Below are 144,179 nucleotides of genomic sequence, written 5' to 3' on the forward strand. Positions count from 1 at the left end.
TTAAGTACAAGGGATTACTTAATCTTACTCATCACAAACACAAGACACAGAGCTCACCTGCTTAGTTGTGCATAGAAATGCTCATCTAAGTTACAAAAGATACAAAATTTAGAAAATTTTGTTTCAATGGCCATCCAAGGTACACAAGTATCAATGTACACAAACACACACTATTTTTATATTTTTCTAATTTTTCAATTTTTTTTTACGTGAAAAACAAAATAAAATAAAATTGAAAAGTAAACAAACAAAAACATGTTAAACAAAGCAATGTATAAAACTAGACTGACTCAAAATATGAAAGCAAAACACACAAGTAATGTAAAAACAAAAACACATAGGGGAGAGAGAGAATAAGTGACAAAATCACTTGGAGTCCTTTTTCCTTCCACACCTTGGAAGAACCTTTCCGTTTAGCAAACCCTTGATCCGGTGGTGAGGGGGAAGAATTGAAACCGTTCAAGTTTGAAAGAAACAGGTGGGCTTTGAGAAGATCTCCAAGAGGAGCAAAAGAGGATGGAAATTGATTCTAGTCTCCTGATGCGATTATGCTATTGCTCTTTTGAGTGGCTAACCACTTGTAGCGATTAGGTCAAGTATGTCTAGCTATGCCATAGTGATGACAGAAATGCTGCTTTTTCTGTTTAGGCTTTTGAGTATTTCCCTTCTTAGCCCTAAAGTTCTTAATCTCTTTCTTATCAAACTTAAAAGGTGCTCTTAAGATAGATTTACCTTTGTCTACGTTCTCACTAGCTAATTCATTCTTAACATCATTGTTCTCAGTTTCAACATTATTAGGAGGAACAAAAACAATTGTACTAGAGAAGAAATACAAGGAGAAGAGAAATCATACCCTAAACCGGTTCGATCGAAAGAAGCTTTCTAAAGAATGAGCATCTCATCGAGCTTAGTACTTGAAGTTGTTTCCAACTGAGCTTTGACTTGGAATAGTTCTACCTCAAGCTTCTTAGTATTCTCAGCCAATAAATTATTCTCAAATTTCAGTGCTCCAATAGTCTAATTAGCTTCATCAAACTTTGTAGAGATTTCTTTTCACTCAAGCTTCACATCAGTAAGCTTCTTAGTGGCCAACCTATACAACTTCTCATGCTTTTCAAAGACCTTGCATAACTTAGCATAGGCTGTGTGGATGTCATCTTACTCATCCATCTTTTCAAACTTAGACTCCACCAATTCCTCTTCTTCATCCACATCTTCAACAATTCCTTCAGGAGGATTTACAATAGTAGTGAAGGCATTTAGGATTCCATCATCCTCATTATCAAAATCATCCTCAGGCTTGATGTCTCTTAAGGTAGCAATAAGTGCCTTGCTTTTTTCGATGGTCTTGAGATAAGTAGGGCAATCTTGTTTCATGTAACTGAAGCCTTGACACTCAAAGCACTTTGGTCTTAAGGGAATAGTGTACTGACTTCCATCCCTAGCATGTTTCTTCCCTTTATCTTAACTTTTAAACTAAGAAGAACTAGATTGTCTACTGTCCTTGTCGAAACCATTCCCATTGGCATTTTTCATAAACTTCTTATTCGTGACTGCACTGAATAGAGCTTTCAATGCTCTACTATTGAAGTTTTCCACCTTGATCTTAGCATTATCTCAGTCAACCGGTGCTTCATAGCTTGGTCCAGCCTATCTCCACAGCTTAGCACACTTCCTCATCTAAAGACTGCAAGAAAGCTCTTATGTGTACTTTCCAGTATGCATAGTTAGTGTTATCAAATAAAGGAGGTATAATAAAAGACTGTCTTCTATCCATGACAAACAGGGGTCAATGGATCACACAACAAAGATTAACCCTAATAAGAGTGTGCCTGCTCTGATGCCACTTGATAGGTCAAGAATGTGTTGATCCCTTATGATGAATTAATTGATTAATTAGCCAAGTTTATTGATTAATCAAATTAACATAAAAAATTCATGGTAGCACAAACAAATCACCAATTAAACTAAATATAGCAGAAATTAAATTGACACGATGATTTGTTTACGAACAGGGAAAACCTGCGCAGTAAAAACCCCACCGGGTGATTTTAAGGTCACCATTGAGAATCCACTATTATCAAAACAAGCGGTTACAAGTAAAGGAATCTCAATACCCAATTGAACTTGTTCTGTAGTGACAATCTCTCATTTTCAATGCACGACTCCCAATATGTGACTAACTAATAGATGTACGGATCCAATACGTGACTTGATCACCAATTTGAGAAGAATGTTGGCTGCAAAGTTCTTCAGTTCATCACACGATGAAGATCACCTAGCTCCTTGGTCACAAAACCCTATGGTATACAAACACAGTAGCTTCTGTAAGGTTGAATTTTATCAACCATCTTGTTAGCTTTATTCCGTGCCAAATTTTATTGTATTTTAGCAATTAGTAACCCTATATTTAGGTGAGAATCATGTAAGGGTAGTGTGTGAGAGAGTGAAGAAATGTTCAAGATTGTGCAAAGAAGTAGGGACTCGTGACTAGATCCCGTGGGTGGCTCGAGGCTTGCAAGTTGCTAGAAATCTGTACACGTGCCAAGCATGCCAGAAGCTGAAGAGCCGCGCCAGCTATTGTACTATAGGAAAAAAGTCTCAGACTGGTCAGGCTGTTAGCTTGCGGCTTGAACTCGCGACTCGACCTAGTCGCGAGGTCAAGTCGCCAGAACACCCTGTTTGGGAAAAACTAACTTTTCATATTCCTTCTCACCCTACTATATATATATCTTATACCCACGATATTTAGAGAGCTTCTAGAGAGAATTTTGAGAGAGAAACACTAGAGAAAAACAAGATTGATTCATCCATAATCTTCATATAGAGACTCTTCAAATTCCTCTACTTTTTTTCTCTCCATTGTCAAATCCTTCAGAGGTACATTACCAAAACCTTTTCTCGCCATACCCATATATGTGAGGAGGCCATTTGGTGTTTGGGAAGCAGTTAAGAAGGGGCCAATTTCATATTAGTAGATGTTATGGTCAAGTAGCAGAATCTGACAAGTTAAAGAAGAAATAGGTTCGGCGTAACCTTGTTGGAGTAGGAGCTTGCAGGGTTTAGATACATTAGGTAGATTAGGCTTAGAAGGTCTTCTGATGTTCATGTATCCTAACTACATTCTTTAGTGGATTGTTTACCGCTTCGAAGGCAGCGGAGAGGTTTTACGCCAAGGGCTTCAATTTCCTTTTCGTTAACACATCGAGTGTTGTCCTTGTATTTGCATCTCTCTTCCCTTAATCTTTTCCATGTAATTTCTACTGTGATTGTGATTTTATTTGGTTTAGATTGTTTATTAATTCTATATTAAGCTTATGTTCATTTTTTGCATATTAATTATTTGATATTAAGCTTGAATTGGTAATTTGTAAATTGGGGGTCTAAACATTGAAGGTGTTTCATACACCTATTGAACTTTCAATTTGTATTAGAGCAGGTACACTCTTATTGGTTTCATTACCATAGTATGATCCTTGACCCCATATTGAGATGGATCGGTCTCAATCTTTAAATGCTCCACCATATTTTGATGGTAGCAACTATGCATTTTGGAAGGTAAGGATGAGAGCATTTATGTGTTCTATGGATGATGTTGTTTAGGATGCTGTTAAAATAGGTTGGACAAAGCCAAAGGCAGCCAAATCCACTTGGGATAAGGCAGCCTTCACGATGTCAAATGCTAATAGTAAAGCACTTAACGCAATTTTTTGTGGTGTGTCCTCAGATGAATTCCATCGGATTTCTCATATCACCGAAGCATGGCAGATTTTGGAAACCACTTATAAGGGTACAAAGATAGTTAAGGACACAAAGCTACAGGTACTGACTACCCGGTTTGAGGAGCTCAGGATGAGCGAGGATGAGTCTTTTGACTCTTTCTATAATAAGCTAAATGAAGTGGTTATCGACAAGTTTAACTAGGGAGAGAAAACAGAGGACTCGAAAATTGTAAGAAAAATTCTTAGTTCATTGCCGGAGAGCTTCCGTGCAAAGGTGACAGCAATTGAGGAGAGCAAAGACCTTGATGAAATCAAAGTCCAAAAGCTAATCAATTCTCTCCAAACATATGAACTTTCATTACCAAATCAAAGAAAGAGAAAATCACTGGCTCTTAAGACAATAAATGAAAAGGTAGAAGGTTATGGTTCATTGGATGAGGATGCAGTAGAAAAGGATGTTGCCTACCTTGCAAAGAATTTCTGTAAATTTCTAAAGTTCAAAAACAGTGAGAAATTTGGTGATAAAGGGAAATTTATAAGTTCTGGAAAGGAGAAGAAAGACTTCAAAAAGAGAGAAGGGAATGAGTCCCAATCTACACAAGGAGTCACTTGTTTTGAGTGTAATGGATAGGGCCATTTCAAAAAGGAATGTCCTAATTATCTGAGATCGAAGGGCAGGGTGTATGCCACCACTCTTAGTGACTCAAATTCCTCCACCTCTGATTCGGAGGATAGCTGTGATGAAGAAGGGAATTTCTCAGCATTCATGATTGTTGCTCATGTTGAGTCTTCGGAGGACTTGGATTTGCTTGTGGAAGAACTTGGAGAGCATAGTGATAAGGAATTTATGGGAATAATGGAAGAATCAGATGCTGAAGAAGATGAAGATATAACTTGTCTTAAAGAGAACTACAATTCTCTACTAGAGAAGTCAGGAGAATATGCAAGGGTGGCCAAGGCAGCTATGAAAAAGATGAAGAAAGCTGAAGAAGACTATAAAAGTCTTCTAGTAAGATATAAGGAGGCCAAGTGTGAAATAGAGACGATAAATGGCGAGCTAACAAAAGCTTACACCAAGATAAAATTCCTTGAGTTTGAGGTGGTTCAAGCAAATGCCAAGGTAAAGCGAGTCTCTACAAAAAAGCTTGATGATGTTCTTTCTTCTCAAAAGACCTTCTCCGACAAAACTGGATTAGGATATACTGGAGAAAGTAGTTCAGCTATGAACATCTCCAAAGAAGTGAAGTTTGTGAAGGCCAAAGAGCCAGTTGTAGTTGCCTCTACTGTTGAAAAGGCAAATATTGAGAAGAAGAAGAATGAAACTGACCAGCGAGTATTGAACAAGCCCCATAATCAATCTGTGGTCAGGTTTGAAGGCAGATCAAAATCTCTTCCACGATTGCATAAAGGTCCTAGAACGAACCATATGTGCCATCACTACGGACTTTAAGGGCACATCCGACCCAATTGTCATAAGCTGAGAGCATTGAGGAATGCTAGTGACCAAAGGTCAAGAAGGCCAAGAAACGACAAGAGGACGTGGGTTGATGAGTCATCAAGAGATCAAAATGTTAATCCCGGAATGATGGACGTGATGAAGATGATTGGTACATTCACCAACTGCTTGGAAAGCTTCACTAGAAGGTTTGAAAGTCCTAACTCTCATACCCAATCCTATAAGGATATCACCCTAAATGCACGTGATGTGTGGGTGATGAAGGGTACTCATACATAAGCATTACCATATGACCATGCATTAATACTTCCTATGTTGTGTGACTGTTGGTTTGTTTATTGTTTATGAGATTTGAAAATTGTTTGTAAGTTTCATTTCTTTGTTGTTGTTGTTGTTGTTTTTTTTTTTTTTTTTCGTTTACATTGTTGCTTCTTATCAATCTTTTCCTTCTTGTGTGTCAAAAAATCCAAAAACTACATAAAAAGTAGAAAATCCAAAAAGATTGATCGACATTGTTAAGTTTTGTCTCAAAATATGTTTTACCTTGTACCTTTGTGCAAATGGCTTTGTGCATTTACGAGCATAGCTTGTTCCCTTTGCACTTATATCATTGTGGAAGAAATTTTGAAATCTTTTGTGACTGTTGTAAACAGATCTTCAACCTTGACATGAATAATTAGTGAATGGTTTTGTTGATCTTGAGACATGCATAGACTTGTATCTATATATCTTCTCACTCTTTATTTTATTGTTTTTGTTAAAAGAGCTCAACAAATGTAAATCTCCAAATGAAAAGAGATATTGAGTTGCAAAAGCCTATCGCACATGCTAGTATTTGACTAGGAAAAAGGGAAAACGACCAAAAATTAAAATTGCATGATGCCCAAAAAGCCAAAGGCTAACTCATCATATGAAATATCAAAAATTTCAGGCATCAATCTCAAAATGAGACATGTAAGGTTGAATTTATTCAACCATCTAATTGGCTTTATTCCGTGCCAAATTTGCTTGTAATTCAGCATTTAGTAACCCTGTATTTAGGTGGGATTGTTGTAAGGGTAGTGAGTGAGATAGAGTGAAGATTGCTCAAGAGTGTGCAAGAAAACAGAGTGTCGCGGCTGGGACTCGAGGGTGGACTCGCGGCTGCAAGCCGCTAGAAGCTGCACACGTGCCAAGCATGCTGGAAGATGAACAGTCATGCTAGCTGGAGCACTACAGGACAAAACAGGACAACTGGCCATACGGTTAACTCACGACTGGATCTCGCGACTTGGTCAAGCCGCGAGGTCAAGCCGCGAGCCACCCCTGTTTTGGAAAAACCTGACGTTTTACATTCCTCTTCACTCCAGTATAAATACCCTTTTAACCCACGATTGAAAGAGAGCTTCCAGAGAGAATTTTGAGAGAGAAACCCTAAAGAAAAACAAGATTGTTTCACACACAATCCCTACCTTAGAGTCTCATCAAATTCCCTCACTCTCTTCCTCTCCATTGTCAAATCCTTGAGAGGCATTATACCAAACCTGGTTCTCACCATCATCATCTCTGTGAGACAGTCGTTTGGAGTTCTGGGAAGCAGTTAGGAAGGAGCCAATCTTCATTGGTTGATGCTACGGTGTAGTAGTGGAATCCGGAAAGCTAGAAAAGAAAAAGGTTCGGCACAACCTCGTTGGAGCAAGAAGCTTGGAGGGCTTAGGTGCACTGGGTAGATTAGGCTTGGAGGGTCTATTGCTGTCCTTGTATCCCAACTGTATTTTCTAGTGGATTGATTACCGCTTGGAGGGCGGCGGAGAGGTTTTTCGCCGAGGTCTTCGGTTTCCTCTTCGATAACACATCGGGTGTTATCTTTGTGTTTGCATCTTCCTTCCTCTCTATCTCTGCCTTTACATTATCTGCTGTGGTTTATTTTGTTATGGCTTAGATAGTTGTTTAACCAATTTCATATTATAGCATATGTTAAGTTTCCGCACACTTGTTGTTTGACATATTGCTTGTGTTGGTTAAGTTGGTTTTTGGGGGGTCTAAACGTTCAAAAGTGTTTTTGTACACGTTTTTGAACTTTCAATTGGTATCAGAGCGGGTACACTGCTGTTGGTTTTATCACCTCAGTGTGATCCTAGACCCCTGAGTTGTGGTTGTTGTTTTCGTTTATACCAAGCTAAATTGTAGCTCAAGTGTTTGTGAAAATGTCTCTATGCATATGTCTGAAAGGTGTCTTACTGATGATCTTGTAGAGTTATTAATAACTAAGAAACATGCTAGAGTTTTTGTTCACATGCTGAAATATCTTGAGAATCAGAATCTTGTCTTACACAGTAGCATATCTGAATCAAAATCATTGATTAAGAAATATAAAAGAAAGAATAGAATGTTGTGTGAGATGATTGAGAATCTGAAAATGAAAAATCAATCTAAAAGTAGCATGAAACCTGATGATGAGTTTGTGTTTGAAGGTCAAGATTGTCTGTCACATGTGAACCTATTTGTGCATACCTCATTAAAGGTGTTTAATGCATGTTTGTGGTATCTTGATAGTGGGTGTTCTCGCCATATGACAGGGGATAAGTCACTGTTTAAGTCAGTCAAAGAAAAGGTGGGTGACTATGTGACCTTTGGGGATGGAAGTCATGCTCAAGTCCTAGGCAAAGGAACCATTGAGATACCCGGTTTGCCTCTGTTGAAAGATGTGCTGTTCATAAAAGGGCTGAAGGCAAATTTGCTGAGCATCACTCAAATTTGTGATGACGACTTCCTGGTACAATTCTCCAAGAAAGGATGTTTGATCATCAATAAAGAGGGGATTCAGGTTTTGGAAGGAAATCGGACTACGGATAATTGTTATGGAATAGTTCCCACGGCACCAATATCGTGTAGAAGTGCTCGGGTGGATATGTTGGAGCTGTGGCATCACAGATTTGGGCATGCCAACTTCAAACAAGTAGCAAAAGTCTCCAAACTTGAAGCAGTCAAGGGACTTCCTAAGTTTGGAAAAGTAAAGAAGACCATTTGTGGTGCATGTCAAATGGGGAAGCAAACTAAGGCAAGTCATCACAAGGTAAATGTGATAGCCACCTCTCGTTGTTTGGAGTTACTTCATGTTGATCTGATGGGGCCCACCAGAACTGAAAGCCTAGGGGGAAAAAGATATATTATGGTCATTGTGGACGACTACTCAAGATACACTTGGGTTGAATTCCTTAGAGAAAAATCAGAAGCTTGTGAGAGGCTGGAGATTCTGTGCAAGAAATTACAAAATGAAAAGGGGATTCCAATAGCCAAAGTTAGAAGTGATCATGGGAGAGAATTTGAGAATGCAAGATTCGAGTCCTTCTGTGAGAAGAATGGTATTAAAAGAGAGTTTTCAGCTCCCAAAACTCCACAACAAAATGGAGTGGTAGAGAGAAAAAATCGTGTAATTCAGGAGATGGCAAGAGTCATGTTGCTTAACAAGCAAATACCTCAAAAATTTTGGGGAGAAGCTGTCAACACCTCGTGTCACATTGGCAATAGGATTTTCTTTCGAGTTGGTACAAAGAAGACTGCATATGAGATATGGAATGAGAAGAAGCCTAAAGTGAAGTATTTCCGGGTATTTGGAAGTAAATGTTATATCTTAAATGATCGAGAGAATCTTGGGAAGTTTGATGCAAGAAGTGATGAGGGTATTTTTCTTGGCTACTCTACTACAAGTCGAGCATATAGAGTGTTTAACAAGAGAACAAAGACTGTGATGGAATCCATAAATGTCAAGATTGATGATGCCTTACCTAAGGTGGAAATGGTTGATGATGTAGAAGGGCCGAGCACCGAAGAGCCTGATGTTGAGGTAGAAGCTTTGGATATAGAAAGTGAAGAACCTATACCAGAAGTAGAATCGACTCCCATCAACCCAAGAAGGGAAACGAGATCGATGTCTAGAACTTCAAGCCCTCTTACTCCTCCAGAAGTTCATCCTCCTATCTCTCGTAGTGATGAAGTTTCCATTTCAAAAAGGTCATCCTCAAGAATTATCAAGAATCATTCGGAAAGTAATATCATAGGATCACTTGATGACGGTCTTCGCCTCAGGAAAGGAAATATTCTGCTAGCCAATCATGTAACATATCACTGTTATCTTGCACAGTTTGAACCAAAAAGGGTTGAAGAGGCTCTTCAAGATGAGAATTGGGTTGAGTCAATGCATGAAGAGCTGAATCAGTTTGTGAGGAATGACGTGTGGGAACTTGCTCCACGGCCTGAGAACGTTCATGTTATAGGCACAAAGTGGATTTTTAAAAACAAAACTGATGAAGATGGAGAGATAATTCGAAACAAGTCTCGGTTGGTGGCTCAAGGATACACACAAGTAGAAGGGGTGGATTTTGATGAATCATTTGCTCCGGTGGCAAGACTCGAATCCATTCGAATCCTCATGTCCATTGCGTGCACTTTGAAGTTCAAACTTTATCAAATGGATGTTAAGTGTGCTTTTCTGAATGGATATCTAAATGAAGAGGTTTTTGTTGAGCAACCAAAAGGATTTGAGGATCCTCATTTTCCAGATCATGTATTAAGATTGAAGAAAGCACTATATGGTTTAAAACAAGCGCCTAGAGCCTGGTACGATCGTCTTACACATTATCTTCTAGATAGAGGTTTCAAGAGAGGGTACGCCGATCGAACTCTATTTGTCAAAAATGATGAAGATTATCTCCTTGTGGCACAAGTCTATGTTGATGACATAGTGTTTGGAGCAACTATCGAAGATCGTGCTACTGAATTTTCTGAGGAGATGAAGAAGGAGTTTGAGATGAGCATGGTGGGGGAGCTCACATTCTTTTTGGGTCTTCAAGTCAAACAACGGAAGGAGGGTATATTCGTATCTCAAGAGAAGTATGCCAGAAATATTGTTAAGAAGTTTGGCCTAGACTCCAAAAAACATGCCTCCACTCCCATGAGCTCTTCCACTAAACTGAATGTGGATTCATCAGGAGTTGAAGTAAGTCCTACATTGTATAGGAGCATCATAGGAAGTTTGCTCTACCTTACAGCAAGTAGACCGGACATTGCTTTTAGTGTGGGCGTTTGTGCCAGGTACCAAGCTAATCCGAAGGAATCTCATCTGACTGCTGCTAAGCGAATCATTCGATATGTGAATGGTACTGCAAACTATGGTCTGTGGTATTCAAAAGACTCAAATGCGTGTCTTGCTGGGTATTCGGATGCTGACTGGGCTGGCAGTGTAGACGATCGGAAAAGCACTTCAGGCGGCTGTTTTTATCTTGGTAACAATCTTGTTTCGTGGATGAGCAAGAAGCAGAATTCAGTGTCTCTATCTACTGCAGAAGCAGAATACATCGCTGCTGGAAGTTGCTGCACTCAGCTTCTTTGGATGAAGAAATTACTTCATGACTATGGAATTCCTCAAGAAACGATGTGTGTCTTCTGTGACAACACCAGTGCCATCAATCTTTCCAAAAATCCTGTTCAGCATTCAAAATCCAAACACATAGAGATACGTTACCATTTCATTCGGGATTTGGTAGAGGAAAGAGTTGTGTGTCTTGAGTTCATACACACCGACAATCAAAAGGCGGATATCTTCACCAAGCCTCTCGATGGTCCACGGTTTGAATCACTCCGTAAGACCATTGGTGTCGGTACAATTCCTTGACTCTCTTGTGTGTTGTGTGCTTCACTTTTTTTTATAATTTGATGAATCTGTCTGTGTTGGGGCACACATTTTTTTTGCAACATGTTTCTTGTTTGTTTGTTCTTTTGTGTATACTGCTGGTTATTTTTGTGTTTATTCAATCATTTTTGTTTCTTGTGTCAAAAATCCAAAAATCACATAAAAAATTAGAAAATCAAAAAGCTTGATTGACTTTGTTGAGTTTTGTCTCAAAACTTGTTTTGCCTTGTACCTTTGTGCTAATGGCTTTGTGCATTTTCGAGCATTGCTTGTTTTCATGCACTCATATCACTGTGGGAAAAATCTTGAAATCTATGTGATTGTTGTAAATAGATTTTCAACCTTGTCATGAATGATTAGTGAATGGTTATGTTGATCTTGAGACATGCATAGACTTGTGTCTATATATCTTCCCACTTTTTATTTATGTTTTGCTAAAAAGAGCTCACCAAATGTAAATCTCCAAATGAAAAGAGATATTGAGCTGCAAAAGCCTGTCGCACATTCTAGTATTTGACTAGGAAAAAGGGTAAGCGACCTTATATTAAAAGTGAAATTTCATTCAAAAAGGCCAAAGGCCTGTTCTTCAAAGAAAAATGTTATCTATCCCTCTCACAATGAGAGATGATTGCCTCAATAGATCAAAAAGATCAAATGTTATGATTGATAGTGGAGTCAAATGAAAAGCTCCAAGTTATGTTATCAAGATGTGTGGGAGGTCATATATTCACATTTCTATAATTAAGATTGGTCACATGATCTAGTGCTAATTGTGTATGCCTTGGTTGAATTGATCATTGAAGCTTCACATTAGACAAAGGACTATCTCATTGATGATATCCACACACAACACACAAGTTTATGTTCAATAAATGCCATATTCATTTGTGTGATTGTACTTGATAAAATGTGTTTTCACATGCTCAATCTTTGTTAATTCAAGCACAAAAAGATTTTTGAGTGTTTTAGGTGTTTTTGGAAAGTATTTTTATTTGAAAATTCTGAAAATTTCAAAAATCCTGTTTTGTCCTATTTTGGTGGCTCAGTCGCGGGTATGTCAAGTCGCGAGACTCAGTCGCATCTTCGCTGGTCATTTTTGGCGACTTGTTCGCGAGTTGAAGGTCCAGTCGCGAGGTTCACTCAGAGATTTTCGCGGCTCAGCTCGCGACTCACTCGCGGGTAGACCTTCCAGTCGCGAAAAACACTTAGTAAATTTTTAAATTTTTTGTTCTTTAGTGTTTTGGCGGCTTACTCTGGCGACTTTTTGGCGACTCGTTCCAGTCGCGAAAATCGCGTGTTTTGGATAAACAGGGGCAGTTTTTAAACTTTTCATTTTTCCCTCGATCTTTTTGTGACTGTTCATTGTCTTTCTCATTTGCTCTTACCCTGTATCACCGTGCCTCCATTTTCGATCTCCCTTACTTGTCTCTTTTCAGCTCAAAATCGTCGCCTAACAGGTATGGTTTTCTGTCCTGCACTCTATTTTACTTGTTCTTTTGGTTTTCCCTCTGGCTATTTCACATTTGTTTGTGATTTTGTGATGGGTTTTTAGATCAACTATTATTCTTTGTTCTAGCTTCGCTTGAGTGCTTATGTTTCTGTGTTTGAGCTTATTCATGTTGGCGGTTGTGTTCTTTATCCTGTGCTTAGCTAGGGTTAGCTATCTTTGTCTGATCTGCTGTTGTTATCATGTTTCACTTTGATCCTGTGTGGTATCTTGTTGATGTGATGTTGATTTTGGTCCTTTTTCAGCTGATTATGTGGTTATATTTGATCTCTCTATACTGTGTAGTTCTAATTTGGGCCTTTGGTGTCCCTCATTGCTACTTTCTGACCTTACTCATCCAGCTGTTAGGGTTTCTTCATTGTTCCTAAATTTTCACTAACCCACTGCTGATATAGTCTGTTGGATTGTGTTCTGTCATTTCCCTTGTTTATAATACAGACTGGTCATGTCTCCATTCAAAAAGGCTGCTGTGAAAGGAGGTTCTTCCAAAGGGAAGGAACCCGTAATTGATGTTGATGAAGACACACCTCTCCCGAAAGTGACTCGCTCTTCATCACAGCGATTCGATCCCAATAAGTTCAGATCATATTTAGCCTATCAGTCATATGAGAATTTTTTTCTTCATGCCACACCATTACTAGAGAGAGCTGTGGATCTGCCCTCACTTCATAACACTGACATTCCGATATGTTTTCCTCACAAGGATTGGAATTACCTTCTCTCTGATCCGGATATCGTGTATGAAGAGTTGGTTAAAGAATTTTATGCTAACGCAATTGTGGAAGGAGATGAACTTAAGTGCTGGGTTCGGCAAAGGAGCTTTTCTGTCTCTCCTACATACCTAGCGGAAATTCTTCACATCAACAGACCCATTTTTCGTCATTCACCGGTCTATGATGATCTATGTCCTGATGAGGAGCTTCTCAAACAAAGTCTTGGTCAAGACTTGGAGTTCTCACCAAATGGCAAATCCATCAGTGTTTCCTCCCTTTCTCCGAAACTGCGAGTGCTTACAATTGTGATGTTTCACAATTTGTACCCTTTATCAAGTACTGGGTATATAAATCTCGGACGTGCTTTGTTTCTTCATGATCTAATCTCTGATGAAGAAATCGACATTTGTGCTCATATCTTTCATGTTCTGCGCAAAACGGTTCTTCGAAGTGAGTCTCGGATATGCATTCCTTTCTGCAGTCTCATTTCACGGATCTTGAAGCTCAAGGGAATTTATCCAACGGCTGATGAGTCTCCTATTCCCAAACCAAGTCCAATCAACATGCGTACATACAATGCAAGTGTTGGACATAGTCGGAAGAGAGCCAAACCAGAATCTTCTGCATCTCACAATGACTCTCAGTTCAGCACTCTCTCCCTCGATGAGAAACTTGATCGCATTGTCTCCTCTGTCTACGAGTTGAATACCAAGATGTCTGGACTCACTACTTCTCTACACCATCAAAGCAACCGCTGGGATATGAAGTTTACTTCTCTTCAAACTCAATTGGATCAAATTCAGAGGAAGCTAGAAGAGGATGACTAGCCTATTCCATGACAAAAAGGGGGAGTGATAGGCATAATCAGAGGGGGAGGATATTACCCTAAGGGGGAGTGTCACTATCTAAGGGGGAGTGTCTTTAATTTTTTTTTTTTTTTTGTTTCTTTCTTCTCTTTAAGTTGATATGTTGTGTTTTGTAAAACTGTTATTCAGGTATTTTGTTGGTTTGTACCCATGTGCTTTTGTAAGCTTTTAGGGTTAATGTTTTATGCATAGTTTGTAGGCTTTATGGTATGTACCTTGCTTAAGTGCAGCCTTTATGCTATGTTGAAATCAGTACTTTAATCTAAATGTTCTGCATTTTGGTTTATGTACTGTCACTCTTGTGCCCTTGTAGGATTGTTCCTAGATGCATATGCCATGTGTGCTATGCATTGGTTGAGTGTTGAGCATACAAGTGTCTTGCCTTGTGCTTGTTAACTTGTATGTCCTTGTGTTCATTCCAAGTGTGAATGAGCACTGTGATCACTACCTTGTGGTGTTCACTTGGTTGATCAAGCCATGGTTTGTTTATTAACTCCATCTTTGCTTGATCTCACATTGCCTGTTTCATATGCATTTATAATTTTCTGCTTACAATGATCATGGTGTTTTGTTGTGTTTCAGGACTTTATGTTCATATGATTCAAGTGCTTCACAGCTTCTAGAGTTAGGTGTGAGTGAGTTTTGTTCAACTGTTCCCAACTCACATGTTAAGTCTAGAGTCTGTTTTAGGGTTTTGTCACGGAATAGCCAAAGGGGGAGATTGTAAGGTTGAATTTATTCAACCATCTAATTGGCTTTATTCCGTGCCAAATTTGCTTGTAATTCAGCATTTAGTAACCCTGTATTTAGGTGGGATTGTTGTAAGGGTAGTGAGTGAGATAGAGTGAAGATTGCTCAAGAGTGTGCAAGAAAACAGAGTGTCGCGGCTGGGACTCGCGGGTGGACTCGCGGCTGCAAGCCGCCAGAAGCTGCACACGTGCCAAGCATGCTGGAAGATGAACAGTCATGCTAGCTGGAGCACTACAGGACAAAACAGGACAACTGGCCATACGGTTAACTCGCGACTGGATCTCGCGACTTGGTCAAGCCGCGAGGTCAAGTCGCGAGCCACCCCTGTTTTGGAAAAACCTGACGTTTCACATTCCTCTTCACTCCAGTATAAATACCCTTTTAACTCACGATTGAAAGAGAGCTTCCAGAGAGAATTTTCAGAGAGAAACCCTAAAAAAAAAACAAGATTGTTTCACACACAATCCCTACCTTAGAGTCTCATCAAATTCCCTCACTCTCTTCCTCTCCATTGTCAAATCCTTGAGAGGCATTATACCAAACCTGGTTCTCACCATCATCATCTCTGTGAGACAGTCGTTTGGAGTTCTGGGAAGCAGTTAGGAAGGAGCCAATCTTCATTGGTTGATGCTACGGTGTAGTAGCGGAATCCGGAAAGCTAGAAAAGAAAAAGGTTCGGCGCAACCTCGTTGGAGCAAGAAGCTTGGAGGGCTTAGGTGCACTGGGTAGATTAGGCTTGGAGGGTCTATTGCTGTCCTTGTATCCCAACTGTATTTTCTAGTGGATTGATTACCGCTTGGAGGGCGGCGGAGAGGTTTTTCGCCGAGGTCTTCGGTTTCCTCTTTGATAACACATCGGGTGTTATCTTTGTGTTTGCATCTTCCTTCCTCTCTATCTCTGCCTTTACATTATCTGCTGTGGTTTATTTTGTTATGGCTTAGATAGTTGTTTAACCAATTTCATATTATAGCATATGTTAAGTTTCCGCACACTTGTTGTTTGACATATTGCTTGTGTTGGTTAAGTTGGTTTTTGGGGGTCTAAACGTTCAAAAGTGTTTTTGTACACGTTTTTGAACTTTCAAGACATGTTGATTCAAATCGATCAATGATATGTCAAACATGGAGCCAAATGAAAAGCTTTAAACTTATTATACTCAAGCCTTTGTGGGAGGTCATATATGCATATTTCTATAATTGAGATAGATCACATTATCTAGTGCTACTTATGTATGTCTTGATTGAATTGATTATTGAAGCTTCACATTAGACTAAGGACTATCTCATCTTCGATATTCACACACAACACACATGTTTATGTTCAATGAATGTCATATTCATTTGTGTGATTGTACTTGATTAAATGTGTTTTCACATGCTCTATATTTGTTGATCTATGACAAAAAGATTTTTGAGTATTTTAGTTGTTTTTGGAAAATACTTTATTTTTGCAAAATGGTCCAAAAATTTTAAAAATTGTTTTGCCCTGTTCAGGTGACTCAGTCGCGGGTAGAACCAGTCGCATGCCCCAGTCGCAAGCCCCAGTTGCAAGTCTATCACAGAGATTTTTCGTGACTCATTGGGGACTCCTTGGCGGGTAAATGCTTCATTCGCGAAAAAGACTTAGAATATTTTTCAAAAATTTGATTTTCATGCTTTTCACAGCTCAGGTTGGTGACTTGTTTGCGGGTGGAAGGTCCAGTCGCAAGGGGTACACAGAGATTTTCGCGGCTCAGTTTGCGACTTTCTCGCTAGTGGAACTTCTAGTCACAAAAAAAACATAGAAATTTTTTTCAAAGTTTTCTTTTTAGTGTTCTGGCGGCTGGTCCTAGCGACTTGCATGCGACTTGTCTCAGTCGCGAAAATCACGTGTTTTGGGTAAACTTGGTCAATTTTTAAACCTTTTCAATTTTCCCTCAAACATTTCTGATTGTTCATCTTCTTCTTTTCTGAAAACTCTCAAACTCACTATGTCTCTCTCAAACGAACTTGCATTTTGCTTCACTTCTCTTTCAAATCTTCAAGAAAAAAGGTATGGGTTTTCTCTCTCTCACTACATATTTCATGTTTTGAGCTTTGTTTTCCTTGGATTGGTGTTTCGTTACTGAGTTTTGTGATATCTGTAGTTTCAACTATGGGATGGGTTCATGTTTGATGAGTTTGGGTGTTTGGGCTTGCTTGATCTTGTTTGGGCTAGGTTGCTAATTATGGGTACTTTCATGTTCCATTTCAATATTAGAGTTTATTATCTGATCTATGTTGTATGGTAAATCTCATACCCATATTTATTGGTCACATTGTCATATGATATTGTTTTTGTGAATTACTCTGTTTTTGAGCATTTTTGTTTCAGTTTGGTTAAGTTCTATTTGTTGGGTTATAATGTCTTTTCTGCTTGTTGCTGTAGTTTCTTGTTCTTATGAATGCTGCTATTGTCTTGAGGATACTGTTTGCTCTATGTTGGTTTAGTCATATCATAATCATTTAGATATGTCTCATAGACATATTTTTTGAATGTGGTATTCCTTGTTTCAATTCATCTGAGTAGTGGTGATACATTTTTTGTTTGGAATTGTGACCTAGAATGTTTGTGTTTGAGTTGTTGTGTAAATAGGTTGTTCTATTCCTCACTGCTTTGAACTTTCTCATCCTACACCTGTCTCTGAACTGTGTCCTGATTGAGTGCTTTGATGTTATATTTTTGACAATAACGTGTGACTAATGTTTTGAGTGTCCCTCTATTGTGCTCTGTATTGTGGTCTTTTCTGCTTGTTCACAGATGACACCTTCTCCTACAAAGAAGAAGACTCCTGCTAAGAAAGCTAACAAAAGGTTGAAAATGGACCATAACCTATTTAGGTTGGTTCAACGCTTTGATAGATATAGGGATTCTTTCTTGAGGGGTACCATCATTCAGGAAAGATTTGTTGACTTAGGGGATTTGAGGGACTCCTTCATTCCAAGTTGCTTTAAGGGTAGAGGATGGGATAAATTATTGAATGACCTGCTTGCTGTCTGTAAGCCTTTAATTAGAGAATTCTATGCAAATGCTATGATAAGGGAGGATGAGTTGAGTTGTTGGGTTAGAAGAAAGGAATTCACCATAGATGCCTATAATATTGATGAGGTGTTAGGGCTTGAAGGATTAGAGGACTCTGACTTCATCAACTACAAAGACAGGATGCTTTCTATAGAAACTGTCCAAACTCGCATATTGGTGGACAACGAGAAGGGAGATGCCTCAACACTACCGCATTTCCAGCTGACATGAGGTGCTTAACCACCATCATGATGTTCAATTTGTATCCTGTGAGGAAGCTGACTACAATCAACAATGCCAGAGCTATCTTCCTCATGGAACTTAAGGAGAAAACCTTCATTGACATCAGCTCTCACATCTTTGACACTATTGTAGATGAGCCTAAAACCACCTCTAGGCCTAAGCTGATCTTTCCTAGCCTTCTTATGAGGCTTTTCAAAGCAAAATGTGTTGAAATCCCTCAAGATATCAGTCCCATGCCTACACCTTCAGCTATCAACAAGCTAACCATCATCAGGATTCAAGTTCGTCTTCCAGGTGATGAAGAGGTAGGTGATCAAGATGAGGGTGACCAAATGGAGACTGAGACAGTGACTATAGGACAAGCTTCAACACCCAGAAGTCGAGACTAGAGGAGTAGAGCTTCAACCTCATCAAAGGTACCACCTGATGTATTCCAAATCATTCTGGAGAGGATTGATGGACTCAGAGAGATCCAAAATGAGCATACTGATAGTATGGCAGCTCTTCAGGATCAACTCAACATGCTTTTAGCCAAGTTTGATAGCTGCAGCACCTAGCAGTGACCCTTTGGCCATTCAGGTCAAAAAGGGAGAGAACTTTTGAGGGATAGCTCTTGAGGGGGAGTGTCAGTTTAAGGGGGAGCTGTTTATGCTTTGGTTTTACTTTATGTTTATTATAGTTTATTGTTTTGGTTTTAAACTCATGGATCTATTTTAATACAACTCATGTTACTTTGGTTTGTCAATGTTTAAAGTTGTTATTCAGGATGTTTATGGTAGTTTGTGCCCATGTTGCTTTTGTAAGCTTTTAGGGTTTGTTTCCATACTTTTGTAGGCTTTTATGGTTTGTACCCTGCTATGCAGCCTTTATGTTCTATTGCTATAATACTTCTAGCTAAATGTTATGCATTTTCTTTAAGTATTCTCACTCTTGTGCCCTAGTAGGATTTTGTTCCTAGATGCATATACTTTAAGTATTGTGCATTGGCTGAGTGTTGGGCATGCAAGTGATTTGCATTGAGTTTATTAACTTGTATGTCCGAATATTCATTCCAAGTGTGAATGAGCATTGTGGTCACTATTTTATAGTGATTGCCTGTTTGGTCAAGCCATGGTTTATTTCTTATTCCATTTTGCTTGATCACATTGTGCTTGCCTCATATGCCTTATAAGTTTTCTGCATACAATAATCAAATTGTGTTGTTGTGTTTCAACAATTACTTGTTCATATGATTCAAGAGCTTATCAGATTCTAGAGTTAGGTATGAGTGAGTTTTGTTCAACTATTCCCAACTCACATATTAAGTCTAGAGTTTTTTTTTTAGGGTTTTGTTACGGAATAGGCAAAGGAGGAGATTGTAAGGTTAAATTTTATCAACCATCTTGTTGGATTTATTCCATACCAAATTTGCTTGTATTTTAGCAATTGGTAACCCTGTATTTATGTGGGAATCATGTAAGGGTAGTGTATGAGAAAGTATGAAGAAATGTTCAAGATTATGCAAAGAAGCATGGACTCGCGACTTGCAAGCTGCCAGAAAGCTGCACACGTGTCAAGCATGCCAGAAGCTGAAGAGTCGCGCCAGCTGTTACACTATAGGACAAAAGTCTCAGACTGGCTAGGTCGTTAGCTCTCGGCTTGAACTCGCGACTTAACCCAGTCGCGAGGTCAAGTCGCTAGAACACCCTATTTGGGAAAAACTAACTTTTCACATTCCTTCTCATCCTACTATATATATACCCTTATACCCACGATATTTAGAGAGCTTCCAGAGAGAATTTTGAGAGAAAAACCCTAGAGAAAAATAAGATTAATTCATCCACAATCTTCATATAGAGACTCTTCAAATTCCTCTACTCTCTTTCTCTCCATTGTCAAATCCTAGAGAGGTACATTATCGAAACCTTTTCTCACCATACCCATATCTGTGAGGAGGCCATTTGGTGTTTAGGAAGCAGTTAAAAAGGGAACAATTTTATATTGGTAGATGCTATGGTCAAGTAGTGGAATTCGGCAAGCTAAAGAAGAAATAGGTTCGGTGTAACCTCGTTGGAGTAGGAGCTTGGAGGGTTTAGGTACATTGGGTAGATTAGGCTTGGAGGGTCTTCTGCTGTTCATGTATCCCAATTACATTCTTTAATGGATTGTTTATTGCTTGGAGGGCGGCGGAGAGGTTTTACGCTGAGGGTTTCGGTTTTCTCTTCGATAACACATCGAGTGTTGTCCTTGTGTTTGCATCTCTCTTCCCTTAATCTTTTCCATTTAATTTCTACTGTGAATGTGATTTTATTTGGTTTAGATTGTTTATCAATTTTGTATTAAGCTTATGTTCATTTTCCGCACATTAATTGTTTGATATTAAGTTTGAATTGGTAATTTGTAAATTTGGGGTCTAAACGTTCAAGGTGTTTCATACACTTATTTAACTTTTAGCTTCTTTAAGAGAAAGATGGTCTAGGGCAAGTTCTATCTCCGGTTACAATTTGCATGAACACAACTTTACTTCACACTCGTGCAACTATGCAACCTTTGACGACCCTTAAAATAATTCTTATATATGTTTAGGGTTGTGAGAAAAGAAGACCTAAACACATACTCACAGATTGAATGAAAAATAGCTCTGAAAAACTGAGTTTCATAAACCTCGATAGATAGCCATCTATCAAGCTAGCTGTCGAGCCACAAGCTGAAATAGCTTTTAAACCTCGATAGATGCTAGCTGTTAAGTTTTAAAATCCAACACTTCTTCACTTGTTTCTAGGATAGACTTGCATGGCTTTAACACTTGAACTTGAAACCTTGTTCCTTGAAGTATTAAACTCATCCTAGATATACCCAATTACAAGTAAAGTGCGTTTTGTCAAAGGATTAGGCAATTACATAAAATATTGACATATGTTCCTAACATTGAATCACATATGTCCTAACAATTTAGGCTCTTCCTCTCTTAATTTGTAAATTTCTTTTTCATTTGATTCCTCTCTCTCTCTCTCTCTCTCTCTCTCACAACAAAATTTTTGGTGTGCTGGAATCTCTAATCGGAGTTAGAAATATTCCAAAGAGCTAGGTCAGCAACACCGATGAGAATTGTAGTATCCTCTGTTATTTCCTCCGGTGAATCTTTTGATGGCATTTATGCAATGCAATTGTATTGTTTGAATATTGTGCATTGCTTTTGTTGTGTATTTGTTCTTATTGATTGAATGTGGAAATTAGGGTTTGATTTTGGTGTGTGATTTGGGGTTCAATTTTGGTGAATATAGGCTTTTGGTGTGTGATTTAATTTGCTCCTTCAAGCTTCGTTTAAACACTCATCTTATTTTTGGAAGATTTTACTGTGCTGGTTTATACTATTTGATCTTTCAGGAATTTCATATTCTTTTGGATGATTGCCTATAACTTCTGCTCCATTTTTTTAATTCAATACGAAATTCAAATAATTATTTAACTAGATCATCCAAACTTGGTTTAAATCTAGGAGATTTTGCTTAGTTTGTTTATTAGAATTTTATATTTTATAAATTTACTACATTTTTTGAAGCACTACCTATATGTACTTATACTGTTGTGATTGCGATTGCGGGTTTTTTTTTTTTTTTTGGGCGCGTAACTCCATTGGTTTATGCTTTTGATACTTTTATGTATTGTTATCTCTCTATTTATTTATTTTTTTAATATACATCGAATTTTTTTGTACCTATTGCTTTTGTATCACAGTGTGATCTTGTTGAGGTAAATTCTTATGAGGTGTGAAACAATTAGCGCATGTATCACTGAACTTTTTGAAGTTTATGCAGCATTGAGGAGGTATGCACTCTCTAAATTATTCAACCTTCAATTGGCAGAGTCCATAATTGTATGTGATGATAGAGTTTTGTTAGTACATTCAATTAGTATATCATGTTTTATAATTTTTTTTCACTTCAGATGTCGGCCGTATTATAGAGTCTATAAAATGGTAAAGAAACTATGTTTTTTATGACCTTAGTCAGGTTGGTACGACCTTTAATCTTTTTTTTTTTTTTTTTGGTGGTCCTGATATTAGGAGATTACAGTAGTTCTTTGATTGCATTTCTTCTTTACAACTATGCCTTACAAGTTTCGTTTTTCTGCTTTTTCACTCTTGAATTAGTAAACTACTTCACCTCAGATGACTCCTACTAGTGTTTGGACTAAGCAACCACAGTGTATCTATAAGAAGAATCAAAATATTGTACGATTCCTAGGATTACTGAAAACCTGAACTATTGTTTGTATTCCTTTTTTTTTTTTTTTTTTTTTTTTTGGATGGTAACTATTATTTGTAATTGTTGAAAAATTCACATAAGAGCACATGCTGTCGCTGGTACAGTTTACAAATTCTTTCCTGATCTCTGCAAGTCATTTACCTATAACTTAGTATCAAGTGAAGGACAGACTTCAAGTGATGGAATACTATTAAGAGTATGCTTTAGATGTCATTTATCATGATGACATTGTGTTTATTTATGTTTGTTTTTAGAGCCCTTAAAACACAACCAGATTAACTTAGTTATTTAGCCAAGTGATTAACTTAGGTAAATTAGCAAATCTAAGTTAACACACATATATCATATCAATGTAAAGTGCGAAAAATAAAGAACACAAAAATATGATGACCTAGGAAAACCAAACTGGTAAAAAATTTGGGGAGGATTTAACCTAGCTATCCTGAAGGCACAACTAGATTATTTTAGTTATTTAGCCAAGTGATTAACTTAGGTAAATTAACAAATCTAAGTTAACACACATATATCATATTAATGTAAAGTGCGAAAAATAAAGAACACAAAAATATGATGACCTAGGAAAACCAAACTGATAAAAAATTTGGGGAGGATTTAACTTAGCTATCCTGAAGACAAAATCGAATACACTATAAAAGAATTGAAGTTTACACAATAGCGACTTAGACTACTAACATCCTATTGCTAGCTCGAGTAGGAAACTTACTACTACGGCCACATGACAGCTCCAAGTCCATAAATTACTTCTTTCTTGAATTTCCAGCAAGTACAAGCACAATAGCATGTGTATCTTTAAGCTCTTAAATGTAGCAACTGAATGATCACCAAGTTCTTGACATAATCTTAAATTTTGGAAACCCTAAGTATGTGCGAAGGTATTCACCTCTGATCTCACAAAAGATTCACACACACAGCATCTAGAGCATCTCTAAAAACATGGCTAGGGTTTTCTCTTTTATACTTAAGACAAAACATAAAACCCTACCCGTCAAACGGGCTTGGGCTGAGTTGGAAAATTCTACAGAAAAACGTTCTGCTCAAGTTTCGATCGATCGAGCCAGACAGAATTGCATAATAAATTCTGCAATAACTTGATTCCAACTTTACATAAAACGCATACACTTTGAGCAGGTCTAAACAAGACTAAAAGCTGTTTTGATCATGGTTTGCCAACATTACAAGTCAAAGTTCTAATACATTATTTCCTAATCCTTAGAACCTAACAGTTTATATCTAGGAGATTTTGTTGTGTTTGATTATACGATTTAACATTTCACAAATTTCCTGCGTTTTTTGAAGCACTACGTATAAGTACTTATATTGTTGCAATTGCGATTGTAGTTTTTTTTTTTTTTGGCAGGTAACTCTACTAGTTTAATCATTTTAATTTTTTTGGGTAATCATTTGTAATCACCTTGTGGAGGTTAATTATGAAAAAATTTCAATACCTCTCTTGACTCTAAACTTCTTGTTTCTTTGATAGCTGGTTGTATTGAGGATGGTCTGTATTGAATTCTTTCTATGCAAGAGCTGGTTGTATTTAGCTGGTTATTTCTATGATAAGAATGTTGATTCCTCATTCTTAGGCCTTACGCTAATTTATGCAGAAACCGTGTATACATCATATCCATGCTCCACTTTTGGTTTTTGAAAATCCACTTTGGCAATTAGGAACATACAAATTAGCAGTAATTCTCAGTGGATTATTTTATGAACTTAACAAAGGCTTTAGAGAGGCCACTTAATTTTCCATATTTTCACTTTAGTAAATTAAAATTTTCCATGAGGTACAATTCAATAGTTTCTAGATTGCTGCTCTCACTGAACATATTCTAAAACTATCATGAAAAAAAAAAAAAAAAAAAAAAAAAAAAAAAAAAAAAGTGAATAGGCCTACTTGCTTAATAATACATTTTTAAATATTATTTGGCAAACCCTGAAACCTAGACTAGCTCCACCATCCAGATTTTTCTCAAGTTCAACCTCTTCTAGGCTTATAACGTTGCTAGATTTGAATCCAAGGACAAGAATCAAAGGCCAATATGCACTTATGATTGTAACCATGGCAACAATCATATAGTATCACATACATCTGTATAGCTGATCAAGTGCATGTACTCTGTTGCAATGATGGGGATCTTAATTTTATCCTAATTGTATAAAATAGTGACCTCAAGTTTGCGCATTATTGACTGCCTTTAGAAATAGTTTGTTTTTTAGTTGCACTAGAGTTCCACATACTTTGCATTTGGGTCTACTTGATGGGAAATAGGATGCCAAAAGCGTATTTAAATAGTGCTGGAAAAATGTACTTGAAGCCATATATATAGTTTTTTTGTTGTAATCATACTGGTGGTGGTGGCAGTGTTTAGTAGCTTAAGAGCTTGCCAAACTAGTTTGGGGTCCTTCACCCACCCAACCACCTATAATTAGGAACTAAAATTCTGCTGGGGCTTTATTTATAAGCCTTCAGCATTACCAATGCTTATAAATAAAGCCCCCATAGAGAAATCTTTTGCCCAATATGTTATGAATGATTTTCCTCCAAACAATTAAAGGTAAACTCTGTCCTAATATAGGTGGAATAAAGCCAATCATTGTCAGAGCAACAAACTCTCAGCCTTACCTTGTATATTCATTAAAAAAAGGGTGTGTGTGTGTGTGTGTGTGTGTGTGTGTGTGTGTGAGAGAGAGAGAGAGAGAGAGAGAGAGAGAGAGAGAGAGAGAGAGAGAGAGAGAGAAATATGGATGCTTGGGCAGCATTAGGCCAATCACTTGGCTTCATGTTTTCTCAACACATTGATGGCTCCTCATGCAAGATTAGTAATGCTCTTAAGGGCTCTTTCAGGGGGACAGGCTTGGTCTCCCTACTTGAGTTGGATCGATGAGCCCGATGAGGGGGCAGCATTTGGAGGCACCTTGCTCCACATGATGCCCCATGGCCATGGCAGAGGAGTGCCATAGTGGGAAGAGTTGGTTTTTATGATGGGCAGAAGTAGGTGGTGCTAACCTTATTTGGTGGTGCATGACATTGGTGGCTTGTTGGCTGATTGCTTGTTTGGTCTTAATGGCTTGTGTGCAAGACAGGGCTGGGCTGCTATGATGATCAAATGCTATGTACAAGGCATTGGGCTAGTGGGTGATGGCTAATGCATAGACAAATGCTAGAGGGTTGATGGGTGATGGCTAATGCATGAGCCAAGCCTTCCAAAACGTGGGGAAACATGTTGTGTGCACTACTGGAGGATAGGCAGAAGCCTAGGATTTGCTGAGACATGGGTTGTGCATGTGTAGTATATGCAGTGGCAGTTACAAGCAATTACCAAGTAGTTACTAGTTTCCAGATTATCAGACTTGCTGTGTAGGGGCTAAAAACGTGGAGAGCAAACCAAGACAACATCAGTTGAAGGTTTCCTAAGTCAAACCAAAGTAGTAGAACATAGTGTGTTTTGTATCTGTGGGAGTTCTTGTATAATCTATTCTAAGTGTTTCTTGTAGTGTGTGTGAGTGGTGTTGGATAAGACTAAGTCAGGAATTAAGGGCCATCATAGGCAGAAAATTGAGTGAAAAATTTAACCTTGTGACAATTGGTATCAAAGCCTAGCTACAATGTCTTCAGATACCAAGGCAAGATTGACTATCTTAGAGACCATACTTGAAGTTTGGGTAGAGGGAGAACAAACTTTCTATGTGTGACAGATTGGATGTACTTTCTGTAGAAACTTATGTGGTAAGGAATGAACATTGTTGGCTGCAGCATTGGATGCCTAGAGCAGTGCAACAAAAGAGACCCAAAGCCAACTTGAGATAGAAATTGCCTTGTTAAAGAAGGCAATGCTTGATCTTCCTAGGGCGGAGGAAGTTGCCACAAAAGTGAAGGTGCTTGAACCAAAGCCCTTTAATGGTGCTAGGAGTGCCAAGGATTTGGAAATTTTCATTTAGGACATAGAGCAGTATTTCAAGGCTACTAGAGTGCTTGATCAAGAGAAGGTGACTATTACTAGGATGTATCTTTCAGGGGATGCAAAGTTATGGTAGAGAACTCATGTGGAAAATGACGTAGATGCTGGTAGAGGGAAGACTGACTCGTGGGATACCTTAAAGAAAGAATTGAAGGACCAGTTCTTGCCTACCAATACTGCTTAGGGAGAGGAGTGCCCTGGTGGGCAGAGTTGGTTTTTATAATGCGCAGCAGCAGTTGGTGCTAACCCTATTTGGTGGTGTATGGCATTGGTGGCTTGTTAGCTTATTGCTTGTGTGTGGACTTGGTGGCTTGTGTGCAAGACAGGACTAAGCTGCTATGATGATCAAACGCTGTGTGCAAGGCATTTGGCTGATGGGTGCTGGCTAATGCATGGACAAATGCTACTGGGTTGATGGTAGTTACTTGACGTGTTGCATGTGGGCATGTTGTGTGGGTTGTGTTGCTGATGGGGGAGGGCTTGGGCATGGGCCAAGCCTCCCAAAATGTGGGGAAACATGTTGTGTGGGCTGCTAGAGGATTTGCAGAAGCCCCATGATCTACTGAGACATGGGTTGTGCATGTGTAGTATTTACAGTAGAAGTTTCAAGCAGTTCCTAGTTTCATGATGTTCAGACCTACTATGTAGGGGCTGAAAGGGTGGAGAGCAAACCAAAACAAATCAATTGAAGGTGTTCTAAGTCAGACCACAAGTGGCAGAATGTCCAAGACCCAAACAATAACTGCAACAGTAGTTATTTCTATGTATATAACCCTAATGTTGTTGGGGGTGTCAAAAGCAGAGTGCATTTTTCCTTGGAGAGAATTTTTTGTATTTCTTCAGGCTTATAAAGGGTTTCCTTTGTACTTGAGATTAAGTAATAAAGGCTGGGGGTGGGTTCCTTGTAAACATAGTATGTGTGCTATGTGTAGGAGTCCCTATATAATCTGTTCTAAGTGTTTTTCGCCGTACACGTAAGTGGTGTTGGCCGAGACTAAGTCAGGAACTTAAGGCTATCAAAATTGAGTGAAAAATTTGAACCTATGACACAAAAGGAAGTATGTACAGAAAAATCACACGTACTCTATATGTGAACATAATTGGTTCCCCCACATATGATTCACAATTTTAGGGATGTAGAATAATTGATTTTTCATTTTCATGGTTATATATTTTATAATTTGGGACAGGTACACTTGGACACTAGCAGTTTTCATCAACTGGCGTACAGGACGGGCACTAATTAACACATCACAGTCCTTGCATAAACACAAGTTCCTACAAGGCATCAATATCATAGACACCTCCCTTCCCTTGCATGCCCTGCAAGTTATGTGCTCCTTCAAGCCATGGCAATTCATAGAAATAGATGTGATGTGATGAAGACTACATAAAAGCTTGAGACCAATAAAAAGCCACAATTTCGTGGTTTGGTCATCTCATGTGGTTCTTCAGCAAAGTTAGAGCAATGTTTTCCCTCGGAAAAATATTTGTGATATGGTATTCCCTTGAACATATCCTTCTTATGTTCATTAAAGCTTTGTTGTATATCCTTATAGTGGAAGTATGATCAAGAGAGGTCATTTTATCACTTGTTGGTGTTCCATGTGTTGGAGTGATGCTATGTGCCATTTTGGGTCCACTCTACAGCTCTAGGAATTGTTTTCTCTCTTTTCTGTTTTGCTCTATGACTGTGTCTGTGGCAGTATAACTAGATCACTGGTGGATTTGGTGGCTAACTAGAGAGGGAGGTCTTGAAGTGTTAAGTAGTGGTAATGCCTGGAAAGCTGTTCCTTTGTAGTTGGTACGGTGTGTAAAGACGTAGAGGGAAAAGTTGGGCTTATTGAGGGTAGGGAGCTTCCTGTTTGCTATTTTGAGATGGTGCTATAAAGGTCCTATTTTAATGGCTTTAGTTTATGTTCTTTTTCCTTATTTTTATTTTTAATTTTTATTATTTATTTATTTTTAAATGGGTAAGTGATACATGACCCAATGTGTTTTGAAACCACAACTTCACCATGGTAATGAAACTTTCTAGAGAATAACCATGGTAATAGTTGGATCCAATTACTCAAACCAATAAAGAACACATTATGACAATATGATGATGCAAATGTTGAGTTATATCACCTCACAATCAGCTCAATCTAGTAGTGATCACTAAGGTATGAAGATCAGCTCAAGCTAGTCACTTGTGGGGTGTGTTTGAATTGGATTAATTTGTGAATGTTTGTGTTTTTGAAAAAAATTGGAACTTCCTCATGTGTTTGGCATTATGGAGAATGGCAAATTATGTGATGAATTTGGAGGTACTGGTATTTTAGACTGCCAATCTTGAATTTTGGGTCCACTAGTTTTGTTAATTTTGATAGTGAGGCTATGTGATTTGCTACAGAAGGAATTGGAGTTGCTTGTTTGTGTGACCAATTTTATTTGGGCTAACCCTGATAAGTTCACTAGGATCCATAGAGTTGACTTTGATTCGGATTAAATCTTGGTTTCATTAATGTTATGCATTTTACTAGTTCTTGCAGTTGGGAATGATGATTTGTTTCTTTCAATTGTGTATTCATTTTCATGTGTGCTGATACTGGTAATGGCATGTTATTCTGTTTATGTATTGATTTTTTTTTTTTTCTTTTTCTGATTGGAGAATTTTTATTCTTACTTCGGTTCTCTTGTTTCTTTCTATTGTCTAGGAGTGGTATGCTTATTTTATTAGATTTAGATATATGGCAATTAATACCACTGCACACCCTTGGTGCGGTAGTCACTCCACAAATATAAGTACTTGTGGGGTGTGGGGGGCAAGGGTCAGGGTTTAAGTTTCTAGGAGGGAGTTTCACACACATATGCATTTAGATTATGTATTTAAAAAAAAAAAAAGATATATGGCAATTAATGGTTTGTGGAGTGTTGTAATTTTTTTACCCTCAAATTTTACGTAAAAGTTGTAAAGATCAACATGGCTTGTTATCCCAAATGCTGGACTGATTTGTTGTCAAGGAGTTTGTTTTAATTGTTATCATTACATTGTAATGTGATTTGGACATCTACCATTCTGGTGTAGTGTGATGGCAGGGAAATTGGTTTTGATGTTTTTTGTTCATATAGTGATGAGTTTACACTATTGAGTTGTGTTTTCTTCATGACCATGCAACTGACATTGATCTGTAAAGTTACTGTCACATTACAATTATAGGATTTGTTTGTGAAGAACTAATTGTGGATAAAGATGTTTCTAGAAGTTAAGTGAAAATTGATTTTTCTGTTTAGGCTTTCTCCTGCACCCTTCCAAAGCAATGAAGTATTTATACTGTCTAAAATTCTAAATGGCTTTTTTTGTTTGTTTATAGACTCCTTAAAACACAACTAGATTAACGTAGATATGTAGCCAAGTGATTAACTGAGGTATATTATGCAGATCTAGGTTAACACATATAAATAATATCATTGAAAAGTGCAGAAAATATAGAACACAACGATATGATAATTCAGGAAAACCAAACCGGTAAAAAACTTAAGGAGAATTTGACTTAGCTATACTCAAGGTAAAACTGAATCCATTGAAAGAATTGAAGTTTATACAATAGCGACTTAGACTACGAACATTCTATTACTATCTCAAATAGAAAACTTACTACCACGACAATGTGACAGCTCTAAGTCTGCGGATTACTTTTTTCTTGGATTCACAGCAAGCACAAGCACACCCGTTTGTGTATCTTTAAGCTCTTAATGCAACAATTGAATTGATCACCAAGTTCTTAACATAATCTTGAATCATGGAAACCCTAAGTATGTGTGAAAGCAACCATCTCTTGATCTCACAAAAGATTCGCACACACAGCATAAGGAGCAACCTAAAACATGGCTGGGTTTTCCCTTTTATACTTAAGATAAAATATAAAACCTTACACATCAAATGGGCTTGGACTGAGTTGGAAAATTCTGCAAAAAAACAATCTGCATGAGCTTTAATCGATTGAATCTAATTCTTGATCGATCGAGCCAAGTAGATTTACATAGTAAATCTTACAGAACACTCGATTCCAACTTTACACATAAGCACACTTTGAGTAAGTCTAAAACAAAAACTAAAACATTTTGATCATAGTTTGCCAACATTACAAATTGAAATTCTAATACATTTAAACCTTAAGTCTTAGAACCCAACAGTTTTCACCTATAAAAAAATCTAAATGGTTTTGTTCTACCCTTCGATTTTTAGACTCGGGTTTTGTTCTAACTTTTTCCAATGTTTTGCATTGTTATCTTTGTACAGTTGCGTTTCTGGATTTGATACCTAGGGTTGCAAGAGAATCTCATTTAACTAGCATACTAGCAACTCCACTTCCTCCGCTACTTCAGTCCCTCCATTGATAATCAGGATTTTTATTGCTTGTTAGTTTTATGTTGGCATAAATCTGGTTTTACCTTGGTATTTCAGCTTGCTCTAGCTAATCAAGTTAAATCAGATTTTCAAATATATATTTTTAATGTTTACATTTCAAGATATTTCTCATGTTTCGATCTCTAATGTTTTTAGCTTTTGTACTGAATGTCTCTTTTTTTTTTTTAGGAGAAAACCAAATGTTTCATTAAACAAGAAAAGGAGTACAACAGAAGCCAAAAGCAAACACAGAGATCAACCTAGGTCTGATTGAATCAGATGAGCTACAAAGGGTGGAGAAACACCCTTCCCAAGTTTGGTTGGCATGATTACATTTGTCAAACTGGGCAAGCTCATGAGCAACCCTATTGTAGTCCCTTTTCAAGTGATGAAAGGAGCAACTATTAAAGGAAGCCTTTGCAAGCTGAATTCCCTGTATCAGGTGTCCCATTTCACTACCACTGAGGTCATGGGAGATGGCTTGAATGACCGAGAGAGCATCTGTTTCGAAGATGACATTGGAGAGTTCCATTTCCTGGGCCAAGAGAACCCCCTGTTCCATTGCAAAGAGTTCTGTCCGTTCAGCAAGGTAGTGCGAGGGCAGCATTTTACTGAGAGCTGCTACAACCCTTCCTTCCTCATCTCAAATGACCACACCAACTCCTGAGTTCCCAGCACCCCTTGTGGATGTCGCACCATCTACCTTTACCTTGAAAGAACCAGGAGGAGGTGCCGACCAGCCCCTATGGATTGGCTGCTTGGGGGGAAAGTCCATCACGATGGCCTCTTGGAAATCCTCGACAAGGCTCTTTGCCATCTCCCAGAGTGTCAGGGGGGATAGGCCATGCTCGTAATGTCTTATTTGTCATTTGCATTTGGAAATAGGAAACAGGTGAATTATAAGGTAGAAGTAATTGTTCCCCTAGATTGGCTTGCTTTTTATGGGTTTTGTTTGATATTTTGAAGTAGTTCCCTCGAAATTGGGAAATATTTAAGGTGAGACCTTTGTGCTGGAAAAGATTAGTTTCTACCATGATTGGTTTTGAGGGGGTTATAAGGTCTTCATACAGGTTGTTTGAGTTTGGTACAAGCTTTTGAATTGAATACCGAGTACAAAGAATATCTGATAGAGTTTAATGATATCTTAAAACATGTGAATAGGTTCGTGGAGATTTTGGAAAAGCAGACGAGTTTTGTGGAAGAGCAATTCTTTTCTCTTTATGCTGATTTGATATGGCAAACAAAGAAGGATGCTGATGAAGTTGTTAAAACTGCCCCAGATGACGGGTAAGAAGGCCAGTTTTGTATTTGGTTACAGTACATTGGACTTTTGATATATTTGGTTGTAGTATATTGGACTTTTGAAGTATTTGGTTGTACTACATTGGACTTCAATGTATGTGGTTGTAGTATGCAGTTTTTGTGCACGGTTGAATGTGTGTTTTTTTTTTTTTTTAAATCTTATTTTGAGGGTCAAAAGACCCTTAAATAACCTTATTTATCAAGGGATGTATATATAAATTTTTTAACCCTTGGTTATTTATAAGTTTTTCTCTGCAATGGCACCAAAAACTTGTTGCGATTAAAATAATGCAAACCAAAGTGCATATTTTTCACAAGTAATAACATCTTCGCGAGTCAGAGGGCAATCCGCGGGGAATGATTAACACTACTTGGAAAATGCAATAATAGAGTACTCAAATTACATGTAAAATAGACTGAACATGTGTGATTGAGCAAATAATTCAATTGACATGTTACAGGGAAGATTAAGCATTCAATATATTCTCAATTCATATCGAATCAAAGAGTTCAAGCATTCGATATATATAAAAATCATATTAAATCTTAAAAACTTGCTAACATGCAGTGATTCCAAATAGCAAATGAATCTCAAATTTGAAATTTCAATAATCTATGAAAAGCACATAGATAATCCTAAGAACACATAATAAAAGTATTTGGTTTCACCTCTAACCCTAGCTAGTTATCTAGACACACATAGTTGTGCAAAGGAAATCCATAGAAACAATGCAAAAAATATGAAAAAAAAAAAAAAAAAAAAAAAAAAAAAAAAGGTTCTAGGGTTTTTCCTCCTCTATAGCTTCAGTCTTCTCTAAATGAAATGAGAAAATTCCTTAAATACATAGGAAGTGAATCCCTTAATTTTTGGAGTTTTTTTCACTGACAGCTTCCAGCCTACGTTTGGCCTCCAAAACCATTATTTATGACTTTGTGGTAAACTAAACAGTTTTAGATCCTTAAGTCTTCTTTCTGTCGCTGAAAGATCAGGCTGATAGGACATCTATGCATGAATTTATGCCAAAAATACTGAGACAATGTAGGATGATTCCATATTAGGATTTTTCCTTTTTTGGTTTGAACGGATTTCTTTCTTCATTTTTTTACTCACAAGTTTTTAAATTATTTAATGGTTCAAAAACTAAGCCTTTACAGATCTTGACCCTTGGATTCTTTTGGCTTTATTTCTGTTTGAGTAGCTAACTAGTTTTAATCTCTTACAAGAGAAAAATACACGTAATGAGGGACAAAATGGGCTTCTGCCCTTTTCAGCTAAATTAATTAGCCTTTTGCCCTTCTTTCCAAACTAAATAGGGAAATGCCCCTCTTTTGAAACTCGACTTTCTTAAAATCGAGTTAAAAAAAAATAAAAAAAATTATGTAGCCCTATAGTGACGTTTTTAAGGACCTATAGTGACGTTTTGTAACTTGATGTCCAGGAAATCGAGTTATAGGCAATAAAATTGCTTTATTGCCTATAACTCGATTTCCTGGACATCAAGTTACAAAACGCCACTATAGGTCCTTAAAAACGTCACTATAAGTCCTTGAAAACGTCACTATAGGGCTTAACTCGATTTTGAAAAAGTCAAGTTTCAAAAGAGGGACATTTCCCTATTTAGTTTGAGAAGAAGGGCAAAAAGCTAATTAATTTGACTGAAAATGGCAGAAGCCCATTTTGTCCCACGTAATGAGTATATTTTAGTGAAATCTTTCAAATTTACATATTTACAAGTAATTAAACATAAACTTGATGTGATATTACCCATCAAAACTAAGATAGTAGTGTAAACTTAAGCAATTATCATAAGCTTTCTGACAAGAGAAGGAAAGGAACTCATGCAGGGGCTTTGGAGTTTATGCTTCCTCAAAGTGGTTTTAAATTCTTAAACCAAGAAGATGTATATGTTACAATTTAATGTTTTTGTAGAGTCCTATGTATTTTCAATTTATCATTTTTTGTCATTTTCTTCATGTAATTAGGTGCATGTAAATTTGTATTCAAACAAGTGTAAGTTTTCTCTAAAAAGATATTCATCTATTTGAAGATATCCACAGTCAATAAAGAAGAAAAAGAAGTGAAAAAAAGGGTTGCAACTCATATTGTTCAAAAATAGATGATGCCCCTCCAGAACAATTTGATCTTCGATGGTAAAATCTTAAAAAAGCTCATCAAAATCCGTATCCCCTCTTATTTTGAAGTCCACCACAGATAGCTAACTTGTGCTAATAACCACGTAGATGTTGAGTAACTACTTTACCCAAAATATGTCGAGCTTATCACTTAAATTTGTTCCTTAAAAAAAGCTAAAAATACACAACAAATTTTTTTCCTCTAATTAATGTAAACCTCACAAACCAACCCCTCTTATCCTCTCAATTCATACAAAAATAAAAAAGTTAAGGTGCTTTCCAGTCAAATACTTCGCTGTAGAAAAACAAAAAATCAATAATTTCCCATGGCTAAAGAAAAAAAAATTACCAAGAAAAGTTCTATAAATCACATAAATCACTTCTTTAAATCACCAAAAAAATTACATAAATCACTTCTTTCACTGAATCCCAGCAATAGAGAAAGCCTTGTTGTTATTAAAGCTAACAAAAACCATGGCTTTCAAGCACTACACCTTTTTCTCTCATGTCTTTTTAGCAATAGCCATCCTCCTCCTCGCTAGCCACGCTCATGGCGCTGGCCTATGCGACAATGCTAAAAATAAGCCCTACTGCAATGCAATTGTTCGTAATCGGACTGACGCTAATGATGCCTTGGTTACGTCCATTAAAAAATTGGTTTACGAGACCAAAGCGGCAAAGATGTTGGCTCAAAAGCAGGCCAAGTCCCCCGAAATTGATGACTGCATAACTGCCTTTGAGGGTTCCATTGACAACCTCAAAGATGCCTTGGGAAGCCTCCCGAGCCATGACTTGGATGGCCTGAATAGCTACATCTCGGCCGCCCAGACCAACTACGGGACATGCGATGACGGGTTCTCGGATTCTGGCAAGACCAATCCCATTGCCAAAACTACTGCGTTCTTAGGCGAAATGGCTAGCGTCAGTTTGTATCTATCAACTTTAATTACATGAAGAAGAGCTTGTGAGTTGTATATGTGAGAGTGGTCTGAAGAAATTGTCATAAAGTTTTCAGCTTTTTACTTTTTCTTTTCTCTTTGATATATATTTATGGGCTTGCTCAAAGAAAAAAAAGCGTTTATGGGAAGGCCATGTTTGTGATATTTGTGTCTTCTAGAGCACTTTCTTGTGCCATTGTGACGTATGAGAAAATATTTTATTATTAAATGTTTTTTTTATTATTTATAAATATATTGACATTTATCCTTATAGAATAATACAACATTAGATTGGATTAGCTTTTCGAAATATTCTTTTGCTACTCTTTTTGCCATGATTTCTTTCCATTACCTGTTTAATAATACAAGCACATACCTGTTACTAATAATTTTTTCTGAGGTTGACTGTAAGAAACCTAATTATACAAAATCTAATAAAATAGAATTTGAATATATCAACATAAAAAAAAAAAATACAAATATGTGAATTTAACAATTTATTTTTACTAATAAAATGAAAAAGTAAAAAATAACTAATTAATGAGAAATAAAGTGAGAATTGAAAATCCTATGCTAAGAGTAATAGTGTGATTGAGAGTCTAAAATGATGAGAGAGAGAGAGATGTAGAGAACAACAAATGATACTAGTTATGAGTGCGAGTCAAGCCATTGAGAAAAGTAGAGTTGTTGCTTTTGCAAAGTTAGGAACAGCAGAGTTGTCGGTGTCGTTAAGAAAAACTCATTGTCACAGTGTCTCTCTTAGTAGGAAAATGAAATTAGAGATTATTTTTATAGAATGAGTTGAATGACTTACGAATCTAAAATAATTGAGAGTTTTTCTTTTTTTGAATATTTTGTTCATTTGATGTTATTTGGTCTAATCTTCTTATTATTTGGGTTATTTTTTATGTTATTTGGACTAATTTTTGTTGTTATATATTGTTCAAAATTAGTTGATGCTACATTTGAAAACTGCAATAAATAGCTAACTTAGGTTAATAATCACATTGATGTTGAGAAACTATTTGGCCTAAAATATGTTGAGCATGTCAGGACTTCAAATTGTACCTTAAAAGAAGCTTTTAAAAAAAAATATACAAAAGTTTTGCTTCAAGGGTAATGACTAGTGCACAATGCAAACTACCTGTTACACCCAACAGACAATGTGTAACAAACACTAATCTCTCTCTCTCTCTCTCTCTCTCTCTCTCTCTCTCTATATATATATATATATATATATATATATCCACACACACTAAATTAACAAATTATTATCATCCCAATAAAAATGTTGAACAACCTCACTTGAGAATTACAAGAATTTAGGTTAAAAATAATAAAATAGTATTGTTACATCCACAACATTTTTATAATAGTTTCACAAAAAATATTTTGTGATAAGCTTTTACTGTGGGCGTAGTGGTTTCCTCCTTAGGAAAGGGGAATATGCCTTGGCCAAGTGGACCGGGGCGAAAAAAAGATGGAGTCGCCACCTAGATTAGGTTTAGGAACCATAAAATAGTGTCTTTACATGGAAGGACTAATCTTACTATCAGAGTATAAGTTTGCAGTTTAGGTAAACGGATGAGAAGGTGTTATGCACCCAACCCCACCTGCTCGCGGGTCGGCTTTTAGTCCTTGTATCTTATGTCTTAATCTCATTGAAGGCCTATTCAATATACCGTTATCTATACTCACACACACACTAGCATACATCTAGCAATCGACATGGCATCAATCATCCCAAAACCCTAACATACATCTATCATGGCAACTCATATCAAACTTAACATACATTCATCATGCATATTATATTATCTCGTCCAAGGCAGTAAACAAATAAAGATATCACATGGTCATGACAGCATTAGAGAATTATTGGAGAGCATCAAGAACATCAAGAACACAAACATATTCCAAGTTCTCATATCATATTCATCAAACCTAAAATCCCAATCAAATGCATGTACATATGAATGCATGCCTTACATCACTTACCTTATTGCATCACAGTACCTATATATCAATGCGTGATCATATCATATGCACGTTCATGGTAGAATAAAGGAAACATTGGAAGAGAACCCTAATCTAACATGTGAAGAAAAACAAGTAAACAGAGAGATAGAGACTCAAAAACATAAGAAAGGTTCAAAATAGAGGCATATTACATGAAAGAAATAAAGAGGCTGAAGTAGAAAACTCATATTAGGGTTTCTGAGCAAGAGTATGCATACACATACATAAGCCTGCGTACGTGGGTTAGTTGTATGCATATGCATACTTTGAGTATGCGTATGCATGCAGAAGCATGCGGCACACAGACACGCCTCAAACCCTAACCTAGAAACTAAAATGCAGAAAAACAAAGTAGAAACTTAAAACAAAGAACTATCAACCTAAGTATCCTTCTAATATAAAAATAAACAACCTAAACTAACAACAAAGATATCAAAAACAAAACAAAAATCTACTCCTAAATATGCATTGGATCTAACAACAAACAAGAACAACATTTAACACATCAAAACATGTTCATCAATATATCCAATCATTCAACTCTCCAATCAAAACATGATGAGACACAATAAAACGAAATTTAACGGAACAAAACATATTTCTAAGCATATATAACATGTAAATCAATTAAGAACAGCAAGAATGCAAGTTATAAAAACCTTAATCAAGGAAAACCCAAGAAGAGAGACTCACCTTACTTATGGAACACAACTTGGTTGATATTTAACCAGCCCCTCAGTGTTTACACAATAAGATTCAATGAGATATCAAAGCTAATAGAAGATTTCAATAGTTTATAGGTAATCAAAACTCAAAATAAAAGAATATTCTTGAAAAGATTGTTTGAAAAGGGTTTTGGAAAATTAGAAAATAGTTTCTGCCTTAAGAATAATAGAGAGAGGTTTTGAAGAACTCAAAAATGTGCACAATCTTGTGAGTGCAAAAAGTTTTGAGTTAGGAAAGAGTTTTGTAGAAGTTTATGTGGAAAATCAACTCTCTTTAGCTAGGGTTTGAGTTTGGAGGCATAAGGTTATATTTATATGTTTAAACTAGGATTTTCAAACTCATTTGGAGGGTTTTAGATGTCCCAAAAAGTCTAGGGGCCATAGTCCATCAAATAGGGAGGTTTTGGGCCCTAAAAAATGAATTTCTGGGCTTCTGGAATTTGGCCTGCATGCGTAGGTTTGGGGATGTGCACACATGCATGCCCCCTGTGCACGCGTGCATCCCAAAATCCCTAATTTTGATAGCTCTGATGGCCCAACTTCAGATAGCCATAACTCACTCAATATTAATCCAAATTAGGTAAAATATGTGTTCAAATTGAAGCTCGGGATTTCTACTTGCCAATGAATTAAACTTCACTAAGACCTTCTTTATGAATCAAAATTTATTATGAAAACAATGAGCAAAGGTCATTTTTTAGCATTGTTTTCAAAGCGATTTGAGCACTTTCGAATTGTGATTACTTCCAAACTATCAAAATAAATTCAATTACCTTTTGTAGACATACCAAGCTCATCATTGGGATTAGAGACTAAAATTTATTAATGGATAGAAAATGTGGTGTCTACAGTTACTAATTCTAATTTTGGGCCAATAGTTATATCATTTTTTCACCCACTAATAATAGATTGTCTTATAAGATTTGTTGTGAAAATGTTGTGCATATAGAATTACTCCAAAAATAATAATCATCTCTCAACCCTTTCCTCTCTCTTACTCTTTATCTCATAACTGTCGTACTAGTTCTACTCTTACCGCTTGTTTTCCCACTTTCTGTTAAGGCAAAGGCTTATCAAAACCACTCCAATGTAAAACATTTAGGATCTTCGCTCTCTCCCAATTCAAGCCATACTTCATGGCTCTCTCCTTTTGGACTTTTTGCATTTGGATTCTACTCATAAGGTGATGGCTTTGCTATCGGAATATGGCTGATTATTCAAGCTGAAAAAACAATAACTTGGACTACAAATCGAGATGACTTGCCAGTCTCCTCAAATGCTTCTTTTCACCTAACCAGAGACAGAGCAAGGGTGACAAAAAACATATCTAGTATGCCTTATCCTACAACTTCAGTTGCTTTGCTGGATTCTAGTAATTTAATGCTCTACAACAAGACTTCTAATATCATATGGGAAGGCTTTGATTTTCAAACTGACACCAAATTAGGAGGTTAGAATCTTTCTTCCATGAAGGACTTGGTTTCTAGTGTCTCTACATCAGGCCACTCAAGTGGACTATTTAGGCTTTCTACGCAGCAAGATGGAAACCTTGTTGCCTATCCTGTAAATAGCTCGACTGAACCAGTTGGTGCTTATTGGTTCTCTGGTACTTCAAATTAATATTTACAGCTGAGTCTTAATGATATCGGTATTCTATTTCTGAGCAATGATAATTTGCTTGTACAATTTTTGGCTAATAGCTTAAGAAGTCATGTTTTATGTTGGCTTTATTCAGTATCAAAACTTTATATGTAATGCATTTTATTGGTGATGTATTATTTTCTAGGATTTTGTGTAAGTTAGGGTAGTGTACTTGAGCCTCTTCCTAAAGAATGAAAGCTACATCAAGCTACATTTGTTTGAGAGCACAAATGTTCACCTCACGACCATCTTGTAGCCTTAAGAGGCGAATTGTCACGAGTTGCACGATCTCTATACTCTGCAAATTGCACCAACCATTGCTTTTTTGCTAGCACGCACACACACACATAGCTGTGAGGCGTGGCAAGGGCTTTAGATAAGTATTGCCCAACCCTAGAAACCCTAAGGGTGCCAAGAGAGTGAAGTAATTCCTATGTATGAAAGGAGAGAGCTTTATCCTTAGAGAAAAACCAAGTTCTTAATCTTCCTTTTCCATCTCTTTCATTTTATTGATAGAAATTCTATAAACACATTCCTCATCCACAAACACATACCTACGAGTGAGTGAATGTGTAAGGAAACTTGAGAAGCCATAACATAAATCCAATCTTTATTGGAGGTGATTCCATTGGTGCTTCATTGGAGGGTCTCCGATAAGCTAGGAAGAGAAAGGACTCGTTGAAGTCAGTTACTAGTTGGAGCTCGGAGGGCTCAAATACATGTAGGAGCTTAGGCTTAGAGGGTTCATTGTATGCCTTATGTACCGCAACTATCTTGCACAGTGGAGACTTCCGACAGGTCGTCGAGGGAGAAGTTTTTATGCCTGAGGCTCAAGCTCTCCTCTTCCATAATACTTGTGGTGTTATGTGTGGTTTGCTTGTCTTCCCCTTTATATTTCCTTTACCTTATGATATTGCCATGCTTGTGTAGTGTAGTTTGTGTGTTGGAAAATTTGTTAAGTCGCTTGTGATTCACATCACATTGTGTGGACCTTGAATCCTTGTTGTGTTAGCATTTTCCTATTTTGTGTGTTTTCCCCTTGTTTTTGTTGCGTTCCTTTTGGTCTTTACCCTTATGGAACGTGGCCAATCAATAGCTACTACCCTACTCTTTGATGAGAGCAACAATGCATTTTGGAAAAGGCACATATGTACTTTCCTCTATTCCATTAATGGCAGTGTTTGGACTTCCATTGAGGAAGGTTGGGTAGCACCTGATAAGCCTGAGGCTGAATGGGATAAGGTTGCCAAAGATAAGTTTAATGCTTACAACAAAGCCTTGAATGCTATATTCTATGTTGTCTCCTAAGGAAATTCATTGGATATCTCACATGGAAACCACCAAAAAGCATGGGACATCCTTCAAACAACCTACAAAGGAATGAAAAGGATCAAGGATACCAAGCTACAAATGCTCGCAATTCATTTCGAAGAGCTGAAGATGAGGGCTAAGGATGGGGGAAGATGAATCATTTGACTCATTCTACTCAAAGCTAAATGAGATTGTGACATCAAAGTTGAATCTCGAAGAGAGAATTCCAAATGAGAAAATAGTAAGGAATGTTTTGAGGTCCTTGCCCGAAGTGTTTCGTCCTAAAGTTGCTGCAATAGAGGAGAGCAATAATATTGATAAAACCAGAATTCAAGAGCTTTTGGGATCATTACAAACCTATGAGATGGGACTACCTTCACACAAGTCTGGAAAATCCATTACCTTAAAATTGATTGAAGAGTTGAAAATTTCAAATTCCAATGAGATTGACATTGAGAAGGAGGTGGCGTATCTTGCAAAGAATTTCAATAAATTTTTGAAATTCAAGAAAAACTCAAGAAGGCAAGATGGAAAGCCATTTATGAAGTCATTTGATTCAAGAAAAGAGTTCCAAAAGGACGATGGGAAATGGGACTTCAAGTGGAAGAAATCTAGTGAAGGATCTTCAAACTCCACACCTACATGCTATGAGTGCTATAAGTACTCGGTCATTTGAAAAGAGATTGCCCAAATTACCTAAGGGGAAAGGGAAACGTTATGAGTGCAACTCTTAGTGATTCAGAAAGCTTGTCACCTGAATTTTGATGATGAAGTGGACGAAGATGGAAATTACACTACTTTTATGGCCATCATTAATGGTGATGCTACAACTCATCTTGATGAGATAAATGAAGAGGATGGTGATGATCTGGAGACCATCCCCATAGAAAGCGAAGTTGTTCCTGAAACAAATTTCTCCCATTTTCAATTTCAAGATAATGAAGAAGAGTAAGGGAAAAAAGGGAGTTAGCAATTCTTCAGCAAAATTATGATGCTTTGCTCAAAATGAGTGGCAAGTATGCCAGGACAACTGAAAATGGCACCATACGAATGAAAAAAGCTAAAGAAGATAAGAAAGCTACATTGGAAGAATTGGAAATCTATGTGGCTACTGTTGTCTACAAGAAATTAAGGACGTCCAGACAGAAGTCTCATCCATAGAGATTGCCGCTCAACACTTTAGTAATTCTTAGTTAAATTCATCAGAATTGGGATTTATCACGCAAGTCCACTACTTTAAAATATGGGAGTAAATTCTCCAAAACTTGCTCGCACTCCACCCACTAAGTTAACATATCTGCCATGACGAGAGTGACATAAAAGAAGGAGGCCCACTCAAGATTCCTTATATAAAGACCAAACCTCATCAAATTCAACGTATATGAGAAATTTACTAACTCTTTTATTTCAAGAGTTCATGGAGATCTTGAGAGAGTTTCTAACTTAACCATATCAGGTCTATGGCAGGCACCATACTAGTGCACTTCAATAGTATTTTTCCTCTCTTTTCAAGTCTAATATACTTAACTTGATATATACATTCATAGAGATTTTAAAATCTAGCAATATAGTGATATACTTCTTAATTATGTAAAAGCTAACAATATACTCTTTAAGTATAAACATTTTGATTTTGGTGTGGCAAGAATTTTTTAGCAAATCAAACAAGAATTAAGTACTACTAGGGTTGTTGGGACATACATAGTAAACAAATATATATTGTTTCATTTTAAATGCTTGCATTACTTCTTCGACTTGATTATTAATGGAGTTATAAATTTAAAACTTGTTTTATATGTTGATGTAGTGGACATATGTATGCTCAATATGAAATGAAAGTGATTTTTTTTTTTTTTTTTTTTTTAATCTATAAATCCGATGTCTACCATTTCGGAGTTATGGTGAGACAGACTTATAAGATGTGCAAAAGCAATTAGTTCCTTACATAACAAAGTGGCACATCTTTTGGTATATATAGTGGTCTTACTCATTGTCGTGAAATGAGAAACCTCTATTTAATGAATGTTATTTTTTATTTTCTCTTGTTTAAAAAAAAAAATTTATTTAAGTTACAATGGAAGATAAGATTCGTCTCCATTTGAAACATCAGGAATTGTAGCAAGTTGGGTTATAAGGCTCTTGCCAAAACAACTTCTTTTTTTTTTTTTTTTTGGCAAAAGTGTTTGAATTGAAGTACCAAACAATATAATAACAAGAACGTATTTTCAGTCCTTAAGAAAGAGATAAGACATGGGATGCAATGGGTAGATGATAAAATGTACAACGTTTACTACTTTTTGTCTAAAATGTAGATTTATATTGCAAGTACAACGTAGATGGGTAAAGGTTCTTTACGTATTAAACCTAGGGAAAAAGAAAAGAAAAAGAAAGAAGCTAAATGATGGGTCTATTTCACAAAAGATTATAGGATTTAGCACTGCAATTATTTAGAAAACGAGAGTAAACTTGATGAGTTCCATTGTTGTCATGAAAATCCACAACATATCGAAATTATATATATATATATATATATCTAAAAGTTGAAACATGACATTTATTGTTGTTATATTCCAGTTGAGTCATATTAGCGACCACCTCACCCACTTATTTCCAACCATTTTTCTCTTATTTTTTGACTCTTCTTCTTTTTATTCATTTTTTACCTTAGTGTTACATTTTCTCCAACCATTACCCCCTCCCTTTTACCTTTTCATTTACCCATTTCTCTTAATCTTAATGTAACTCTTCCTTTATCCTCCTTATCCTCTTACTGTAAATTTCCAATTCTCTCATTCTACACATATTTTCCCAAAAGGTTATTACTCTCTCTTATGTTTTTTTTTTTTTTTTTGGTGGATTTTTCTTTTATTTTATATACCTCTACTTTATGTTGTTGAAATTTTGTGTTCTTTAGAATTATACTTTGGGCTGACGCAATTTGGTTTTTTTTTTTTAAGTTGTTATTTTTTTTTTCATTGTTAAATGTTATCCTATTGCATTATAAAGTATAATATATAAGAATATAGTTTTATTCTATTATATAGCATGACTTGGATAATTTGGTGTGACTATAATCACACCATCTTTCTACTTTTATCTTTCTATTTTCTCACTTACATGAATGGGCCGTTAATTTTAGTTTATATATATATATATATATATATATATATATTCTCAAAATTGATAGTATTAGTGGAACTTTCATTATTTTATTATGTTTAATATGGATTAGAATTGTATGGGCACTGAAAGTGTAAATGGAGGCACATACACCTTTATGTTTCTTTTTTTTTTGGGGGCTGGAAAATACTGTTCAGTAATGGTGTAGTAAATGTAAATGTAATAAATTCGAATACAAAGGTGCCTTTTTTGAGGTTTAGGGGCCGTTTGGATTGAGTTTTTTGATAACTCAATTCTCTGTTTCCATAACTCATAACTCAAAAATGGTGGGACCCATAGTAAAAAGGTTGTTTGGCCAAACGATAACTCTGTTTCCATAACTCTGTTTCCATCACTCAATTCTCTGATTTTTGAGTTATGAGTTATGGAAACTGAAAACAACAAAAGACTGTTTTCAGTTTCCATAACTCATAACTCAATGGCATTTCCGTAAATAAACACACATGAGGGACCCACAGCCGCAACTTTTGACTACCTTTTGACTTTTTTTTTTTTTTTTCCTGGGTTGGCGTTGGCTGTTTTTTTTTCTTTTTCTTTTTCTTTTTCTTTTCCTAGGTTGGCCGTTCCGGTTTTTTTTTTTTTTTTTTTTTTTTTTTTTTTTTTTTTTTTTTTTGGGTTGGCGTTGTTCTTTTTTTTTTTTTTTCTTTTTCTTTTCCTTTTTTTTTTCTTTTCTGGGTTGGCGTTGTTCTTTTTTTTTTTTTTTTTTCTTTTTCTTTTTCTTTTCCTGGGTTGGCTGTTCGGTTTTTTTTTTTTTTTTTTTTTTTTTATAAGCTTCGGTGAGTTGGGTATTAATAAATAAAAAAAATAAAAAAAAAAACTACTGTACTGGCTGACAGGTGTGGGACCCATGAATAGTGTGAAAAAATTGAGTGATGAAAATAAAAGTGATGTTGCCAAATGAGTGTGAAAAAATGAGTGATGAGTGATGAGTTATGAGTTATGAGTTACGAGTGATGAGTGATGAGTGATGGAAATTGAGTGACGGAAATTGAGTGATGAAAAAAGGTTACCCAAACAGGCCCTTACTTTTCCTCAAGGTGGAACAAAATGGACCAAAGTTCCTAGATATGCTGGAAGTGTTTCTCACTGTGTGGTCCAGGATGTTGGATTAACAAGCCTGCTCCCCTCCTCTGTTCAAGCAAGCTCAAAAAACATCCCAAAACACCCCTTCCTCTCCTAAACCCTCTAGAACAAACCTAAAGTAAGATTGATGATGTTTTGTTGTTGAAGGAGATCAAGAGCCATCAGAAGTTCATAGGACAATCCAAAAAGACAACCCAATAGGCATGGATTACATTAATCAGTTATGAAATTATTGTATGTCTAGTCATAATTAAACCACTATTTGACTTTCTTTTATGTCTTTTGGAGGCCATTCGGTACGGCGGAAGAGAGTGAAGCCCCCCCTTTTTTTTTTTTCCCACATATATGTTAAGTTGGGGTCAAGGCCAGTTTGTGCTCACCTAAAATATATTAACATATTATTTAGTATCAGAGCATGATTTCAAGCCAGATCGAAACACAAATACCCATTGCATCTTCTAATAAGAAATAGGAATGATTTGTTTGTCTCCCCACAATATAGCGCTTATATTTTTTTTTTCTTCACCTATACGTTTTTTTAAAAATCAAATCAAACTTTATTTAAATCTTCCTTTCTTTAGATCATGCCTTTTATTTTAATAAATCTTCATTTTTCATCACATGCCTTTTAGGTTAGTAAGGGAAAAAATTGTTGGGAAATATGAATAAAAATATTTATGAAGTAATTAAAGGAGCATAATATAGTGAATAATTATTAAAATGGTGGGAGAAATAGGAATGATTTGTTTGCCTCCTACAACGTAGCACTTTTATTTTATATTTTTCCTCACCTATACGTTTTTTTTTTTTTTTTTTTTTTTTTTGAGTAATGCTAGAGATACAATTTTTTTTACAAATTGTTGATGTGGTGAGTGGTTATTGGCAAATAAAAATGTGATATTAATGGTAGATTTAGATGAAAACCAATAAGGAGTTGATCACATCATCATTTTGTAAAAATGTTGTAAAATAATTTGTAACCGTAGAATTACTTTTCTTTTAAGAATAATGCCAGAGACAAAAACATTTTTATAAAAAATTTTACAAACTGCTAATATAATGAGTAGTTATTGATAAATGAAAAAGTGATGTTAGTGGTAGGCCTAAATAAAAACCAATCAAAAGTTTCCAACAACAATACTTTATAAAAATGTTGTAAAATAATTTGTGAATATATCATTACTTTATTATTTTTTTATTTTTTTTATATCAAATCAAACTTTACTTAAATCTTCCTTCTTCTTTTTTATTTTTCTTTTAAGATCATGCCACTATTGATGAACCATTATATTTTTTATAACACTATTTTGAGTTGATACGATTTGGTAGTGTGTATTTTGAGTTCTCCATCACAAGCTCTCTCTCTCTCTCTCTCTCTCTCTCTCTCTCTCTCTCTCTCTCTCTCTCTCTCTCTCTCTCTTATATAGCTTTTGTTTGTTTTTTGTTTGACATAATACTTAGTTATTTTGAAAGTTAGAAATTGAATTTATATCAAAATACAATCTTGCTATGTATTTGAATATGTATGTTAACTATTTGAGTAATATCAAGTGTAATTTTGTGATAAGTTTTTGATTATCATGATAATCCCCTTTAAAAGAATGAGAAAATTGAATAATATATTTGAAGCCTAAAGAGTTTAGTTGTAAAAGAAAAAAATATATAACGTACCATAACATAATTTAGAAACATATGGATCACCTCAAAAAAGAATAATATCAATCAAACACACCAAAAATATTAAAATTGTATATTTGTAAAGATGGATAGATGAAAAATAATTTTAGAAATTGTTTAATATACAGGGAGAACAAATTATCTTCCACAAAATTTAAATAACAATTTATACATTATACTACAATTACAAAATACTTATTTATTTTCACGCATTACATGGGTATGCAACTAGCTCTTTTTTAAAGAAAAAGCATTCAACTACGACCACATGCAAGTTCATGCAACCATACCCCGTCCATTAAAATCTATATCCACTTTCATTAGACCAATTAGTAAAGGTTTTTTCTCCTTTCGGCACTAACTCACTAAATATTGTCTATACATTTAAACATTAAAGTAATTCTACTACTATTGTCTCATAGAATCGCCCCATTCAAATAATGCATCTGACCTTACCAATATTTAAACACTTGCATTTCCATTTCAGCAACTAGAGAAATTCAGTGTTCAACCATGGCTACCAAATTACATATTCTCCAATTTATTTTCCTTCTTTTTATCTCATGCTTCTGTACTACACACGCTGCAAAAGGGAAATTAAAATTGTAAGGCGATAGTCTCAAACCAGGCGACATGCTCAACTCCTCAATTGACCTATAGGTTTCCGCAAAAAGGAAGTTCATTTCGAAGTTTTTCAACAAACACAAGAACTCCTTTTTGGGAGTAACGGACAAGGCAGACAAATTTGTTGTATATGTTGCTAATCCAGGCAAACCTATTGCCAACGATTCCGGCATGTTCACCTTGGATAATACAGGAACACTGAAAATTATGCACCTAGGTGGGGATCCTATAGTGTTATACTCTTCTGCTCAACCTTCAATGAACACTGTCGCTACTCTACTGGACTCCGGAAATTTTATCTTAAAAGAATTGTACTTTAATCATTTAATGGATTTACTATAATGGGGTCTTATGGCAAAGTTTTGATTATCCATTCAACACACTTTTGCCTGGTATGAAATTAGGGGTCAACCACAAAACGGGCCAGACATGGTCACTTACATGTGTGTTATCTGATGAAATCATAGCTCGAGGCCCTTTCACTTTGAATGTAGTGGCGAAGCCAGAATTTTGTCTTTGGGGGCCATGAATAATTTTCTTCTCTATATATAAACTATATATTTTTTTGGTTATATATAGTAATAAAAAATAGTACTATTAATGTAATTTAAGCACTTTATAAATCTTTTTCTTAATGGAAAGTACTTTATAAATCAATATGTACTATATTTGTATGATATATTTTATCCACTAAATTAGAATTCATAAAAATAATTGTAATAAGCTTAATACTTTTTGTGCTATTTATAAGTCAGATTTAGATTCAAAAGCACCAAGATTTAAACCCTGGATTTGAACCCTTTTAGTTAATTGAGTTACGACACTTAAACTAGACAAATACTATATTTTATAATATTTGTATACAAATGCTATATTTTGTAAAATTTACATATGATAAATAAATATTTGGATTATATTTTGTGATTGATGATTCATCATTTGTAAATTCTACATGTAATATTCCTAGTATCATCCTTTTATTAACTAGTCAAAAAGAAAAGAGAAATGTTATATTTACAATATTTTCACAACAAATTTTAAATGGCAATGTGTTATAAGTTGTTATTAGTGGGGTAAAAAGGTAATCTCAATAATAAATTCAAATTAGAATCAATAACAACTAACTACTTAGGATCTGTTGCGAAAGAGTTATAAAAAAGTTGTGGAGGTAGTACTTTTCAAAACAAAATCTAGGAATGCAACAAAGACTATAATGTTTTCACAACACATTTATTTTTGGTTGGGGTGGAATTGGATATAATATTTTATATTGACGGTCCATCATTGTAAAAATATTGCAAGATTTTGGTGTGTATTTGCACAATTCCTTGTGAGATAACAAATTAAATTTAATCTCTGTCTCTAAAAGTAGTTTTATAGTGTCAAGAAATATCATTGTTCAACTATCATAAAATTATTAACAAAATATGAAAACCACATATCTGTGGTGAAACAACCATATTTAACAGTACGTGTCAAAATTTGTTCCAGACAACATAACATAAAAATCAAGAGAATTTGAAAACAAAGAATATAGAGATAGAAGAAGGGGAGAAGAAGAACTCAGCTCCTTTGTGCTGATCTATCCAAAATCAAATGCCAATTTATCTGCTAGTAGAGTTGCTGTTGTGTGATTTTTTTTAAGGAGAGGAGTGCACTTTGCTGCCTCCACTGCTTGCCAACCATCAACCTCTAGCACGTAAGGGAAGTGTTTTTACTCGCTTTTCTTTTTATTTAAAAAAAAAAAAAAAAAAAAAAAAAAAAAAAAAAAAAAAAAAAAAAGTTCTTAAAATGAGGAACAAGCAAAAACTAAGAAGAACCCTTTCTATTAACTCAATTTCATTTTCAGGGATTCAGTTAATCCAATTTTTATAAACATATCAAAATTTTAATGGGTTTGGGGGGCCAATCAACCTACATACTCAAGAAAAAATTTTAATTTTTGTATGACTCATATATTTGAGTATATATACTTGAAAATTTGTGGGGGCGGGGGCCGGGAGGGAGGGGGGGGGGGGGGGGGGGGGGTGGCGCCAAGGCCCCCTTTGGCCTCTATGTGCCTCCGCCACTGTTTGAATGGGACCCCAAGGGACACCAATTGATCATTCAGCGACGAGAGGTTGTTTATTGGAGAAATGGAAACAGGTTTCAGATGTTACATGCAGAGACAAATACTACATACGATTTCATCGTCGTTTCAAATATGGATGAAGAATACTTCACTTATAATATATAATATAGATCAAAGTCAGCAGTCGAAATGGATGCTTGCTTCTTTGGGGGAATTAAAGGATCTCAATTATGGATCTAGTATTGCCCGAGCAAATAAGTATTATGGCAATAACACTAATGGAGGATGTCAGAGGTGGAAACAACTCGTATGTAGGCATCGTGGTGAAGCATTTGAACTTAGACCTCCTTATTACTACTCTGATCAATCAATTTTGTCAAATTCAAGTCTCGGCATCAGTGATTGCAGAGATGCTTGCTGGAAAAACTGTGCCTGTGTGGCCTTCCGTTCTCTATTTGATAATGGCACTGGATGTCAATTTTGGATAGAAACATCCATGTTTTTTCTTGGAACTGAAGGGAATGTTTATTTTCTTGCACAAACTTCTCGCAGTAGTAAGTTAATTTGTTCTTTGTACTACCATAATGTTGTGGAAGCCTGAAGAAAGTATACTCAATGCTCTCTTTGATGGATAGAAACTAAACTATTAGTTTTTGGGTAGTAAACCTCAAATCCACAAGAATAAATCCACCAGGTGATAAAAAACTAGAATCAACCAAAAAAGAAATTTGACAAAATGTTTGTGTTTATATTGATCATAGTCTAATTTGACTCCAATGGCTATAAAACATATAAATACTAAAAAGTAAAACCCTAGGACGACTACGAAACATCCAAAACTCTAATTCACACTAATTACGCAATTAGGTGACAAAATAGTAAAATTTACCAAAAATGGCAAAATTGAGCAAAATCATAAATTACTAACCTTAAGAGTCATCCCAAAATAAGCGAGACCTTATTTTGACTTTTGAGCAAAATATTACTATGGAACAAAATTTACTATAAACGGCAAAATCGCAATTTTTGGGACCTAAAAAATGGAATTCATCATTTTCAAGAGGTACCTCATAGCAAAGCAATGACTATTGCTCAGAAGGCCATTTTGCTTCAACCTACCAAATTTCATGCCAAATGCTTTCTACTAGTGTCTTTTTACCTTGCATGATTGCATGTTACATAGATCTCTTCAACTATTAGCTTAACTAAAATGGTGATCACTAAGACACTAACACGGGTAATTATTACCAAATGTAGGAACGACGAGAAGGATATGGACTGGCTCTATCATTGCCGTTGCTCTGCTTTTAATTTTTAATTTTTTTTTTTTTTTTTTTTTTTTTTTAAGAGTGTTACCTGTTAAGAAGGAGAAAATGTATACCTGAAGGTAGATTCTTAGCAAATAGAATCAACAAGTTAGATTGAATTAAGCAATTTTCTAATTAGTTGTTATTGTTAAAAATACACAGGGAATAATGAAACAAAGGCTGAAATAGAATTTCTTGTTTTGGTCACTTCAGAGAGATTTATCCACGACGATGATATTCCGAATGATGGAAAAAAGGGGCATTATTTAACTTTCTTTAGCTATGCATTTGTTATGGCTGCCACAAACAAAGGCCAATTTGAACCTGTTTATTTGGTATGGTATAAACAAATTCGTAAACAATGATGTTATAATAAACTAAATCTAACATTAACCTAAACCCTATTTTGTCATCACATCAGGGAAAATCGCAAACCGGAGAAAATATAGCCATTAAGAAGTTACCAAGATGCTGAGGACAAGGAGTACTTGAGTTCAAGAATGAGTTGATACTTGTTAGTGTATAGCTTAGACTAGATTAGCCCATTAGACTTAGCCTAGTATACTGTACTCGTAATTTACTCATATTATTTGTACTGCACACATACCTAGCCTATATAAGGCTCTCTATTGTACATTATTGTTTACACATAATATATAGACTATTCAGTCTTTCGCTCTCTCATTTTATATTGTTAACATGGTATCAGAGTCATTGCTCTGACCTAGTGCTATTTTTCGGCGTTCTTTTGCTGCCCTTGCCTTCACTGATAGCCACCGTCAAAAGCAAGTCACTGCCGTCACACCCAACCATTACCTCTCAGATCTAGTCTATTCATCAATCAAATCATCGAACCACAATTATGACATGATATAACAGACTTCTCCAATCAAAACCCAGCCAGAAATAGTCCCAAAGGAGCACCCACGCGCCCTCACGTGCCGCCCCAGGTTTCTGCTTGCCGCAAAATGCGCCTATGCGCCTACACGTGCCACCACCCAATCTTATGCACCACACGTGCCCACACGCCATTCACTGCCGCATTGCCACATTAGCCTTAGTGACGTCAACATCTGTTGACTTTGACCGCTGCCGTTGACCAAGGTCAAAATTTTTCGAAGGGGTAAATCCCACTTTTTGGTCATTTTCTTCATTATGGCTCAACAAAACAAACGAGATATCATTCGTCCTATCACCATTATGTTGGATGGTCCTACTAGCTATCATGCATGGTCTCAAAATATGACTGTCTTTCTCAAGGGTTGTACATTGTGGAGATTTGTGACTGATTCAATTCCTAAGCCAGTACCAAACCCTAAATCCAAAGCCACAGTTGCTAAATATGCCTCCAAGACTGCTGTTACAACGGATGATTATGAAGAATGCTTAGAGGAATGGGAGAGTATTCAAAGTAAGATCTTGTCTTGGTTTATCAATACCTCTATTCCCTCCATTCATAATCTTCTTCCTCGTCTTGAGACTGCCGAAGCTGCTTGGAAATTTCTGGCCGATCGCTATAATTGTACTAATGATTCAAGCTTGGAGTTTCACATTGAATCAAAACTTTATCAAATGCACCAAGAGATAGGTCAATCTATTTCTGATTTTTATTCTCTGACTTCTACTATGTGGGAACAACTCTCTACTACAGATCCTCCACTAGTGTGTTCTAAGGACATTGAGCTCTTTGTCAAATATCGGGATCGCCATAAATTTATGCACTTCATGATGGGTTTACGTGAGGATTGTGAGCCTACTAGGGCTTCTCTACTTAGCCGATCTCCTACTCCTTTTGATGCTGCAATCAAGGAGCTCATTTCTAAGGAGAACCGTCGGCCTACTCATCACATGTCATCATCTGATCATGTGTTGGCTACACCATCTCCACAGCCTCCCATTGCTGTATTCACTGCTCCTCCACAAAAAAACTTTGGGCGTTCTACCTCTTAATCTTCCAAAGGTACTCACTGTGAGTTTTGCCATGCCAAAGGTCATGACATCTCAATTTGTCGCAAATTGCAGAAATTTATACAAGAGTCAAATAAAACTTCTCTTCCCCGGGCAGCTACTATATGTCCTTCGGATTCATCAGTTCCTACAGGTCCATCTTTGGCTTCCTCACTTGCTACGGCTAACATTGAGACAGTAGTTCAATAAGTTTTATCCCGCACTTCCACTGCTCTTTTTATCACCATAGGTAAACAATCTTGGTTTTTTGATATTGTATGTTGTAACCATATGACTCCTGATGAATCCCAATTTTCTGATAAGGCACCCTTAGAACATTTAATCACCATTTACAATGCTGATGAAACTCCTACGCCTGTTAGTCATAAAGGAACAATCTCTTCTCCTTGTTTATCCCTTAATGACACTAAAAGTTCAAATAGTGTGTAAAACACCAATGAACGTTCAGACCCCTAATTTAAAAATACCAACACAAGCTTATAAACAAACAATATATGTGCAGAATATGAATATAAGCTAACCATAATTAATCACAACCACAACAGCAATTAAATGATAAAGAGTGAGGGAAGAATGATGCAAATACAAAGATAACATGGCGATGTGTTATCGAAGAAGAAACCAAAGTACTCGGCGAAAAACCTCTCCACCGCCCTCCAAGCGGTCAATAATCCACTAGATAATAATGTTGAGATACATGAATAGTAGAAGACCCTCCAAGCATAATCTAGCCAGTGCACCTAAGCCGTCCAAGGTTCTTGCTCCAATAAGGTTACGCTGAACCTTGTCTTCTCTAGCTTATGAATCTCGTAATCTTCCATTGCATCAACCAAAATGAATTGGTCCCTTCTGAACTGCTTTCTAAGCACCAAAATACCTCCTCACTCATAAGGATTTGGCTAAATGTACCTTTCAAGGATATGTCTATGGAAAGGGTGAGAGTAGAGGAATTTGGAAAATCAAATGATGAAGATTATGGATGAGTCAATCTTATTTTTCTCTAAGGTTTCTCTCTCAAAATTCCCTCTAGAAGCACTCTACATTTTGTGGATATAAGAGTATTTATAGTAGGGTGTATTAGGAATGCGAAGAGTCAGTTACAACCAAACAGGGTATTCTGGTGACTTGATCTCGCAACTTGAACAAGTCACAAGCTAATTGCCTAGCTAGACTAGAAGTTTTGTCTTGTAGTGTTACAACTAGCATGACCCTTCAACTCCTCCTGCATGCTTCACACGTGAGCTATTCTGGCAACTTACCAATCGTAAGCTAGTCGTGAGATCTAGTTGCAAGACTCCCTTGAATTGCACACTTCTTAAGATTCTTCACACTCTCTCACACACAACCCTAACATTATTCACACCTAAATACAGGGTTTTTACATGCTAAATTACAAGCAAATTTGGCACAGAATAAAACCAACACATGATTGAATAAATTCAACTTTACAATCTCCCCTTTTGACTATTTCATGACAAAACACCCTAAAATAGACTCTAGACTTAAATGTGAGTTTGGGAATAATGGCAAAACTCATTCACACCTAAATCTAGAAGCTATGATGCACTTAGAACTTATATACCTATAACCTGAAACATTTGCACAAAACACATTAGACCCTCAAGATAAAGCAAGTAATAAAAGGACAAGTATAATGTAACAAGTAAATTGCAATCAAGTAAAGCAACTTGACCATGCACCGAAACAGTCATATAGAAATGACTACAGCAAAGCAAATGATCATCCGAATGATGTATTTAATGAAGTGCAATAACATAAAGATGTATGCATATCCAACACAGAACCAATGTAAGAACATTAAGGCAATTGATCAAGGATACAAAATCCAACAAGGGCACAAGAATACTAAAGAAAATGCAAAAACATTAATTAAAAGTACTATAAAGCAAACAAGAAAACAAACATAAAGAAAAACAAACAAAATAGAGTTTTCTATTATCAAAGTCTTCTCCCCCTTAGTATATGCATCTCCCCTATGGTAATCTCTCCCCCTATGAATGTGTATGAGATAGAATTCTCCCCTTAAGATTGTGCACAAGAGTCACAAATAATGACAAAATTCTTCGGTATACTCTCTAGAGTATATTCTCCCCCTTTTTGTCATGAATAGACAAATGATCAAGGAGAAACGAGGGCAAGAGATGAAGGTATGAACAATGATAATGATGCATGAGGGGTGTGAGATGAATAAGAAAATGAAGCTCAAACCTAAGACAAAACAAAATGCTACAAAGCATAAGGTAAACATGACATGTTAGGATGAAGAAACAAGGTATAGATCAATGCTAGACAAGGGTAGCAAAGGTGTATGCAAGAGGTGGCTATGTGTAATGCATGGAAAGTGCACATGTGGGCAAGGTGTGTTATATACACAATCAATGAACCAAACATGTTTCTAATGAGTAAACATGAGAAACCCCAAGGTTTGCTACTCATTAAAGTCCAAACAAGTGAGAAAATGCCTAAGAGGTATTTTATCAAACACCTAACGTGCACACTATGAACAACAATACATAAACATCATAAAATCCGCCTTTAATACATTTTCTTTTTGCCACAAGGGGCCAACATCCAAAGCAAATCATCAAAAGAAACCAATCCCTACAAAAATTTGACAAATTAAGTTTCCCCATCCCCTATGATGAAAATCCCAACCAAGAGCACAAAACTTTCCAAAATATAATCTAAGGATCCAAATCAATGAAAAGAGTGTAAAATTACCTTAGAGATGTTAATGGAATGAAAAACATTCAAATTTATTGGGTTTTGATGTAAAAATATTGAAATAGAGGTTTAAAAGAGGATGGGAGAGGTTTAAAACGAGTTTCCCACGAAAAACACTTTAAAAGGTTGTTTCTAGGCGATTTACGACTAGTGAGTCATGAGATGAGTCGCAAAAATTTTCACAAGTCACAAGTGAGTCGTGAAAGCTTTTGGATGAAATCGCGACTTAAGTTGCGCAACTGGCGAGTCACGAAAAACTCTGACACCTTTTTTTCAACATAGAACGTGTTTAAACAATGAAAAACAAAGCAAGCACTAAATATGAACACAAAGAGTGATAAAAATCACTTCCAAATACACATAAAATGATCAAAAATATTTTTGGATTGATCCAGCACACACACATCACATTTAAACAAGTACAATCGAACAAATTAATAAGGCATTTATTGAACATTTGGCGTATGCATTGTGTGTGTATATCAAATGTGGAATAGTCCTTAGCCTAGAATGAAACTTCAATGATCAATTCAATCAAGTCATACACAACTAGTACTAAGTCAAGTGATCTATCTCAATTATAGAAATAAATATATATGACATCTCACAAGAAAATGATTACATATCTTTGATGCTTTTCATTCGGCTTCTTTACAATTCATAACATTTGATCATTTTGAATCTGTAAAGTTGTGATTTACAACTATGTATTTAGTTGGCTTTTATTCCATGCCAAATTTGATTGTAATTTTATTCAATCTTTTGTACCATGTATTTATTGTAGGATTTGATTGTAAGGATTGAGTGATGGAGAGAAAGTGCATGAAGACTTAAGCTATTGAAGATTGAAGAGGTTTTTGTGGGTATCTCATGACTTAGCATCCCGCGAAATAATGCATGTGCCCTACACATGACTGGAATGTGAAGAGTCAGTATAGATGGAGACAGCTATGTCTCGCGAGTATCTCACGAGTAAGGCCTTCCCGTGAGACACCCGCGAGACATTCTGTTTTGCCAGAATGTACTATTTGATACACACTTTTTATACCCACATTATATATACCTACATTACCCACAAATGTTAAAGAATGCTTCTGAAAGAAAACCCTAGCCAAACACCTTGAGAGTTAGAAATTGTTATACCCACAATCCTCTACACAATAGCTTATGGATTTTCCTCAACTTCTATCTCTCCATTTCTATACCATTGAGAGGTTGATAACCCAAACACTTATCACACCCTTTCAAAGTGTCAAGTGATAGTTTGATGCTGCTGGGAAGTATTGGAAGAAGCCAAAGATGGCAGACGCAACATGGAGTTTGTTGCGGGATCAAGAGAGCTAGATAAGACACGGTTCCGAGAAGCCTTGTTGGACTAGGAGCTTGGAGGGCTTAGGTACAGTGGGTAAATTAGGCTTGGAGGGTCTCTTGCTAACCCATGTATCCTAACTAATTGTCTAATGGATCAATTACCGCTTTGAGGGTGGCAGAGAGGTTTTTCGTTGAGTTCTTTGGTTTCCTCTTCAATAACACATCGGTGTGTTATCTATGTTTGCATTCTTCTTCCTTCCCCTTTTATATTTCATTTTACTGCTGTGATTATATGAATATTTGTTAGAGTAGCTTGTTTGTTTATCCGCTTTCATTTACACTATTCCGCAATTAGAATTAAGTTAGTGTAAAATCTATCGAGCAATAACTTTTATTAAGGAGTCTAAATATCTCTTGTGTTTTTTAGCACATTTTTCAGCTTTCAGAATCAATACATCTCATTTTGATATCGATGCTTGAAATTTTTGATATTTTAATTTGATGAACAAGCTTTTGACTTTTTGGGCACCATACATTTTCAATACAAGTGGCTTTCCCTTTTTCCTAGTCAAATACTAGTATGTGCAACGGTTTTTGCAACTCATTGTCTCTTTTCATTTTGAGATTTAACATTGGTTGAGCTCTTTAAGCAAAAAAATAAAAATAAAAAGAGTGAGAAGATATATAGGCACAAGTCTATGCATGTATCAAAACCATCAAGACTAATGACTAATCATTTATGACAAGTTTAAAAATCAATTTATAACAGTCACAAATAGATGTCAAGATTTTTCCCACAAAGATAGATGTGCATATATAATAAGCTAAGCTCGTAAATGCACTACACCATTTGTACAAAGGTACTAGACCAAACTCACATGTGATATATGCTCAAACATATACGATTAAACATTTTGAATTTTTCACTTTTTATATAGTTTTGGATTTTTTACTCACACAAAACTAAAACATAAAAGTAAGATAAAAAACAAAAGCAATGCATACAAATAAATGTAAGATGCAAAAATGCATGAATATATAGCATCTAATGCATGAAGGGCCTTACAAAGATTGAAAGAATTAGATTAGGGACCAAAAGAGAAAAAGTTCAACCATAAGAACCCTTTCTCATCCAAACACAATGATTATTTCAATGAGTGTCTCATGAAAAGTGAGACGAGGGTTGGAAGAATGAGAACCAAAGATGCACATCGACAAGGAGATAAGAACATTAAAAACTTTCTTCAACAACTTACCATTTTCCCCAAAAACTAGTTTAGCTTTCGTAGCACAATTTCCAAGAAGCTCAAGTTTCTCTTTTCTTTTAATTTTTTTAAGAGCATGAAACTTAGAGCAATGATATCTAAGATGACCAAAGGCACCACAATGGTGACAAACAATGTGTTTATGTCCACTAGGCTTTTTGGGAAGGGATCTAGTAATATGGTTTTGTTCTCTTTTCAACTTATGACATTGAGATCTTATATGACCAATCACACCACAATGGTAACAAGTTGGAATAAACTTAGATCCATCCAAAACCTTAGATTGAGACCTAAACAGAGGCTTTGACTTAATAGCCTTTCTCTCCACCTTTTGATTTATTTTATGTTGAGGAATGCATACTGATTTGTCCTTTAAGGTAGAACACACAATAGGCACAAAATCGGATACCACAACATGATTGCAACAAGTATTTTCATTCTTTTTAGCAATAGGTTCAGCATTCAAACACTTGGTATGCATCTTAGGAGATTCATTTTCACATTTTAGTTCATCAACAAGTTTGTTAGACAAAACAAGTTTAGCATCTAAGTCCATATTCCAATATTCAAACTCTTTCAGCTTTTCAAGAGAATTTTCAGCAATTTCCTTATATTTCTCAACCAATTTATTGGATTCATTAAGCTAAGCATTTTTCTCTAGGAGTTTGATGTTTGGAATAACAACAACACCCAAAGATTCATTTAACATAGCATCACAATCATGAGGATTATCACTCATAGAGGCATTTTCACAAACATGTGGTATGTTACATTCATCATCAACCAAAACATGCATAGAGGCATACAAAGCACTATCCATGGCAAATAAACATAAGGGGTCAAGGATCATACTAAGGTATTTAAACCACAACAAGTGTATCTGCTCTAATACCAATTGCAAGTTCAAATAGTGTATAAAACACCAATGAACATTTAGGCCCCCAATTTAAAAATATCAACAAAAGCTTATAAATAAACAATATATGTGCAGAATATGAATATAAGTTAAAACCAAATTGGTAAAACACTCTAATCCAAAATTAATCACAACCACAGTAGCAATTAAATGATAAAGAGTAAGAGAAGAAGGATATAAGATAACACAACAATGTGTTATCGAAGAGGAAACCTAAGTACTCGGCGAAAAACCTCTCTGGAGCCCTCCAAGTGGTCAATAATCCACTAGAGAATAAAGTTGGGATACATAAATAGCAGAAGATCTTCCAAGCCTAATCGACCTAGTGCACCTAAGCCTTCCAAGCTTCTTACTCCAACAGGGTTACACCGAACTTTGTCTTCTCTAGCTTACGGATCCCGTAATCGCCCATTGCATCAACCACAATGAATTTGTCCCTTCTGAACTACTTCTCAAGCACCAAAATATATCATCACTGATATAGGTGTGGTGAGATAAGGATTTGGCTAAATGTACCTCTCAAGGATATGTCAATGGAGAGGATGAGAGTAGAGGAATTTGGAAAATCAAAGGACAAAAATTGCGGATGAGCCAATCTTGTTTTTCTTTCTCTCTCAAAATTCTCTCTAGAAGCGCTTTACATTTCGTGGGTATAAGAGCATTTTTAGTAGGGTGTATGAGGAATGTGAAGAGTTAGTTACAACCAAATAGGGCATTCTGGAGACTCGACCTTGCGATTGGAACAAGTCGCGAGTTTAAGTCGTGAGTTAACTGCCTGGCCAAACTGGAAGTTTTGTCTTGTAGTGCTACAGCTGGCATGACCCTTCAGCTCCCTCTGCATGCTTCACACGTGTGCCATTTTGATAACTTGCCAATCGCGAGACTTCCTTGAATTGCACACTTCTTAAGATTCTTCACACTCTCTCACACACATCCCTTACATTATTCTTACCTAAATACAGAGTTTCTACATGCTGAATTACAAGCAAATTTGGTACGGAATAAAGCCAACACATGATTGAATAAATTAAAACTTACATACACTTTTCATATCCCAATGTTATCCCTTAATTTTCTGTTGGTCAACTTTGTGAATTAGGCATAGATCTTTTATTTACTAATCATGGTGTGGATGTGCAGGATCCCTGGATGGGTCAAGTGCTTGGGATAGGCTGTAAGGTTAGTTGTATGTTTAAGGTTCATGACTTGAAGATTCCTTCACAAGTTGTTTCTACAGTTGCTACCATTGCCACCCCCTCACCTAATCTATGGCATGCTCGTCTTGGTCATCCATCTTTATCTTGTCTTCAGTTGTTAGGATTTTAAGCTCATTTAGGTTAGGTTTAATTTCAAATTTTTGATTGTACTTCCTGTCATTTTGGCAAACAAACAAAATTGCCCTTTAATAATAGTGACTCCTTTTCTTCTGCATCTTTTGATCTTATACATTCTGATATTTGGGGTCCTGCACCTGTTCCCACAGAGGAGGGATCTAGATATTTTGTCATATTTGTGGATAATTTTTCTTAATATACTTGGATTTATCTACTTCACCTTAAGTTTGACTTTGTGTCTATTTACCAAACATTTCAAAAAATGATTGAAACACAGCTCAATTGCACCGTCAAAATCTTTCGATAAAATAACACTCAAGAATATATTGATAAATCTTTCCTATCCTTTTTAGACAATCATGATACCCTTCCTTAGCGGTCTTGTCCATACACCTCTCCACAAAACGGTCGTGCAGAACGAAAACATCATCACATTCTTGATGTTGTCCACACCTTTCTCATTTATGCCTCTCTTCTTGAGCGCTTTTGGGGTGAGGCTGCTCTCACTGCTGTGTACACTATTAATCGTATTCCTTCACTAACTACACATAACAAATCTCCATTCGAGCTTCTCTATCGTCAAACTCTTGGCTACTCCTCTCTTCGAGTTTTTGGTTGTGCTTGTTTTTTCTCTCTTCCTTTTTATGAACAAACAAAGCTCCAGCCTTGTTCTCGTCTTTGTTGTTTCCACTACAACAAAATGTAGTTTCAGTGACAAATTTTAGTGAGGAAAATTTTTTCCTCACAAAAAAGTACTATATAGCGACGAAATTTATATTTTGTCGCTATTTATATAAAAATTAGTAATATTTAGCGACGAAACCTAAATTTCGTCGATATATGTTATGTTGAACTCAGGCGAAATTTTTCGTCACTAAAAGTTTAAGTTTTTTGCGACAAAAACTTTCGTCGCTAAAGGTGTTTTTGAGAACACTATTAGTGACGAAAACTATTTTGCCGTTGAATATAACATATAGTGACGAAAATAAGTCGTCACTAAAAATAAAATCATAAATATCAATACATTATCAGCGACGAATCCGAGTTCGTCACTAAAAGTAACCAATAGCAATGAATCCAAGTTACTAATATGAACTCGGGCGCCATGCAAAAAATGTTGGTGCCAAACTAAATTCAGCTACAATGACGAACATTTTCATCTCTAAAAGTTTAAGTTTTTTGTGATGTAAACTTTCGTCGCTAAAGGTGTTAGTGAGAACACTATTAGTGACGAAAACTATTTCATTGCTAAATATAACATATAGTGACGAAAATAAGTCATCGCTAAAAATAAAATCATAAATATCAGTACATTATCAGTGATGAATCCAAGTTCGTCGCTAAAGGTATCCAACAGCGACGAATCTGAGTTCGTCACTAAAAGTTTTATACTACTATGAGCTTCAGCCCTTTTTTTTTTTTTTTTTTTCACTTTTTCTCTTTTTCTAGTTTTTTTCTCTCTTTCCCTCACTCTCTCCCTCACAACCCATCTGCGATTCGACCGTCAATTCGGCTCGCTGTCATCACCACTGAAGCTTGCTCGTCGTCGCCGATCAACCCCCAATGACCCTTCGGCTCCCACCCACACTGACCCATCAACTTCCCTTCACTGATTCAGCTCCTACGACCCTTCGGCTCCCACCCGCACTGACTGTTCACCTTCCCTTCACTGATTCAGCCCCCATGACCCTTTGGCTCCCATCCACACCGACCCTTCGCCTCCCACTCCTAGTCACCGACCGTTCGCCAATTCAACCCCCAACTGGCCCTTTGCTTCCTACCCCCAACCGACCCTTCACCTCCCACTTCCAACCGACGACCCTTTGCCTTCCCTTCATCGATTCAACCTTTTTTTCTTTTTCTTTTTTTTTTTTTTTTTTCTAACTACTTCAAGTAAGAGACTCTGAAATTATATTTATTTATTGCTTTTCTTTTTTGGTTTATGAGCTAATCAAGTTCCCTGTTTTGCTGCAAAATTGGGATTCCTTTTTTGGTTCAAGATGTTAGGATGTTTGGTTTTGTCACTTTTGTTTATGCGGAGACTGTTAAGCAAATTTTAGCCAAGGGGAATCCTCATTTTGTACAGAGAAAAGTGAAGGCTTGTTGATAGGTAAAACTTACCCTCCCCCCCTTTAATTGTGAGAAGATTTTGGCACTATTTTCTTTTTATTACTATTAGTACTTGGAAAATGTAAATTTCAAAATTTTTGGTGTTTTTAGCTGGTGGGTATTTCTTTTTCAATGATTTTAGTTAAAAATAAACGTGGTTTTTTTTTTAGTATTATGTTTTTGTATAATATAGTTGATTGTAAGTGAAGTAAGGGACTTGATTGGTTTTGTGAGTTGCTTGATCTGGTGGGTGTTCTGAGAATCTTGCAAATTGAGGTTTTTTCTACCAAGGGTTTTGTAGTTGAAGTCCCTGAAAATAAAGGGTCTGTGTGGATTTTTTGGAATTTTATATACTATCATGCATCTAAAAGCTCTCATTCACATTCCAAATTTGCTTGCTCTATAATGTGCAATTTTTTTTTTTTTTTTTTTTTAACTTTATTATGTTATGATATGTTGTAGTTGAGCTGTATGTCTTGTAATTTAGGAAACTAAATGAACAATGGACAATTTTTTGGTATATTATCTTGTAAAAGGCTTTCATATCAACCAAATAGAGGGCTAGGAAGTAGATTTGCTCGTGTGTGCCTCTTTGGTTAGGTTCTTTTTTAGTATGTGGATGCTTGTGATTTGTATTATAATTATGGTGATGTTTTGTTCAGTCTTCATACTTTATTATGTGCAAACATTTCTCTTGGCTGGTGGCACAACTGGTACCATTAATATGCTCTGTAACATGTCCCATTTTTTAATATTTCTTGGCTACTTTTCTAGGTTTCTGAATTCCCTGATTTTTTAAATTAGCTCTTCATCAATTTTTATCTCTCCACATCCTCACAGCATCTTTATAGCTAGTGGTATTGCAATTGATGTTGAAGTAGGGCCTTTTATTTTTTAATTTTTAATTTAGCACTTACAGCATGGGCCTATATAAGTAGAAATCTTGGGCATTACTTGTAATAATTAATAGTTTAATTCCATGTTGATACCCATGAATTCCTTACAGTCATCAACTAAGCTCCTAACTCTTCTTCATTAATTTTCATAGGTATAATTTTTTCTTTTCTTTTTTTTTTTTTTCTTTTTTTTTTTTTTTTTTTTTGTTTCTGGTAGTTGTATCATTTTCAAGATTGAAGGACTTATAAATTTAAGTTTTCTTTTGCAGGCTAAATACACATTATTTGCAATAACTTTGGATTTTTTTTTTCTGAAAGTTGTAAGCTTAGCTTGAGCAAAGTAAGTAAATTCTAGTTAAAAACTTATAAAATTTTATACTTGTGATGTTAGAAATTGGATTTGTGGTGGTATGTTGTGTTGGAGCAAGCGGGTGGCTTGCATAGTGTTATAAGGTGGTTTAAATACAAATTGGGAGTGTTTTACATTCTTTTGAATTATGATTGGGAATTGTTGATTAGATGTGATAAATAGTAGATTTCAATACTTGTAAGTATTATAGTTGTGATGTTTGTGATTGGTTTTCTTGTGGGTTGTTAGTTTGAATGAGTACTGTTGATTAAATGAGATGAATAGATTTTATTTGATTTAAATACTTGTAAAACTCTATACTTGTGATGTTGGAAATTGGTTTTGAGGTGGGTTGTTGTGTTGGAGCAAGCGGGTGGCTTGCATGATGTTATAAGGTGGTTTAAATTTATATTGAGAGTATTTTTCATTTCTTGCAAATTTGAATGAGTATTGTTGATTAAATGTGATGAATAGTATTTTATATGATTTAAATACTTGTAAAACTCTATATTTGTGATGTTGGAAATTGGTTTTGTGGTGGGTTGTTGTGTTGGAGCAAGAAAGTGGCTTGCATGGTATTATAAGATAGTTTAAATTCATATTGGGAGTGTTTTTCATTTCTTGCAAATGTGAATGAGTATTGTTGATTAAATGTGTTTGTTAGTTTTTAGACCCCTTAAATAATTGATTAAACCTAGTTAATTAGCCAAGCTGTTACTTAGTCCAAATTCCAAGTCTAGGTTATCACAATCAAACAATCATATCATGCATAGCAACGGAAAATATATAAGACAATGATATGATCACCCAGGAAAACCAAACCGGTAAAAAACCTGGGGAAGATTTAACCTAGCTATCCTCAAGGTAAAAAGCAAATCCACTAGAAAGAATCAAAATTCATACAATAAGACTTACAAGCCCCCACACTCGACTTTTTATTGCTACCAACTAGTAGAACTTACTGACACGACCACGTGCAAGCTCCGAATCCACGGATTCCTTCTTTCTTTGGCCTTTGCAAAACATAAACACCCCCGTTTGTGACTTTGAGATCCCACTCAAAGGTTTAGCAATGCAAACACTCCTGTTTGTGACTCCAAGACCACCCTTGAAGGTTTAGATCATCAACACCTTTGATGACAAGAGAAGGCAGCAACTTCTACAATACCGGATCTTGAGATTCTTCAAGGAATAGCACCGGTAGAAGACATAAGAGAGCTTTTTAGGAATAAAACCCTAAATACAAAAGAGGCACACTCTTTTCTCTCTGAAAAGCCACATAAAAACGTGCTTAGGGTTTCCTTTATATACTGGGAGAAGTAGATTAGAAAGCCTAATCCTAAATGGGCTTGAACTGCTGTTTGGGCTTAATTAAAATTCTGCAGATACGACTTTCGATCGGTCGAGCTTGTCTTTCGATCGATCGAACTAGACAGATTATGAAATCTTCTTCTTGCGGCTTGTATGATCTTAAATCTTGACTTGAATCACATTGAGCATTGTCTAATAAAACCTATAGACTCTAAGATCTATATCTAGACAAGTTTGTGTTCACGATTTGCCAATTATTCTAAACATTTAGAACCTAACAAACTCCCCCTTTGGCAATTTGAGACAAAACTTTCATATAAAAATGAAATACTCAAATACAAGAACAACCCAATAAAATAAAATGCCCAATTACATAATAAATCCCAATCTAAGACTCCTAACCTAGAAGTTGCAAGAAGAGGTAGAAGGTCTTGATCAGAATGCACCTGTCTTTCCTGAAACACTCAACAAACACATCACCGCATGTGTGGAAAGAAAGACATATAAATAATAATATGAAATAGAATATAAAAAACAAAAGTAAATTCTAACTCTCCCCCTAAGTTAGATATGACAAAAAGTTTTTATATTCTCTCCCTAAACAAAACAAACAGGTCATCTATGTCTCCCCCTTTTTGTCACGTATTGACAAAAACTACCTAATCAGATGATAGACAGAAAATATACTCAACAGAGTAAGAGACAATAGACACAACTCCCCCTATGAAGAGCAACAACTCCCCCTAAGAACCACAAAGGTTAAAAATAAATTTCCCCCTCCTATAAAAATAGGAAAAACAAAACAAGTTGGGAAAAATAGTTTCGGGGAAAAATAAAGGGGGTGGGGATAAATAAAAAGACACAAACCAAGTTTAAAAAAAAAACTAAGTTGAGGATACATATGAAGAAAAAATATTCTCTCTTTCAATAAAATGCAAACATGGCACTATGTGACCCATAAACAGTTGCATGAGTAGAGAAAATATTTGCACATTGATTATCCATCATATCTCTTAAGAAAAATATTTTCGACAATTCACACATAAAAAGGCATATACTAGAAAGTACATAGCTCAAAAATTAATCAATCAATTTTTAAATCAAGTTGAGTACCCAATGTAGCAAAGTGTATACATGTTATGTGTGAAAACAATGAGAGATATGATTGCAAAACTGTAAGATGGATACAAAAACAATGCAATGCATATGAATCCTAAACACAAATAATGCATGAAAAAAATCAACTTTTTTGAAAAACAGAACAATTTAATGCAGAAACTTCTCAAAGCACAATATTTCATGAATGAAATGCATGAGTATGAGATTAAAGTTTTTCAAAAACACTTGAATTTAACCCAGATCTTCCAAAATAAGATTTTCAATCAATTTATCCTCAAAGTGCAAACATTAAACACATTTTGCATCAAAATCAAGGAACATGTAATCTTGGATGGCCACAATAAGAACACACACAATATAATGTACCAAGTTTAACAAAGAGTAACTTGTGTAGTGTGTGCAACTAGCAAAAACTTGAGATACATGTAAGGTGATATGTGAATAGCAATCAATCACAAATTCTACAAAATTCATCACATAAAATTTAAAAGAGACTATCACCTAAAGAGTTACATCATATAACTCCCACATCTCGTAGATCATAAGCTTGCAATCATGTAAGTTTCTTGATTTGCCTCATATTGTACACACCAATTTTAATTATGTGATTTGGCATCAAGCCTAATAGTACACACCAATTTTAAGTATTAAGTAATTAAACCGAAGTTACACCTTATGTTTTTTTTGTGCATGTGCTACACTTTCTCGAGCACAAAATCTTATGATATGCACTAAGGTGTTCATGATTGGCTAGTAAACAGTGGCGAGATGGTTATTTATGCATTTCTCTAAAGGTTCAAGTCCGACAGTCAAAGACATATGACTTCAAGATCATGACAAAGTGATCAAAAACTATAAACATCTCCCACACAACATGCACTACAAAGCTTCAACTAGTAAAGTGCAATAAGTAAGCTCATCAAAGCTAAACAAGGTACATAAACATGTTATGTAAAGATAATATGGCCAATCCTTGATTATAAATCCAAGATGTGAAATACAAAACACAATAATCTTTTTGGTAAAAAAAATATGACTAAAAACAAAAAAGCACATATTATGCTAAATGAACAATACAAATGCAATGCATGACAGTGCTTAACTAAACTATAGAGGGTACACAAATAAGAAATATCAATTTCTTAATTAACCCATGAGTACATGTACAAACTAGTACATACTCACACAAAATCAGAAATAGCTTAGCACTTATTTAACACATACTATTCAAGTTTCTCCACAATGTCAAGCATGTTCTAAATCAAGAGAGAGATATCATAACACATGTAATCCTCAAAAAGAAAAACTAGACACAAAATAAAATATTTTTTGTCTTTTTGAAATTTTTCAATGTTTTTGGATTTTTTTTTTTAATAAAAAACAACCTAAAAAAAATACGACCAAAAACAGAAACAAAACATGTCCACAATTAATTGAAAGAATTAAATCAGGGACAAGTTAGCAACACTCACCTTGGACAATCTTTTCTCACCCATACAGCACGAGTCTTCGGCTTTGTAGGTGAAAATCCATGTGAAGCAAAGTGTATTTGAGGGATTACACCAATCTTCTGAGAAAGACTGAAATCCTGCAAATTCCTTTCACAAGCCAACAAGCTCAAATTTTTCAAAAAAATATGAAACAATTTATATGGACTTATGGCAGGAGAAATATCATCACATATCCTAGATTGAAACACTGAATGCTTAAATTTCAATTTATAACAATTAGGACGAATGTGACCGGAGACACCACAAAAGTGACAAACAGGAACAAATTTAGGAACATCAGTATTCCTAACAACAAGTCTAGTCTCAGATTTTGGTTTTTGCCTCAACAAGGAACAATTTGGTCTAATATGACCAACAACACCACAAAGGTTACAGGTAGGCACAAAAACAGATTTATTATGTTCTCTAACAGTAGGTTTAGACTTAGGTTTAGAAACTTCAGCATCAACATCAGAACTTTTACCTTTGTCTAACCTAGCAAAATAAGCCTTTTCTTTATTATTCCTCTTGAAAGGAGGGATATAAACTTTCTCAGTTTTAGGCTTAAGAGAAACAGAAACACTTCTGTTATCAACAGCAGGCTTGGTACTAGTCAAATTTTCAATTTTAACTTTAGATTCAACTAACTCTTGTTCCAAGCTTTTCATCTTCTCATCTTAAGAGGAAATTTGATTTCTTAAAAATTCATTCTTTTTATTAGATTCATCTAATCTAACAACCAATTCCTCTTTTTCAAGATTAGCTAATTTTAACTCTTCCTTGAATTTCTTAGCAATTTTCATAGATTTCAATAATTCCTTACGAAGAGTTTCACAGGCATCAATAAAATCAACAGAAGCATGAGCAGAAACATGATCAGAAAGACGCTTCAAATTATCCATGACAACAGGGGTCAAGGATCAGCTCTTAGATCAAAAGATCTAAAACAAAAGAGCAACCCGCTCTGATACCACTTGTTAGTTTTTAGACCCCTTAAACAATTGATTAAACCTAGTTAATTAGCCAATTTGTTACTTAGTCCAAATTCCAAGTCTAGATTATCACAATCAAACAATCATATCATGCATAGTAGCGGAAAATAAATAAGACAATGATATGATCACCTAGAAAAACCAAAACGGTAAAAAACCTGGGGAGGATTTAACCTAGCTATCCTCAAGGTAAAAAGCAAATCCACTAAAAAGAATCGAAGTTCATACAATAAGACTTACAAGCCCCCACGCTCGACTTCTTATTACTACCAACCAGTAGAACTTACTGACACGACCACGTGCAAGCTCTGAATCCATGAACTCCTTCTTTCTTTGGCCTTTGCAAAACACAAACACCCCCGTTTGTGACTTTGAGATCCCACTTAAAGGTTTAGCAACACAAACACTCCTATTCGTGGATCCAAGACCACCCTTGAAGGTTTAGATCATCAACACCTTTAATGACAAGAGAAGGCAGCAACTTCTACAATACCAGATCTTGAGATTCTTCAAGGAATAGCACCGGTAGAAGACATAAGAGAGCTTTTTAGGAATAAAACCCTAAATACAAAAGAGGCACACTCTTTTCTCTCTGAAAAGCCACATAAAAACGTGCTTAGGGTTTCCTTTATATACTGGGAGAAGTAGATTAGAAACCCTAATCCTAAATGGGCTTGAACTGCTGTTTGGGCTTAATTAAAATTCTGCAAATACGACTTTCGATCGGTCGAGCTTGTTTTTCGATCGATCGAACTAGACAGATTATGAAATCTTCTTCTTGCAGCTTGTATGATCTTGAATTTTGACTTGAATCACATTGAGCATTGTCTAATAAAACCTATAGACTCTAAGATCTATATCTAGACAAGTTTGTGTTCATGATTTGCCAATTGTTCTAAACATTTAGAACCTAACAGTGTTGAATAGTATTTTATTTGATTTAAATACTTGTAAAACTCTATACTTGTGATGTTTGTGATTGGTTTTATGGTGAGTTGTTATGTTAAAGCAAGTGGGTGGCTTGCATTGTGTTATAAGGTAGTTTAAACTAATATTGGGAGTATTTGAGTGTGCAATGTATATTTGTTTAAGTATTAATATGGACTTGTGCATTCATGAATGGGATATTGTGCATGAGTTGTCCTTATTTTACCTAAGTAGCTTATAGACTTAGATGTTAGAATACATTATACATAAGTTGTCCTTATTTTGCTAAAATAGCATTCACCTTGCAATTGTAGTCAAACATGGATAAAAGTTGGATGACAATGGGTAATACACCTGATGGCAGATTAAGTCATCCATATATTGAAGGGGTCAATGCATTTATTAATTTTGCAAAGGTGATTGTGGACTTGAGTTGTAATATTCCATGCCCATGTATTCATTGTGTGAATTGCTATCAACAATCTCTTCATATTGTGCATATCCATTTGCTTCATCGTGGTATTATGCAATCTTACATTAATTGGTATTATCATGGAAAATCTCGTGTATTGAACGAGAACATTTATGATAATGAAATGTCGGATGGTGATCATATGGATAGTATCAATGCATTGGTAAGTGACCAAATTAGAGGGGAAACAAGAAATGCAACTGAAGATGAGGAGGTGCATCATTTTGACAAACTTGAGGAAGATGCAAAGCGTGAGTTGTATCTGGGTTGCATTGATTATAGTATCTTGAAGTTTGTTATTGAGATGTTGAATGTAAAGGTACTGACCAACTTGAGTAATAAGGGACTTGATATGATGCTAGAATTGCTGACAAAGGTTTTACTGAAAGGTAACTTGGTCCGAAGGTCAATTTATGAAGCAAAGAAGATATTACATGACTTGGGCATGTCATACAAGCATATAGATGCATGCAAAAATGATTGTGCACTATTTTGGAAGGAAAATGAAAACCTTGATAAATGCCCGATGTGTGAGGCACCTAGGTATAAGGATACACTTACCCAAGGTAAGAAGATTCCTTATAAGATATTGCGTTACTTCCTGTTGACATCGATACTGAGGAGATTGTACATGTCAGGCCAAAAAGCTAAGGACATGAGATGGTATAAAGACAAATGTGTGGATGATGGGATAATGAGGCATCCGACTGATAGTGAGGAGTGGAAGGAGTTTTATTTGTAATATCTTTATTTTGCCCTCGAACCTCGTAATGTAAGGTTGGGGTTGGCTATAGATGGATTTAACCCTTTTGGGAATATGAACAACAATTATAGTATGTGGCCTGTCATACTTATCCCCTATAACCTACCGCCTTGATTGGTTATGAAAGAGCCATATTTTATGTTGTCTTTGCTTATTCCTGGTCCCCGTCAACTGAGAAATGAGATTGATATTTACTTGAAATCATTGGTTGACGAGTTGAAAGAGTTGTGAGAAGAAGATGTAGAAACTTATGATGCTTATAGTAAAAAGTATTTCTAGATGCGTGCAACTTTGTTGTGGACAATACATGACTATCTTAGATTTGGTAACGTGTCCGGGTGGAAGACAAAGGGTTATCATTCTTGTTACACTTGTAATGATGAATCATATTCAAAAGCTTTGCAAAATAAAATTGGATTCATTAACCATCGAGCTTATTTGCCAATGGAACATCGTTGGAGACATAGTCAGTTGCATAATGGTTTACCAAAGAAACAGAAGAGATCTTTAGAGTTACAAGTGGGAAAGATACAAGAGTAGTTAGATAGAATGCCAAATATAATTTTAGGAAAGCATCCAAGTTACAAGAAGAGACAACTCATTGGGGATCCAAATTGGTCAAAGGTAAGTATTTTGAACAAGCTTTCATATTAGAAAAATAAGAAGTTTAAGCACAACATTGATGTCATGCATGTGGAGAAGAACTTTAGTGAGACTACTTATGGTACTTTGTTGGGCATTAAGGGGAAAAACTAGGACACTGACAAGGCACGGATAGACTTGCAAAATATGAACTTCAAGCACACGTTACATTTGAAACAACATCCTGATGGATCATATGACAAGCCTCGGGCTTTCTTTTCATTAAGCCCTAATGAAAGGGATGGTTTTTATGACTTTTTGACATCAATCAAGTATCTAGATGGCTATGCAGCTAACATATCAAGGTCAGTGAATGCAAAAAATGGTAGATTATCTGGTTTGAAAAGCCACGACTGTCATGTGCTACTATAACGAATTCTTCCAATTGGGTTGCGAGGGTTTACAGATAAAGACATTAATATTGTATTCTTTGAGTTAAGCAACTTCTTCCAAGACTTATGCTTAAGGGCCCTAAAGCGGAGTGAATTGAATAGGAGAAACTAGAAGATACTATGCAAGCTTGAGAGGTTCTTTCCTCTAGTATTCTTTGATGTTATGGTCCACTTTGCTGTTCACTTGCCTCGAGAAGTAATTCTAGGAGGCCCGGTACAATATCGGTGGATGTATCCAATTGAAAGGTAATTAGATCTTTTGATGCATTCATCAATTGCATCTTTTCCACGTGGTATAAAATCACATATTATGCGTATTTTTTCCTCGTAGGTACCTTAGAAAATTGAAAAGATATGTTTCCAACTGAGTTCGACCAAAAGGTTCGATTGCAGAGGCTTACATTCTTCAAAGAATGTAATAACAACTAGTGTTAGTATATTGATGGGATTGAAACTGTGCATAACTGAAGAGAAAGAAATGAAGATTTTGGTGAATCTAGTGAAGGATTGATAGTTTTTTCACAGACTACCCGACCTATAGGTGGTAGGTGGAATGATGATGACTTGTCTCGTGCATTGCTTGACACTACTCATTGGTACTTGTTGTACAATAGTCCTGAGCTAGAGTCTTATTTAAAGTATGTGATTTCATATGCATATATTGTTTGATTAAGTTTTAAATATTATCTACAATGCTTAACTAAAAATAAAGGCGAAAAACACATTTTGGTCCCTACATTTTCGCATGATTCCTACTTTGGTCCCTAAATTTTATTTTTACCGCTTTCAGTCTCTGTTTAGAAAAACGCATTCTGTTTTAGTCCTTTTCGTCAGTGCCGTTAGGGCACTGACCTACGTGGCAAACATAATTATTAAAATAATAATAATAAATTTTATTTTGTCATTAAAAAATGCCAAGTCAGCATTTAAATTTAAAAAAATAATTTATTAAATTTAACTAAATAAAAAAAATAAAAAACAGAAATAAAAATAAAAAATCACATTAATTAAGATTAAAGTGTTCTTGAGCAAGAACAACAAGAACACATACACAAACCCAGAAATTAAAATTCAAAAATTAAAATTTGGGTTCAAAATCATCACATACACATGAAAGTTCGGAAATGTTCCAATCAGGGCCATGTGAAAGACAAAATAAACTGCAAAAACAACCCAAACACACACTGTACATGACAACAACATAAAAGAAAAAAACCCAGTAATGCTTTAAACTTTAAAAAGCAAACCCAGATATAGATTCAAAAAAAAATTAAGTACCCATGGAAGAAGACTAGGGTTTGATTGGGTACATTCGATACACCCGAAGAAGCTGCACTCGCTTACGACGGTGCCGCTCGTTCGCTCCGTGGAGCCAAAGCTAAGACGAACTTTCTACCAACAGTTCCGGCCACCATAGGCGGTGGCAGTGGGCTTCCTCTCCCTCTCGATCTCAACCTTCCCTCCTCCAACATACTCGTACTCGGCGAGTTTTTACACACCGGCGTTCTCAAAGACATCAACTGTGTCACCACCGAGTCTGACCCGTCTTCCTCATATCAAGTTAAGCGAGAACCTCAAGGTTTTGCCTCTGCTGTTACTGTCGCTTCCGCCGAACCCACACATCATGTCCCTGAGAGCTCCGCCACAGCGTCGTTTCTGGGTCTCGTGCGGCGTGGTTTGCTTGTCGATCTCAACGAGTTGCCTCCTTTGTGGCTTTGAATGATATGAATGAATGAAATGAATGCTGGTCTGACCTATTTTATTATAACGGTGTTTTTCACCCCTTTAATTAGTTCCTTTGTCTTTATTTATTTTCTCTTTTTCTTGAGACTATCTGAGTCTAGTAGTATTAGACTATTAGTAACGTAAAAACAAAAAGTTTCAAGAAATGTATGTTTTGAACCCAAATTTTAATTTTTGAATTTTAATTTCTGGGTTTGTGTATGTGTTCTTGTTGTTCTTACTCAAGAACACTTTAATCTTAATTAATGTGAATTTTTATTTTTATTTTTTTATTTAGTTAAATTTAATAAATTATTTTTTAAAATTTAAATGCTAACTTGGCATTTTTTAATGACAAAATAAAATTTTTTATTATTATTTTAATAATTCCATTTACCACGTAGGTCAGTGCCCTAACGGCACTGATAGAAAGGACTAAAACAAAAGGCGTTTTTCTAAACAAGGACTAAAAGCGGTAAAAATAAAATTTAGGGACCAAAGTAGAAATCGTGCGAAAATATAGGGACAAAAATGTGATTTTCGCCAAAAATAAATCACCTTATTTTTAACAGCGAATATAAAAGCACATTACATAATCCTACTGGAGAAGCCATAACTCAAATTCAACGACAAGAGTTTCCCAAGTGGTTTAGAAAACATGTAAGACATTTGAAATTTAATCACACACTAATAAATTTAAACATTTAAATTTATTTGTCATTGCTTATTACTAATTAATATCACTTGTGTGTCATTATAGATGAATAGATTGAAAGTGAACGAGTCATCAGAAGCTACTAAACAGTTATGATCATTAGCAAATGGTCTTAAGCCACATGTGAAGGAGTACATAGTTTGTATGGTCAATGGTGTAAAGTTTCATAAAAGGGACCTAGACAATCGTCATGTAACCCAAAACAGTGGTGTATGTACTGAAGGGAACCATGAGGGAGAAATGCATGACTTCTATAGTCATGTGTGCAAAATTTGGGAATTAGAGTATATGTTTTGTCATAAAGTTGTTTTGTTCCAATGTGAATGGTACAATATTGGTACCACTGGTCAAAGGAGAATGATAAGAACCGATGCACACTGCACGAGCATTGATGTTACAAGTCGGTGGTATCAAAATGACCCTTTTATACTTCCTAGTCAAGCGAAACAAGTTTTCTATCTTCAAGATACCAAATTACGTGACTTTTGGAAAATTGTGCAATGCATCCAACATAAAGGAGTTTTTGATGTCCCGGAAGTCGGGGACGGAGAATCCAATGATAATACAAAAGATAGTGATGCATTCCAACAAGAAGCAATTGTTGATGTTGTCACTATCAATGTTGAAGACAATATTATTAAGTATTGTATGGGTGATGTTGAAACTGAGGTTGTTCTTGAAGGTGGAACTTCAGGAGACCCTAATCAAAATGAAGAGCATGCCATACCTAATGTTGATCTTGATATGGATTATGATATGTAGAGTTCATAACAATTGTCTTAAATTTTGTGTATTTGTCTTAAAGTTTTATGCTTGTCTAAGTAGTAATTGTTATTGAAATATTTTGTGCTTATCTTGAACTTGATATGGATATTGATGTGGTTATTTGTTGTGTTGAGTTAGTAGCAATTATGTTCAAGTTTAGCACTTATGAATTGCTTGATATGGATAATGATGTGGACTATGATATGTAAAGTTAGTAATAATTGTTATTGAGATGTTTTGTACTTATCTTGAACTTGATATGGATATTGATTTGGTCATTTGTTGTGTTGGGTAGCAATTGCATTCAAATTTTGCACTTGTGAATTGCTTGATATGGATAATGGTATGAACTATGATGTTAAGTTAGTAGCAATTGTACTTATCTTTCATGCCAATACATAGTTTCAAAAAATGCCCAAAAATGCCAAATACACTCATAATGTACCGAGTTATGAGATGGCAAGACTGGATAGAATGAGGCAAAACCAAGAGAGATTTAATGCTTTGGGATTGAAGTACATCTCAACTTCTCTAAAAGATTCTACTCAGTCCAATTGTGCAAAAGGGAAAAGAAGTAGAGCTAGTGTTGTGGTAGATGATGATTATGTACCACCTATTGATGACGATGACAATGATGATGAGTCATCTAATTCTTTAATCCATAAGGTACAATAGATGTTTCATAGGGTACAATAGATAATAACTTTGTTGTTCCATTATTTGTAATGACTTTGTTGTTCAATTATATGTATGTTTGTTAGTTACAGATGGCACTAGGACGACTTACACGTTCGCGAGGTGAGGCATCTATCCCGGTGGTCCAATCTACGGTTCAATCTATGGAAACACCTCCTGAAGTAAATCCTCTCGCCCAAAGTTCTTTTAGTGTGGAGGCTACCGACGCATTAACTAGCACGACTGGTAATTACATAGAACATACTTAACTACAACTGCATCCTGTCTTTGCTATTGACATTATACTTAATGTACATGGAATGCATAATTTTTTAACATTGATAATGTTTAAATAGGATCTACTAGCAGAAATACTCGTGGAACAACACGTAGTATAGTAGTACGGGCACTTGTTGAAAAATGTGGTAAGCTGCCAGTATGTATAACTGCAAAGTATGATGCTCCTGTTGGGAAGAATGCGTGCAAGCTTGTCAATCAAATTGGTGTACAAGTGCGAAGTAATTTGTCCAATTACAACGTGAAAAATTGGAAAAGTGTTGATGCTACTACTAGAGATGTGGTGCTTCAAAATATCGCGGTAAATTTACATTAATAGCGTCTAACTCATCTTTGTTGTCACTAAGCATATTAAATTCATATAATAATATTTTTATAATACATATACACTTCATTTTAAAGGATCAGTTTAAGCTACAAGGAGATTCCAACTTGGTAACGAAAACATTAAATACAAGTTTGTCACCTTCATCGTTATCCACACTCAGGCAGTTAAGTTTGTCACATTTGTCGTGCTCTTTATGGCCTCAAACAGGCTCCTCGAGCTTGGTTTGAAAAATTTAGCTCAGTTGTTGCTCAGCAGGGTTTCACTTTGAGTCTTCATGACACTGCTCTCTTTGTTCGAAGATTCTCTAATGGTATCTCTATTATTCTTCTTTATGTTGATGATATTATTATTACTAGAGATGATTCTGTAGGTATTCGCTCTTGTCAACATTCCTTAGTGAACATTTTGAGATGAAAGATCTGGACACTCTCAGCTATTTTCTTGGGCTAAAGGTTATCTCATCCTCTGAAGGCTACTATCTTTCCCAAGCTAAATATGCTTCTGATCTTCTCTCCAAAGCCGGCATCACCAACAACAAGATTGTTTACACTCCCTTGGAATACAATACAAAGCTCACACCCTTGGATGGTGAACCTATATCCGATGCTACTCGCTATCGTCAGTTGGTTGGTAGTTTGATCTATTTTACTATTACTCGTTCAAATATTTAACATGCCATGGGTATGGTTAGTAAGTTCATGGATGCCCCTCGTTCTGTCCACTATGCTATCGTTCTTTGGATTCTCTGATATGTCAAGGGCACACTTTGTCATGGACTCTACTACTCCTCTCGGTCTTCTCTTGAGCTTTATGCTTATTCAGATGCGGACTAGGCAGGTAATCCGACTGATCGATGCTCTATCACAAGTTTCTATTTCCTATTGGGTACTTCTCTTGTCTCATGGCGTAGTAAGAAGCAGGATGTGGTTTCCCATTCCAGTATTGAGGCTAAGTATCATGCCCTTGCCGACACCACCTGCGAGCTTGTCTGGCTACACTGGCTATTGGCTGACATGGATGCTTCACAACCCACTACCATCTACATTACTCATAATGATGTCTTCCATGAACGCATCAAGCATATTGAGATTGACTCCCACATCACTCACCAGCATCTTAAGAAAGGCAATTTCAAGTTCTTCACCAAGACTCACTCTCCTGGTCGTCTTCGAGATCTTATATCCAAACTCTAGTTGGCTTCCTCCTTGCCATCTTGAGTTTGAGGGGGGGATGTTAGTGTATAACTTAGACTAGATTAGTCCATTAGGCTTAGCCCAATATACTGTACTTGTACTTTACTCATATTACTTGTACTGCACACATACCTAGCCTATATAAGGCTCTCTATTGTACATTATTGCTTACACATACAATATATAGACTATTCAGTCTTTCTCTCTCCCACTATATATTCTTAACAATACTTATATCTAAACTCCAACACACGAATCTTGTTAAAATTCTAGGTTGCTGCAGTTGTGGAAAAGAGAGAATGATAATATATGAATTCATGCCCAACAAAAGCTTGGATTACATTATATTTGGTTCGAAAAACATTCATCATTATCTTTAGACTTCATGTGATTTCCTCTATTAAATTATGTATATAGACAGATTCAAATAGAAGCAAAATACTAGATTGGAAGAAACGCCTCAACATAATCAAAGGAATTGCTCAAGGATTGATTTACCTCCATAAATACTCTAGATTAAGAGTGATTCATAGAGATTTAAAAGCTAGCAATATACTCCTTGATGAAAATATGAACCCCAAAATCTTTGATTTTGGCACGGCCAGAATTTTTCAACAAAATGAACAAGAAGCAAGTACTACCAAGGTTGTGGGGACAGAGTAAGTAAACAAATATATTCATTCTTATATATTTTTACTTTAAATTCTTAGCATTATTTCTTCCACATGCTTATTGATGTATTTATAAACTTAATACTTGTTTTTTTATTTGATGTAGTAGATATATTTCTCCTGAGTATGCTATGGAGAGTTTTTTTTCCCATAAAATCTAATATCTACAGTTTTGCAATTCTAATACTTGAAATTTTGAGTGGCAGAAAAATTAACAGCTTTTACCACGTTGAGCACCCACTCAATCTTGTTAGATATGTACGTCAAACACAAGAAATTTGTTGACATTTTTATTATGTGTGATATTGACATTTATACAATATTAATTCTTGACTCAGGCATGGGACTTGTGGAAGGAAGGCACATCGGTAGAGATAATGGATCCAACACTATGTGATTCATGTATTACACAGCAACTGTTAAGACGCATACAGGTTAGTCTCTTATGCGTAGAAGAGAGTGTGCATTTGATAGACCAACGATGTCTGAAATTATATCCATGTTGACAAATGAAAATATGCCATTGCCATTGCCAATGCCAAAAAAACCAGCGTTTTCATTTGGAAGAAAAGTAAATGAGGTGTACACATGTGAAAATGAATCAGAAATTCATTCATTCAATGACAGGTTTATTTCTAATATAACTGCACGATAAAGTTTGCATTATACTCTTATGTATGTAAGGTGCAAAATAGACTTTGTAATTTTTGTAATACTATTTGTCTACTTTCCAAAATTCTTGCATGTTGACTTTTGACTATTGCTCTCTCTAATAAAAGTTTCTCTTTGTATGTTTCATTTGTTTTTTTTTTTTTTTTTTTTTTTTGAGGGGATGTATGTTTCATTTGTTAATTACAATGCAACGATTAGAAGGCAGTGATTGGTTGGTTAACTAACTTTTGTTATGCTTAATTTGTTTAGTGATTAGTCATATAAAAACAGAGCATTTGTATCTACTTATCCTAATGAGAAATTGATATATTTTTCTAATCAATCCTGTTGTCTCAGCAGCCCAAAATAGTTTTTAGAAATTTTAGAAATGATGGGCTGAATAGTACAATGGAACCCATAAATAGTATTAAAAAGTATAATGAAACTCATGAATAATAGCAAAAATAAGCTGAATAATAAAATAAGTTGGCTAAATTAATCATGCTAAATGGACACTAAATTTGAAAAATCCTTCTCTAATTAGTTCATTGGAACCAATAATATGAAAATTCTTTCTGTAAACAACAATTTCACACCATTTCTAAATCAACCTATCTCTAGTTCATGTGAATAAATCATTTTAGAAAAATTTCAACACCTAATTAATCATATAAAAAAGTTTCTAAAAATATTTTATATTACAATATTCTTAGGGCATCGATTAACTTTTTGCTTAAATTTTTTATTATGTACCTAGGCTTATTGAAATTCTTTTTCCCAGACATACGCTAAAATCAAACTATGGCTAAAATTTGAAAATTCTTCGACTCGTTCACCCAAATCGGGAAATTTCCACGTCCAAGATCCTATAATCTGACATCCTACCTAAAGTTCTCTGCCCAGACCCAAGGTCACACTGACTAAATGCAGTCAAGCATTTAATTTTTATTTAATTTTTTTTTTTTTTTTTTTGATGAAAGCATTTATATGTTTTATATTATGTTCACACTTGCCATCATTATACCAATGAGAAGTTTTGCAAAATGTGATCATCGAGCAGGCAAGCTGTGAACCATGTTCGAGTGGATATCTAATAATTGAATTCAGCTGATTTGATGGTTTTACAATTTAAACCCAATTATTTGAGAGTAGTCACCCCATAATTTTCTTAAAGGGGCATGTATCTATTCCTATTGTGAGGTTTAGCCCCAGATCAAATTCCCTTTTTTACATTTAACGAAAAAAATAGAACGTGATTTCATAAATAATTTCGTCTTCACAGAAAGTTCCTTCCATTCAGTTTATATATATATATAAATATATATATATATATATATATTTATATAATGAGGATTTTAAAAAATTGTACATAAACCAACTAGCTAAGATGTTAAAATTAAAAGGCAAAGATAATGCATAGACACTTCTTGAGTTTTTGCTCATTTTTAAACATAGCCCTTCTTTAATATCAATTTATATTTTTAAACCCTTGAACTAGCACAAAAGATAAAATTGACCCCTCTATTTTAGTTCGGTTAATTCTAAGTGATGGAAAGTGAGAATGTCCATTGTAAAAAATTCAATTTTGATAATTTTTAATAATATCTGACTTTTAAATTTAATAAGGTTATTGCAAACTACACTTCTAAAGTTTGGGAGTATTTAGATTTTACGTTCTAAAATTTTAGAATTTAGATTTTACACTTTGAAGTTTCAGAATTTAAATTTTATTCATAACTGACTTCCAGATTTCAGAATTTAAATTTTACATCTTAAAATTTCAGAATTAGATTTTACAAAACCAAAGCCTTAACTAACTTCCAAACTATAAAGACTACCCCTCCAAAACAAGCTAACTAACTAACATGTGCTACACACGTGACTACTACAAAAGTACAAGTCGTCTACTCCAATCTGTTGTGCCATTTGTTCTCAATCATTCTGATAATAATTAAAATTGGCATTGTATAATAAAATGATAAAATAAGGATAGAGAAATTGCTGATGCAAATGGAATAGAACTTTAAGGAGTAAAATATAAATTCTGAAACTTCATAGGGTAAAATCCAAATACATCCAAACTTTAGGGCATAAAATCCAAACATTCTTAAACTTTAGGAGTACAAAATCCAAAATTTGAAACTCAGGATGTAAAATCAAAACACTCTCAAAATTTACAGGAGAAAATCCAAATTCTGAACCTTCATGGTGTAAAATTCAAATACCCCCAAACTTTAGAGGTATAGTTTGCAGTTTAGCCATTTAATAAAAATCAATTTTTTTTTTTTTATACAAGATGAAATTTTTACTCTAACTTAATTTAAGTGTATATATGTATGAATCTCCCTCTTAGAGATTTGAACCCTGACCCTTACCCTCCACACCCCACAAGTACTTATACTTGTGGAGTGACCACTGCACCAAAGGTGCGCGGTGGTCATTTAATAAAAGTCTCTCTATGTAAGTTTTGTTTGTTAATTACTATGCAATGATTAGAAGGCAGTGATTGGTAGGTTAATTAACTTTTGTTATGCTTTGTTTAGTGATTAGTCATATAAAAAATTAAAAACAGAGCATTTGTATCTACTTATCCTAATGAGAAATTCAGACATTTTTCAAATCAATCTTGTTGTCTCAGCAGCCTGAAAGATTTTTTTAGAAATTTTGGAAATGATGGGGCTGAATTTTTAGTTGGGATATGGAACACACAAATCCTAGCCTAAATTTGAAAAATCCTTCTCTAGTTCATTGGAACCAAAAATTTGAAATTCTCTACTTCACATCAATTTCACACTATTCCTAAATTAACCTATCATCTAACATATGGGTCATTAAAAAAAATTGGCACACTAATTTTGAATACTTCAAATTTTGGGTCATGTTAACGGGTGTCTTTAAGGCAAGTATGAATAAACCATTTTAGAAAAAAATTTACACCTATTTAATAGGAAATATTAAAAATCTTCAAAAAAATTAATTATTTTTTTCATATAAAAAGTTTCTAAAAATATTTTATATTACAATTCTCTTAGGATATCAATTAACTTTTCTCTTATATTTTTTATAAGGAAAATGCTAATAAATGTCTTTAGAGTAATAGTTAACAATCCATTTAAAGAAAGTTTTATGGGAAAAGATTAAAAAGTAATTAACGTTTTGACAGCTTTTTCAATTTATTATAAAAGTAGTGTAAAAACTTTCCTAAAATTGATTGTTAATCATTGCCCTAAGAGCACCAGTTAGCATGACCCTTTTTATTATATACTTAGCTTTATTGAAATTCTTTTTCCCAGGCATACGGTAAAATCAAACTATGGCTAAAATTTGAAAATTCTTCGGCTTGTTCACCCAAATCGGGAAATTTCCACATCCAGGATCCTATAATGTGACATCCTACCTAAAGAATCTCAGCCCAGACCCAAGGTCACACAGACTAAATGCAGTCAAGCATTTATATATTTTATCTTCTGTTCACACTTCGCGTCATTATGCCAACGAGAAGTTTTGCAAAATGTGATTGTCGGGGAGGCATGCTGTGAACCATGTTTGAGTGAATATCTTCTTTTTTTCTTTTTCTTTTTTAGAAACTGATCGAGTGTATATCTAATAATATTCACAGATATTCACTAGATATTCATTGGATATTAGATGCTCAAGTGAATATCTAATAATTTCATTCAGCCGATTTTATGGTTTTACAATTTACACCCAATTATTTGAGATTAGTCACCCCATATTCTATTCTTCTTAAGAGCATTATCATCCGGAGATGCAAAAAAGTTATTATTTTATACCCTCAAAACTTATTTTATCTATCATATCATCTCATTTTATAACTCATTCAATATCTCAGTTTCTATTTTTAGATACAAATCATTAAAATTGATTGTTAATCATTGTCCTAAGAGCACCAGTTAGCATGACCCTTTTTATTATATACTTAGCTTTATTGAAATTCTTTTTCCCAGGCATACGGTAAAATCAAACTATGGCTAAAATTTGAAAATTCTTCGGCTTGTTCACCCAAATCGGGAAATTTCCACATCCAAGATCCTATAATGTGACATCCTACCTAAACAATCTCAGCCCAGACCCAAGGTCACACAGACTAAATGCAGTCAAGCATTTATATATTTTATCTTCTGTTCACACTTCGCGTCATTATGCCTACGAGAAGTTTTGCAAAATGTGATTGTCGAGGAGGCATGCTGTGAACCATGTTTGAGTGAATATCTTCTTCTTTTTTTCTTTTTTTTTTTTTAGAAACTGATCGAGTGTATATCTAATAATATTCACAGATATTCACTAGATATTCATTAGATATTAGATGTTCAAGTGAATATCTAATAATTTCATTCAGCCGATTTTATGGTTTTACAATTTACACCCAATTATTTGAGAGTAGTCACCCCATATTCTATTCTTCTTAAGAGCATTAGCATCCGGAGATGCAAAAAAGTTATTATTTTATACCCTCAAAACTTATTTTATTTATTATATCATCTCATTTTATAACTCATCCAATATCTTAGTTTCTATTTTTAGATACAAATCATTAAAATAATATAAACTACCCAATTAAATAACAATATAATATAAACAACAATTCAATTCTCTCTCTCCATCAAACCACGGACAACAATCATCACCACCTCTAACAACCATCAAAGCTAGCAACCTCCTATTGCTGAAACTCAATCTAACCACCAAAAGCCCTCCATCTAAACCACCACCACCACCACTGAAACACAACATAATCGAAAAAGAAAAAAAAAAGCACCAGCCACCACCACTGTCGAACCATAACTTATAAATCACCAACCACCACCACTACAACAATGACACACCACAAACCCAAAAACTTCAACAAAATTTCCATACACACCGAGCCACAAACAATCACCAAGATCCATACCCACTACCAAATCACCAACCACCACCGCCAATCAAACACCACCATCACCAGATAACAAACACCCAACATACCCTTTAGTTTTGAGATGAGAACAAAGAGGAGGAAATGGGTTAGTGTGCTTTGATGGGTTCGACCCGTTCAGGTGAAATGAGAGAGCAAATCTGGGTTCTGTCGCTGTTGAGAGAGAGAGAGAAAAAGAGTGTGTGTGTGTGTGTGTGTGTGTGAAGAGGAAGGATTAAAGGGTTGGGTTGAGTTGTTGCCTTTATCAAGTTCAAAAACCTAGAAATGACCATCAATCTAAACCCAAGACCCACGCGAGCAAAACCCAGAAATGAGCAAGGTTCAAGCTACCGACATTGCCTCCTTCAGTCTGTCGTTGCTTCGCCATTGCCATCACCACCGAAAGAGACTTACCTAAGCCACTGAGATGGGAGAGAAGAGAGTGATCAGAAATTATGGGCAAAAAAGAGGCAGAGAAATGAGAGAGACATGGAGAGTGAATTTGTGGAGAGAGAAAAAGATAATAAAATGTAATATTTAATGTTAAGAACCTGCTATAGTGTTAGGAGCTTTACAAGTTGCTGATGATGGCATGAAGAATTGGAGTGCTTAGACAACATCAGGCTAGTCACATGGCTCAATGTTTTCTCAAGACACCAATGGCTCCTCATGCCTATCTAGCGAAGCTCCTAAATTGCTCTTTGAGGGGGACAAGCCCAGTCTCCCTGTTGGATTTGGATTGATGAGCATGATGAGGGGTAGCATGTGGAGGCACCTTACTCCACATGATGCGCCAAGGCCATGGCAGAGGAGGGCCATGGTAGGCAAAGATGGATTTTGATGATGGGTAGTAGTAGGTGGTGCTGACCCTATGTGATAGTGCATGGCATGGTGGCTTGGCTAGTGGTTGCTTTGTATGTGGGCTTGATGACTTGGGTGCAAGGCAGTGCTAGATTGTTGTGATGATAATATGCTGTGCAAAGCATTGGGCTAGTTGGTGCTAGCATAATGCATGGACTTGTATGAGTGGGTTGATGACAGTTACTTGGTGTGCTGCATATAGGCATGTTATGTGGGCTGTGATGCTAATGAGAAGGGCTTGGGCAGGGGGCCAAGGCTTCTAAAGAACAATTGTGTGTGGGTTGCTGGTGCTTGGGCAGAAGCGCCATGATGAAGTGCTGAGTAATGGGCTGGCATGCGCAGAGTGTGCAGTAGCAGTTATCGGCAGTTACCAAGCAACTCCAGGCTTTGTGGATGTTCAGACTTGCTGTGTAGGGGCTGGAAACGTGGAAAACAAGCCAAGATAGTATCAGTTGAAGGTGTACTAAGTTAGACCACATGTGGTAGTAAGTCCTGGACAAGGGGCAGTTACTTGGTAGTAACTACTGTGACAGTTAATTATGTATATTTATCCTAGGCTATTGAGGCTGTCAACAGCAGAGTGTGTAATTTTGCTTAGAGAATTTTGTGTGTATTCTCCAGGCTTCCTTTGTACTTGATATTGAGTAATAAAGGTTGGGGTTGGTGTCTTGTAAATACTGTGTGTGCTGTGTGTGTGTAAATTCCTTTGATAATTTTGTTCTGAGTGTTCCTGCAATGTGTGTGTGTGGAGTGTTGGTTGAGACTAAGTCAAAGGCTTAGTGTCATCACAGGCAGAAAATTTAAGAGAAAAATTGACCCTGTGACATATAGTAAGGTTGTGTTTATACAACCTTACTATAGCAAGTTAGGAAAAAAATTTAGGTTTAGAAATTAGGATGTAGCATGTTTTTAAGGCCTGTTTGGTGAGCAAGTTCTAACACACATTTTCACATTTTAAACAACCTTACACACATTTCAACACACTTTTTCACCCACACGTATATCAAAAATACCAAAACAACATTACTCAAACTCCTTTACCAAACGGTCCAGGAATTAAGATGTAAAATAGCACTCCCCAATGCTAGTGCTTTAAGGGGGCATGTATCTATCCTTATGAGGTTTAGGCAAAGTTGTACGGATACCTATATGAGTATAGGTATGATATGAGTACGGAAGTACAACAATTTTTGAAAAATAAGAGTACAACACATCTGGGGTACATCGATTAATTAATTAATATTCATATTTAGGTATATTTTTAAATTTTATTAGACATAATTTATATTTATTTTAGAATTTAAATTAACTAAGACCAACAAAGAAGTACAATATCACTCATAAAATAGCAAATACTAAACAACAAAACAATTAGTCATTTACTAAACCCATAAAATTAGAAATAGTCAATTACTAAACAACAATGTCAACAAAAAAAATAGTTAAATTACAAAACATATAAAAGAAAACGTAGAATAAAAGAAAATGTGTAAGAAAAAGAGAGAGAGAGAGAGAGAGAGAGAGAGAGAAATTGAAACTTGAAAGAGTGAGAAACTTCGTTCTATGATGAAGAGGGAGAGAGGGAGTGTCAGGGTCATCGGCAGGGGTTCTTTTGTCACTGATATACAGCAAAGTGACTCACTCAACACTAACAAGGCAAGAATAGAGCAAAGAGAGGTTAAGGGGCTTTGATATGAGAGAAGGAAGAACTAAGAGGCAGGTGTCTTTTAGGGCTTTTAGTCGATTGTTATGCTCAAACTAGGATCAACGGTGAGTGGTTTGTCCAATTGTCAAAATCTTGCTTTTTTCTTTTTATTTTATTTTTTATTTTTATTTTTATTTTTTAAGATCTGTTGTGTCTAGGACATACTGGCATATTGTGACCATGTAGCAGCCGTACCCAGATTTAAAAAAAAAAAAAAAAAAAAAAAATTGGTATGCATTGGGTATGGATTTGGGAAGTGCCTTACTAGTACCCATGTTAGACATGTGTCGGACATGAGTACTTGCCCAAAATAGGCGTGTCCGTGCAACATAGGGTTTAGATCCAGATCAAATTCCCTTACTTACATTTAATGAGAAAAATAGAACATAATTTCATCACGTGGTTTGGCTGAAATTACAATTTACCCACCTATGGTTTGGTCGAAATTTAAATTGCATACATGTAGTTTAAAATTTGACACTTTACTCATCTAAGGTTAACTCTATTAGAGTTTTGTAACCCACCTTTGGCTCTTCCATTAAAAAACAATGTTGAACATTAAAATATAATATAAAACATATCTAAAAGCTAGGGCTTGAAGACTGAATGCTAGTCTTCAACAATATTTCTTTCAAGAATCTCGAATATATATATATATATATATATATATATATATTTTTGAGAATGAAGAATCTCGAAAATATAATGTTGAAAGCTATGAAAAATGAAAATAAAGGAAAACTGACGGTCATCTGGTGTTGATATCAAGAATGATAAAGCTCATGCCGCTAATTATGGATAAGGATTTTTTTGTGAAACATTGCATATTCTGCTAAAGTCATTCGCTAAAATATAATTTAAAATGGAATCCACATCTCTAATGGTTTGAATTGAGGATATGGATACTTTTGAATTAATCAGGAAAGTGGGGAACAAAATTACTATTTGAAACAAACTAATAAAAGAGCAGCAATAGGTTAATTCCTTTTGTCTGAAAACTGTAAATGATAAACTTATGGTTGACTGGTTGAATATAACTAATGTAACAACTTGCCTAGAAAAACTAATGTAATTTCATCGATTCTTCCCTGGTTGTTTGGTTTGAAACTTGAAAGTCCAAAGTCTGTTAAAAGAGCAACGTTGTCCTTCTCTCAACATAACAAAGAAATATTTTCACATCAAATACCCTAGCTTTTTGATCAGTTTCATGTTTATTGTTTGACGTTAAAAGTTGTTTCCTATTGGAAAAGTCATAAGTAGCTTAGAGAACTCAAACAGAGCTAACCTCAGGTGGACAAAGACCAAATTTCAAACCACATGTAAGTAACTTAAATTTTGACCAAATCATAAGTGCGTAAGTTGTAATTTGCCATTTTATAAATAATTTCTTCTACATAGATAATTTCCTTCCATTTTTGAAAATATGGAAAAGTAGGATAGTATCTATAAAAAATGAAGATTTTAAAAAATTGTATATAAGCTAAGAAGTCATAACAAAAGGGGAAAGTTGCGTAAACACTTATTGAGTTTTGGGTCATTTTTAAACATAACCCTTCTTTACTATTAATTTACATTTGTAAACCCGTGAACTATAGCAAAAGATAAAATTGACCCCTCTATTTTAGTTCTGCAAATTCTAAGTGATGGAAAGTGAGACCGTGCATTATAAAAAATTCATTTTTTGATAATTTTTAATAATAATTGACTTATAAATTGAATAAATCTAGATGGCAAACTACACTCCTAAAGTTTGGAGATGTTTGGATTATATATCTTAAAATTTCAAAATTTTGATCTTACCCACTAAAGTTTGGAGTGTGGCAATATAAAAAATGCATTTTTTTGATAATTTTTAATAATAACCAACTGATAAATTGAATAAGGCTAGATTGCAAACTACACCCCTAAAGTTTAAAGGTGTTTGGATTATATATCTTAAAATTTCAAAATTTTGATTTTACCCTTTAAAGTTTGGGAGTGTGGCATTATAAAAAATACACTTTTTGATAATTTTTAATAATAACCAACTAATAAATTGAATAAGGCTAGACTGCAAACTACACCCCTAAAGTTTGGAGGTGTTTGGATTATATATCTTAAAATTTCAAAATTTTGATTTTACCCTCTAAAATTTGGGAGTGTGGCATTATAAAAAATACATTTTTTCATAATTTTTAATAATAACCAATTGATAAATTGAATAAGGCTAGATTGCAAACTACACGCCTAAAGTTTGGAAGCGTTTGGATTATATATCTTAAAATTTCAAAATTTTGATTTTATCCTCTAAAATTTGGGAGTGTTTAGATTTTACATTCTAAAATTTTAGTAATTTGATTTTACCTCTTGGAGTTCTATTCTATTTACATTAGCAGCCCCTCCGTCTATACTTTCTGTTAAATACCACATAAGCCTAACACGTATGTTTAGTTTATCTAATAAAATGATGCCATATCATTTTATAACCTAAAATAAATAATTAATTTAAAGTGGAATGGTATAATTAAATGACGTGGCATCATTTTATTAGTTGAACTAAACACACGTGGCAAGTTTATGTAGCACTTAACAAAAAATATGGATGGAGAAGTTGCTAATACAAATAGAATAGAACTTTAGGAGGTAAAATTCAAATTCTGAAACTTCAGGATGTAAAATCCAAACAGCCCCAAGCTTTAGGGGTATACCAAATATTGAAACTTTAAGGTGTAAAATAAAAACACCCTCAAACTTCAAGCGGTAAAATTTAAATTCTGAAACTTCATAAAGTAAATCCAAACACTTCCAAACTTTTAGGGATGTAGTTAGCAATTTAGCCATTTAATAAAAATCATTTAGGTCTTCAAAAAAAATCATTTACAAAAATTTGATGAGAGAGAGAGAGAGAACTTGGCGACCATCTACGAAAATAGAGGGAAGAGTTTCCCAAATATGTTACCAAATTATTTTTAATTTTTTTTTTGAAAAGAAATTATTTTTAATTTTATATATGCGTTAAAACGTGATACTGATCAAACAACAAGATCTCTTCAAAAAAAAAAAAGTAATAATAATAATAAAAAAAAAAAGATCAAACAACAAGATCAATTAAATAGCATTTTTTATTTATGTTTCCCATTAAATTATTAACAAAAGAAAAAAAAATATTTAAACAACATGGTTTTAAAAGAAAAAAAAAATCATCTAATTAAATTAATTTCAACATCAAAAAAATCAATAAAGTGGAATTGATGGTCCACTAAAAAAAATCACGCGTAATTGTTTCACACATAACTGTTGACCCAATAATCCAATATGGGTCCATTGGTCTATAAATTTTGTTGAGAAAAAATGTGCGTTCAATGGGTCAAAATATACGTCCAAACATTTTACCTATGTTCACAGCATCACAGTTAAAGAGTAATATTATTTTGTTCTTTGGACTTTAGGCAATCATCTATATATATATATATATATATATATATAGTTAAAACTGAGAGAAAATTTAATTAAATTCTAAATTGAAGTCTAATTTTGCACCACGTGTCTCATTTAATTTTTAAATTTGTATGTCAAGTGAATTATTAGATGCAAAAATCAAAGAGTCTAAATTCAATTAGATTCTAAATTAAATTTTAATTATAGTTCAATATTGCACCATGTGTCCTATCTAACTGTTGTTAGAGGATGTTAAGGCTTTGTCTCATAATTTTGAAGAATTATGAGAGACGGTAATCAAGTAGCGCATAGTCTGGCTAGATATGCAATAGGCATTCCAGATTTTTTAGTATGGATAGAGGATGTTCTATCATAGATACTTTTTATTTTACAAGCTAATTTGATAGGCTTACATTAATAAAATTTCCAGTTTTCCCCCTCAAAAAAAAAAAAAAAAAAAAAAAAGTGTCCTATCTAATTTTTTAATTTTTGTAGCAAGTGAATTATTGGGTGCAAAAACCGAAAAGTTTAGATCCAATTAGATTCTAAATCATATATATTTTTCATAATATATATATATATATATAATTGTGATTGTTTTTAAATGTACCTGTAGATATACACAGGATTACATACTAGTTAAGGCATAATATACCATACTAAGATTTAGTAATAAAAAAAATAAAAAAAGAGGAAAATCTGTTACACACCGATTCAATGGTGACTTAAAATTATGAGGTCATTGCATTGTGGTCAGTGTGTAAAAACTAGCCAAAAGAAGGGTCTAGATTAGGTCCAGTATTTCTAGTGCATTGGACCAAAGTAGATTGTGACACATGTTAAAAAATGAACACGTGTCACCATCTCAACGGGTCCAGCCATTAGACATTGGACCCAAACTGCTCCCCCAAAAGAATATGCCATATTGTGATGGCTATTTTCTCAAAAAAAAAAAAAAAAAAAAAAAAAAAAAAAAAAAAAATTGTTATGGCTATAAATAATATACCACCAAGTAATTGGATCAACCATACTGTATTGATCCAATTACTCCTCTAATATTCTTTCAGACCTTCCCAATGAATTTTACCAATGTTGTACACCTTCTCAAACTAGTTTTCCTGCTCTTCTTCACATGCTTGTGGACTCCTCATGCTGCACAATGGGTATACGTATCATCTGCTGAGATATCATCCCCAGGTGACAGTCTCAATCCTGGTGACACCCTTAATTCCTCAACTTACATAGTTTCTGCTAAAGGCACATTCGCTTTGGGGTTCTTCCACCGGATTGACGGTACTATTAACAAAACCTACTTAGCAATATGTAAGATTGCTGATCAAAGTTCTTTTTTCAATGTCTTTGTATGGTTTGGTAGTCGAGACAGACCTATTGTTAACAATTCTGGAATGTTTACCTTTGACATCAAGGGAACATTGAAAATTGTTCCACAAGGTGGAGATCCTGTAGTTCTATGCGCTTCTCCTCAACCTACGGAAAACACAGTTGCTACTCTATTGGATTCCGGAAATTTTATCTTGAAAGAAATGCACTCAAATGGATCTATGAAACGGGTCTTATGGCAAAGTTTTGATTATCCTGGTGACACACTTTTGCCTGGAATGAAATTAGGGGTCAGCCACAAAACTGGCCAAACATGGTCACTCACATCATGGTTAACTGATGACATCCCTGTTCCAGGGCCTTGCAAGCTTGAATGGGACCCCAAGGGGTGCCAATTGATCATTCGGCAACGAGGGGAGGTTTATTGGACAAGTGGGGTCTTGAAGAGAGGTAACAGATTTAAGAGTATCTCACTAGATGTAACATCTATGTATGATTTCACCATTGTTTCAAATGAAGATGAAGAATACTTCTCTTTCAGTAACAGAAATCAAAGTCTCATGTCAGAATGGTTGCTTACTCCTATGGGACAATTGAAGGATTTGGAAGGACAAGATATTGCTAGAGCTGATAATTGTTATGGTTATAACACTAATGGAGGATGTCAGAGATGGAAGCAGCCAGAATGTAGGCATCATGGTGACACGTTCGATCTCAGATCTGGATATTTAGTAGCTGGAGACCTTTCAGTTAACTATAATTCAAGTCTTAGCATCAGTGACTGTAGAGCTATTTGCTGGAACAACTGTGGTTGTGTGGCTTTTACTTCTTGGTTTCATAATGATACCGGATGCCGATTTTGGACTGGGAATTGGAGCTTCCTTTCGGGCCACTCTAGTGCTCTCCCGTCCATTTTTGTTCTCTCATCAAATCCATCGCAGAGTGGTAAGCTTACTAATTTTTTGCGCAATGGACAATGCTGGTTTTCAATTTCAAAGGGAGTCTTTAGAAGTATCCATCCAACCTACCAACCCTATGACACTGTCTCAGGGTTGATTTTTGTGAGTAGATGGGTTGGATTGAGTTTGGTAGGAATTTTATTTCAAACCTCAAGTTAGATTTGAGTTTGGTAGGAATTTTAATTCCAACCTCAAGTTAGATTTGAGTTTGGTAGGAATTTTATTTCAAACCTCAATTTAGATTGGGTTCGAGTTGATAGCATAGTTTTTAGACTTGGATTGTTCAAAGAACTATAAAAGAGAAAGGTTCAAGATTTTTGAGGTCCGACTGAGATTTTTGAGGTCTGACTGAGGTTCAAGATTATAGGGAAGAATCCTATGAAGGTGGCCCCAAGATGTTGCCAAGAGGTTTCGGACCTAATGGTAACCCAAATTGATTGGGTCAAACATAGAACCAACCTGACCAAAGTCATTACCATAAAATTTTAAATTTAATTTTTTTGGTTGACCAATTTTTAATGTATTTTTTGTATGCTAAGCTTATATTATGTATTTTATATATCTTAGATGAAAATACTATTGGTACTCATCAACTTCAAGTGCCATTAAAAAATATAAATATGTTTTTGTATCAGATCTACTTTATTTGTAAGCTCATTGCACATTTTCTTCGTACTTATTCTTAAAATTCTAAATATTTAGTTATTTGAAAGAATGGTTTAATTTTATTTAATGTTTCATGTAGAAAACTTGTTTGGATTTTTTATTATAAATTCTTAAATCCTTTCTCCATTCCTAAAATAAAAAGAAAATGCTCCACCCAAAGTTCCAAACAAATTGCTAGGCCCATATGAACCTCTTTAACTTCTTAAGGTAATTAGGCATCTTGATGCACACCAGGCATGTTATATATTTAGCAGTGGCTCTTCCACAAGCTTCGGAATCGTGATTAAGCCATCAAAATCTCACTTCCTCCTTGTAGAGATTCAATAAGTTTGCAATATATAATTTGTTTTTATTAAATATGATGCATACTAACACAACTACTTATTACCAATGTAGGAACGAAGAACTGGATATGGATTGGTATTTCCATCGCCATTTCTATTGCTCTTCTTATAATATTATTGTGCTATCGACTAAGGAGAAAAGTTCTGTCTAAAGGTATATCACTCTCATATAGATTTAACTTAATTGGTATGTCAAAAGTCGTACCCACTATATAAAACTCCCACTTTTGTAGGGTCTAGGAGAAGCCATGGTAGTTAGCCATAACCACCCCACCACCCACCCCCCCCCCCCCCTCGCGCGCGCGCATTTGGAGAAGTTGATTCTCAAACTCAAACTCCTGATTTGTCACTTTTTGGTGGAAGGCGATTGCTATTACACCAAAACCTAACCTATAATTTTGCAATATCATGATGATTTTCTATTATTGATTAATTGAAGTTATATATATTATTTAAATTTAAACAGGGAATAATATAACAAAAGATGAAAAGGAATTGCTTGATATAGTGACATTAGAGAGATCTAGTGTCAATGATATTTCAATTGATGGGAAAAAGGAGCATGATTTACGTGTATTTAGTTATGCACATGTTGCAGCCGCCACAAATAACTTCTCATTAGAAAACATGCTTGGAAAGGGTGGCTTTGGACCTGTTTATATGGTAAGTTCTAATTTGATTGAAATGAAAGATGTTTTAATTAACATATTTAATGCTGGCTTAATCTTATTTGGTCATCATATCAGGGACATTTGCTAACAGGGCAGAATGTAGCCATAAAGCGATTATCCAAATATTCAAATCAAGGAATACAAGAGTTCAAGAATGAGTTAATACTCATATCTAAACTCCAACACATGAATCTTGTTAAGCTTTTGGGTTGTTGCATTCATGGAGAAGAAAGAATGTTAATCTATGAATACATGCCCAATAAAAGTTTGGACTACTTTCTATTTGGTTTGTGCAACATTCACTTTCATCTTAAGATTTCATTTTTTACTAAAAGTATATTATTGATCATATTTAACATTTTGTATTGGACAGATCAAAATAGAAGCAAGCTACTAGATTGGAAGAAACGTTTCAACATAATTGAAGGAATTATTCAAGGATTGATATACCTCCATAAATATTCAAGGCTAAGAGTAGTTCATAGAGATTTAAAAGAAGCAACATACTCCTTGATGAAAATATGAACCCAAAGATTTCTGATTTTGGCATGGCAAGAATGTTCAATCAAAATGAACTAGTAGCAAATACTAATAGAATTGTTGGAACATAGTAAGCTAAAATTACATCATTTATCTTATACACAATAGTTAACCATGAATCCATATACTTTTGTTCGTTTGGCTTTTGCTAATTAGGCATTATTTCAAAAAGCTTAGTAGTTAATTTGTTAAATGAAAAATGTTTATTTTGTCTTTTTATGTAGTGGTTACATGTCTCCCGAGTATGCTATGAAGGGTGTATTCTCAATTAAATCTGATGTGTATAGCTTTGGAGTACTAATGCTTGAAATGGTCAGTGGTCGAAGAAACAATAGCTTCCATCATGCTAACCATGTGATCAGTCTCGTAGAATATGTACGTTAAGTAAACATCAACCTTGAATTAAGTATATTTTGATCATTGTGTATTCTAGACATTCTAATTAACTATAACCTTCTTTTTAGGCATGGGATTTATGGCAAGAAGGTGAAGGGATACAACTAGTTGATCCAACAATAAGTGATTCATGTGTCAAATATCAAGTGCTAAGATGCATTCATGTTAGTCTACTATGCGTAGAGGATAGTGCAATTGATCGGCCTACCATGTCAGATGTACTATTTATGCTGACAAATGAAAATATGCCACTAGCTTTGCCTAAAAAACCAGCATTCTCTATTGGAAGGAAAGCAAGTGGGGCAAATATTCTTGATAAAGAATCAAGTACCCATTCGGTGAATGGCTTGTCCATTTCCGAGATGAATGCACGATAGATGGATATGTATAACAGTGGGGTAGCTCATGTCATGGCGCTACCTGGAGTATTGTCCCTTTATATTTTCTAACTAGTTAGTTCAAACTTCTTGTTTCTTCGAGTTTAAATTAGGTTGCAATTGTAAAATTTTCTTCATGGTAGATATTATTTTGTTATAGTTTTTATTTTTTCAACCTTCTTTTAGAAAATTTAACAATGCCAAGACAATATGATGTGCCTAAAATTGGCGTTAAAATAGAAGCACGATTAATCAAGTTCTTTTGAAATTGAAAACACATGCCAAATGATGATCATATTAGATCATTCAAAGGGAAAGCAAGTGTACTCGTTCATCTTCACCTTCATTAGAAATTTTTTAGAAATTAGTAGAGACTGCAATAGTGCAGCCCATACTTCTGCTAAGTTGACTGGTAGTTTTAGAAGGTATTTTTCTTATAATAAGTCCAACCTCCATGCTGTTATTGCTGATATTTACAGGGTTAATTGTCCTTTATGTTGTTATTTGGTTTTTTTTCTTTAATGAAAGTCCAAATTACCAAAAAAAATAAAAATAAAAAAGTGTGGAAAGGCCGCTGAAAGGCGATACTTTGTACCCATTTTGACTACTCTTCAACAGTGGCTAGAAACATCAAAAATCAGATTTAACGTGTTTTTAGTTTTTTGAAGTCGGCTACTGCCAAGAATTTTGTACCCTACTACCATCTTACATAAAGGGCATCTTATACATGACTTCAGCAAAGCTGGAGGATATTTCCATGTATGCATCTAAATCATGGGTCATTCTACGGTTCCAATATATTTTTTTTGGTGGGTACGGTACCTACTAAAATCAGAACCATAGATTTTACTTGCTCTAATCTTAACCATTATTTTATTTTAATGAAAAACCTGCTACCGTTCAAGTAGGTTTAGTATAAAAGCCAAAAAAAAAAAAAAAAAACAGTCACATACTTTTTCATCTGAGCTCTCAACTCTCTTGCGTTATCTTCTCTCACTTGGGTGATCTCCATCTCCATCTCGTGGCTTTACTCACCAACGAAGGTTTCTCAAAAAGATCAAAATCACTTTGATGTAGTAGAACTGGAAGGTTAGGATCAAAACCCCAATTCCATAAAATATGCGAAATCTCTTAATTGCCATGTTTGTTTGTTTTGTTTCCCCAAATTCTTTGTTTGTTTTTTCAGAAGCAACACAGAAATCAAAGATGGTAGACATTAAGAGTTCATGTATTATCTACACTTTATAAGTTTGAACCGATTTGCTCTCTTCTTGTTTGTTTTTTCAGATGGCTAGTCATGTTTATTATATTTGGATTTTTTAGGATTGGCATCAAATATGTTGATCATGTAGCAATTAAACTTTGCAAGCTCAATTTTGTGCTTGGCAATAACATTAATTACCTTTCCATTACAGAGGAAATATAATTATGGGTAATAGGATGGTTTTCTAATGGTCTATTAGGAGTACATATTTGTTAGTATTGTTATCTTTTCAGTATAATGCTTCTCCCCCCCCCCCCCCCCCCCCCCCTCCCCGTCTCTTCACATCGCCTTAAATCTATTCACCATTATTGTAGCTGATTTGGCTGGGTACAGTATGTTAGAGCCTCAGTTTGTTTTTTCTAAGTACAACTATAATTTTAGTCCTTCTTTTTTAGAAGAGTAAATTTCATCTTAAATTGGGTTTGACTTCTAAATGGGAATATATATATCTTTTCATCTTGCCTTTCAAGCTATATTTTTTAGAGGTCAAGGTGAAAGCTTTAGTTCATCTAATTGTGAGAACTTTCTTGAATCATTGGATATTGTGACTTTTTGGAATGACAAGGTTACTGAAATAATAGAAAAAACTCCAAGAAATGCAACCTACACATCACCTAGGATTTAAAAGGAAATTCTATATGTTTTCTCAGCCAAAGTGAAGAAAACTATTTGGGAAGAAATTGGTGATGCAAAGTTTTGCATAATGGTTAATGAAGGTCGTGATGAGTCCATGAAAGAGCAAATGGTTGTGGTTTTTAGATATGTTGATAAAGAAAGCTTTGTGAAATAACGTTTTTTTGGACTTATTCATGTTGTCGACACTGCGGCTTTGACTCTAAAGAAGGGGATCTATTCTTTATTATCTCAACATTGCTTAGATATACAAAATATTCGATAGCAAGGATATGATGGAGCAAGCAACATGCAAGGTATGTGGAATGAAATACAAGCTTTGATTTTGAATGATGGCTCATATGCTTACTACATTCATTGTTTTGCACATCACATACAATTGGCATTAGTAAAAGCATCAAAACAAGTTGTTCCCATTAGTGGGTTTTTTCTAAAATTGATTTTGGTAATCAAAACTGTTAATGCTTCATGCAAGCATAATGAGCAATTGAAAGTTGTCAATGCTAATGAAATAGCACGTTTAATTGATCTTGAAGAGCTTGAGGCTGGAAATGGATATAATCAAATTGGCACTTTACAACGGCCTGTAAAAACATGTTGGAGTTCATAGTTTAGATCAGCTTTTAGCTTATTAAGGATGTTTACTCCAACATGTGCAGTTTTACTAAATATAATTGATGATGCAAGTGATGGTGAACATCAAGCAGAAGCAAAGTCAGCTTATGATGGTTTAACTTCATTTGAATTTGTCTTCATCTTGCATCTTAAGAAGGAAACTATAGAGATCACTAATAAACCTTGTCAAGTTTTGCAAAGCCAATCTTAAGACATTTTAAATGCCATACATTTAGTTTCATCTACTAAAACTCTTATCCAAAAATTTAGAGATGATGGATGTATGGCTTACTTGCCCCTGTGATATCATTTTGTGAGAAGCGTTGCATTGATGTCCTAGATATTAATGATTGTTATGTTGGGAGGCGACGCCGAGCTCGTAAACAACAAGATGACTTTACAATTGAGCATCATTATCGAGTCAATATTTTTTATGCTGCAATAGATTCTCAACTGCAGAAGCTAAATTATCGGTTTAATAAGGATGCAATGGAGTTACTTAGGCTTAGATTAGCTTTAGAACCTTGAGATGCATTAAATTCTTTTAGAATTAGTGATCTTTTTTTGTTGGTAAAGAAGTTCTATCCACAAGATTTCATAGATTATGACAAACAAGTGTTGGAGAGAGAACTTTATCATTATGAGCATAATGTAGTTCAGGATCCAAAGTTCAAAAAATTGAAAAGTTTATTCGAGTTGTGTCAATAGTTAGTAAGAACTGGAAACTCAAGACACTACAAACTTGTTTTCAGAATGGTGAGACTTGTGCTTACTCTTCCAATTTCTACTGCAACTACAGAGCAAGCATTTTCAGTTATGAAAGTTGTCAAAACTAACCTTTGTAACAAAATGGAAAATGATTTTTTGATAGATTCTCTGATGTTATACATTGAAAAGGATATAGCTTTGACATTTAGTTTAGATTCAATCATAGATGATTTTGAAGATTTAAAAGAGCGTCGAGTTCCATTTTCATAGATAATGTATTAAGAGACAATAGTGTTTTGTGTCTTTTATTTTTGTTGGTAAATGATTGCATCTAAATATATTCAAAAACAATGATTTTGTTATATTTGTCTTGATTGATAGTTTGTTATTACTATATGGATGTGTATTTGAATTTTTTTTTTCTTATCTTTGGCCTTCCTAGCTTGAATTATTAGGTCCGTCCTTAAATGAAATGCTTTGGTTTACATGCATTCTTATTAAATTCTCATGTAACTTACCCTTATTAAGCTGTTTAGCTCACCCCTTCACCCCTTCCACACTTTCAGTCAATAGGTTTTATTTTAAAGCAGAAGGAGCCTTAGTCAAGTTTTGGGAGGAATTGATTTTAGTTTTAAAAGTATAGCCCCTGTTTTGGAAGTTTGATGCTTAACTTTGTAGTATTATGTATTTTAGGATCTAATGAAAGTTGTGTACTTTAATATATTAAGAGATGTATTATGTGATGTTAGGTTCTAAGGATTTAGGATCCAAATGTATTAGAACTTCAATGTGTAATGTTGGCAAACCATGATCAAAACTTAGAGTCTAGAATTAGGCTGCTCAAAGTATGTTTATTGTAAAGTTGGAATCGAGTAATTATAGAAAATTATCGTTCACTTTCTGCAAGGCTCGATCGATCAAATATTAGACTGGATCGATCGAAGCTCGTGCGTATTGTTTTCTGTAGAATTTTCCAACTTAGCTCAAGCCCATATGACATGTAGTGTTTTACGTTTTACCTTAAGTATAAAAGGAAAACCCTAGCCACGTTTTATTGTTGTTGTTTATGCTGTGTGTATGAATCTCTTGTAAGATCTAGAGGTGTATGCCTTCATACATACTTAGGGTTATCAAGATCAAGATTAATTTCGAGAGCTTGGTGATCGTTTCAGTTGTTGCATAAAGAGCTTAATGAAAAACACAAGTGGGAGTACCTGTGGTTGTTGTGAGTCCAAGAAAGAAGTAGTCCGTAGACTCGAAGATGTCACATGGTCGTGGTAATAAGTTTTCTACTCAAGGTAGCGATAAGATATTAGTGGTCTAAGTCACTATTGTAAAACTTCAATTCTTTCATAATGGATCTGTTTTACCTTAAGAATAGCCAGGTTAAATCCTCCCTAGGTTTTTTACTGGTTTGGTTTTCCTGAGTTATCATATTATTGTGCTCTTTATTTTTTGCACTGTTTCAATGATGTGATTTGCTTGTGTTAACCCAGATTTGAATAATTTACCTAAGTTAATCACTTGGCTAAATAACAAAGTTAATCTGTTTCTATTTAAGGGGTCTAAAAATGTACATGTGGTATCAAAGCAGGTTAGCTCTAGCATTTAGATCATTTGATCTAAGAGTTGATCCTTTACCCCTGTTGTCATGGAATACGGTCACTCTCTTGTGATCCCACTTCAATTTGATGGGAATAACTATGCCTACTGAAAAGTAAGGATGAAAGCATTCTTGAAATCTATTAATGAGAAAAGCCCACTACTCCAGTTAGTGAGTGACAAACTTCTCAGAAAGAAGTAGCCACTTTTAATAGCAAAGTCATGAATGCAATTTTTAATGCTCTTTCTATGGAGGAATTCAAGAGGATCTCAAATGTTGAGGTTGCTCATACTGCTTGAAATATTCTCCAAACTGTGCATGAAAGCACAAAGGCAATTCAGATCAACAAACTGTAGCAATTAACAACTATATTTGAAAGTATTAGAATGTCTAATGATGAAAGTTTTGATAAATTCTATGCTAAGCTTAATGATATTGTTAATTTTGCTTATAATTTGGGTGAAATCTATGATCAACCTAAGATCGTTAGAAAGATACTTAGATCTTTGACTAACGACTTTAGACCCAAAGTGATTGCCATTATTGAAAGTAAGGATGTGGACTTCGTCCCTGTTGATGAACTTGTAGGATCTTTCTAGTCCTATGAGTTAGATCTACCTAAGACAAACAAATCCAAATTAATGACTCTTAAATTAGTTGATGATGTTGAAGGGAATGGATTTGATGATGAACTCTCTACTACAGAGATTGCTTATCTTGCCAATAACTTTAGAAATTTTCTTAGGAACAATAACAGAAGGGCAAGAGGTAAAAACAATACTAAACTTAGAAATTTTAAGAGGAATGATCCTACTAAAGTAAACAATATTGAAAAACCTAAAGAGAAGGTAGATCAAAGGGTAAAGCTATGGTTGTAACCCTTAGTAATGATGAAGTTTCTAATCATGAGTCTGGTAGTGATGAGGATGGAAATTTCAATGCTTTCGCAGCTACTGCTGTAGTTGATGAAAGTGTTGTGGTTTATGAGAACCCTTCTGAAGGGGAAGTCTCTAAGAATGCTTATTTGCAAGAAGCCTATATTAGGCTTTGCTAGATTATCGCAAAGGAAGTTATGAATGTTGATTTAGGTTTACAGAAAATTGCTTCAGGTTTACAGAAAATTGCTTCTCTTGAATTTGACAAGAAGAATTTGCTCATAAAATTGTTTGATGCTATTGAATTGCTTGATAACGTGAAGACTAAAAACATGTTGTTGCTTGATAAAGTTAAGAATTTAGAACTTGAATTATCTGTTGCTAAAGAACAAACAAATAGGTCTGCTAGCTCTAAACTTGAACACATGTTAAGTATTCAAAAGTCTCCCTTAGACAAAACTGGTCTAAGTTTTGAAGATAGCATCTATGTGCCTAAGAATCATTCCACAAATTTTGTTTCTTCTTCTAAGCCTCCTATGAATGAGATTGTCAAACCAACAGAAGTTACACCTCCTAGGAAGATTAGAGTTGATCTCAAAAATTCTAAACCGAAGACTCCTAACCTTCCTAAGGACAAGTTGCATGATACACCTGCATGGGTTTGTCATTTTTGTGAAAATTCTAGGCATATTTGTCCAAACTGTTTCAAGTTGCAAATTGCTAAGTGAGCAAACAAGCCAAAAGTACCTATGCCTCAAGCACAAGATCCTATGGTACTTATTAGTGAATTGGTAAAGGCTTTAAACCTTTATTTCAATCCTAGTGTTGCTCAGCATTCTAATATGAATAATAACTCCCATGCAAGAGTTGCATCTAAAAAGTTTTGGATGCAAAAAGCTAGATCTAATTGAGTCTTTCTGACATGGTCCTTGTGTTTCATCTCTCTACTCTTTGTGACCATTCTTTTTTGTTGTTTTTGTTGTTTTGGTTTTCTTTGTTTATAGGATTTGCATTGTATAATATTCATGCATTTCATGCTAAATTGTTTTTTAGTTTTATTTAAAAAAAAAAAAAAAAAAGGAAGGAAAAGGGAAGAAAAATGTGTTTTGCATTATTTTTCTTAGATTTAAAATCAAGGTTGGCCATATTATCTTTAAATAACATGTTTATGTACCTTGTTTAGCTTGGATGAGCTTATTTTGTTGCACTTTACTAATTTGAGTTTTGTAATGCATGCTGTACGGGAGTTTTTTTATAATTTTTGATCACATGATCTTGATCTTGAAGTCACATGCTTTTGATTGTAAGGACTAAAAAATCCTGAGAGAAAGGCATAAATAACCATCTTACCACTGTTTACTAGCCAATCATAAACATCTTAGTGCATATCATAAGATTTTGTGCTTGAGAAAGTATAGCACATGTACAAAAAGAACATAAGGTGTAGTCTCGGCTTATAATAAAATTCAAATTCAAATAAAATTGGTGTATACATTATCTTGGTTGTTTTAATTAGTTTCAAATCAAATAAAATTGGTGTGTACATTATGAGGCAAATCAAGAAACTTATATGATTGCAAGCTTGTTTTCTAAGCCCCTTCAAGGAATCTATGGAATCTGCTCTTAGGTCATCGAACCACCTCATTACCATGGGTCCTAGACTGAATCGGAACACCTTACACAGCAAGGCTTCACCCTTGGAACGGACAGTCATTCTCTAACTAAAGTTGCTCACATGTTCCACAAGATCCGTTCGACCATTGTAGATGGTAAACATTGGTTGATGGAAACGCCGAGAAAATATTGCTGCTTCAATCTTGCGATGAAGGGTGACCTGGAAATCTGGTTCAACGCTTTACTCATAGCGTCATTTCCTAAACCTCTGCATGGCAGGCTCTTGTATCTACACCTATGATGGTGTTCTTTATCGAAGGAAAAGGACATGCTGGGTGGAGTTCTTGACCTTCGCCTGCAACTTGCATCCGCTTCGCCATCAGAGGAAAAATCAGAGTTGGAGGGGGTTCGTTCTCACTGTGCATAGCACAACTTCCTCTTTAACCGATCAATCTCTAGTTACGTGGCTCTGTTATGTTGTTCTTGAGAGACGTGACTTCCAATTCGAGAATGGCTTCTGCTTGTGTGCATAGTATGCATGCTACCCTCTTGATCTCTCCCACATTCAAGATTAAGGAAATTTTCATGTCGTTGGGACCCTACGGGCTCTAGCTGATGAGGACTTGATCCTACCATGCCTCACCGTTGCATTCTATATTACACAAGTTTTTCCCACAGATGACGCCAGTTGTAAGGACCCAAATTTGAGACTCAGTCCATGATGAATGGACTTAGGCCCAAAAAGCCCAAAACAATGAATTTGTAGAGAACGGGTTAAAAAACTAAGTCCTAATAAATTTGACAACGGCTAGTATGGATGTAGAAGATGATTAAGCAAGAACAAAGAACATAGTGCTGAATGAATTCACCGTCGGAGAAGGTAAGTTTTCAAATAAATCAATTAAATAGAGTACAAGTGCAATTTAGATTACTATAGTGTCTTTTCTCTATTTTTTTGACCTCCCTTATCAATGGAGGACCTCTTACTTTATATTAGCCACTCAGGATGATCTTAATCATACATCTGTTAATTATTTGAGCCACTACTTGAGTGCCTGTCCCATTAGACACCCCCTCTGGCCTTCTGTTAGTTGTGACAGCCAAGACAACACTGTTTAAAGGTCTTCTCCACATAAATGCAGCCAGAAAGTTAGTTGCAGGGCATGGCAGTAGCTTTCCTTTCGATATTTCATAACTCCCATCCTATTTGTACATTCATGAGGCACGTCCCTATCATTGGAGCTTCTTTAAAGGTCACATTAACTTTTTAGGAGATGTATTTTTGTTGTGCTTAGTCTATTTGAGGAGACATTCCTCCTTGAACTACCCTCCCATTCATATTTTACTTATTAGATTCTAAGTTTGACTCTGCCACCTCCATTTATTTGTCGTCTCCATGCTCTCGGCCAGAGCCCAAGGCCCAATATGTGTGTTAGACCCCTAACCCTACAATAGCCCCTCAAAACTCCGGTTTTCCCCTCTCATCAGAGGAGAAAAGTGGGGTTTTGATTCTTTAAGATTTGATACATAGTATAAAACGAATAAATGTCACAGAGTGTTAACTTCCCCAAAGTATGTGGCCTAAGAAGCCAGGCATGTCTAAGGTTCTGTTTAATACTTAGGAAAATAATTAAAGTATTAATTTACCCAAAGCAGGTGGCCTAAAGAACCAGACATAGCTAATGTTCTATTTAAACATTTAGAAAAATGTCATAGAGTGTTAATTTCCCCAAAACATCTAGTTTGAGGACCCAGGCATAACTAAGGTTCTGTGTAATCACTTATAAAGATGTCAAAGAGTGGTAATTTCCCCAAAGCATCTAGTTCGAGGACCTAGGCATGACTAAGATTCTGTTTAATCACTTATAAAGACGTCATAGAGTGTTAATTTTTCCAAAGCATTTGGTCCGAGAACCCAGGCATGACTAAGGTTCTGTTTAAACACTTATAAAGATGTCATAGAGTGTTAATTTCCCCAAAGATTCTGGTCCGAGGACCCAGGTATGACTAAAGTTCTGTTTAAATACTTATAAAGATGTTATAGAGTGTTAATTTCCCCAAAGCATCTCGTCCAAGGATCCAGGCATGACTAAGGTTCTGTTTAATCAATTATAAAGATGTCATAGAGTGTTAATTTCCTCAAAATATTTGGTCTGAGGACCCAGGCATGACTAAGGTTCTGTTTAAACACTTATAAAGATGTTATAGTGTTAATTTCCCCAAAACATCTGGTCTGAGGACCCCTTTATACAATAGAAGAACATATTAACAAAGGAAACTATCATTAATAATAATACCTTTTTAAATCTTCACATTTTGCCTCCTCGGTTCGTCTGTCGATAGGCAACACCAGAGTTTTTGTTTCCTATATACCCCTTTCAACAGAGGTCGATGACTCAATCTCGAGCTAATGCAACATGGCAGCCGCCATGCATTGCCTAGTCGTGGACTGACTTCCAAGGATCTCTCTAACTTGCCCCTTAGATGGGTATTTCACCTTTTGGTGCATAGTAGAAGAGAAGGCTCCTAGGGTATGAAGCCAAGGTCTAGCCACAATAGCTTTGCAAAGGGAATAAGCATCCACCACCTCTGAACCAGTCTGCACGAGTAGTCTGATCTGATCCCTTGGAATGATGACCTTCCCATCAAAACTTACCAGAGGAGAATTGTAGATGATTAAGTCTTCGGGTCTTAAGTTTAACCCCTTGTTGCTAGTCTTCCTCCATTCTCTTATACTAATCAATTCGGTTCATAAATTGGCACACACTACTGACAAGTTTGCCGATCAGAGATTTTCTTAAACTGTGCTCGGCTAGAAGGCCGGCCTTGAATGTATTGATGGCCACGTTGTCAAAGTCACCATCTATTTCGTTGAACATCTCCCAATATCTGTCCAAGTATGTCTTTAGGGTCTCCCCTTCTTACATGGATAAGGATAGTAAGAAATCCAAAAGACGAGAAGCCCTGCTACATGTAATAAAATGAGAGCCAAATGCCTAAGTAAGCCCCTTGAAGGAATCTATGGAATTTGCCCTTAGGCCGTCGAACCACCTCATTACCACGGGCCCTAGATAGGATGGGAACACTTTACACATCAAGGTTTCATCCTTGGAATGGATAGCCATTCTTTGATTAAAACGGCTCACATGTTCCGTGGGATCCGTTCAACCATTGTAGATGGTGAATGTTGGCTAATGGAAACGCCGAGGAAGTATTACCGCTTCAATCTTGCGCATGAAGGGTGACCTGGAAATCTGGTTCCACACTTTACTCATAGAGTCATTTCCCAAACCTCTGCACGGCAGGCTCTTATATATTTGCCTATAATGGTGTTCTTCATTGTAGGAAAAGGACTTGTTGGGTGGAGTTCTTGACCTTCGCCTGTAACTTGCATCCACTTCGCCCTCAGAGGAAACGTTAGAGTTGAGGGGGATTCATTCTCACCGTGCATAGCGCAGCTTCCTCTTTAGCCGATAATGTCCAATTTCATGGCTCTATTATGTTGCTCTTGAGAGATGTGACTTCCAATTCGAGAGTGACTTCGGCTTGTGTGCATAGTATGCACGCTGCCCTCTCGATCTCTCCCACGTTCGAGATTAAGGAAATTGCCCTGTCGTTAGGACCTCACGAGCTCCAGCTAATGAGGACTTGATCCTACCATGTTTTACCGTTGCACTCACTATTACACAGTTCTTCTCACAGACGGCGCCAATTGTAAGAACCCAGATTTGAGACTCAGTCCATGATGAATGGACTTAGGCCCAAAAAGCCTAAAACAATGAATTTGTAGAAAGTAGGTTAAAGAACTAAGCCCTAATAAATTTGCCAACGGCTTGTATGGATGTAGAAGATGATTAAGCAAGAACAAAGAACATAGAGCTGAATGAATTCACCGTCCGAGAAGGTAAGTTTTCAAATAAATCAATTAAATAGAGTACAAGTGCAATTTAGATTACTATAATGTCTTTTCTCTATTTTTCCGACCTCTCTTATCAATGGAGGACCTCTTACATTATATTAGCCACTCAGGATGATCTTAATCATACATCCGTTAATTATTTGGGCCACTACTTGAGTGCCTGTCCCATCAGACACCCCCTCTGGCCTTCTGTTAGTTGTGGAAGCCAAGACAACACTGTTCAAAGGTCTTCTCCACATAAATGCGGCTAGAAAGTTAGTTGCAGGGCATGGCAGTAGCTTTCCTTTCAATATTTCCTAACTCCCTTCCTATTTGTACGCTCATGAGGCATGTCCCTATCGCTGGAGCTTCTTTGGAGGTCACATTAACTTTTTAGGAGATGTATTTCTGTTGTGCTTAGTCTATTTGAGGAGACATTCCTCCTCGAACTACCCTCCCATTCATATTTTACTTATTAGATTCTAAGTTTGACTCTGCCACCTCCATTTATTTGTCTTCTCCATGCTCTCGGCCAGAGCCCAAGGCCCAATATGTGTGTTAGATCCCTGACCCTACAATAACCCCTCAAAATTCCGGTTTTCCCCTCTCATCAGAGGAGAAAAGTGGGGTTTTGATTCTTTAAGATTTGACACATAGTATAAAACGAATAAATGTCACAGAGTGTTAACTTCCCCAAAGTATGTGGTCTAAGAAGCCAGACATGTCTAAGGTTCTGTTTAATACTTAGGAAAATAATTGAAGTGTTAATTTACCCAAAGCAGGTGGCCTGAAGAACCAGACATAGCTAATATTCTATTCAAACATTTAGAAAAATGTTATAGAGTGTTAATTTCCCCAAAACATCTAGTTTGAGGACCCAGACATGACTAAGGCTCTGTTTAATCACTTATAAAGATGTCATAGAGTGTTAATTTTCCCAAAGCATTTGGTCTAAGGACTCAGGCATAACTAAGGTTTTGTGTAATCACTTATAAAGATGTCAAAGAGTGGTAATTTCCCCAAAGTATCTGGTTCGAGGACCTAGGCATGACTAAGATTCTGTTTAATTACCTATGAAGACGTCATAGAGTGTTAATTTTTCCAAAGCATTTGGTCCGAGAACCCAAGCATGACTAACGTTCTGTTTAAATACTTATAAAGATGTCATAGAGTGTTAATTTCCCCAAAGAATTTGGTCTGAGGACCTAGGCATGAATAAAGTTCTGTTTAAATACTTATAAAGATGTTATAGAGTGTTAATTTCCCCAAAGCATTCGGTTCGAGGATCCTGGCATGACTATGGTTCTGTTTAATCAATTATAAAGATGTTATAAAGTGTTAATTTCCTCGAAATATTTGGTCTGAGGACCTAGGCATGACTAAAGTTCTGTTTAAACACTTATAAAGATGTTATAATGTTAATTTCTCCAAAACATCTGGTCTGAGGACCCCTTTATACAACAGAAGAACATATTGACAAAGGAAACTGTCATTAATAATAATATCTTTTTAAATCTTTACATTTTGCCTCCTCGGTTCGTTTGTCGATAGGCAACACCAGAGTTTTTGTTTCCTATATGCCCCTTTCAACAGAGGTTGATGACTCAATCTCGGGCTGATGCAACATGGCAGCCGCCATGCATTGCCTAGCTGTGGACTGACTTCCAAGGATCTCTCTAACTTGGCCCTTAGATGAGTATTTCACCTTTTGGTGCATAGTAGAAGAGAAGGCTCACAGGGTATGAAGCCAAGGTCTAGCCACAATAGCCATGCAAGGGGAATAAGCGTCCACCAACTCTGAACCAGTCTGCACGAGTAGTCTGATCTGATCCCTTGGAATGATGACCTTCCCATGAAAACTTACCAGAGGAGAATTGTAGATGATTAAGTCTTCGGGTCTTAAGTTTAACCCCTTGTTGCTAGTCTTCCTCCATTCTCTTATACTTATCAATTCGGTCCATAAATTGGCACACACTGCTAACAGGTTTGCCGATCAGAGATTTTCTTAAACTGTGCTCAGCTAGAAGGCCGGCCTTGAATGTACTGATGGCCGCGTTGTCAAAGTCACCATTTATTTCGTTGAACATCTCCCAATATTTGTCCAATTATGTCTTTAGGGTCTCCCCTTCTTGCATGGATAAGGATAATAAGAAATCCAAGAGCCGAGAAACTCTGCTACATGTAATAAAATGAGAGCCAAATGCTCAAGTAAGCCCCTTGAAGGAATCTATGGAATTTGCCCTTAGGCCATTGAACCACCTCATTACCACGGGCCCTAGATAGGATGGGAACACCTTACACATCAAGGTTTCATCCTTGGAATGGATAGCCATTCTTTGATTAAAGCGGCTCACATGTTCCATGGGATCCGTTCAACCATTGTAGATGGTGAATGTTAGCTGATGGAAACGCCAAGGAAGTATTGCCGCTTCAATCCTGCGCATGAAGGGTGACCTGGAAATCTGGTTCAACACTTTACTCATAGAGTCATTTCCCAAACCTCTACACGGCAGGCTCTTGTATATATGCCTATAATGGTGTTCTTCATTGTAGGAAAAGGACTTGCTGGGTGGAGTTCTTGGCTTTTGCCTGTAACTTGCATCCACTTCGCCCTCAGAGGAAACGTTAGAGTTGAGGGGGATTCGTTCTCATCGTGCATAGCGTAGCTTCCTCTTTAACTGATAATATCCAATTTCATGGCTCTATTATGTTGCTCTTTAGAGACGTGACTTCCAATTCGAGAGTGACTTCGGCTTGTGTGCATAGTATGCACGCTGCCCTCTCAATCTCTCCCACGTTCGAGATTAAGGAAATTGCCCTGTCATTAGGACCCAACGGGCTCCAGCTGGTGAGGACTTGATCCTACCATGTTTTACCGTTGCACTCACTATTACACAGTTCTTCCCACAAACGGCGCCAATTGTAAGAACCCAGATTTGAGACTCAGTCCATGATGAATGGACTTAGGCCCAAAAAGCCTAAAACAATGAATTTGTATATAGTAGGTTAAAGAACTAAGCCCTAATAAATTTTCCAACGCTTGTATGGATGTAGAAGATGATTAAGCAAGAACAAAGAGCATGGAACTGAATTAATTCACCATTCGAGAAGGTCAGTTTTCAAATAAATCAATTAAATAGAGTATAAGTGCAATTTAGATTACTACGGTGTCTTTTCTCTATTTTTCCGCCCTCCCTTAACAATGGAGGACCTTTTACATTATATTGGTCCCTCAGGATGATCTTGATCCTACATCTGTTAATTATTTGAGCCATTACTTAAGTGCTTGTCCCATCAGACACCCCTTCTAGCCTTTTGTTAGTTATGGTAGCCAAGACAACACTGTTCAGAGGCCTTCTCCACATAAATGCGGATAGGAAGTTAGCTACAGGGCATTAAATGTAGTGGTAGTAGCTTTCCTTTAGATATTTCCTAGCTCCCATCTACTTGTACGTTCATGAGGTACGTCCTTATCGTAGGAGCTTCCTCGCAGGTCACCTTGACTTTTTAGGAGACATATTTGAGTTGTGCTTAGTCTATCTGAGGTGACATTCCTTCTTGGACTACCCTCCCATTCATATTTCACTTATTAGATTTTAAGCTTGACTCCGCCACCTCCATTTATTTGTCTTCACCATGCTCTCGGCCAGAGCCCCCCAATATGTGTGCTGGACCCTTGAGCCTATAATAGCCCTTCAAAACTCTGGTTTTCCCCTCTCATCTAAGGAGAAAAGTGGGGTTTTGACTCTTTAAGATTTGATACTTAGTAAAAAATGAATTGATGTCACAGAGTGTTAACTTCCCCAAAGTATGTAGTCCGAGGAGCTAGGCATGTCTAAGGTTCTGTTTACTACTTAGGAAAATAATTGAAGTGTTAATTTACCCGAAGCAGGTGGCTTGAGGAACCAGACATAGCTAATGTTCTGTTCAAACACTTAGAAAGATGTCAGAGAGTGTTAATTTCCCCAAAACATCTGGTCTGAGGACTTAGGCATGACTAAAGTTCTGTTTAATCACTTATAAAGATGTCATAGAGTGTTAATTTCCCCAAAGCATTTGGTCTGAGGACCCAGGAATGACTAAAGTTCTGTTTAATCACTTATAAAGATGTTAAAGAGTGTTAATTTCCCCAAAGAATCTGGTTCGACGACCCAGGCATGACTAAAGTTCTATTTAATCACTTATAGAGATGTCATAGAGTGTTAATTTCCCCAAAGATTCTGGTTCAAGGACCCAAGTATGACTAAGGTTCTGTTTAAACACTTATAAAGATGTCATAGAGTGTGAATTTCCCCAAAGGATCTGGTCCAAGGACCCAGGCATGACTAAGGTTCTGTTTAAATACTTATAAAAATGTCATAGAGTGTTAATTTCCCCAAAGGAACTAGTCCGAGAACCCAGGCATGACTAAGATTCTGTTTAATCGCTTATAAAGATGTCATAGAGTGTTAATTTCCCCAAGCATCTGGTTCGAGGACCCAGACATGACTATGGTTTTCTTTAATCAATTATAAAGATATCATAGAATGTTAATTTCTCCAAAGCATCTTGTTCGAGGACCCAAGCATGACTAAGGTTCTATTTAAACACTTATAAAGATGTCATAGTGTTAATTTCCTCAATACATCTGATCCGAGGACCCCGACATGACTAAGGTTTCGTTTAAACACTTATAAAGAATGAATAATGGGAAGTACAATGCCTTTATACAACAAAAGAATATATTGACAAAGGAAAATTTCATTAATAATAATACCTTATCTAAATTTTCACATTTTGCCTCCTCGGTTCATCCGTCGATAGGCAATACCAGAGTTTTTGTTTCCTATATGCCCCTTTCAGTAGAGGCCAACAACTCAATCTCGGACCGATGCAATATGGCTGCCACCAAGCATTGCCTAGCCATGGACTGACTTCCAAGGATCTCCATAACTTGGCCCTCAGATGGATATTTCACCTTTTGGTGCAGAGTAGAAGTAAAGGCTCCCAGGGTACGAAGCCAAGGTTTGGCCATAATAGTTGTGTAGGGGGAATAAGCGTCCACCACCTCTGAACCAGTCTGCACGAGTAGTCTAATATGACTCTTTGGAATGATGACCTTCCCATCAAAACTTACTAGAGGAGAATCGTAGATGGTTAAGTCTTTGGGGCTTAAGTTCAGCCCCTTGTTGCTGCTCTTCCTCCACTTTCTTATACTGATCAATTCGGTCCATAAATTGGCACACACTGGTGACAGGTTTGTCGGTCAGAGATTTTCTAAAATCGTGCTTGGTTGGAAGGCCAACCTTGAATGTATTGATGGCCATATTGTCAAAGTCACCATTTATTTTGTTGAACATCTCTCAATATCTGTTTGAGTATGTCTTTAGGGTCTCCCCTTCTTGCATGGATAAGGACAATAAGGAATCCAAGGGCCGAGGAACCCTGCTGCACGTAATAAAACAAGAGCCAAATGCCCAGGTAAGCCCCTTGAAGGAATCTATGGAATTTGCCCTTAGGCTGTCGAACCACCTCATTGCCACATGTCCCAGACTGGATGAGAACACCTTACACATCAAGACTTCATCCTTGGAATGGACAACCATTCTCTAATTAAAGTGGCTCACATGTTCCATGGGATCCATTTGACCACTGTAGATGGTGAACGTTGGCTGATGAAAACGTCGAGGAAGTATTGCCTCTTCAATCTTGTGCATAAAGGGTGACCTGGAAATATGGTTTAACGATTTACTCATAGCATCATTTCCCAAACCTCTGCACGGTAGGCTCTTGTATATATGCCTATAATTGTGTTCTTCATCGTAGGAAAAGGACTCACTAGGTGGAGTTCTTAACCTTCGCCTGTAACTTGCATCCGCTTCGCCTTCAGAGGAAACATCAGAGTTGTAGGGGTTCGTTTTCGCCATGCATAGCGCAGCTTCCTCTTTAACCGAACAATCTCCAGTTGCATGGCTCTTTTATATTGCTCTTGAGAGACGTGACTTCCAATTTGAGATGGGCTTTTGCTTGTGTGCATAGTATGCACGCTTTCCTCTCGATCTCTCTCACGTTCAAGATTAAGGAAGTTGTCCTATAGTTAGGACCCCATAGGCTCCAACTGATGAGGAATTGATCCTCCCATGCTTCACCGTTGCACTCACTATTACACAAGTTCTTCCCATAGACGACGCCAATTGTAAGGACCCAGATTTGAGACTCAGTCCATATTGAATGGACTTAGGCCCAAAAAGCCTAAAATAATGAATTTGTAGAGAGTAGGTTAAAGAATTAGGCCCTAATAAATTTGACAACGGCTAGTATTGATGTAGAAGATGATTAAGCAAGAACAAAGAACGTAGTGCTGAATGAATTCACTGTCCGAGAAGGTAAGTTTCCATATAAATCAATTAAATAGAGTACAAATGCAATTTAGATTGCTACAGTGCCTTTTCTCTATTCTCCCCCTCCCTCCCTTATCAATGGAGGACCTCTTACGTTATATAGGTCCCTCAAGATGATCTTGATCCTACTTCTGTTGGTTATTTAAGCCACTACTCGAGTGCCTGTCCTATCAGACGCCCCTTTTGGCCTTCTGTTAGTTGTGGTAGCCAAGGCAACACTGTTCAGGTGTCTTCTCAACATAAATGTGGTCAGAAAGTTAGCGATAGGGTATTAAATGAGGTGGCAGTAGCTTTCCTTTAGATATTTCCTAGCTCCCATCCTACTTGTACGTTCATGAGGCACGTCCCTGTCACTAGAACTTCCTCGAAGGTCACCTTGACATTTTAGGAGACATATTTGAGTTGTGCTTAGTCTATCCGAGGAGACATTCCTCCTTGAACTATCCTCCCATTCGTATTTCACTTATTAGATTCTAAGCTTGACTCTGCTACCTCCATTTATTTGTCTTCGGATCACCATGCTCTCGAACAGAGCCCAAGGCTCAGTATGTGGGCTGGGCCCTTGACCCTATAGTATTATTTTATGTGTTCCTACCATTACTATTATAAAAGAAATTGATTGCCAAAATATTATAACACATAATAAGCGATCAACTTCTTTTATATGCCTTCTCAAAAAAAAAAAAAAAAAAAAAATCTTTTATATGAGTAATGATGGAAGCAACCATTGGTAGGAAAAATTGGCCGATGATCATTTATGGTACTAGCATTACTCGTTTAAAAGAAGTTGATTACATTAGGAAAAATTGGCAGATGATCATTAATTAGTCATTTTAAAACCATAAATGAACATCTTAAAACCACAAATAATCAAGCAGGAAGAATAGCACACAGTAACTATCAAAACTTTCAAAATTCTTTCACAAAGAGTTTTTTATTTTTATTTTTATCAGAAATAATATTCCTCAATAATTTTTATATAAAAATTAAAAATTAAGCACAATCGCAGAGCTTGCAGGTGACTGGTGGTTAATTAACAATTAAAATGCACCAAAACTCATCTTTCCAAGTCCTTAATTTGTGATAAAAAAAAATCAAGACTTTCTCTAGTGTCTGACATCAAGTAGGTGACATCAACCCCATGATGTTCTAGCGGTATTAGGATAAAGTATAAAGAATACTTGCCTGCCCAAAAACCTGTTCATTATTTTCTGCCACATAATACTTATATATTATTTATTTTCTTCTTACTAGTTTATCTTCTTAATCCCCTAAATTACTTATAAAAAATAAAAAAATAAAAAAAAATCTTTTCGAATCACATGCCATGTGCTATATATCACGTGTAGTAGTGCATGTGGCTTGCTATTAGTACAAGTTTTAACACCCATTGTATCTTCACAGGTCAAAAGACTCAAAATCCATGAAATTATGCGTATCCACCGTTACGGCTTTACGTGTATCCTGATGTTGTGCGTACAAATTGTTTTAAAATTTGTAAGTTGTTAGGTTCTAGGAAGGTCCCATTGTTCTTCTGGTTGTGAATCTTTAGAATGACCAAGTCTTCCCTTTAATTTTCTTTTTCTTTTTTTTGAGAGTTTCAATTTATAATGTCTGTTCCTAATGATAATTCTTTATCATCAGATTAAAATATCAATCAGTTTTTTGTGTAAGTGAAGATCAAATTTCAGATCTCTTATTTCATTGTATATGCTAGTTGCTAGTTAGGGTTTTTACTTAGAAATATATAGATGTTAATATATGTTTGGTTATAAAAATTAGCTCTTCCATCTACAAATCTACTGTAACTTCTGCCTTGAGGTTATTCCATTATTCATTTATTTTTGCTTGTGCCTTGATTAACAATTATTTGCACATTTTATTATATAACTAATTAGAATTTACCAATAATAGTTTTATTTTTATATATTTTAACCATAGATATGTATTCTTTTAGTTAGTGGATATATATATATATATATTTTTTTTTCATATAGGAAAAGAAAAAAACTTTTATTAATAACATTTGAGCTAAACGATGAGCCAGAGTAGTTAGTAGAGTTCATGGAGGATCTAAACAAAATAATGATGGTTTGTACTAACTCAAGAGAACTTTAAAAAACTTATGTTGGTGAAATATATGAGATTATCTTCAAAACCCCAATCTGAAAAAAAAAGAAATAATAAAATAAAAAAAGTCCTTATTAATACCTCAAGGTTTTTTTTTTTTAAATTAATTTATTTACTTGTTTTAGGATGAAACAGGTAAGTATCTATATTATTAAGAAACAGACGTCGCTATAACTAATACTTTTTTAAAAATTAATTTTTTTTCCTCCCAAAATAAATTATGAGCTTTACCAAATATTATGACAAAATTAAGTTTTTCTTTTTTAACATTCTATTTGTTTCAACATTATTATTTTCTAGAAAATGGTTCATTTTCCAAAAAATATTTTCTAGAAAACTATCTCATTTTCCGGTGTTTGATAACGACCTTGAAAATGAGTTTGAGAATATTTTCTGGTGTTTAATATGCAATTCTTTTATTTATATTTCTTGTATAATTTAAAACATGCACACACACACACAAATATATATATATATATATATATATAAATTGACAGGGGAATACATCTTCAATAAGTATAAATAACAATAACTTTTAATTGTTTACTATTTTTACTAGTACACTTATTGTGTACTATGGTCAACTACAAGTTTTCAATATTACTCTAAATTATGTATTTATGTAATGTATCTGTATAATATATCATCATTGCATAATGTATCCGCCAACAAATGCAATTCCGCTAAACAATTATCATTTATTATATAACGATATTATTAATTTACCGTAAATATTGTCCTATGTAAAAGCAATTTAGAGCCATAGAGACACCATATATAAAAGCAATTTTTGTCCTTTTTTTTTTTTGGCACTTTTATGTGCAAAAAAGAAGTAACTTTTGCCTGGAATCCATCAAACCAAAAATTCTCTCAGAGAAAAAATAAAATCAAGCTTGAAATTCAAAGCAAAAAATTGAGATTTTGGTAGAGAGGAATGAAATAATAATTGTTGCAAATCTGTTCTCCTTTGCAAGTTCAAGCTATTGACCAATTAATGAGGGGAAAAAAAAATATAATCAAAGAACTGTATTATAAAGGAGAAGAGAAACATGAAGAAAAGTGAGATGAGAGACAGAGAGAGAGAGAGAGAGAGAGTGAGAGAGAGAAAGGTATATGGGAAGAGGGGAGACCAAAGTTAGTGACAGTGAGGATGTGAGGACTAAGGAGAGAAAAAGTAAAAGGAAGAAAGAAAAAGTGAAAGAGTTTACTATGAGAGAGAGAATGCATCAAAAATTTATATTTCCCGCGGCTACAGATAAATATAATATTTATAGAAGATGCAATACATGAGAGAGAGATTGTTTTCCTTTTTTTTATTTTTGGAAAACAGTCTATAGAAAATAAGTTTGATTTTTATTAGTATTTTCCGTTGACTAGTTTTTTTTTTTTTTTTTTTGCTACCAAATATTAGAAAATGTGTAAAATTATCTTTACAGAACATTTTCCAATGAAATAAACAGAGTGTAAATAAATTATAGTTGTATCAAAAAGTAAATTATACTAAAACGGGAATTATATTTATAACGCATGTACCATGAGTAGGAGTAGGGAATGTCTAGGAAAAATTGAAAAAGGAAATGACATTTCCAACTGAATAATGCAAACCTACGACAATAAATGCTGACTCAAATGTTTCACTTATTCATGGGAGTAATCTGAGTCTCCTGACTCCTTTCACAGTCTTCCCTTTGGACTAATCACTAATAAGAAGGGTGGAGTAAAAAAAAATTTCTCCACCCCGGTTTTTGACCTGTTTTTCTGGTTTTCTCAACACCGAGAGTCGAACCGTTTTTTTTTAAATTTCTGGTTCAACCTTGGTTTTTGACTGTTTTTTTTTATTTTGACTGGTTTTTACTAGTTTAATGGGTTTTAATTGGATCGAACGGGCTCCCAATTCCCGGTTGAACTGGTCGGACCGGCCGGTCTGGTCCGGGTTTTAAAACATAGCATTTAACTCTAGGAAATTAATTACAAATCTCTGTTGCTTTCCGAAGAATTCAAACCAAAGAGTCCAAGTCCCAAACCGTACCTCATTTCTGCGACTCCATTGAAGTTAGCTGATAGTGCAAAAGATCTTTATGTTTGGTTTGGCCAGGTCCTGCTATCACAAAATCAAGCTAGAAATTAACTTTCGTTTTAACAACTTAAATTTAACAAACCTCGTAAATCGTTGTTTGGCTATGTGAAACATAAGTACACTACAAAAAAATCCTGGACATTGATATGAATTAAGTTTTGATTTTAAGACATAAAATCCAGCCATTAAAAAAAAAAAAAAAAAAAGCAGAAAATGCAATCCATGGATAGCCCGACACTTGGGAATGTGTCAAAACACACTAACACGTACATCTGTCGCCGTCCGTACAATGTAATACAACAATTCCTATTGTCATGGGTTTCTGAATACGTTTTTGTGTCTCTCCTTAATATAGTAGTGGTTCCAGAAATTTTTTTTAAAGTGTTCATTTAAAAGCATAAATTACACAATTTAATAAAATATATTATAATACCATTAAACAGCACATTAGTATTACAAAATAGGCTAATGATTAGACTTAAAATTGAAGGCCTATTCCATTGCTGACTCAAATAAAAAAAAAAATATATATATATATATATATATAATTTTTGTCCCACATGGTCAACTTGTGAGCTGCCTTAGTTATTATCCCCACTCTAGAACCTTTGAATTTTGGAAAATAAGCCCCACCGCGCGCCGTGTGAACTTGTGATCATAAGCCATCTTTCAACACTTTCATAATTGGTAGGCAGTTTTGACAATAATTCCATTCCATGGCTCCTCTAGTGGAGTGAGTACTGTTAGGGCCTCCCCATTCGTGGACAGCATTTTAATATTGAATCTTGCTCTGAATTCGTGGCCAACCCATTTAGATGGATTATTGCCAAAATTGGAGTCAATGGATAAACAAATTACAAATGTAATTGATTCCTTTTTCTTGTGAGTTGTGGCCTTCTGCCCTGCAGTCACGTTTTCTATGTATGTATATATATATATATATATATATATATATATAAAATTCGATGAGGGTTGTACTAAATTAATAAATAATGTTAGGGTAAAACTTAAGTGCAATTCGTTAAGAGCAATTAATTAGGGTTTTAATTAAATTCAAACATGTAATTGTATTTAATTTAATTATTCTTGCCACAGACAATAATATTTGTATTTCTTTAATCAATGTAGCAAAATGTTTAAATTTGATTGGAGAACTTAATGTAGTGTACTTAAGAAATTATATATATCCAAAAGTTTCTCAAAATGTAATATAGATTTTGGAGAAAGGAACACATAAAAGTCATTCAAATTTTCTTTACTAATAAGTCATGAGTGTACAATGCGCAAGAAAATTCAATAAAATATTAAAATAAATTTGTCTAAATATAAAACTTGATATTTATGGTAATTATTAATAAACATTTTTTATGATGGTTTGCATCGAATGTGTTAGTTCTATAGTGTTTAAGTTGGCAAACCCTTAACAAAAGTGAAGGTCATGTGTTTTTGAAGTCCATTTCACGCTCAAGACTAAGTCTCAAATTAGCTCAAATAGTAGGAAGTTTCAATAATTCTCGACTCTCTCTATAGCTAGTCGATTAGTTGAGATTAATTTCAACAGCTTCTTTGTAGCTTGTCAATCAATCGATAATCACGAGGCCTAATACTCTATCAAGCCCGTTTACTTGACTGCTCGCTTGGAATTCTTGGCCTAGTTGTGTAACTATGTAAGAATATCAGTTGTCCTGTTGCTAAGAAAGTCTCCCTCTGGAAACTTCGCTTAGCCAGTGACATTGTCGTCCCTTCCCAGCGAAGGTGAGTTTAGTCCCTTGAGATAACAACGTTATCCCAAGGCTTGTGGGTTTTCTTCAGGGGTCTGGGAAACACCTAGGATAGATTTTTAATCTCTAGTACACCATCAATGGAGGACATTACAAAGCACTGGAGCTCGCTTTCCCTCTCTGAAAAAGAAGGATCCGGTCTTCGTCTGCGAAAGGAGCAAGCAATAGAAGAGGTCGCCATTACAGCTAGGTTCCTCACAAAACGTCCTCTCAATATTGAAGCCATAGCCAACACATTCACTCCTCTGTGGAGATCCAAGGCAGGTTTTAAAATAAAAAAATCTAGGTAACCATCTGATGCTTTTCTCCTTCGATAACAGAGGAGACATTGATAGAATCATCAAGTCAGAACCTTGGTCCTTTGACAAGCATTTAGTGGTATTAACACATTATGATAAAGATACAACCCTCAACCCCATAGAAATGAAGAAGGTAGCCTTCTGGGTTCAAGTTTTTGATATCCCTGTTAGGTTCCGAAACAGAGAAGTTGCAGAACAGATCTGTGAAGCCATAGGAACCATCATCCACCCCTCAGATGCCCCTGACTGTGACGGTGGCAGTTTCATCAGAGTTAGAGTTGTAGTTGATATTTCTCTACCTCTATGCAGGGGCAGACTCATCACGCTGGAAAATGGCAGAGAGCAATGGGTTTCATTTAAATATGAACGTCTACCCAACTTGTGCTATTGGTGTGGGCTCCTCACCCATGGCGATAAAGACTGCAATAAATGGATTGACAGTGAAGGTTCTCTCCAACAAAAAGACCAACAATATGGCCCCTGGCTAAGGGCCACGCCTTTTCAAGCTTCAAGGAAAAATGTAATAAATGTCCTAGGTTTTTTTGCAAAGAAAAACATGGAAAGCTCAGGCCATCACTCTCCGGATCCGTTCACTCAACCACCCCCAACGGCCACTGAAAGGGCATCGATACCCACCCCTCCTCCTCTGCCAACTTTTAATGGAAATGACGTCAAGATGTCCAATCCCGAAAAGTCAGGGGCTCTGCAGACCAAGTCAAATTCAAATTTTGACTCCAATCTGATATCTCCCCCCACCAGAGACTTTGAAGAGCTAATCAGCGAAATAGACCAAGAGATATCTTGTTTTGACCATGCGGAGGCCCACCAAAAAGAAAGCAATGGGCCTCTCTCAAATCCGGTTCCAGGCCCAGACTATCTCTCCCCATTACACCAACCCATTACTTCAAAGCCCCTCCAGGACATTACAAATTGTCCCCAGCCCAACCCTCAAGCCCAGGAAGTGAAAAAATGGTCCCGTATACAAAGGCCCTCCTTCCTCTCTGAAGATCAGTCTCTAAACACTTCTCTGGGCAAGCGTCTTCTCCCTCCATCCTTTGATGAGCTCTCTCCAGCGAAGCGCAGAGCCTCTCCATCCAATGGCAAATCTGTCAACTCCTCACCAACGGCGGCGGCTGCTCTCCAGCCCCGCCGAGCCAAATGAGTTGGCTGTGCTGGAACGTGCGCGGGCTTGGGAACTAGCGCACCGTTCGTGAACTCGGATCCATGGTTCGAAGGCAAGATCCCACTGCTCTCTTCTTAGCCGAGACTTGGGCAGGAGAAGATCGTTTGAAACGGCTATGTAGGGAACTTCATTTTGATCATTTTTGGATTGTTCCTCAGGTGAACAAAACCGGTTGTCTTGCTCTATTTTGGAAAAAATCGGTCCACATTGAGGTAATTTCTTCCTCCCCCAATCATATTGATACAATTGTTGGTAATATCCCTGAAACTCAATGGCGTTTTACTGGTCTTTATGGGTTTGCGGAAGCAGCTAGAAAACCAGAAACTTGGTCCTTGATCAGGTCCTTACATCTTTCTATTTCCCTCCCCTGGCTATGCGCAGGGGACTTCAATGAAATTCTGTGGTCGCATGAAAAACTGGGTCTCGGTCCAAGAAATGAGGGTTGTATGAAGGCTTTCCGTGATACTCTTGACGAATGTGGGCTTAAGGATCTGGGATATCGGGGAGATAAATTCACCTGGAAGGGTAGAAGACAGGGAGGTATGGTGTTTGAAAGGCTCGACAGGGCAGTAGCCAACAACCAATGGTACTTCCTAAACCCGGGCTCGGCTATACACCATCTTACTACCCACTCCTCAGACCATAAACCAATTATTATCTTCCCGGATGGTATAATCCCGAATATGAATAGGCCCTTCAAATTTGAAAAAATGTGGCTAAGTGACGGGGGCTGTAGCCGGACTGTGAAGGATGCCTGGGGCCCCTCCTCTCCAGATGCTTCAATGACCTTGATTGCTGGTAAATTAAAAAATTGTGGTGATAAATTACTCTCTTGGAGTCGTCTCTCTTTCAGTAACATTAAGAGATCAATTGAGTTGAATTCGAAGAAGCTTAACAGAGCCGAAATAGCAGCTGCTGAAGGGAGGGGTGATGCAAATCTTATTTGGTCTTTGAAAGCTGAGCTTAATGACTTGCTGGACAAAGAAAGTCAAATGTGGCAACAACGGTCAAGAATTTTATTTTTGAAGGAGGGAGACCGTAATACTAAATATTTCCACAGTAAAGCCTCACAGAGATTTCGTAGAAACAGGATCTTGGGTTTAAGAAATGAGGCTAATGCCTGGTGTTCGGAGGACTCCCAAATTAAGGAGATTGCAACCCAATACTACCATACTCTGTTCTCCTCCTCTCAACCCACAGACTTTGATAGTATTTTGGAGGCCGTCCAACCATCAGTTACACAGGAGATGAATGACCAACTCCTTCGTCCATTCTCTCGGGATGAAATTGAGGCTGCCATGAATCAGATGGAACCTGCCACTGCCCCTGGCCCGGACGGTATGCCCCCTCTATTCTATCAATCTTTTTGGTCTATCATTGGTGATGAGATATGCTCTGCAGTCTTAGATTGTTTAAATAATTGCAAAATTCCTGCTGTGATTAATCATACAAATATTACATTGATTCCAAAAGTGAAATCTCCAGAGAACATTACCGAATTCAGGCCAATCAGCCTTTGCAATGTAGTCTATAAACTAGTTTCCAAAGTCCTAGCTAATAGACTTAAGGTGATCTTACCTGCTGTAGTTTCAGAAAATCAAAGCGCTTTCCAGGCTGGGAGAGTCATCTCAGATAATGTACTCATGGCCTTTGAAACCCTCCACTTCATGAAAAATCACCAATCCGGCAAGACGGGTTTCATGGCTTTGAAGTTGGATATGCGTAAGGCCTACGACCGTGTTGAGTGGCTTTACCTTAAGAAGATCATGAGAAAGATGGGCTTTGCTGAGAAGTGGGTAGCTTTAATGATGGAATGCGTTACTACGGTGAGCTACTCCATTCTTATAAATGGAGAACCTTCATCCGTGATTCGTCCGTCGAGAGGCATAAGACAAGGGGACCCTCTCTCCCCGTATCTGTTTCTTTTGTGCACAGAGGGTCTCCACAGCCTTTTGCATCAAGCAGAAACTATGGGGCATATCCGAGGAATATCCATTTGCAAAAAAGGCCCAAGGGTCACCCACTTGTTTTTTGCCGACGATAGCCTGATTTTCTGCCGAGCCTCCATGCTTGAATGCCAAAAAATTCAGTCTCTCCTCTCTTGCTACGAGAAAACTTCGGGCCAGCTCCTTAATATGCACAAAACGAGCTTATTCTTTAGTAAGTCTACCCCCCCGGACACCCTTAACCAAATCAAGGCCTCTCTTGGAGTCCAAGAAGTGAAACAGTGCGAGAAATACCTGGGTTTACCAACCTTAATAGGAAAAAACAAGAAGGCAAGTTTCAGGTACATCAAGGAAAGGGTTTGGGCAAAGCTTCAAGGCTGGAAAGAACAGCTCCTCTCTCAAGCTGGTCGGGAAGTGCTTCTCAAGGCAGTCATCCAAGCAATACCGACTTATGCCATGAGTTGTTTCAAGCTCCCAATCACCCTTTGCAGCGAGATAGAATCCCTGATTAAAAAATTCTGGTGGGGGCAGCGCGGTGAGCAGAGGAAAATCCATTGGGCCAAGTGGAGCTCGCTTTGTAAACCAAAGAGTTTAGGCGGCATGGGTTTTAGGGATCTTCAAAAGTTTAACGATGCGATGCTAGCAAAACAAGTGTGGCGCCTGCTAGCTTGCGAGGACTCCCTTTTCTACAGATTTTTCAAAGCAAAATTCTTCCCTACGGGTACCATTCTTGAGGCAAAAGAGGGGAGTGGGTCTTTCGCTTGGAAAAGCATCCTCAAGGGCAGAGGAATTATCCAGCAAGGTATGCGATGGAGGGTAGGCAACGGTGCATCAATCCAGATTTTCCATGATAATTGGCTGCCTGATCCGAGCCTCAAGAAGATCATCTCAAAACCTCTCTTGCTGGACAGCCGAGAATTGGTATCTAGTCTTATCGATAATGTGAGGCAGTGCTGGTCACAGGAGGTAATTGACTCGAACTTCCTCCCCTTCGAAGCAGCCATAATCAAGGCTATTCCTCTCAGCTTTGGAAATTGCGCAGATGCTAGGTTCTGGCCTCTTAACAGGGATGGTATTTACTCCGTCAAGACCGGGTATCATTTGTTGGCAAATACGGATCTTGATGAGCTCCCCAGGGCCTCTGACCACTCCAATGCTAGACGGCTGTGGAAAGGAATTTGGAATTTAAAAGTTCCAAATAGAGTGAAGAACCTAATGTGGAGAGCGGGGTCTGACTCACTGCCTTCGAAAGCCAACCTCAGGAAAAGAAAAATTCCAATAGACACTACTTGCTCTTCCTGTGGCCTGGAAGTGGAATCTTCGCTCCATGCAATCTGGTCTTGTGCTTCACTAGTGCAGGTTTGGAAAGTTCACTTTGGTGGACTTATTAAAGAAGCGGGTAAGGTTTCTTGCTTTCTTGATGTTCTGCAAGTGGGATTTGATAAGAGTCACCATATGGATTTATTTGCCATGTTGGTCTCCCTGATTTGGACTAGGCGCAACAAGCTTCGTGTGGGTGAGGCAGTCACTCCGCTTCCTCTGCTCAACCAGTTGGCGTCTACCAGCCTTCTAGAATACCAACAATCCTCCCTTAACCATCCAAAATCTCCCTCCCATCCAAAGGTCACGAAATGGCTGCCTCCTCCCTCAAACTGGGTTAAAGTTAACTTCGACGGAGCAACTTTCGCCGATTCTAGCTCTGCTGGTTTGGGAGCAATTATTCGCAATGACATGGGTCTAGTTATGGCTGCTTTTACACATCACATTCCACTGCCTACATCAGTAGAGATGGTGGAAGTATTGGCAGCCCGGGGTGCCCTCTGCTTTGCAAAGGATCTCGGCTTCAACAAGGTTATTGTGGAAGGTGACTCTGAGATTATCATTAAAGCCATCAATAGCAATGGTCTTTCTGCTTCCAGCTTTGGCCACATTTTGCAGGATATCAAATCGGTGTCCTCATCGCTTGGAGGTGTTCTCTTCAACCATACTCGTAGACAAGGCAACTTAGTTGCCCATAGGCTTGCTAGAATGGCTTGTAAATTTGTAAATTTCCATTCCTGGATGGAGGATGTTCCTCCAGGAGTCATAGACGTGTATGTTTCTGAAGTTATAAAATGATCCCCCCTCTTTCTTGGAGGGTGGTTTCTCAAAAAAAAAAAAATGTAAGAATATCTTAGGGATTACTAAAATGTGAGAGAGAGAGAGAGAGAGAGAGCTTGTGTGCACATGCTATTATTGTGCCTCATAGAGTGAGAAGACATAATCTCTTGATATCACCACAATTCTAGCTAGAAGCTAATCTGAAGATGGTGTTTTTCAAGATTGGGGATCCAAAGCTAAAGCCATAATATTATCCAAAGTGCTACTGTTGTGGAGAGAATCTTTAACAGAATCTTGGAGTCGGTTGGAGGTTCTGTTTGTGACTCTGGATGTGTCATTTGTGAAGAATCCAAATAAAGAATTTGGAGGTTCTAAAACAGTAGAAAGTTTCATGTGTAAGTTGATCTACTAGGATTGTAAAGTCTAAGTAACATTTTTGCTTAGATTGTCAAAATTTTCACTTGATTAGTATAGATTGATTTTTAGATAAAATTTTCTAGTATTACTTTTACCCTTGGATAATTTTCTTCAGGTTTTCACTTAGTCATCATATCACTGCCTTATATTTATTTTGATTGGTTTCTTTGCGATTGGTGACAACATATGAATGCTCATATTAATTTAATTGCTTAAAACTTAATTGATTAATTTTTATTAATTGGAAAAACAAAATTTTGTCTCAAAGGTTAGATGTCTCAATTGGACTTAATTGATATAATTTGTTGCATAATATACAATCAGAGTCTAAAAAACCTAAGAAAATGTTTTGATATAGAATAAAATATAAAATTAATTTTAAAAAAATTGGTTAACATTTTTATTAGTAAAAGGCGAAAGAATAGTTCGTTCTATGCTCACTGCACGGTTTTGTAAAAAAAAAAAAAATGATTAGCATAATGATACGTAAAATTAAGATATCCAAAACTAATTAATGGATTAATTTTTTTCTATCTCCTGTCAATTCTATATGCCTGTAACACTCTTCTTGTTGTCAAAATATAATTCTGGTTTCGAGTTAATACGTTATATTCCAATTTGTCTTTAAGCTATGAATTGTATTGATATAGTCGGTCAAGATCTAAAAATGTCTCAATATTGAGTTTACTTTGCTTTCGCACCCTAGTCAAAGAAAATTGCTGGTGTGACAGGCTTCTTTGTACGCATCCTTACATTGTTAACCTGACATATGAGCCACATGCTAGTCTCACAAAATAAATATTTATATACACATATTATCATAAAACTTGGAAAAATTATAAACTAAAAATGGAAAGTGATTGAATCTTGAACATCTTTATTAGATACGTAAGCAAATACTAATTGAACTTCAACACTCTAAGCATGTGTTTTCTAGTTCTTGACATGATTCTTAATGTCTTTGAAATGCAGCTCTATATGTTCTTTTTTGTTTTTTAGAAACGTATTTGTTCTTATTTTGTTATATTAGTACGTGACCTTATATACCATGTCAGCATTATTAATTAATATATATATATATATATATATATATGTGGATCTGCCACATGAATACAGGATCAACAATTGTTTTTTTTTTTTTTTTTTTTTTTTTTTTAACATCAAAAATTGTTTTCACACTTCACACAACAAAGTGGGTAAAAAAAAAAGTAGGCATTTTTAAAACATCATGCTAATTTGAAAATTCCAAAATTTCTTGGAATTGAAGTTTGACACATAGTAGTTTCTCAAAAAAAAGAAGTTTGACACATAGTTCAAAGTCAAAATCATAATGGTATCACTTGTATTTCGGCACATCGAGCAATTTAGGAAAGAAGAAAAGAAAAACGCATGTAATTGGTATCATAATTAATAGCCCATTTAAGCAGAACATTTTTTTTTTTTTTTAAGGAACAAGCCTATATATATAATAAGGGAAATGCTAATGAATGTCCTTAGGGTATTGATTAATAATTCATTTAAAAAAAGTTTTTATGGAAAAAGAAAAAAATTAATATTTTAACAGTTTTTTTCATTTCTTATAAAAGTGATGTAAAAACTTTCCTAAAATGAATTGTTAACTAATGTCTTAAGGGCACTCATTAACATGACCCATATAATAATAGGTAAAACTGAGAGAAACTCAAATTAGAATTCCAAATTATTGTTCCAATTTTGCATCATGTGTCCTAAATCATTTATTCTTAAAAAGCTTTATTTCTTAATTTTAGAATCAAATGTGAGACCACATAATAAATATTCACCCAAGTGAGTTATTAAATACAAAAATTAAAGAGTTTAGAATAAATTAATCGTTAAAAAAAAAGTTCTTCACAATAATTTTTTTAAAAAATTGACAATTTACATTTTATATCTAATAATATCCTTACAAATTTTTTAAAAAAGTTAACAAAGTATAAAAATGACTATCAATATAATTTAAATTATATATATAAATTATATTATACATTTTACTCTATATCTTTAAGTGTACCCATACATATGCATGAGATTACAAATTAGTAGAATATAATAATAAATGAATAAGAATATAGCGAAAATAACATTTAGTAAATATTTCATCTATTTCATTATTTGAATTTTTTTAGAAAATGAATTGAATAATCGCAATGTCTAATCTATTCTATTCGCAGCTAAATGTTTATTTTCAAAAAATTAAGAAAAGAAATCATTATTTTAATGAATTGAAGATAAAAATATATCAATTTAATCCAATTAATTGGAAAGGACAAGTAAAAAGTATATGTATACTAGTAGATTTAAATATTATTTTAGTTCGTTTATTTCGTTTATAAATACTCAAATAAATAAATAAAATATTTTATATTCCGTTCTATTTTATGTCGCTGATTTATAAATTTTCAAACATAGTGTAAAATCTTTTTTTTATTCATAGAAGTCTCTCCAATTATTTAATTAATTAATATCCCTTTATTCATAGAAGTCTCTCCAGTTATTTAATTAATTAATATCCCTCTTTTTAGAGAGTTAATCAGTTAATATCCTACTAATTTAATTGATTATCTAATAATTAGAAAGAAAACAAATATTTCTGATTGACCCACTTTTTCCACAAATACTACAGTTAGTTATTTTTTTTTTTAATTATCGAATTATTTACAACCTAGAATGAGCTTTGAACAGCCCACAATTTTTTGGAAGAAATCTATGAAGGAAGCAACAAAATTGAGGCATAATTAGGCATTATAATTAAACACTGAGAATTGTTAAACGTTTATCAATACCCTAAAGGCATCAATTTAAGAGCTATTTATAAAAACATTTTATTGAAAAAATAATAAAACATTAAATGTTATTCACAATTTTTAGCAACCCAATCTAATGTAAAACCATTGAATCTCGAACAAATTTAACTAAATTATTAACCAATACTATAAGGACACACATTATTATAACCCATATTTTATTATCTTCTCTATATTAATGAGAACTTTCTTATATAGTATTTTATTGATTCGAAGTCTAAGATACATGTCTGTTGCAAGTCGAGTCACTTGGTGTATATCTCACAGTACATGACAAGTCCCAACGACTTTCTTTTTTTTTAGATTCAAAGTCCCAACGACTCTGACATTAGCAATAAGTACGCCATTAATTCAAGCTACACTGGCCCAACCACCTCTCTATGACTTAGTCTGCCCACCCAGTTGGGTCACAAGGATGAATATCTCACACGTTCAAACAATATTCCCAAAGACTTATGACTTTAGCAATTGATTATATTATTCCAATGGATGCTGAACCGTGAATGAATTGTATTCAAGTAATTGTCAAATGAGCAAATTTCAGTGCTCAACCATGGCTACCACCAACATTTTACTTGTACACCTTCTTACATTGGTTCTCTTGCTCGTTTTCTCATCCTTGTGGACACCTCACGTTGCAGACTGGGTATACGTGACATCTGGCAATCTGTCATCAATTGGTGACACACTCAAACCTGGTGACACACTCAATTCCACGAGTTACCTAGTATCTCAAAAAGGGACTTTCGCTTTGGGGTTCTTTAGGAGGATTGACGTCATTTCTAACGACAGCTATGTTGGAATATCAGACATGGCTGATCCAAGAGTCCTCTCAATCTTTATGTATGGTTTGGCAATCGTGGTCATCCTTTTGTCAAAGACAAAACGGGTTCGCTTACCTTGGACAACAAGGGAACATTGAAGATTGTACGCCAAGGTGAGAGTCCTATAATCTTATACTCCTCTGGTACTAATAACACTGTTGCTACTCTGTATGATAATGGCAATTTTGTGTTGAAAGAAGTCAACTTTGATGGGTCTACCAAAAGGGTGTTATGGCAAAGTTTTGATTATCTTATGGACACCCTATTGCCTGATATGAAGCTAGGGATTAATCACAAAACTGGCCAAACTTGGGCACTCACATCATGGTTAACTACAGATATTCCAGATTATGGAGCTTTCAGTCTTGAATGGGACCCCAAGGGACTTGAATTGGTCATTAAGCAAAGAGGGGTGGTTCATTGGAAAAGTGGGGTCTTGAGAAACAACCAATTTGAGAACATTTCACCAGATATAACATCTATGTATGATTTCAAAGTTGTTTCAAACGAGGATGAAGAATACTTCTCTTTCAGTAACAAAAATCAGAGTGTGTTGATGTCTGAATGGATTATCACTTTTTTGGGGCAATTTAAGGATTTGAGAGGACCTGATATTGGCAGAGCTGATAACTGTTATAGCTATGATACTAGTGGAGGATGTCAAGGTTGGGAGCAGCCAGTGTGTAGGGAACGTGGTGACAAATTTGATCTTGCAGCTGGGTACTATGTAACCGGATATAGTTTGTCGGGCAATAATTATAGTCTCGGCATAAGAGCATCCACATCCGGATTCTAAATCCCATCTTATTTTACCATCCCAAAAACCTACTTTATCAATTATACAATACCATTTTACAATACACCCAACATCCCAACTTTTATTTTCCTATTCTACTCATTAAAATAATATTTTTACACAATAAAATAATATAAATTCTTCAATAAAATAATATTTAAATTTTATCTATCACTCCACTCTCTCTCTGAGTATCTGTTCCTCTCTCAACAACCAAACAACCCAATTAAGGCAATTATCACCGCACCACCACCACCACGCCTACCACGCCACCATGCCCACTGCCCACCAAATCCACCGGAACCAAAAACCCAAACTAAGGAAAAAAAAAAAAAAAAAAAACCAAACAACCCAATTATCACCGCACCACCACCACCATGCCTACCACGCCACCATGCCCACTGCCCACCAAATCCACCGGAACCAAAAACCCAAACTAAGGAAAAAAAAAAAAAAAAAAACCAAACAACCCAATTATCACCGCACCACCACCACCATGCCTACCACGCCACCATGCCCACTGCCCACCAAATCCACCGGAACCAAAAACCCAAACTAAGGAAAACCCAAATCCACCGGAATCAATCCATGCCTCACTGCGAAATCCACCGGAATCAATCCATGCCTCACTGCGAAATCCATGCCCACTGCCCACCAAATCCACCGAAACCAAAAACCCAAACTAAGGAAAACCCAAATCCACCGGAATCAATCCATGCCTCACTGCGAAATCCACCGGAATCAATCCATGCCTCACTGCGAAATCCATGCCCACTGCCCACCAAATCCACCGGAACCAAAAACCCAAACTAAGGAAAACCCAAATCCACCGGAATCAATCCATGCCTCACTGCGAAATCCAAACAAAACCCACACAAAACCCAGATCGGCGAAAGCACAAAACCCAGATCGGCGAAACCATTTGACCCACGGCGCCACCAGATCAACGCCGCCACCAACGCCGCCAACATCACACCACATCCAGCCCATCATCAGCGATCTTGAGCGATCCATCATCGGCGACATTGGCAACCCACCAATCTCCACCGATCCAAACCCACGCCACCACCTGACCCATGATTCACCGATACACCGATCCACCGATCTCCATGCCGTGACCACGAACCAAACCCAGCTATAGTGCAAGCCTTGAACGAGAAAGAGAGATGTGAGATGAGAGAAAGAGTGAGGAAGGAAGACTGATCTGAGATTTTTTTTTTTTTATATGGAAACAAACTGATCTGAGATAGAGTAGAGAGTAGAACGAGAGGAGGAAGAGAGAGAAAAGAAAGAGAAATAACGAGAGAGGAGAGAGAAATTCCCGGGTTAAATGAGAGAGGAGAGAGAAATGAGAGTATTAAAAATTATTTTTTTTTTATAACATTCAGCTACAGTACCATCTTACATTTGAGATGGTACTGTAGCTAAATCCCAAATTTGGAATTGGCATATGGCATATAGCCTTCCCATTGTTGAGTAGTTTTGGGGCTTAAATGCCAAATGTTCCTAACATTTGGCATATAGCCTTCCCACTGCTGATGCTCTAAGTGACTGTAAAGCTATTTGCTGGAGCAACTGTAGCTGTGTGGCTTTTACTTATGAGTTTGCTAATGAAACTGGATGCCGATTTTGGACTGGAGAGACGGCGGTCCAATCCGACCACGCTAGTGATTTCGTATCTATTTACCTTCTATCATCAAATCCTCACAAAGGTAAGTTTTTACTTGTAGTTTTTTTTTGTGTGCTATGAAAATTGCTGAATATCAATAACAAAGCATGCCATGTGACATGGGCTATGTTCATCTAAAAGGATTTTGTTAAAAAGAATGTCCTCAAGATAGTAGTAGAGATGAATTTAATACTTTCTTAGATAATATTTTTATACATTTTTCAAAAAATAAATCAAAATTGTATACATATATCTGAAAAAGTATACTCCCTCCGTCCCACTTTGTTTGTCTTCTATTCTATTTTAGGATGTCCCAAAATATTGTCTTATTTCTAAAAATAAAAGTCGTTAATATGTCAATGTTCCTATTATATCCCTATTAATTTACTAATTCTATTTTTTGATAAATTTATTTAAGGATAATTTTGAAAACTTATACATTTTTAAAAGGTAGACAAGACAATAAATGATGGTTCCTTAAAAATTTTGACTTTTCAAACAGGACAAACAAAGTGAGACGGAGAGAGTACAACGCTACAATAATTTGTGAATATAACCAATGAATCATTAATATGTGTATTTTATTTATTTTTAAATGTGCACTACTACTAATAATTGAACATATATTAATTTTTAATATGTATTTTTAAGACACTTGTTAACAGGATCCATCAAATTGGAAATAGTTTCTAATACAGCCTTAATATACACCATAGCTAGTTTTAACAAAATCAAAAAGTTAACGGATGGGATATTTGTTTAGAAAATTTTAAAAAAAAATTAAATAACGGTTTTGACAGTTTTTTTTTATTTTTTATATTTAGCATAAAAATGTTATTAAAATTTTTCTTTAAAAGTCTATTAAAAGAAACGCTAAGTCTCCTATCAAAAAAAAAAAAAAAACGCTTAGTGCATCCGTTATCCCGACCTTGACAATATTAGAGAACAAATTGTTAGTGATCGAAAATGGTTATTACAGCTTTATAAACAAAACAAACCTACAAACCAACTAGAATTAAATAATCTCTTGCATCTGAGTATCTGACTTTACGTATGGGTTACATGTGAAGCCTCATATGGGTTTAGTCAGATCTCAAATCTCTTTGACTATTAGTTTAATGTTTACGGCTTTCACGGCTCACATTGGTATCAAAGCATGATTTTTAAAATGTTATTGAACTTTCAAAGATTAGGCCGACTTGCATCTTTCGAGATAATCAAGCTTCTCAAGGTGCACCAAACTTGTTAACCCTCTATAAGTGGCTCTTACACCAAACATGAAAATCTCACTTCTGACTATTTGTAGATTATTGATATGCATTATATAATTCTGAGCAAAAAAGAAAAAGAATAAATAAATAAATCTCATATGATGACTATTAATACAGTTACTTATGATCAAATGTAGGAACAAAGAAGTGGATATGGATTGGCACTGCTATCGTCGCTGCTTTGCTTGTAATATTTTTCAGCATATTGTGTTATATACAGAGAAGGAGAAAAGTTGTACCCGGAGGTATAGTCTGCATGTAGAATGAACTTGTTAGTTTAAATTTAGCAACTTGAATATTTGTTGCTCTTTCATTTTTCATTTTTTTTTTTTTTTTTGGGTTTAATGGAAATACTGATAAATTTTTTTTTTTGGGTGTAAATTACGACAGGAAATAATGTAACAAAAGATGAAAATGAATTACTTGATTTAGTGAGTTTGGATCCATCTCTTATTGTCAATCAGATTCCAAATGATGGGAAAAAGGGACATGATTTAAGTGTATTTAATTATGCATATGTCATGACGGCCACAAACAACTTTGCAGTGCAAAACAAGCTTGGAGAAGGGGGCTTTGGAGAAGTTTATATGGTAAGCTCTCAATAACATACAAAAGAAAGACGTTTTAATTAATTTATGTCTTACCTTAGCTTAAACCTTATTTTATCAAAATATCAGGTAGAATTGTTGACTGGGCAAAAAATAGCCATAAAGAGACTATCAAGAAATTCAGGACAAGGAATACTTGAGTTCAAGAATGAGTTAATACTCATATCTAAACTTCAACACATGAATCTTGTTAAGCTTTTGGGTTTTTGCCTTCATGGAGAAGAGAGAATGTTAATCTACAAATATATGCCGAACAAAAGCTTGGACTCATTTCTATTTGGTTTGAAAAACATTCACCTTTTATTTTAACACTTCATTTAATTTCGACAACAAATTTATATATTTATCTATATAAGTTTGCTGAAAGTAGGTTATTAACCATATATAACTTTTTATATTCGACAGATGCAAATAAGAGCAAGCTACTAGATTGGCAAAAACGGTTCAGTATAATTGAAGGAGTTGCTTAAGGATTGCTTTACCTCCATAAATATTCAAGATTGAGAGTAATTCATAGAGACTTGAAAGCGAGTAATATACTCCTTGATGAAAATATGAATCCCAAAATCTCTGATTTTGGTATGGCAAGAATTTTCCAACAAAATGAATTGGAAGCAAATACTAAAAGGGTTGTCGGGACATAGTAAGTAAATTAATTATAATACATATACTACTTATATTTGTATCATTTTGAATGTTAAACACTATTGCTTCCACATGATTAATGAAGCTATAAACTTAAAACTTTTTTTCTAATTTGATGTAGTGGATGCATGTCTCCTGAGTATGCCATGGAGGGAGTTTTCTCTATAAAATCTGATGTTTATAGTTTTGGAGTTCTTATGCTCGAGATCTTGAGTGGAAGGAAGAACATTAGTTTTTTCAAGACAGAGCACTTGTTCAATCTAGTAGGATATGTATGTCAAACAACTATGAGCTTGGATGATTCTATGATATTTAATGTGTGTATTTCTGATCATGTATAATCTTGTTGCGGGCATGGGAGTTATGGAATGAAGGTGCTGCCCTGGACCTAATGGACCCAACACTTGATGATTCATATATGGATCAGATGCTTCATTGCGTTCATGTTGGTCTCCTATGCGTTGAAGATAGTGCAATTGATCGGCCAGCAATGTCAGATGTCTTAGCTATGTTGACTAATGACAATTTGTCATTACCGTCACCCAAGAAACCTGCATTTTCTCTTGCAAGACAAGCAATTGAGGCATATATATCTGACAAAGAATCAGAATGTAATTCGATAAATTGGGCATCAATTTCTAATATGGTTCCAAGATAGAGGCATGTTTTTAGTATCAGTTCATACACTTGAGTACGTTGGTGTTGGTTTAAGCTTATTAACCAACAAATATTCCCAAGAATTGAATGTTTTCTCTTAAATATTTACTGCTATACATACTTAGTTACATGTAATTGTGGGTTATAGTTAACTTAATTGGTAAAGTCTTTGATAGTCGAATAAGAGATTTAGAGTCCAATTCCCGCTTACACCAAACACTGATAGGTATCTTGATCTGATGATAAAAAGCTATCATCTGGAGCAGACACTACCGATTGGTGTCTTGCCCAATGAAAGCTTGAATTACTTTCTATTTGGTTTGAAAACATCCAATTTTGCTATCTTAAGTTTTCCCAATGAAAACATTTGTTTTCTTCAACCAATTTATATATTTTTTTAAGTAAAATTTTATTTTGGTATATTTGAATAGAAGCAAGCTACTAGATTGGAAGAAACGTTTTAGTATAATTGAAGGAATTGCTCAAGGATTGATCTATCTCCATAAATATTCAAGGTTAAAAGTTATTCATAAAGATTTAAAAGCTAGCAACATACTCCTTGATGAAAGTATGAATCCAAAGATTTCTGATTTTGGCATGGCAAGAATTTTCAAACAAAATGAACTGGAAGTAAATACTAATAGAATTGTTGGAACATAGTAAGTTAACTAGACATTATTCTTCTAAAAGAAGTAGACAATGCATCCATAATCTTGCATTTAATTTGCTACTAATTGAACAATATTAGTGCTCCTATAATGTTTAATTTGTGAAATGATAATGTTTATTTTTTGTATTGGTGTAGTAGATATATGTCTCCTGAGTATGCTATGGAAGGTGTGTTCTTAATCAAATCTGATGTCTATAGCTTTGGAGTCTTAAAGCTTGAAATCTTGAGTGGTAAAAGAAATAATAGTTTCTATCATGTTGACCATGCGCTCAATCTAGTTGGATATTGATGTAATATAGGCCAAAATGGGGCAAATGCCCTTTTCACGCAAAATATACAGTATTTTGCCCTCTTTCTTAAACTAATAAGGGAAATGCCCCTTTTTTTGTAACTCAATTTTCCAAAAATCGAGTTTCAATTTAAAACTCTATTTTTGGACAATCGAGTTATAACAAACTAAAAAATAAAAAAAATAAAAAAACTTTCTGGAACTCGAGCTCTATGAACTCGAGTTCCATGCAATTTTTTAAAGCCCTATAATGGCGTTTTAATACCATATACTGGCGTTTTAAAGCCCTATAGTGGCGTTTTAAAACATGCAAGATTTTTTAAATTTGATCGCTCCATAGGGAGCCTTATAGTGTCGTTTTAAATCCCTATAGTGGCGTTTTAAAACATGTAATTTTTTTTTTTTTATCGCTCCATAGGGAGCCTTATAGTGGTGTTTTAAATCCCTATAGTGGCGTTTTAAATGGAACTCGAGTTCCATGCAATTTTTTAATTTATTTTTTATTTTTTATTTTTTTAAGTTTAATCTCCCCATACTCGATTTTCTACAAATCGAGTTTCAAAACAGGGGCATTTTCCTAATTAATTTGGGAAAGGTGGCAAAACGCTGGTTTTTTTGCACGAAAAGGGCATTTGCCCATTTTGGCCATGTAATATATATAGACTTAAATCTTATACACTTTCATGGTTGGTTGTTCCCAACATTTTAAATGACCATTACCTTTTCTTTTTTCTCTTCAGGCATGGGATTTGTGGCAAGAAGGTAAAGTGCTAGAATTAGTTGATCTAACAATAAGGGATTCATGTGTTGAGTATCCAGTATTGAGATGCATTCACGTCAATTTCTTATGTGTGGAAGATGGTGCTGTTGATAGTCCTACCATGTCAGATATGCTATCCATGTTGACAAATGAAAGTACACAATTGCCTTTACCTAAAAAACCAGCATTTTCTATTGGAAAGAAAGCAATTGAGGCGAATACTCCTAATAATGAATTAGAACTTCATACAGTGAATGGCTTGTCCATTTCTGATATGGATGCCCGATGAGGGAATGATTTTCTTTTGTGATGTTGCATGACACATCATAGTTTTCCTCGTCAATGAAATTGTTTGGAAGCCACAACTTTACTTGCCAAATTACTGTACTCAAGTTTTGAATTTTGAAACACCGGATTTTGGGTACTACCAATGCAACTTTTTAGGCTTTTGCAATAGCAGGGTCTTGGTCCTCCTTTAACTCTATTCAAATATAACTTCTCCTTCATGATTTCTAATTACTTTTGCTATGCATGCTTTTTCCTCACTAGTGGTTGCATCAAAGTTAACTTTAAAAAATGGGAGACATTAAATGATATGCGTATAAGACATTAAATGATATGCATATCTTAATTAGTGATTCAATGCGTGGCAAATTCTACTATATGTAAGTTTTATGTTAAAGCTGGCACTACTTCTCCTTTATAGTAAATTCTACGAAAGGAATTTCATTGCAACAAGTTGGAAAATATGGGACCTGAAGGTGATAAAATATTGGGCCTGATGGGCTTACCTTAATGGGCCTGACGGATTGGGTCTCTTGGACCTGTGTAAAGATGGTCCCAGCTTTGAAGGCCCATCACTGACTAACACAGTAAGGGCCCATGATCCGAAACGTCCATAGCCTAGAAAAACCCTAAGATCCGGAAATGGGAATCCTTGCTCACCACGCTTAGAAGAATTGGGAGTAGAGTCCCACATTGAAAAGATGTGGAAACCAAAAAGGAAAAGTCAACCCTTTATCACTATAAAATGCCTAATACCCACAGAAATCGAGGTACGCTTTAATGAACCCTCTCTAACGCACTAAGTAAAACAGAGGAATTCTAACTTGACCGTCGGAGAGCTTTTGGCCGGCACCACACCGGTGCTCTCTGAAGGACTTCTTTCGATTTCTTTTGTCGTGCAGGTTCGCTTCGAGTCGCGAGTACAGTGTGACCCATTGGTGACAATTTTCGACGTCATCAGTTGGCGCCGTCTATGGGAAATCGGGTACGGTAACATTATCGCTTCCTAGACAAAAGAGTTACATGGTACTCACACGCTCGATGGCAACCACAAATGACATCCAAGAAGAAGCCCCCACGACTGCCCTTGAGAGACAGGTCAAGACGCTCGCCGCAGCTGTGGAGCGCCTCACCAAACAAAACCACGACCTGGTAGAGCAGCTGAATCAAAAGAGTGCGGCGGTGAATAGCCAAGGAGAAGATCAAGAAGGGAACAGTGCGGAAAGGAGAAATAATGACGGACCACAGGAGAGTAACGCCCCGAGCAAGCAAGTGTGACGGGACACTAGCATCCCTTCAGTGACGGATACAGCTCCACAACCCATCATCGCGGAGATGCAGGCGATGAAGGAATAGATGGAAGTACTGATGAACGCTCTCAAGGGGCGAGTGTCCAGTGATCTTGACGACCTTGTCAACCGGACTAACTCGCCATTTACGGCGTCCGTCAATTCCTTCCCCCTGCCGAGTAAGTTCCGCATGCCGAGTATGGACAGTTATGACGGAATCAGGGACCCTCTCGATCACCTAGAGACCTTCAAGACCCTGATGCACCTTCAGGGAGTGGCAGACGCAATTATGTGTTGGACATTCCCTACAACCCTGAAGGGCGCAGCAAGGATTTGGTTCAGCCGACTAACACCAAACTCCATCGGCACCTTCAAGGAGCTGAGCGCTCAGTTCACTACGCACTTCATCGGAGGACATCGGTATAAGAAATCCATGGCTTGTTTGATGAATATCAAGCAGAGAGAGGAGGAGACGTTACGGGCCTACATATCACGCTTCAATAAAGAAGCGCTCTCGATCGACGAAGCCGACGACAAGATATTGGTGGCCGCGTTCACGAACGGGCTGAAGGGGGGTAAGTTTTTGTTCTCCCTATACAAAAACGACCCAAAGACCATGTCAGAGGTGCTTTACAGGGCCACCAAGTATATGAACGCTGAAGATGCACTATTACCCCGAGAAGACAGACCCAAGAAAAGAGACAGACAAGAGGACCCCCGACAGGACCAGGGGCGGAAGAAAGGACGGATGGGAGATCGGAGGGAGGAGAGACGTCCAAAACCAATGGGCGGAAGGTTCACAAGTTTCACTCCGTTGACCGCTCCGATAGACCAAGTCCTAATGCAGATTAAGGACGAAGGATCCCTGACGTTTCCGGGAAAGCTGAAGAGTGATCCCAACAAAAGGTCCAGAGACAAATATTGCCGCTTCAACCGTGACCATGGTCACGACACGGCCGATTGCTACGACTTGAAGCAACAAATCGAAACCCTTATCCGACAAGGGAAGCTGAAGAAGTTCGTCAGTAAGGAGAGAACGGATCAACCCCCACAAGAACAACACCCCCGTCGGGAAAACGAGCGACCAAGGCCCCCATTAGGGGACATAAGGATGATAATTGGAGGAACAGGTGCGGCCGGATCGTCAAAAAAGGCTCGCAAAACATACCTTCGGATGGTACAGAATGTCCAGTTGGCGGGTACAGTACCAAAGATGGCAAGAAGGGAAGGCCCCATTATCGGGTTCTCGGAAGAGGATGCACGGCGCCTACACCATCCACACGACGATGCCCTCGTCGTCACCTTGCGGGCAGGCGACTACAATATCCACCGAGTGTTGGTCGACAACGGTAGTTCGGCCGACATCTTGTATTATCCGGTGTTCCAACAAATGAGGATTGACAGGGAGCAGCTAATACCGACAAACACCCCGCTCGTTGGCTTCGGAGGGAGTAGAATATTCCCTTTGGGCGCAGTCACGTTATCGGTGACAGTAGGAGATTACCCCCAACAAATCACCAAGGACGTAACATTCTTGGTGGTCGATTGCTCGTCAGCCTACAATGCTATTATTGGACGACCATCGCTCAACTCGTGGAAGGCGGCAACATCAACTTACCACCTGATGATCAAGTTCCCAACGGAGTATGGGGTAGGAGAGCTACGCGGAAGTCAAATTGCCGCACGAGAATGCTACGTAGCTATGATGGAGGTGGAAGACCAGATCCAGGCCTTGAGCATAGAAGAACACCGAACGACGGCAGAACCTACAGAGAAGCTAGAGGAGATAACTCTCGACAGTTCCAATCCAGATCGAACCACCAAGATCGGAACGCTTGCCAAACCCGAAATCCGTCAAGAGCTCGTAGCATTCTTGAGGAGCAATAAGGATGTGTTCGCCTGGAGCCATGACGATATGCCAGGAATCGATCCCTCGGTCATGGTACACAAGTTGAATGTGTTGCCCTCGTTCCCACCCGTCCGACAAAAGAAGAGAGTATTCGCCCCGGAACGAGACCAAGCAATAGCGGAAGAGGTCCGCAAACTCCAAGAGGCAAGCTTCATCAGGGAAGTCTACTACCCCGGTTGGCTGGCGAATGTGGTAATGGTGAAGAAAACGAGCGGCAAATGGCGGATGTGCGTGGACTTCACCGATCTTAACAAAGCATGCCCCAAAGATAGCTATCCCCTTCCAAGGGTCGACATCCTAGTAGACTCGACGGCTCAACACCAATTGCTAAGCTTCATGGATGCTTTCTCGGGTTATAACCAGATCCGCATGCACGAGGACGATCAGGAGAAGACTTCGTTTGTAACCAGTCAAGGACTCTTCTGTTACAAAGTAATGCCATTCGGCCTGAAGAATGCAGGGGCAACATACCAGAGACTAATGAACAAGATGTTCGCACAGCAAATCGGGAGGAATGTCCAAGTCTATGTCGACGACATGCTGGTGAAGAGCCGGAAGGAGGAAGACCACTTGGAAGATCTCAAGGAAACATTCGGCACGCTTCGATCCTACAACATGAAACTCAATCCGGGAAAGTGCGCGTTCGGTGTAACGGCAGGCAAATTCCTAGGATTCATGGTATCTCAAAGGGGGATTGAAGCTAACCCGGACAAAATCCGAGCCATAATGGAGATGGCCCCCCCGAGAAACGTGAAGGAAGTACAGAGCCTTAACAGCAAGATAGCGGCATTGAATAGATTCGTGTCGAGAGTGACGGACAAGTGTTTACCCTTCTTTCGAACATTGAAAAAGTCATTCGAGTGGACAGACGAGTGTCAGCGAGCCTTCGAGGAGTTAAAAACCTATCTATCTTCACCACCTCTACTGAGCCCCTCGCAACCAGGAGAAGAACTCTTCCTCTATTTGCCTGTCTCCCCGGTGGCCGTCAGCGCTGCCTTAATCAGAGAGGAGGACAGGGCACAGAAGCCCGTGTACTACGCCAGTCGGGCGCTCCGCGGTGCCGAGGAAAGATACCAACCTATGGAGAAACTCGCCTTTGCGTTGGTCACGGCGGCTCGCAAGCTCAAGCCCTACTTTCAAGCCCATACCGTGAACGTAATGACCGACAAGCCCTTGCGAAAGGCACTGAGTAATCCTGAAGCCGCGGGTCGACTGACGCTGTGGGCAATAGAATTGAGTGAGTTTGACATCAAGTACCGACCACGTGTGGCCATTAAAGGACAAGCTATAGCCGACTTCATAGCAGAGTTTACGCGGGACGCGGACAAGGGGGCAGAAGAACCCCCCCAGTGGAACATCTACACCGACGGATCATCCAATAAGCGAGTCGGAGGAGCCGGCATAGTATTGCTGTCACCTGAAGGAGACAAGATTGAATGTATGGTCTGTCTCGACTTCCCCATTACCAACAATGAAGCAGAATACGAAGCGGTGGCAGCAGGACTCGACCTAGCCAAAGCCGCCGGAGCTGAAAGTGTGGTCGTGCATTGCGACTCTCAAGTCGTGACCAATCAAGTAAACGGAGATTATGAATGCAAAGGGAAAAGGTTGAAGAGATATCTTGATCAAGTAAGGGCGAGAGTCGACGGGCTAAAAGCAATGTTCGTCCAGATCCCCAGGGGAGAAAATGAGCTCGCCAATCGGCTAGCCAAAGCCGCTTCAGCAGAACATATGACGGCACCGGGTAATGTACTTTCCTTTGTTCAAATCTTTCCGCTAATAGACCCCGACAACATGTAGGAGATACGCTCCGAAAGAAACTGGACTACACAGATAACTTCATACTTAAAGGACGGGTTACTGCCAGAAGAAAAGGAGGCAGCAAGAAAGCTAAAAGTCCAAGCGGCGAGATTCGTCTTAATAAAGGATATTCTTTACAAAAGAGGTTTCTCCCGTCCTTATCTTAGATGCCTGGGGGCTGAAGAGGCAGACTACGTGATGAGGGAAGTACATGAAGGGATATGCGGGAATCATTCTGGATCGCGGTCGTTAGTGCACAAACTGGTACGAGCTGGGTATTACTGGCCAACCATGCAGAAGGATGCCGAATCCTACGTTAAAAGCTGCGACAAATGCCAGAGGTTCAGCAATTTTATCGGACAACCAGCTGAAGAACTAACCCCTATAACGGCTCCATGGCCGTTCGCTCAGTGGGGACTAGACATCATGGGACCTTTCCCAACGGCGATAAGGCAGCTAAAGTTCTTGGTAGTGGGTATTGACTACTTCACAAAATGGGTAGAAGCGGAAGCTTTGGCCACCATTACAGAATAGAACATTAGAAGCTTTGTCTGGCGGAGCATCGTATGTAGGTTTGGTATTCCTAGAGTTCTTGTCTCAGATAATGGGAGGCAGTTCGACAACGGCCACTTCCGGGATTTCTGCACACAGCTAGGAATAAAAAACCACTACTCATCACCCGCCCATCCTCAGGCTAACGGCCAGGTTGAAGTCACGAACCGATCCCTGTTAAAGATTATCAAGACTCGGTTCGAGGGGGCAAAGGGTATATGGCCAGAAGAATTGCCGAGCATACTGTGGGCATACAGGACAACAGCGAGGACTCCGACAGGAGAGACGCCATTTCGACTGACATACGGGAGCGAGGCAGTCATCCTAGCAGAAGTTGGGCTCACAAGCTACAGGGTTCACAACCATGAAGAGAGCAGGAATGACGAATCCATGAGGCTACAGCTGGACCTGATAGATGAGGTTAGGTCGGCAGCAGAGCAAAGGATCGCTAGATACCAGGATCGCATGTCCAGACATTTCAACTCCCGGGTCCGACACAGAAACTTCCAAGTAGGAGACCTCGTACTCAGGAGGGTCATGGGCGCAACTAGAGACCCTACACAGGGAAAACTCGGCCCCAACTGGGAAGGACCTTATAGAGTTACGTCGTGGAAAAGGAAAGGAACATACCACCTGGAGACAACAGACGGAGAGAAGCTACCGCATCCATGGAATGCCGAGCATTTGAGGAAATATTACCAGTAGTAGTGACACGACAACCAGTTTTTCTTTTAAGACTTTTTGGCATTATTAGCTTTTCTTTTAACTGTTTAACTATTTTTGCTACAATCTTGTCGTGCCTTTTTAAGCCCGGAGGGGCAGGCACTTTTCCTTTACGCATTTCTATCAACTTTGATTTTCTACTTGGATGTCATTACAATTGCCCACAAAATAACTGAGGTCCACCAAATGTACGGATGCAAAATAAAGTCCATAAGATGGACGGATCCTTCTAAAGGATGATCACTTGAAGTCCACAAGATGGACGGATACAAAATCAAGTCCACAAGATGGACGGATAAGCCTACGAGGATTATCACTTTCAACAAGATGGACTGATACAAAAAGGAGTCCACAAAGTGAACGAATCACTAAGGTGATGAAATATAAGTCCACAAAGTGGACGAATCACTAAGGTGATGAAACATGAGTCCACAAAGTGGACGGATCACTAAGGTGATGAAACATGAGTCCAAAAAGTGGACTGAAACATGAGTCCACAAAGTGGACGGATCACTAAGGTGATGAGACATGAGTCCACAAAGTGGACGGATCACTAAGGTGATGATATAAATCCGAAAAGTGGACGGATCACTAAGGTGATGAAAAACTGTCCACAAAGTGGATGGATCACTAAGGTGATTGAAAAACTGTCCCCAAAGTGGATGGATCACTAAGGTGATGAAAAACTGTCCACAAAGTGGACGGATCACTAAGGTGATTGAAAAACTGTCCCCAAAGTGGACGGATCACTAAGATGTTGAAATACATGTCCACAAAACAGGCGGGTCATCAAAAATTGGAAAATACAAAATGGACGGACATGAAATAAAGTCCATGAGATGGACGGACTATCCTACAGGGATAATAACATCTTACAGGGACGAATGCTCATGTCCCAAGGTGGACGGACAACTAACTACGTTAAAATTTTTTACAAGTCCATTAAATACGCGATACATTTAAAAATGATGTACAACGCCACAAAGTGGACGGTCCTCATAATAAATCTCTCAAAATAGACGGAAAAGGAAAATCCTCACCGATGTAAATGCTCAATCAACACAAGATAACAAGTCTGCAAAGTGGACGGAGTATCACAGATAAACAAATATTCTCACAAAAATCCTTCCTCAAGAAGGAGGACGGACCTTTAAACAAAGTACCAAACAATGATAGAAAGCATATATGAACATTAAGCCAAAAGCCCCAAAGGCAAATGTTTAAGACAATTAAAGAGGACGGATTGTTCTGAAATGTCAATAAAAAAAAAAAGGGAAGGACGGATTGTTCTCAAAATAAATTACATAGACATTAATCTTTCTTTTGTTCAGCGACTTGGACGTCCTTGGACGGGACGGACTCTCCGTCTCCTTGAGCAGCGCCTTCGCCAAAGAGGTCCTCCGTATTTTCGGAGGCGACGGGGAGGGCAGAGGTCTGGGCTTGGTCCTCAAGTTTGACCATTGACAAATCCAGCTCTAGATAGGCCTTCTTGACTTGACGGAGAGAATCATCGAAGCCTTGAAGGAAAGAGTCTGACAGCTCGCCCAAGCAGGACTCTGAGCATCGGTACTCCTCGACGGCTACCTCTTTCGCATGACGGATCTCTTCCTTGAGTTCTTTGATCTCCGCCTCCTTTTTCTCGATGACCGTCAGCGCAGAGGCCGTCTTCTCCTCCAGCTCCTTCCTCGCCTTCTCAGAAAGCTCCAGCTTCTTCTCCATCTTGGACCTCCATTTATGGAGTTGTCCGAGCTCTTCATCCGTCTGCTCCGCCTTCGCGCGCACCCGGTCCAAGGTACTCTCACGGTTGAGACACCGGTCCAGTAGTCCCTTCATCATGACCAAGGACTGCGAGTAGAAAAGAGACCATCACATAATGTAAATAACAACGAGAAAGAAAAAATAAACTTATTTGACAGACATAACCAACCTGAGCGACGGCAAAGAGGCCCGTCTCCCCCATGGCCTCCGTCGAATGGTTTCCCAGATCTTCATAGTCTTCTGCCGTGATGATGGACGACAGCTTCTCCAATGCATACTTGGAGTCGTCGCGGAGAAGGGAAGGAGGTCTCTCTTGCTTACCGTCTGGGGGCGTCATCAATCCTTTACCCGTCCCCTGCTTCGCTGGAGTGACGGTCTTGTTACCCTCAGCCATTAAACCAACCACAGGTTCAAGAGAGACCTTTGGTTGCTTAAATGGACGGTCAGATTTTGATGTCAGTTTCCTCTTAGGGGCTGAAGCCGACACCTTAGGTACCACCTCGCCGGATTCCCTCTTC

The 144,179-nt window shown here is 36.4% G+C and overlaps 2 protein-coding genes and 3 pseudogenes across 2 annotated transcripts in view; 4 read left to right on the forward strand and 1 right to left on the reverse strand.

The window, feature by feature from the left end:
* Positions 1-34,496: 34,496 nt before the first annotated feature.
* On the forward strand, positions 34,497-34,976 carry LOC126721368 (uncharacterized). The gene has a single exon (XM_050424415.1). The coding sequence runs from the start codon at positions 34,497-34,499 to the stop codon at positions 34,974-34,976; it is 480 nt and encodes a 159-aa protein (XP_050280372.1).
* Positions 34,977-49,355: 14,379 nt separating this feature from the next.
* LOC126721369 (G-type lectin S-receptor-like serine/threonine-protein kinase At1g11330) lies at positions 49,356-78,620 on the forward strand (annotated as a pseudogene).
* An 11,864-nt stretch (positions 78,621-90,484) lies between these two features.
* Positions 90,485-95,087, forward strand: LOC126720574 (G-type lectin S-receptor-like serine/threonine-protein kinase CES101; annotated as a pseudogene).
* Positions 95,088-127,600: 32,513 nt separating this feature from the next.
* LOC126720577 (G-type lectin S-receptor-like serine/threonine-protein kinase At1g67520) lies at positions 127,601-135,740 on the forward strand (annotated as a pseudogene).
* Positions 135,741-143,033: 7,293 nt separating this feature from the next.
* Positions 143,034-144,179, reverse strand: part of LOC126721370 (uncharacterized) — a 1,655-nt gene continuing 509 nt past the window's right edge. The window contains exons 2-4 of the mRNA XM_050424416.1: positions 143,831-144,179; positions 143,362-143,748; positions 143,034-143,051 (exon numbers count right to left, since the gene is read on the reverse strand). The exon at positions 143,831-144,179 is cut by the window's right edge and continues 49 nt beyond it. Of these exons, the coding sequence (XP_050280373.1) occupies positions 143,034-143,051; positions 143,362-143,748; positions 143,831-144,179 (754 nt within the window). The remainder of the gene's footprint in view (positions 143,052-143,361; positions 143,749-143,830) is intronic.

Source organism: Quercus robur, chromosome 4, assembly GCF_932294415.1.
Source record: "Quercus robur chromosome 4, dhQueRobu3.1, whole genome shotgun sequence".
NCBI classification, from domain to species: domain Eukaryota; kingdom Viridiplantae; phylum Streptophyta; class Magnoliopsida; order Fagales; family Fagaceae; genus Quercus; species Quercus robur.

What these genes read in the sequence shown, in the direction of transcription:
- LOC126721368 (XM_050424415.1), top strand. Translation starts at nt 34,497, where the DNA reads ATGGCTTTCAAGCACTACACCTTTTTCTCTCATGTCTTTTTAGCAATA.